This window comes from Motacilla alba, chromosome 7, assembly GCF_015832195.1.
Source record: "Motacilla alba alba isolate MOTALB_02 chromosome 7, Motacilla_alba_V1.0_pri, whole genome shotgun sequence".
Taxonomy (NCBI): Eukaryota; Metazoa; Chordata; class Aves; order Passeriformes; family Motacillidae; genus Motacilla; species Motacilla alba.
The window spans coordinates 33,828,050-33,972,228 of record NC_052022.1 but is presented as its reverse complement, the minus strand read 5'-3'; the positions used below and the strand labels follow the sequence as shown (position 1 = coordinate 33,972,228).

The 144,179-nt window shown below is 43.9% G+C and overlaps 1 protein-coding gene across 1 annotated transcript; it reads right to left on the bottom strand.

The window, feature by feature from the left end:
- Positions 1–37,943: 37,943 nt before the first annotated feature.
- On the bottom strand, positions 37,944–142,651 carry CPS1 (carbamoyl-phosphate synthase 1). The gene is made up of 39 exons (XM_038142769.1): positions 142,517–142,651; positions 133,513–133,657; positions 127,141–127,250; positions 123,113–123,257; positions 122,467–122,556; positions 122,005–122,061; positions 119,546–119,638; positions 114,093–114,182; positions 112,856–112,984; positions 112,168–112,274; positions 110,935–111,076; positions 108,629–108,706; positions 107,030–107,128; positions 106,258–106,353; positions 102,315–102,504; positions 101,099–101,256; positions 100,217–100,345; positions 96,929–97,073; positions 96,350–96,560; positions 95,072–95,270; positions 92,837–93,013; positions 87,624–87,742; positions 74,966–75,107; positions 73,152–73,217; positions 72,529–72,592; positions 69,026–69,207; positions 62,801–62,995; positions 62,167–62,234; positions 59,861–59,936; positions 57,009–57,086; positions 55,540–55,647; positions 54,302–54,391; positions 52,824–52,994; positions 50,150–50,224; positions 47,275–47,373; positions 41,401–41,460; positions 40,399–40,511; positions 39,657–39,786; positions 37,944–38,384 (listed from the first exon to the last, which is right to left on the bottom strand). The coding sequence occupies exons 1-39, from the start codon at positions 142,528–142,530 to the stop codon at positions 38,286–38,288; spliced, it is 4,539 nt and encodes a 1,512-aa protein (XP_037998697.1). The 5' UTR covers positions 142,531–142,651; the 3' UTR covers positions 37,944–38,285.
- Between the last annotated feature and the right edge of the window lie 1,528 nt (positions 142,652–144,179).

Genomic DNA, 144,179 nt, shown 5'->3' with positions numbered 1-144,179 from the left:
GGTGAGGGAATAGATGCACCTGGTGCTAAAACATACAGGCCTCCCCCCTTTAGAAAACTGCCTTTATCAACACTGCAGAAACACTAGCTTCCCTTGAAATGACACTCCTGGGTGCACAAGAGGAGGAGTAGGGAGAAAGCAGAATTTGTACCAGAAGCACTGGTGCAAATCAGTCTTTCAACAGTTAAATGGGGATGTTTTGAAAGCATCTTTGAAAGCCTGGATATTTCTCAGCACACGCATCATCTCGGTGAACACCTGACCCATCTGACCCATGCTCCTGCTCCTGAGCAAGCAGAATCCCATCCTGCTACGAGAGCAAAGACAAAACCAACCCCTCAACCTCCTGCCAGCACTCCAGAGGGGATCATCAAACACACAGGAAGGGCTGAGTCCAGAGAGGAGCTCGAGGCTGGAGCATGGCAATCTGAACTGTGCCCATCACAGAGAGGAGCCTGATGCCTGATCTGTGCAGACAGGGAAACGGGGAGTGAGGGAGCAGGGTCCAATCAGACAGGTTTCCACAGCATCAGTGGCCTTTTTTGTGACAAACCTTTTCAAAACTTCCTTAGCCATAAACACACAATAGTGGAGGTGAGAAAGCAGAGACCTTTCTTGGAGAGGGCCAGTTCAGGGGCTGAAATGTGAGGATGCTCCTTTTAAATTAAAGGGAGAAAGCCAAAAGAGCTGCTGCCAGCCAAGGCAAATGAGGCTACTGCTGCTAAAACTTCCATTTCCTCTTGGGAAGCCAGAGTCTAGCAACAAGATAAGCTGGAAGGCCAGCATGTTCCTCATCAAAACCCACAAGCTGCTCTTCGATAGCATCTTGTTCATGTTAAATCCACAACTGTGTTTAAATTGTTTTCTAAGTTCTTGAGAAGTAACTGAAATGCTTAGAAATGATCCAAGGAAATTAAAACACTAATTGATATGGCTGTCTCCCTCTTGCAAAGGCAATATGCAGATTTCCATCCCCCAGCAGGTGGCTTCCTGATAGGACTTCTTCAGAAAGGAGAGTCTACGTGGCTCAGATCTCACTCTGCTGCAAACTGAGAGATGGGAAAGTGTTGTGGTTTGACACAGGCCAAACACCAGGTACCCACAAAAGTCACTCATTCACCCTCCCTGCCACAGCTGGGCAGAGGAGAGGGAAAAAATAATGAAGGATTTGTGAGTTGAAACAATGAGTGGGAGAAAACACTCCAAGGGCAAAACAGGCTCAGCTTAATGGTAAAAAGTACTACTAACAATATCAGAGGAAAATAATGAGGAGTAAAATAAGCCCTTAAAAACACCTTTTCTTCCCCCAGCCCCTCTCTCCTTCCAACTGACTCTGCAGGGAGACAGTGCATGGGGGTTTTGGTCAGTTTGTCACCTGAGGTTTTCTTCTGCTGCTCTGGGAGAGGAGTCCTTCCCCTGTGAGACTGCAGGGTCCCTGCCATGGGACACAGTTCCCTGTGAACTTCTCCAGCATGGATCCACTCTGATGAGCAGCAGTCCTGCTCCAACTGCTGCAGTGTGAGTCCCTCCCACGGGCACACAGTCCTCCCCAAACTGCTGTGGCGTGGCCACTCTGCCACGGGGTGCAGCCCTCCAAGGACAGGCTGCTCCAGCCTGGGAGCAGGGCCCCTTTCCACTGGGGCTCCCACTGGAGCACAGCCTCCTCCAGGGATCACCTGCTCTGGCATGGACACCTTCCCCAGGGGCTGGGGGTGGATCTCTGCATCCCCCCTGGATCCCCAGGGGCTGGGGCTGGATCTCTGCATACCCCCTGGATCCCCAGGGGCTGCAGGGGCTCAGCTGCTTCACCATGGTCTCACCACAGCCTGCAGAGGAATCTCAGCTCTGGCCCCTGGAGCACCTCCTGCCCCTCCTTCTGCACTGCCCTTGGTGTCTCCAGGTTGTTTCCCTCACAGGTTCTCACCTCCTCCTCTTCTCTGGCTAGAAGAAAAACTGTGCCCCACTTTGTTTTGATTTTCTTCTTAAATATGTTATCACAGAGGCTTTACCATCTTTCTAATTGGCCCACTTTTGGCCAGCAGCAGGTCCATCTTTGGAACCATCAGGGATTGACTCTGCTGGACATGGTGGAAGCTTCCAGCAGCTTCTCAAAGAAGCCACCTCTTTGGCCCCCCCACTACCAAAAACCAGGCTGTGCAAAACCAACACAGAAAGGAATGAGCATCATTTCAGTCTTCTATTCTTCAACCAATATATGTCCAAATCCTGTGGAATTTCAAGGGAACTCATTTTTTTTGTGGTGAACACTGCTCTGAAACACACTGCATACTTGTCTCAGAGAGTTAATTCCCCTGCTCTTCTGTCATTTCTTTACAAAAATGAAGCTTTAGAAGAGAAGAGTAATAGATCTGTTCAAGATAGCTGAGCTGTGTTTTTCTCCAAACATTTCTCAAGCAAAACTACAAAATGCTCCTGGTATTGTCTAGAAATCTACTTATGTTACATCATTAAATATACTTCCCCTTATTCCAGAGGGTCTTCTTGAGTTTGCAAAGTGAAAATGGAAAAAATTAACTTCTGTATTTCCTTCATATTGAAAACCTGGGAAATAAATAACCTTGGGCTTTCTGTCTTCCAAGAAGAGAGGTGATGCAAGAACAAGCTAAGTGCAGCTGACTTACTTCAGTCCAAACCAAAGAGAAAACCTCTTGCATAAAATAAAAAGGTCAAGAGTATAAAGATGTGATCTCGATGGGGAAGAGAGCCAAGAAAACAGTTCAGTATTTAAATAGCTGATTAAATAAAATATAATTAGGGCTAAGTTGGCCTCTTTCCCAGAGTTCATAAAAGCACACAAGGAATCTCCTCTGGGGGCATGCAGCCTGACACGTGCCTTGGTTAAATCAGGCCATTTAAACAGCTGACCTTTTTTAGTGTCAGCTTCTGTTTGTTCACCTCCCTCAGCCCTCTCTGGAGCTACCCTTTCATACTGCTTGCCTCATGTCTCCCCCACCTTTAGATGTGTCAGGAGACAAATTAAATAAACCAGAACTACAACAGAATGAGAAGTTCCAGAAAGTCTTTGTTGTAATTTATTTCTCAGGTTTGCGGAGCAGCAACCTGACTCACATGGCCTTGGAGGGTTTGGCGAGCCCAGCTCCCTAGAGTTTGGAAATCCCAAATTGTAGAAGACAAAGCTGTTTTGAGGGAAGCATTGCACAGAGCTAACCCAGGTAGGTATTTGACCTGTTCTCATCAAGCTCCCAGGGACACCAGAGCCTCATTTTGCATAACTCCAGTTGGCTGATGTGCTCTCTGCTTGACTGGCACCAGTACCCCACTGCTCTGCTAAGCCTGAGGAACAGATTTTTAGCAGCAAATTAAATCACTTGAGCACAGCCCACCCCAACCTGTTTCACAACTTCTAGACAGGTGGGTTTTATTACATTAGTCCATTCCTCAGGCAGAGAGTTGGCTTCCTGTGTTGACACTGACCATATGGACATATGGTCCATACGGTATGGAGCACAGGGAATCCCACATTTAGAAATAAAAATTCACACCAGTAAAGAACCTGCAGATGCCCAGGGAAAAAAATAGGTGAAGACTGGGTAGAGAGGTTGTAACTGCAGTTCTCCCTGCTTAAAAAGACTAAAGTATGATTGAAAAAAAAAAAAAAAAACTTGAAGTCAATGAGAGTCTTTGCAGTGCCTACAGGAAACTTTGAATCCCAATTTGATTTGGGAAGAAGAGGGAGAATTGCAGTGATCAAGACTTTTTACTCTGAAGTGAAACAATGACTCAGGCTCTAGAGCTAGAGATAATGAAAGGACAAACTAGGGTGCCCTGCTCCAGGAGATAGACACATTTACCCTGCACAATGAGTTGTGCAGTAGGCACCTCCCTTCCAGGTTGTTTGGATATTTTTGATTCATTCTGATTCCTGTCAAAGTTCATTTGAAGGAGAATAATATACATTCAGAACATAACCTCCCATCTACATATATGGAAAATGTGTCCATCCAGTAAGTCCAAATTCCAGTCAAACATCACCTCCCAATTATTTACAATGCTACAAATATTGCTTAAATATATGCATTCATACTGATTTTAGTCTTAATTGATGCTCCACATAATTTGCACACATGTCTTCACACTCATCAGAGGAATACAATCTCAAACACTTTGAGAGGAACACAGAGTGAGCAGAGTCCTAAACGAACAGACGAATTCTAACAGTGTTGAATGAGGGTAATGGAGAGGATTTTGTATATTTTGAATCAGAGATCCTGAGAAATGTCTCAGGAGTCTTTATTATCCCCATTACAGCAGCAAAGATGAATCTGTGAGATGGAAGGCCATGAACAAAATGAACATAAATATTGTGGAGCTACCTAAGGTCAGAGAATAACTCACAGGAGCCTTACCAGACTTGCTGGGTTTACCGTGTGTTTCTCCATCCATCCTATATAACATTCCTTTAAATTGTATCTACTGAATGTCAGCACCAGGCTGCCCACATGAAAACTGACCCTCCTGGCTGGTACGAAGCACCCGCTTCGTCTTCTTTTCAGACCATTATGGCCCCAAGCTGGAAACCAGAAGAAACTGCTTGGAGATTTCAGCCCATTAGTTTAAAGGTGAGGAGTAAGATGAATGGAAACTCCCTTTCAGTGGCTAACTGGGGGTGCCTCAGGACCTTTGAGCAGACAATGTCATTTGCCAGCGTTATTTACAACCCTGTCCTTCTGCAATAAAAAGATGGAGCTCATCCTTCAACGCCGAGAGCACGGAGAATAGCGGGACTGCCTCTCAGCTGTGAGCTTCCAGCTGCCTGCTCTGACTCTCACCTCCCAAAGCTCTCTGCTACTGCCTGCCCTGAACACAGGCCTGGGGATGGTCTCCTCACAAGTCTCACTCACAGCACCCAGGGCTGTGACATGAAGACTCGGATTCAGAAGGAAACTGCTCAGAAAAAAGTCCTGGTGTCTGAGCAGCTCGACGCACCATGCTGTGATATAAATCCTCTCACCGACCACCACCCCAGATCAGAGCCTCTGGACATAAGAACCTGGCAGAAAAGGAATTAAGTAGTGTATAAAAGCTAATTGATCAACAATTTAGACAGTCTAAACTCTTTTAAAGGATGAAAATGTACCTACTTTCACTGACATCAAGGTGCTGATACTGTATCATGTCTGCAACACCCCAAGTCTGCAAGGGCCTAAAGAAGTGTTTTTGCTGTCCCAATGACTCGCACAATCACCAGTTTTTGGCAAAATCATGTTGAAATGTCTGATTTTTTCCATCGTGCTGAGTTAGAGAGCTTATGGGTTAAGAGGAAACCCTCCAGTTGTCTAAGTACAAAAAAGGCCCAGACCACAGCAGTGGAAAAGAACACACAACCACCCACCTTGCTGCAGGCTTTAGCCACCAGCCAGCCTGTTGGCTGACGTATGAAGAAATTCTTCTCAATCTCCAGCTATGCCAGACATGAACAAATGACCACAAGGTTATTTTTGTGCTAATTCCCTCACTCATTTAGATTCTTTCTCCTTACCCTTCCTTACATTTGGTTATTCTGATATGTTTTTCAAATGTGTCACAATCAGCAACATTTTCTCTGTGACTGATCTCTCCTACGCTCCCACAAATTTATTTTTTGTTTTGCTATCTTCTTTGCCTTGTTATGCTTTATAAGGGAAGGGTTTCTCTGGAACTATTGTCCAGATCTAATAACCTAGAGACTCAAATGTTCTTGTGAACACTTACCTCCTTCAGGGTTGCAGGAAATTCTGATTTCACTGGGGGAGAGGGGCTATCCTGAACATGAACAGTCCAAAATAGTTCACTCACGAAAATCCCAATTATCCTCAGTTTCCATGGCTCCCTACTCCAGAATATTTCATTTGTCCTGGTACCCTGTGGCACTGGAAGGAGGGAAGCTGGTATCAGAAGCATGAAAGATGAGGTAGGTATTCTCCATCTCCAGTACAAGCCACACCTTTGCCACTTGCCCCTTTCCAAGAGGAGGGCAGGTTACAAACCCAGTCAAAACACCTGGCAGCAGCCTGACCCAGTTTTCAGTGTCTGACAAAAAAAGAAATCAAGACACACTGCTTTCACCTTCCCTATTAGTGATGGAGGTAACCCTGCCTCTGTATCTCTCCCCACCAAGTAAACACCACATTTCCAAACCCAGGCAATGACAGACTGCAAAATGTAGATTCAGCACATTTTCAAATATATCTTGACTTACACATCAGCATAATGGAACTCCTCCTCTCAGGAAAAGATTCTGATTGCCCAGATCAATCTATTCACAAAGGTGAAGAGAACTTCCTTTTAGCCCTTTAACAAAATTATCTCGGTCATCACAAGATCAGCAGCAGGCATCGGTTCATTCCTTGCAAATTTGCAGAGTTTGCTCTTTTTTTTTTTCTTTTTGCATGTGTGGTTTGCTTTAAACCTTACTTATATAAGGCTTATTTATCACAGCCACGTGGTCTAATTCATGTATATGTATTTAGTACAAAAGCATTTGAATTAATGTTCCCAGCTTGTTTACTTTGAAGGACTGAATGCCCCCTCAGGAAGACATATTGATCTTAAAGGAGGCCGTTCTCTGATGAACGCTGGTTCCTGCAATATTTATGGCATCTGAAGCCTTTTCTCTCCTCTTGATCTTTTGAAAAGAGATCCCAAAGGAGAGCGACAAAGCTTGGAGAGTGGAGGAGGGAGAAGAAGTACAAGAGGGGTCCCTTTGCTCCGAGTACAACATCAAAATGTAAACAGGAAGGTGATCAAGGACTGTGGTCGTTTCTAAATTAAGCATTTAAAATGTATATTAATAAATATGAGAGGAAAAAACCCATTGAGCCATTCTTTGTAGAGAATGTTAAAACGGAGGAAAAAATAAAGATCTGCAGCTCTGTTCAGTTTTGAAGCTCAGTTCTGCTAATTTAGGGCATGTCAGCTGTGGTTTTGAGGCCAGCCAGAAGAACAGATGTCAATGGAAACAGCAGAAAGCAGCTCCTGTACAGTCTAGCACTTGCCATCTTTTTAATTGCTCCAAATGGCCATATTTCTTATTAAAAATAAAATATTAAATACTTTTCTGGCTTCTTCAGAACTGAGTTTGCGCTCCATATGAGCTGAGAGATAGAGGAATGCCCACTTGATATCCACATGATGTTCTCCCTCCTCCTATATCCTGAGGGGGAATCACAGTTCCTGGTTTGGTTTCTGTTTTCATGGCATAGTAAGGAACAGAAAAGGCAAAACACAAGCTGAAAAATCTAAAGGCCAGATCCAGCACTCTAAAAGCTGAGTCAAAATATCTCACTGAGCCACGGCTTTGTCCATACTCATTTATTGTCTCAAGCATTCTGCTTCCTCACCAAAAACAGAGGGAATGTCTTCTTGTTTTTATCCCAAAGTTATAATTCACCAGAAGCAGGTGTCTCCATGTGGCCAAAGAGCAAAGACCAAGGCAGAGAGCAAGCAGGTTTGCTGCTGGGGTGGTCCCACTGCCTGGGGGAGCTGTCTCCACGCTTAACTTGTTTTATTACGTGCTGGATGCAATCCTAGATCTGAGCTACCTTGTCCATACGTGTTATCTAGGGATATAGAGTGTACATGCAGAGGGCAAGCTCTGCTGCTCCACCACCAGCCTTGCCTGTCCCATTCCCACATGGGATGTGGGAGTGCAGGTAATGAGTAGGAAAACATCAGTTTCTCTCATTTCAGGAGGAAATGCTGTGATGTTCTGCAAAGCAGGGAACAAGCAGATTTATTTGCACAGCTCTGTTGAATGGATGAGGTATGTGAAGCTTCCAGCTCTGAGCTGTGCCTGCCCCCCCACCCTTCCCTAAATTGAGAATTTATTTTCCACAAAAGTCCATGCTAACATCAGAAACCAAGGCTGACCCATGGATGGGAAAAGATGAGGCCAGGGACCAGGGTCCCACTGTAAAATGTAGTTTTCAATCAGAGAGGTGTTTTGCACCTGGCAAAAAAAGAATTTGATGGGAGATTTGACTAAACCAAATTACTTGTAGGTGTAATATGATGTAAAAGGCAAATATTCAGGGGGGGAAAAAAAGGGATTAAAAGCATTAGCTTTGAAACAGGTCTGGGAACTTTGACTCTTCAAAGTGACCTGCATCTGATTCCTCCTTGTAGGAACAGGGGATGCAGATGGGATATACAAAGGGGACAGTAAGGGGATAACAAGGTTTTGAAGATCTAGTGTAGAACAAGGAAGTTGATGATGGCACTTAGGCTCTCCTTTGCCTCTTTTCCAACCAACACCGTGGAGATGTACCTGCCTGCTCCAAAGATTCTCCTAACGGATTTACCCAGTGGAACGGATTGCCCCAAGATTTTTTGGAGGCCAATGGCAAAAACTTTTTTGGAAGATGTGACAAAACCTAGTGACACTTCTGTGGGTGATTGTAGCCCGTGTGCACTCAGAGTAACATGTATCTTCAGCTACAAACCCTCAGGTGAGTCTTACTAAAGAAACCCCTCTAATTAGGCACCCAGGGATGTCATTTGTCACATGTCCTGTGCTGACCTGCAGCTCTGTGTTTCCAGGGCTGCACCCACCAGCCCCCACAGAAGGGGCTGTAAAATGTGTGCCCAAGTCCTCTCTACATGAAAGGTTCCTCTCAGCTGGGCAAAACAACACAGATCTCTGTGGCTGAAGATCAAGGGGAAATGGCAAAAAAACAGAAGCTGCAGGAGCAAAAACTGATGCCTGTCAAAGTCAGCACAGATACTCTCCCAGATTTTGGCAGAGCTGGGATTTCTGCATTCATTTTGTTTCAATGTCAACATGAGGGGAAGTGTAGAAATGTGTTGTCAAGACTTTTACTGGAGGAATTAAAATAGGCAATTTCAGGTTAGTTTTTGTTTAGTTACTTGTGTCATCCTGTCACCAAGGGCCTCTCTTGGCTGTATAAAGCACTTCCTTGGCTTAGTCACATGGAACATCAATGTGGCAGCACTTCTCTCATCAAAATGTTTGTTTTAAGGGGAGACCACAAAACTGAACCATAGCAGAGGCTCAAGAGGAGAGATGGGAAAAGGAGTGTTTACCAAATAGTTCAGCATTGGAGAGATAAACGGACATTTGAGCTCATTTCACCACATAATGTTATTAGTTATATGAAATTAGACTGTCAAATACAGCTCTATAAAATGCACAGGGAAAGCAAGAGGGCAAAAAGGAGAATGAACACACAGGGGACGAATCACTGTCACTCACAAAGGAGTGCCTGGCAGACTAAGAATTAAGTTCACTCCTCAGGGCAAGCCATCCCCAGCTGTTATATAAATACATTTTAATGCCCCTGTCAAGAGTACACCAAGAAAAAGGCAGCGTTCCCCAGCACAGTGTGTCAGGTGTTCTCTGTCACTCACAGAGCTTCAAAGAGCCACATTTATATTGCAGTTTTGTCACTTCTCCCTGTAGCAGCTTCTCTGGGTTGGATGGAGCAGGCAGTGGCTGCGCAGAACAGCCAGGCACAGGACAGCAGCAGGAGCTGCTCACCGGGGCTTGTGCCACGCTCGCCTTGCATTGCTCGTGCAAACGGGGAATCTCTTGGGCTCCTTCAACCCCCTCTGGGCTCTACTGCAAAATCGGCATTTGCCAGGCTGCTTGGCTGCTCCGCACGGGACTGGCGGGGCAGGCGGGGGCAGGAGAGAGCTGACAGCCAGCCTGCAGCAGACCGCGCTCAGCCTCCACCAGGAGCTCTTGCTTCCCAGCAGAGCCATTCCCAAGGGGACAGGTGAAGTTAACCTCAAGTCCTGAGCAGATAGAAGCGATGGTCCCAATCCCCAGAGTATGCAGTTACTTCCTCTTCCCATTAGTCCAGGTACTACTGCCTTCCCTAAGCTGCAGCTTGGTTACAAACAATTTTGGGGTATCTGTGAGCTAGACTGGAGCCAATCTCTGCTCAAGCTACTACTTTGTTTTTCGAGTTGAAGAGCCCTGCAGCACTTTCTTCAGAAATTAATGCCAGGAGGGGACTTTTCCCCTTGCCATCACACAGCTGACAGTGCTACAGCTGTCAGTCCCAAACACCTTCTCCAGCAAAATCAGAATCATTAGTCCAAAATTGGCTCTATTTGAGATAAGCAGCTCTCAGACACAGTTCCATCAGCTCAAGAGGAGTGCAATCACATCCCACCTTGTAAATGCACTTTTGGATTTCTGCTGCCTTTCCCTCTGAAATATGAGTTTGGCCCCAGCTAGTCTGGGACTCTGAGCAGGTGGGAAATACATGGTGTTTAGCACACAGAAGACCGAGCAGAAGGATATAATATGATACAGCCACAAATAAGCAGCTCAAATGGGAGACTGTAGAAGAGGAGCTCATTTCAAATGCAAGCATTTTCATGGGGGCTGATGAAAGGCAACCCACAGCCACTGCAACCCCAGGACCCAGGTTTACAGGGAGAGACAGATTTTGTTCTTACCCTGTGGGCACAAATCAATAATTGCTCCCTTTTTGGCATCAGGCCACTGGAGGACATGGCACACCCATCCCTGTACCCCCAAAATGTACCACTACAAGAGTTGGCAAAGCTTTGCTTTAGCCAGAACACTGAAACAAAACAAAATGGTAGCACTTGATGGCCTTAGAGGTTTTTTGCAACCTAAATGATTCTATGTTTCTGTGACAGTAAAATCCCACGAAATGTGTTTAAGAAAAGACTGGATGTGGCACTCAGTGCCATGGTTTAGTTGAGGTGTCGGGACATGGGCTGGACCCGATCATCTTGAAGGTCTCTTCCAACCTAGAAATTCTGTGATTCTGTGAAAATCAGAAAACCACCAAACCTGTGAAAGTCACTGAAACCCTTCTCATGGCACCGACCCGAGAGTGTAGCCCCAGCAATTACTCAGGTAACAAGCAGGAGGCAGCAAACAGCACTTTTACTGCCAGAGAAAGCCAGCCTCAGCACAAGGCACAGACTCAGAGCCACAGCCCATTCCTTGGCAGACAGGTGTTGCCAAGGTCCCACTAAGTCACTGCTGAAGATGATAATAGTGTGTCTACTGCCCTTGCATTGTGACTTCTGTTGTTTGCTTATGTGAATGTCTGACCTGGCATCACCTGCTGCAAAGATGGACAACAATACCAACTACTGACCCAATCCACAGGGTTGCCAGGGCTGAGGGACAGAGGCATCCTTTTGAATCAGAAAGGTTTTTCTTCTATGATTTGTTTCATTCTCATTTTGTTTCTAAATGGCTCCTGGTTTCCTGCAATCGCTCCAGCAATAGCTCATGTACAGTTACACGCCAAGCTCCCACAAAACACGTCGGGAAGAGCTATTTCCCTGGGCTCAGCAGCCCCCGAAGGGAAGCATCTGCTGCTGGGTGCTCTGCTCATCCCCCAGTGATGCATGGGCCTGTCTGGGCATGGGCTGCGCTTCAGCGCGCACCCCCTGCGAGGGGCACCTTCCATCAGCATCGCCGGAGCAGCAGCTCTTTAAAAGACACTGTGGGATCTCGTATTTCTGGAAGCACATGCATGCGATTTACAACCTTCTAGCCAGCAGCACCACAACACAGATTACTTCATCCATCATTCCCAGGAGGGTGAGGCGGTTGCTAAGGCAGAGGGAGGTTTCAGTTGGGTGAGACTTGGTTGTAAGTCTGCTTCAGACAACACACAAAGCTTTGGCCAGAAGCAAAACTGCATCCCCCAAAACGGAGGCCTCATCCTGTCCCTTCCTCACCTATACATAGCTCAAGGCTTCCGTCAGAAATACCACACCAGTGATACCACTTCCAGATGCACACAACACACAGAGGCACCTAGTGACTTGGCCTTATCTTCCTGAACTCAGGGACCAAATCCCATGTTACAAAAGAGATTTCCTCAACCATGTGACATTTTACTGTCATAGAAACATAGAATCATTTAGGTTGCAAAAAACCTCTAAGGCCATCAAGTCCAACTGCTCCCCCAGCATTGCCAAGTCCACCACTGAACCATTTCCCACGTGTGCCACAGCAGCACAGCTTTTAAACCCCTCCAGAGGTGGTTACACCAACACTGTGTCAGGGCTTGATAATCCTTTCAGTGAAGAACCTTTTCCTAATATCCAGTCTAAAATAGCCACCGGTGATGATGGCATAACAGCCTAAATGATTTCAAATTGCATTTCCATTTGCTATGAATATTAACAAGCAGCACAATGAGAGGAAGAAAAGTGTTTTCTAGAGATATATTTTTACTTGAGAGACCTGGCCACAAGACTGTTGAAATATTGGATGGAGGGAAGAAAGGGAGAGAGATCATGATTGGCCTGACTCTGTCCGTATCTTTAAGCATATCACTGGAGAGCCTAATGGAATCATAATGAACATGTTCTCGGGTACATGTGCTTTTCCAGCAGCTCTTGTATAAGACAGACAGCTCCCTCTCCTGGGATATAGCTCAGTCCCTGGAACATTTACAGAGACCTTGAAAGGGCTCATCTTTTTATTCTATTTTTTCTACTTTCCCCTGTGAAAGTATTCGGTGACTGTGTGGGAGTAGGGGGAAGGAGAACAGATTTTACATTTTAGATGGCAGCCTTTTGGAAATGTCTAACACAACAGTGCCAACAACCAGCTTGCAGACTTGGGGTTTAGAAAGACCATAATTCATTGGTTCGTTCCAGTGGGCTCTAATTTCTGTCCCTGCATTTCCCACTCTCAAGGGCACTGTTAGGCAGCCAAAATCACTATCCTTTCCCTGAAGGAAGTCAGCACTGTGCTGAGCTGGTGCTTCTGCTCCCTGGGAAGTTCCCCTTTTGCTCTCTGCTCAGACTGGGGCTCCTGGAGGGGGTTTCTCATAGAAAATCAGAAGAAAAGCAGGTGGATGCCAAACTGGAAGCTTCTGGGACTTTATCACTTATGCTGCAACACTCCAAGTCACTTGGCTCCTGAATCTGGGAATTGACACAAGGCTTGCAATAAAAACACAGGGTTTGCTTAAGAATTGTTGGCTGAAATCACAATATTAATCTAAATAGTAGGTCATATAAATGTGAAGGTCAAAATAATTTAAGAAAAATACATTACAAGACCTAAAAGCAAAAAATTTATAACAAACTGTGGAAATTATCTAAAAACACTTGCTGCAAATACTTGTAATGAAATAATGACAAGATGAAACTGCAGCTCTTTTTATTAGACAATATTATTGAGCCCTTATGAGGACAGTGTCTAGCAGCTTCAGTTAGGGCAGGACTCAGTCCAGGAGACGCACAGTACACAGGGTACATAAATTCCCACTCCAGGCTGTACCTTTGGAGGTATGGCCTGAAGGGCTTTGCCAAGGAAAGTCTGCCATCAGTGCTGCTGAACAAAGTTGTGCACACTGTGCCACCGAGGTGTGACAGTTCACCCCAGAGCCTGAGCCTCTCCAACCACTCACAGGAGCTGCCTTTCAGTACTGAGAGGGCTGCAGCACGTCAGCCCACGCTGGAGCTAATGGATGAGCACAGGCACAATGCTGGAGGACATTAAAAGGCAAATCATTAAAAAAATTAAATCGCTGGATAACTTTACAATAAAAATGGGCATATAAAGGAGGTTCAGGAGAGATTGCTGCTTTGTTCTAAACCAAGTCTGAAATTAGGTAGAATTTATCAGGCAGCTTTTGGGCCAGAGATACAATAAATGCTGATGTCGTTGTTATATCAGGTCTCTCATCTATTGTTCAGAATAGAAAACACAGGCTTATCTACAGTGCATCTTTTCCCTTGTTTTTTGTTTCCACTGCTTTTCTCTTTGCTTTGAACAACTAAATGATCCTATAGATAACGTCCTCTACAGGTACCCCCCAAGTGCAGTGGTGGTGCTCTGAACTTGGCAAAAATAAGCCATTGCATTATATGCTGCAGAGCATATAGCAGCTCATGCCAGCAAAGGGCAGTGACACACTTGGGTGACAGAAATTGCCCTTAAACAGCCTTAACTATCTGGGGAGGAGAGCAGAAGGTAAGAGGAAAGTGTGCCAATGTGCAAGGAAACAAATTTATTGCTTTCTCCAGGAAGCACCTTACCGTATCTCTAACAGCTAATGAACAGCTTGCTGGTTTTTTTCTGTTGGAATTATATCTTTAGTAGGATAAGAATTGATGTCTACCCACTTATTAAGCGATATTTTTAAAACGTGAACTCCTCTTTCTCGTTTCAGAGACAAGGAGGGTAGAATACAGAGGCTCCAGAGTGAGGTTTTCCAAAAGTTCCCACCACTGTCACCTGTCTGGTCTTGGTAGCAAAGTCACAGCTGATCTCTGATCTGTGCATGGCTGCTTCTGGAACATGTCAGGTCCTAATCTATGTCTGTGCAGGATGAGGAAAGGAAGGAGCAGACCCAACCACACAGCAAGGTGAAGTGCTACCTGGGATCAACATGAATTTGGCCAAGACCATGCCAGCTAATGTGGCTTCCCTAATGACTCCTAATGTTCACACAGGAAGAGTAACCCTTTAGTTTCAAGGGCCTGTTCAAGATGGTTCTTGGCAGTTAAGCATATGGAACTCACTCCAGGTAGAAGCATCCCCTTGTCAGTGTCACCAAAACTATGGGAGAAACAAAACCCCTCCAACAACATTTTTAGTGTTAGAGAATCAAGGCATTACTTATCCTGCCCAGGATGCTGCTCTGGCCAGGATGTGCAACAGAAATAATTTCATCCACACACAGCCCAGGTGTGCAGAGAAAATCATGCCATGACACATGGATTTTACTAGATTTTTCAGATAGTTACCCAGCCAAACCCCACAGAAATTCAATGGTTCAGTTTTCATTGGTCCCAAGTTACACAGTTCTTAGTATTTGGTTTCCCATTGGATTCAGATTTCTTCACCTCTGATGCTCATTAGGTGCTAATTAGGTCCTCATTCTTACCTCTCTTTCCCCAGACCAGGTGTCTCCCACCATGCTAGGGGTGATGTTTGGAGTTGATGGTCTTTATCTTTTGTGGATCTTCTGAGCTACTCCCAGTCTGTTGAGACCTCAAGCTCATCAGGCTTCACCTGGTGGAACAATGCCCTGGAAAAAAATTTTAAATCCCTTCCCCCTGGGCAAAAGCAAACATAGATTGGATTTCATGGTCCCAAAGGTCTTTTCCAACCTAGTACATTCTGTGATTCTGTGAAAAATGATTAAACTTACATAAAAATATTTAAATTTCATATCATCTTGAACACCAGAACTCAGACTGAGATTTCAGGAAGCTCAGGCCTGCTGAGAATCCCAGAAGTCTGGCACACAGGGACAGAGCAGGGGTGTGTCTTGGTCCCCGACTTGTCTTTCTCATAAGGTGCACTGCTGCAGAGCGAGGTGACACTACCCTCACAATGGCCCTTGGTACCTGTGCACCGCAATGGCCAGGGAGAGTGGAGGTGAGGAGGGAAGAAAACCATCCAGAGTCTGCCAGCAATCATCTCGCATCCTCAAGTGTTTAATAAACTGGGTCATTGGTTTGTCTTGCTTCAAAAGTAATTGTTCCAGGTTTGGTTTTTTCAGTGATTTTTTTTCTCCCATCTGCTGTCTGGAAGAAGGGCAATGCAGAGGTGGGACAGCATTACCTGAGAGACAAACGGGGCAATTGGGAAACAGAAGATGTGGCTGTGTGCCGCAACCTTCCATTGAAATTCCCCCTGGCTGAGGGTGAGAAAAACATGAGGGGGCTCCCCCGGAGGCTGGGCTGGGTTTTGCTCGGTCCCGTGTCCGGGATCAGGGGACAGAGGAGCCGTTTACCTGCTTCCCTGGCGCTCGGAGCTCAGGAGCGGCGCGTGAGGGGCCGAGACGCCGGGCTCGGCTCTCCCGGCCTCTGCCCTGAGGCGCCGCCGCGGCGCCTCCTGAGCGCTGGGCTCGGAGATCCCGGTCTGCCGCGCCTCCCCTGCTCTGCGGCTCTGCTGGCTCTTTTTGTGTTTCCCGGCCGTTTGGGGGGCCCGCGGCCGACGTGGGGGTGTCCCCGTGGCGGCCCCTCAGCGCGGGAGCCCGGCCGTCGCCCCCTCGGCCGGGCCGCCATCACCGCGGCGCCTCAGCCCTGCGCACGGCGCCCCCTGCTGGGCGGAACCGCCCCGCCCGGCCGGGAGCCGGCAGCGCCCCTGGTGGCCGTGACGGGAACTGCAGCCCAGGGGAAAGCGCGGCGAGCGCGGAGGAGCCGCTGTGGGGATGCTGATCTCGGGCGCTGCTGCTTTGCTTGTGTTCTTGTGACACATCTGCATCCTGGTGATGATCTGTTATTCCTTTCCCCACGTCTTTGCATGACAGCACCGTAATTTCAAAGTGATAATAATTTGGGGGGGGAAGGGGGGGTCACGTTTTCCATTCCAAGGGAGGTTCCTGCCTTCCTTGGCAGACACCTGTCTTTCAAACCAAGACAGTAGTGTTTAACAAACAACATAAAAAAGATTATCATACAAGGTCAGTATCTCCAGGCTAGAAGGAAAAGAAAGAGGTTAATTGGCTAGAAATTAATAAACAAAACAAAAAGCAAACAGCAGCACAACCATGACCTAGAAGTGAGTAAAGCCAAGTACAGTCCTAAGTTGGAAAATGTGGATTTAAAGCAAACATTTAAAGTAATGTGTTTAAATTAATATGCATGAAACAAGTGATAAAATGAATAGTGAAATTCTTTTACCCCATTCTGAAATACATTGCAAGACTTTTTCAAAACAAGGAGATGTGAATATTGGTAATATAGACAAACATGTCTCTAACAAGAAACCCCTGTGGGTGCAGACAACCCGGGCAGTCTGTTATGTGGTAGCCTTAAATATGAACAGAGCAGCTCCTTTACTCTCTTGACTTGCACAATCCATCAGTGTCTGTGCAACCCTGCCTCCCTGTGGGCTTCTACCACAGCTCATTTCCCAGGGCACCAGTTAGTGCTTCAAACACACCACCAGGAATGAAAAATGGATAAAGAAATTGGATTTGCCAGTGCTTCTTATGCCAGGCAAAAGAATAGGAAAGAGGAAAGGAAGGGAAAACCTTCCTCCATTGTCAGGGCGTTTGCTGGAGGAGAGAGGAGCCAATATGTCTCTTTTTATTTCCTTGGGAAGGAGGGAGTTAAGGAGGAGAGCTGGTGCTGGTGCCAAGACACTGTGTGGAAGGGGATCTCTGCTAATGTCAGGTTGGAATTACTGCTGCACTGCCTTGCCAATGCCCCCAACATTTCCTGCCTGCAGAGACAGAACCAAACCACATGAGATGGAGTCTAATTAAATTACTGTGTGGTTTCTGAAATACGAGTGCATCCTAAGACTTCAACAGCATATCTTGATGTCTCAGTCATAGAATCAGAGAATGGTTTGGACTGGAAGGGAAAACAAAGCTCATCTTGTCCCAACCCCCACCATAGGCAGGGGCACCTTCCACTGGACCAAGTTGCTCAGAGCCTCGTTCAACCTGGCCTTAAACATTTCCAGGAATGAGGCATCCATGACTTCTCCAGGCAACCTGTGCCAGTGCCTCACCAGCCTCACAGGGAAGAATTTTTTCCTCATATCTTAATCTAAATCTACTCTTAGTTTGACTTCATTTCCATTTGTGCTGTGACTACATGCCCCTGTAAATAAGCCCTCCACGTACTGGAGGGCCACAGTTAGAACACCCCAAAGCCTTCTCTTTTCCATGCTGAACAATCCCAACTCTCTCAGCTTTTCTTTCTTGTGGGAGCAAAGACTGCCTTGCAATCACAACAAAACCCACCAGCACAATTTGTGACAAAATAATCTTGAAAATTGGATCTTGATCAACCAGAAAACTACCCAAAGGTAAAGAGAGTTTGTTTGGAAAAGAGCTCCCAGGAAACACATCTCAGCTGATCGACTACTGGAAGGTGTTGGAATAGATGAGCTCCCTTCCAAGCCAAACTATTCTATCACTTATGCCACAGGCCCTGACGTGCCTTTGCTCTGAGCCACAAGCATAAAGACCAGGAAAAAAAACTTCAGCAGTATATGAGAGGAAAAAAAAACATCTGGAACATCAAGTCTGTCCCACCTTGTTTCAGGAAACTCCAGACGTGATATGGGGCTATCTTAGGGGATTAGGCCAGCTTACCACACCCATGGGTGATACCTAGAAAAGACTCCATCCCTTCCCAGTTCAGCCTTTCTGATAGGAGTTGGAAGTCTTTTCCCTATGCACTGTTCTTCAGTCCCTGTACATGACATAGTACAGTGAAGACAGACATCACTTCCCCAAAACCTGCAGTCCTAAAGATGTAGCAAATCATGTACAAAGAGCAGTTAACACCTTAAAACCACAACTGACTTCTGAAAGTGCTGGCTACTATTTTTGGAAGGCAATTCCTTGCTTTGAAGTACCTTGTTAAAAAAAAATACCACTTTTTCCTCCTTTCTGCTGATACTCTGACAGTAGGATCTCAAGGTCTCAATTACTCTGCTGTGCTGAACCCCGTGGAGATACTGTGTTGTAGTCACCCTGAAATGAGGCACTTAATGAGATGACTGAAAGGAGTAATCAGGCACTAGGTGAAACACAAATCTCTGGCTATTTGGGATTACTGACTCTAAACGACAAGCTGAATTATATTTCTGTTGCATTTATTCACAAATCCATACAAGCCTTTTATCCTTACTTCAAAAACACATAAGCAGTGTGCTTTGGAGAATGACATTCCCTGTCACAGCTGAGACCACAGGTCACTGTGGCTGAAGCTGGAGATATCAACACTCCAAAAGTGGAGTCAATGGACTGGTGAACACAGACAACTTACTCAGCAGGTCCCTTTCCTCCCTTGAATTCCTCCTTTCCAAGTCAGTTCAAGAGGGGGTGATATGTTCACAGACACTACTGAGCAACAGCAACATCCCCATATTTTCTGTGCTGGTGTTTGCCACACTGATTTTTTCCCTGGTGGGAGCAACTGCGCCAGTTTCTCCACAATCCCAAAGTGCCCTGTGTTCACAGAGGCAGAGAGCACTTAGTGCCCATCAGCAGAAGAGCCCTTTACACTGGTGGAAGCAGATGAGAACAAACCTAACAACAGGACCTGCAAGACAAGGACTCTCACCCAGAAGCTTTCACAGCCAGCCAGTTAAAAAGAAAGGGGAAATCTAATGGAGAACCTCAAACTGACCTGCACGGTGGAAGATGTTTCTCCTATCTCTTTAGCATCAAATATATGGCCATAAAGGAGTACAAGTAAGAAACTACATGGCCTCTAGAAGTCTTGACAAGAACAGCAAGTAGAGGAGTCTCCATCTTGGGCTGAGGGGAAGTGAAGAGTGAGAGGTAAAGATGTGTCTTTGATCTATCTTGCCTGTTCACAGGTAGGATGTGTATCACAGCGCCTGCCCCTGATGGGTCTGCTCCCTCCCCAGTTTTCCTTTTACAGAAACAAGAACCACCACCAGGCAGATAAGCACTTCATTGTAGTACATAAATAAGAGCCAAAAGCAACCAGACCAGTTTTCCCATTAAATGTATATTGTCCCCATGAGCCTGAAATGAAGGCCTGGGTCTGAATGTATTGTTGACGGGAATCCATTTGCAGAAGCATCAATTATTATGACTGCAATAAATCATTTACAAAGCGCTGTAAATCCCAAACAGAGTTGAACAAACACAAGGCTTCATCATTACCCATTTCTCTTACAGCCAGAGCTGGGCTCAGAAGAGGTGCCTATCTTAAACAGGATTGATTGGAGGTGTTGTACTCAGGGAGCTGTACTCTGAAAAAGGGCTAAACTTTGTAAAATAAAGGGTAAATCAAGGTTAAACTTCATTCAGGCAGTTGCAGGGCTGCAGTGTTAACCTGCAGCAATGCCTGAATTTGGAATTGGGAATGCCTGGAGGGGAGGTGCAGATACACCTCCACTGCCATGGGGATATGTGCGTACAGAAGAGGCTCTCACAGCTCTGGAGATGATCAGAAAACACTCCATGGCATCTTCTGCCTGACCCCAGAGTGTCACTGTGCTAACCAATGGCTATGTTCAAATCACCTGCACAGGGATAGCTCTGGCCAGTGGGAGTTTCTCCACCAATATTAGGACTCAGAAAATCTCAGTGCATCTTTATAGAACCAAAATTTAGGACAGGTCCTGTGAGGGATGCTGTGTGAAGGCTTCACAAGCAGTCATGCAGCGATGAGCATTAAGGAGTGAGAGTCTGCCCTGCATCCCTGAGCCGAGTGTGACACTCCGCAGGCAGCCAACGAGAGGGCAGATCCTGCTCCAGCTGCTCCAGTGCTCCTCTGTCTCATCCAGCTGCTGGGACCCATTGCTGGGAGCAGGCTTTGCAGACCGTGGGAGCTTCTACAGCTCAGCCATTGTGCAAATCCCCTCCTTACAAGTAAAAAATACAGCAATAGGTAGATGGCACTAACAGGAGAGAGCAGCAAAATCAGCTCATCTGCCTAAGTCAGTTGCTCTTTGGGTTGTATTTTCTCTGCCAGAGTCTTATTTTGAGTCCTGTGGTTCCCTTTCCCTTTCTCTTCTGGGCCAAAAAGCTGCTACTGGTTTCTTTGAGTCGGAGCACTGCTGACTCCTTTTTCTGAGCCAGCCACATTTGGAGCTAATTTCTGCCAGTTTTATCCACTGCAAGATCCACAGAGGCATTTAAAAATTTGCAGCCAACCACAAAGGCCTTGTTGATCATTTGGCCAAACCCAGGGCTCTCTGCCCCTTACCCACATCAGACCAGAGTGACTCCAGCAAGATGAAAGGTGATGTGACTCTGAGGTGGATCCAGCCTCCTGTCAGATTGAAGCCTGACCCGCAGGTTTGAGAGGCCATCTGGCCCAAGTACGAGCTCTGGACTCAATTTCTCTTCACAGGGGCGTCACTGGCAGTATAACAGAGCAGAATCAAGTCTTTTGGAAGCAATGAAAGCTGAGATCCAAAGTCACAGGACTTGGCATTGCTGCTTAATCACTGAGCCAGCAGTGATTTTCTCATACAGACATACCTTGAAATCATCCCCAGTATGCTGGCAGGGATCTAGAAAGACATGGTGATATATTCTGCAGTACTCCGTACATCATATTTCTGTGCAATTTAAAGAATTGCTATATCAGCCAAATCTCCGCAGAATATTAAAAATAGAAAAGAATTTATAAATATTTTACATTCAAATTCTCTGCTAACAGTTTGCAAACGTCCTGATGTAGCATAATGCAGCTGATGGGTGATTCATTTTGCTCAGTTTTAGGGTACATTTATCAAGTTGTGTCATTGCCCAAGTGCTGTGGGCAGTAATGGTTTCCTTTGGGGTCCATGTAGGGCAGGTAGCTCAACAGATTCCTGGCCCACAACCCAAATGTGGTGCTTAGTCATTTGGCTTATTGCAGATAATGGATGCTGGGAAAAAAATATGATAAAGAGCAATGCAAGGGTGGGCTTCATGATGAACAAAGGCACTGAAGACATCAAGAAGTGATTCCCTTTCATTGCCTCACGGGAAATCTCTGCCATGAATTACTGCCAGCCAGGCTGTCAGTCCATGTTGCACACATGGTCCCCTGGCTAAACTGTGAGCCTTGGGCCATGCATCCAGTCTGAGCCAAGGAGCTCCACCTTGTCACTGTGCTTCCAACCAAAACGAGCAAACTGTGCTCTCCTAGCATGGACAACAAGGAGGGCTGCAAGGGGGCTGGAGTTTCCTTATAAAGGACAACAAATGATGCTGTTTTTACCAGAAGAGACACAAGGACAATTCATTTTCTGTCTGTCTGATTCACATGAAGGCGTGTGAAAGACGTTTTGCTTCCCCTTTTTCTTTCTGTTCTGCTGGATCTGCAAGCATGTCTTTGCATTTCACCAGCTGGTTTCCTTTCTGGGGTGTGTCGAAGTTATTTGTGAAGGGAAAAAAATGCACCATTTGCCTTGCTTGCCTAACCCAAAATAAATTCTAAGCACATCAGACCTATTCCTCACTGGCCTCACCTGGCACAAGATGAGACGGTGGAGAGGGCTGATACTGGCCTCCTGGCTTGGAGCTACACAGCTCATTTGGCATCTGTGGTCTTGTAACCCTTTCCCTGAGATCTCCACATGTCACAGAGCTCAGGGAAGCCTGAAGCAAAGCAGTAACAAGGACATTCTTGCCCCATTCCCTGCCAGGCTCGGCTTAAAAGGTCAGGCAAACGCAGCTGACCAAATTACTCACACAAAGAGCCCGAGAAAGAGGAAGTCTTTGCTCAGCACACATTAGCTTTGGGATCAATACCTGCAGAAGGCAACTGCCAGCTGCACCATGCTCAAGCACCGCTCCTCACTCCAGCTGCACTGGGATCAGAGCTAGATTTTGGGAACACAGCACTTCCAAATAGCATCTAATTTAGCAGGATTTTGGCAATTCTTACAATGCAAGCTGCTGCCATGTTTGCCTACACAATTGGCTACTGCCTGCCAGCTTGTGGCAAAGCTCTTGGCTGCTCCTTGTGAGAACCTCTCACTTGTCCCCCAGCACTCCCCTGCCCTGGATCCCCAGGATGCTCAAACTTGGAGCAGCTTAAATGGACCCCAATCATCTTACAAGAGAAAAGGGCACACCTATGGCAAGAGGGGGCCCATGGAATTACTTGCAGACAACACTCCATCAGACAAGAGCTGAGGTATATTTCCTGTTTGCAATCCTATCTAAACAGAAAACAACACTCCGTGAGACAAGATTTGAGATATATTTCCTGTTTGAGAACCTATCTAAACACAAACCTGCTCATTTGTCACAAGCCTTTTGAAAGCATGTCCCTTCAAGCTCGTGAAAAAGTCTGAAAGTACAGAAAACTTCTATCCAAATCAATCAGTGGGAACCCCTACAGCAGAAAGAAGTAAACCAAAGCTCTTACCCACATGTTGGGAATTTTCCAATTCAGGCTTTTGTGACTCCCACCCATCTGCACTAATACAATAGCAGGGCCACTCTTGGCTCTGTGGCAAACTCAGATGCAGTTGGCAGAAACGGGGAAAGAGATATGATTGTGTTTCTCCAGGGAAAGTTGGTCATTAGGAGGGTATTATCCAGCTAGTGGTTATATAAACTGTGCCTGAATGGGCTTTATTTACAATAAGAAAAATTGCCAGAAAGTGATCAGAACATATGCGGTCTGCTGAAAAGGCTGCACTTGAGCAACATGAAAAGCCAATAATCTGTGAGGAAGTAGCTGTTTGATAGCTAGGAATTTTAAGCAGGGATAGTGCTGGGGGGAGGGGTACTTCAAATCTAACCAAAAACATCAGTTTTTAAATCTCTCAGCAGTCCCAAACCCTGTGTGAAATTAGGAGTTCAAACAGGGAGAAGGCTGCTGCAGCCCATGGGCCAGGTTCAGACCCGATTTACACTTTCTGCAAACCCACAGTGCTCACACATCCCCTGCCCCTTGGCATTTGACCATTTCACACAGGCAAATCTTACCCTCACACATTTGCTACCAAGGAGGTCATACACACTTGAAGGAATCTGCATTTTTAATGCAGTGGATTTCTTTTTCATGAGCATATTCCAAGTCTCCTTGAGTAGGTATGATCTTGTGCTTCCCATTCCTTCTCTCCCTACACAGGTTTTTAGACTCCACCACAGAGAACCAGAGCTTTCTAGCTTATTCAGTATACGAAAACTAACTCTTGACAAGCCTTGTGTCCTTTTCCTTTCCCCTACATGCTTTATCTGATGTTGAGATGAGAACTGCCTACAGGTTTCACTGTGTGGGCCATCCATGGATTTGTACAGCTTCACTGAGAGATGATCCCTGCAGCTTTCCCAATCCTGCCAGTATTTTGGGGTTTTTGCTAAGCTTGGCCCAAACTCTCATGACACTTTCCATTGCAGCCCTCATCTCTTCATTGGTAGCAGACTAATCAAAGCCCACTGTTTCCCACAAGATCTTAGGTTTCTTTTTTCTTAGTGGCATTATGTTACACTGTGCTGTACCTCACACTTCACTACTCAGCCTCTACTGCTCCTGAAGATGTTCACAGGCTTCATTCCCTACCCTGAAGAACTCTGTACCACCAGAACAGAGACAGGCTCCTCCAAAGGGAGACGGGTATCTACCCAAGACAGACATTTCAGATAAGTAAGCTGTGGAAGTTTCTTTTTTTTCCACGAGATGTGTGACTTCTAGACAGCAAAAATTAAGCAGGATGAATGCTCTATTCCCTGAGTTCAGAAAAGTCTAAGGCATAAGAAAGCTTCTGTGATGTCAAGCCCCTCTATACAACCAGTTACAAAAGTGGGTCTGCAATTAATGGCAGAGCAGAGTTAGTTTTAGAATTATATTGGAGAAGAATTTTAAAAGCACAAGTTTCAGTCCTTTATCTCCACAGACTTTACCTTCTCCTCCCTCATTGTTGAGACTGTAAACACCCACAAGAGGCAGTGCAGCATCTTCTGCAAACACAGCTATTTACTGACACTAGCTCAGTGCCTGTGGAGCTTCCACTTCTGCTTGCAGCATAGGTACACACCTTCTGGGGTTTCATTTCAATCTTTTCCTGCTCTTAAATTTAAGCCTCAAATTTAAGGCCTGAGAAATTTCTTCCTTGGAGATCACAGGCCCTTCCCACATCACAATGGTCCCCTGCAAAGTTACACAGAGCATATGGAGGGAGATGGTTGTTCAAGCCTTGCTTGATGGTTTGTTCAAGCCTTGCTCCTGCAGTATAATTACTCCTCCATCTTCCAGTGCAGGTGCTGAGGCACATATGGCCACTATATTCATCATGCTCTTCAAACACACAAGACCAACTTGCTCCTAACTTTCAGCTTTAGAGTACTTACAGATTGACAGAACTGATGCTAGTTTCCCTGATAATTTTTCTTCTCTGTTCAGCCGGACAAATGAACACTGCTCTCCCTGAAGAGAGAGGCACATGGATTGTTCATTAGGAATGACTGCTTTATTTTATGCATTGTTCTGTAAAAAGAAAATATCTTCCAGTTGCCCCACAATTACATAAGGTTGTAGATGCTCAGAATTTAGATAGGTGATATTTAAGGAAAATATAGGCTTTGAATAAAGTGTCTCCTTTCCTTTCAGGGTTAATGGTGAGCAACATCCAGTTCTGCACTTGGCTGGAGATTGGTTTTGGAAAGGTGACAGTGACATGGTCCAGCTCTTCTGCCTATTTGTATTGTTTGATAATCCGATGCCAAAGCACTAAGCACAAAGGAAATTATCTTTATAAAGCTGTTTAAAATAGTCTTTAATTTACCAGCTTTCAAAATGGTCTCTTTTTTTTTTTTTTTTTTTAACAAACACTCATACTTAGAGATTTGAGGGCTTTTCTGCTGTATTTGAAAAAACAAAACCATTTTGAAGGCCCTTCTTGAAGTTAAACAAGATCAGCGTTTTCTTTTCAAAACAGAAGAATAGTCACCTGCAATTTCTAAGATGTTGCCAAAACTAGACCAAAAAAACCTCAATCTCAGAACATATCTATCCAGGCATATGGATGCTGAAGCGTTCTGATAAAAATCTGCTCAGCATAATTACACTCTGCACAAAATTCCCCATCACCTCAACCTCAAGAAATTTGGTCCTGTCTTAGGAAAGAGATGTCTGGTGGCATGGCCACATCTTTAACTGGATGCCTGCTCCACCAGTGCTACTTGGTTCTTAGCAAAACACGCAGAACACCTCCTGTGCCATTCATGAATGCATCACGTTCCCATGATAGCTGGCAGCCATTGCTTGCTTCCTAAAATATTAGGATATATGTATTCTTTTCCCAGATGCAAACAGTGAAAAGGAAATCAGCCCATGGAGAGACGAGGATAAGCTACAAATCTCTTTGATCCTTTCATATCTGGGGAAATAACCCTCTGGGATCTCCATAACCCCAAAGAAAGTAATTGAAGGTCTCCCAAGAGGATTGAGGCCTCAAGTCAGAAACTCCATCACCATCATGGATATTCACAGGTGTATTCTTACAGTACTCTAATAGAGCAGGGCATATTTCCTTTGTTCCAGGGAGGGACTGAGATAACAGGCAAGGTTTGAATTTGATCAAGACCTGAAATAACCACTGGTACAAAGTACGACTCACAAAAACACACAGCCATGAAGCTCTGCTAGATCTGCATCTTTATGTATTTAATTTCCTAAAAAAATCTGATCCTCAGTGGCTGCTGCTCTGAATGCTACCTGCTTTCCACAGCTCCTTTTCCTGTTTAGGTGACAGGACCAGCAGACCACCATGGCTGAGGCACCAGGGTCACACAGATGCCCCGGGGCACACCAGCTGCCCACAGCAGACTCACAGTTGCCACCAGGGCTGGGGCTTTCCTGCTGAACAATTATTATTGGAGATTAGGCATAAAAAGTAAAGAAACCAGCAGGACCTTGGCAACCCAGGGTAGATTTGCAGGATTGCCAGCAGAGGGAGAGGGGAGAAGGGAAGCACAATGAAAAAATAGTCAGTAAAACCTCTCTTCTTGCAAACAGAGCACGTTTTTGGTTGTGTGACTGAACAGCAATAAACAGAGAGCCAGAGACAATAACCACAAGGACATTTTCACAGAGCCTCTTCTCAGGTTAAACTCAATTTCCCACTAGCTTGTCATTGCTCTGATTATGGGACTGCTGCTGGTGGTGTATCACAGCCTGAGGTGTAATGCTGCCAACACACAAGTGCATGACAAGCCCTGGCCAGGCAGCATTCCTGGGAAGTGCACTGCTCCTACTGGAAGCCTGCTAGAAAACAGCTCCAGCCTGGAAGAGGCCAATTAGGGAGCAGGAAATTGCGTCATAACTTCACACAAAGAACACCATGATGGAGCTCGGTGGTGGTAGAATGGGACTCAAATCCCCAGGATTAAGTCTTGACTTGGCCAAGGGCTCGTTCTGTGAGACAGGCTGGCGAGGCTGCCCAGGCCTTTTTGTCCATTCTCTGTGCCCACCCCAGACACCAAGGAGAACAAGGGGCAGAAGACAGGGATGCCATCAGCTTGCTGGTCTGTTTTCACACCTCAGGGGCCTGGGATGTTCTAAGGAGATCCATGGAAACACCCACAAATCACACTATCTATCTACCTACTTTAAACAAGCCACTAAGGACTTGGCCAGGCCAGCACTGTAACCATCCAGAGTACCTGCTGCCAAGCCAGCTTCTCACTGTCTGGCTATAAATCTGGGTCTGACATATGCATATGCCATGTTTTCCAGCTTTCTGGCTTTCTGTCCTTTATTTTTTAATTCCAGAATGATTACAGTTAAGGAATACTATCTCATCAAAATGCCTATCAGCACACTAGCTTGTAAACACTCATAATAAGAATGGCTAATAAAATACAGTTTATTAGCCAACCTTGTACAGTATTTTTACAGCCTTTTCCACTCATCATTGAGGAAAAATAAATCCTTTGCAGCTGTTCTGAAGCTGGCATTGCCACCAGCCTCCCTTGATCTCGCTTGTAACAAGCTGAGTAATTAAAGTCCTCATAGGAGCACCAGCGTTTTTTATTGCCCACCACAACCCAGTCCTCTGCTCTCTGACTGATTCAGAGGAGAAGAACTGCCACAAATATTGTTTCAAAAACAGATCAGCAACAAAACTTGCTTCTGTTGTGTTAAATGATGGAAAATTCAGCAGCTCAGCCGCTTGAGAGTCCTTGTTTCCTGTGCCAGAATGCCAAGGAAAAATCCAGTGACCCCTCAGAAGTCTGGCAGATCAAAATCCCTGGTCAGGATTGTGGAAGAGCTTCCCATGGATCACTGGTGTCAAAATGGTAACAAGCAAATATCTGGAAGAAGGGTAGGGGGAAGCCTTTACTACAGGAAGTTCTCAAGGAGTCAGTCTGGAGTGATGGTGTGTCACCCTAATTTTTTAAGATTTTCTAAGCCTGCTGATGTTTACATTCTTGTAATAAACTTTCTCACGCACTTTCTATAAATAACTTATTGTTTTGCATTCTTTTATAGAAGAAGAGAAATTTGATAGACTGTTGATTTGTCCAGTGTCATTGGAGAGGTGGCACTTTCACCCTCCAATCCACTGTCACTTTTAGAAATCTATAAAGGTCAGAGTCAAAAAATAAACTTCCTTTTTTTCACCTTAAAAACAACAGCGTGTGCACGTCGTGTTGTTTCGTATCTTATAATAACAATGGTGGATAACTGGTGATTTGTTTAGGGTTTAAGCAAACTATAAGCATTTTGCTGATATTTATGCCATGATCTTGCTTCTTGTTCTCAGCCACCAACAGAGCAAATGAACCGCTAGGTAGAAACATTGTAAAAAGCTTAAACCATTGATTCAAAAGAGAATGTTTTCCTTAGTGGAAAACCACGCACAGGCTTCTCTAGAACAAGATGTTTTTTTGTAGCAAAGTCTGTTTTTTCAAAGGTACTTGGGGAAGTCAATTATTATGATATATGGAGTTACTTTCCATGAGGTAAACATAAAACCAAATGCTTGGCCGTAAACATAAACCTCCTAAGTTTTCCTCCTCCTTCTATCCTTTTATCTCTTTTTATTGCTACATTTAGAAGTATAAATTGGTAATTTATTGAAAAATGAATGGTAACATTTACCGAAGTGGCACTATTCACTACTCATTTCACTGTGAAGAGTCTGGTTTTAGGAGCTTTTTCTTTATGTTTTTTAACACAAGCATAAACAAAAATGATCTTGAAAAGATGACCAAAGTTATTTTCCCTCTTTACTTGCTTCATTTAAAAAAGAAGCACTTAAAGAAAGAAAGGAAGAAGGTTTCTTTGCTGAAATACTTTTCCCTATCAAGTTCCCAGTAGGGTAATCAACCACTGCAGCCTGGAGAAGGTACTAGAGGTAAAGAGATAGGCCCAGGGCACCTGGGAACCAGACAGCAAAAATCCTCAGCAGCTTCAGTCTGGGATCCTTATCTAGAGTAACAAAAATCCCTTTGACTCCAGGTACTAATTTAGACCATTCACCTGGCTAAGGCAGCCAGATCTTCAAAGGGATTACCCTTTGCTAGCACCCAAGCCTAGGGCACACTTCTACAGTAAATGTACGATTACAGCAAGTCACTCCTTCAGACACTGTCACAGCATATGTCACAGTTGAGACAGCCACAATACACAGAGTAAAAAAATTACACTCTGTTCTTCACTTGCTAAGTTATTTCCCATTATGTCCCCAGCAGCTCACCTTACCCCAGGTGTCAAAATCAGCCTGGTCCTGACCAGGCAGCATCTCCCTGCTGCTCTCAATGCTATGCTGGGCTCTGTCTCTGGCTGTACCTCACCCTACAGCCCAATCCCAAATCGTGTTGGGGTCACCATACAGCACAGCATAACTCACAGTTGAGACAGCCACAATACACAGAGCATCACCACACAATTTCAGAAGGCTTCAGGCACCTGCCCTTCTTGTTCTTCAGCCCAGCCTTTCACAGCCCTCCTGTTGATGCCTTGCCCCTGGATGCCCTCTGCTCCCTTTGGTGGTTGCTCAGTGCCCCTGGGCACTCCCTGGCTCATTGCTGTCAGTGCTGCTCACCTGCTTCTCACAGCTGCACCCACTGGGGACGAGGCTGGGCCCAGCCCCACTCCCAGTCACCACACACTGAGTGCCTACAAGACACTGCCAGCAGGCCTTGGGTTTGCAGGGAAGGTGAATCTCTACTAGTAGCACAATTTACATCCCTGACAAAAAGAAATCATCCTTCCTTGGGGTATAAAGCAGTCCCTGTGCTTGGGGGCCATGTGAGAAAAGTGCTGGGCTTTGGTTAGATGGGCCAGGCTGGTTAGCCAGCTCCCCCTAAGGCTTGCCCTGCAGGGAGGGGTAACACATCCTTGAGGAAGAGCTCCAGGCTGTCACCGCTCCAGCCCAGATCACAGTGATACGTGGTGCTGCTTATTACAGAGTGCTCTAACTATGGATTCTAACGTAGTGAAGCTTTCAAGGTTCACCACAAAGCAAAACCTTGGTCTTCCTGAGGCTCTTCCTTCCCCAAGCACCTATTACAGACTGAGCTGAGCAACTTAGGGCATTCCTTGTGCTATCAGCACATTTTAATGAAACCCATTATATTAATATAGTAATTCAGCTGGACTGGAAACTGTCCACGTAAGTCATCTGTGACTACACTCCTTATATTTTAATTCTTCCATTTCTACAGGGCAAATCACTCCTACCTTCTGCTATGTCCTGGAACTGAATAGACAGTGGTAACTTTCTGTGGGATAGATAATTCAATTAAATCCATCCAGTTCCAGAAGTTATCACAATTCAGAAGGAGGAAGTCTTTGTCAGCTGAACTTTCACAGTGCATAACAAAGGGCCTAATACTCTATAAAATTTATATAATGACAAGCGTATGAAAATTGTACAGGATTTTTTTTTCCTCTAAGAGCAGCATCCTGCATTGAGAGAAAACATCTCATTATAAATACATCCTCTGAAGCACGCTAACAATCTAAAAATACAGCCTAAGAGTGAAGTCACACTGTATTTAGTACCACAGTTTTCTATTTTATACAGTACTTATGCAACCCCATTCACCAGACGCTTTAGGCAGTGCCCTTGAAGAACTCAGGCATCCTCTAAGTCATCCTCTCACCAGCGGACAGCCACACATGAGTGGAAATGCAGGATTTGGATTAGGTTCTCTGCATAAGTGGATTTTATGCTGCTGCCCATTGCTCTGGGTTAATATCAGAGATGAAAAGCCAAACACTGTGCATGGCATGGAAAGGCTGCAGGATTTGTTTCAGAGAATGACCCACAAAAAACTGTGAGGCAACAAACCCGACTCTTCAGCTGAGCCCCAGGGGCACTGCTGCTGAGCACAGTCCTCAGCCTGCAGCTCTTGGAAGCTTCAGAAAGGCCCTTGGAGAAAACATTTGTTAAAAGGAGGTATGATGCTGCAAGTCTAGAGATCAGGAGCTTTGCTTGGGGAGATGCCACTGGCCCTCTTGGGGAGATGGCCGTAGATAGAGAATGAGGTGTGGCTGGTCTCCAGGAAGGTGTAGTCTGGCTCTTCAAGAAGTCTGTAGGAATTCCAAGCATCAACCCAGTGCTTCCAAATCAAGCTTAATGTAAATCACAGCTAAAATAACTGGATGGTCTAACCCAAGCAAATGGGTGAGAAAAGGGTCTTCAACCAGCATAACACCAGCTAAAGATAGCTACCATTATTGATTGGGGAAATCTGTAATATCTCCTCCCCTCTACACAGGATGAGTTCAAAGACTGGCACCAGAAAACCATTTAAAATAAAATTTTATACAGTACTGCCCATTTTTAATACATGGGTTTGAAAATCTAACCAGTGTGGAAGCGGCTTTCTCTAGCCTCACATTTCTGTTTCAACACTGGGAGAAGCCCTTTGGCTGAGTTAATCCTGATCTGCTGAAGATGATACATTACATCAACACCTGTCAGCTTTCAGTAATTTCTCAAAGGGAACAGCCTTTGTGATGGATTTTCTCTGGCGAGGAATGTAACAGAAAGGAATTGTGGTAAACGAAGGAATTCTGCTGAAAAGCCACTCCCAATTTAAAGTAGATAATGAGCACCAGAGCTATTGTGAAAGCAATTAATTCTAATCACTTACCAGACAATAAAATTTAATTATGGGTTCTTTGAAAACTAAAAACCCAACAATTATTCTTAATAGGCTTTTCTTGATGGCAGATAGGGAGCAGAATTTGTTGAGGCTGGTTTTCCTGCAGTTAATTTTTTAAAAAATCAGCTTTCAGTTAAGGATGACTAGGCTTACATTAATATATAAACCAGAGCTATTGTGCTAAGTTGAGATCCCACAGGACAGAAAAACAATCTTCAAGGAACTCCTCAATATGCTTTTATATAATTGGCATTCTCCTCTCTGCTGAGGTCTCAGATCTTTGTTATCTGTTCAGGGGTGCTTTCAGCTCAGAACAGCTGGATGTCTCCAGCTTCAATTTAGGTACATTCTTGATAGTAAGAAGGGACATTGCAAGTGTTTGTTTTGCCATGCAACCATTTAGGTGCCGTTTAGGTGAGGAATACAAGTGGTGTGGCCCAGACCACAGCAAAAGCAGGTGACTCCTGCTCTGCGTTGATGTAGCTGTGGCCCACATCCACTTTCTTCCTGCACCAGGTCTGCTGCAATTTCAGACAGAAAACTACCTCCTCTCCTCCAGTCCAGCAGCCTGTCTCAGCCAGCCTGAACTACATGAGGAGAGCATAAAGGTGGAGAAGGACCATCTCTGGTATTTCTCATTTTGATGTTCTGCTCCTCTGTTTCTCTCCCAACCAGCTACAGAGCACAACTGCTCTTGCACCTGAAATAGCTTCCAACCCCTTCAAAATCTCACAAGATGTGAGGCAATCCTGTCTACAAGGAGTTACTGAAAAGCCTTTACTAGAAACATGAACTAAAATATTTAGAATTTCCCTAGTGACTTTAATGTCAATCCATCTTCCCCTGAGGACTGTGTGCCCTTTGGGGCTCGTGCCCAAGTGCCCTCAGGGTCTGCTTTTTCTGTTTCAGATGGTGAACAGCATTACTATCCTGTGTGGCACCGGTGTCTGGGATAACACAAGCCGACACCTCCTCCTCAGCACCATGGCAGCACTATGCTTACCCTGCTAAGCTCACAGCCATGTTTTGTTTTCTGTATCAAAACTACACAGGGACACTCCTCACACAGCACTGCTCCTGAGGCACCAGGTGCTTGGGAATCCAAATGAGCCAAGCTGCAAACCAGATAAATTCTGGCATCTTTATAGCTCTAGGAAGAGCACTAAAAAAATCTCAATGCCTGTTTCAGGATATACAAGGAAGTCAGCCCTGATGGCAGTAAGAACACACTATTTATGTCCTTTCAGCTGGCCACATCAATGAATTCAAAATTTGACTAAAGGCTCAGGTTTGAGCCTCAGCAAAGGTCACATTTTGACCACTTCACCTCCACCATTTTGTCTCCCATGAATCTTGACAGGCAGCAAACACTTCAGCCCATGCCCCGTGATACTTAGTCAGAACATAACCCACTTTTCTAAGAGTTGTTGCCAGTGCTTCTGTCAGAAGGGGATGGATTGTAATGCCTCTCAAAGACAGTGAAAAGCAGAGGGACACTTTTAGCTATTATGAGGTCTCATTAGTAGAAGAGATCTTGAAGGAGAAGAGCTTGGCAGCATTTAGTAATGCTCAGGAAGTCAGAAAAAAGAAGAAGATTATCTAGAGATGGAAGAGCAAATATTTTTCCTGAAAAGGCACCTGATTCTCCATGTGAATATCTTGGGTGATCATTTACCCCAGAGGCTAAAAGTAGTGGCAAATCAGCACAGCAACATTATGCTGGCTTTGCACTAGTGCAAGCAACTCCATAGAGACTACCAAAATCCCATATCCATAAGAAACTTCACGGTATATTGTGGCATTCACATTCTCTGAAAAAATCCCTTCACCCAGGATTTTTCTCCTGGGAAGCTGAGGAGCCTCAGAGAAAAGGAAAACAGTTCTTATCTCATTTGCTTCTCCTGTGTTGTGCTCATGTGGAATGTGTTTGGGGATTGTTTACCCACAGGGGATTGTTTCACTGGATTCTGGAGTGAGTTGTTTTGACTCTTTGGCCAATCAGGGCCAAGCTGTGTCAGGACTCTGGAAAGAGTCACAGGTTTTTATTATTGCCTTTTTAGCATTCAATAAGTATCTTTTCTGTATTCTTTAGTATAGTACAGTATTCTTTAATTTAATATAGTATCATAAAGTAATAAATTAGCCTTGTGAGAACATGGAGTCAGATGCATCATTCCTGCCTTCGTTGGGGCATCCCCTGCTAATACAATAGTACCTGAGTAAAAAAAACGGCCTTTAATAACAGGAAACGTTCCCTAGAAGATGAATTCTGACGGAACTACAAACCCTTGGCACTCCTTGCAGCTCCTTGCAAAACAGCTGCACTTGCCACCCTTGGATATATTGTTTCAGACAATCCAGAGCATTCATCCAAGATTACGGTAATCCCAAAGCACTAGCATTACTCCCTGGCAATTATTCATTGTTTCCCAAAAGTTCATTGTCATAAAGCTTGAACATGATTTGCAACAAATGCTTTTGTCTTTCAGTTTCATCGTTACAAACTTCCCTAAATTAAAAGGGTTTATCTCAAGTGGTACTATCAGTCTGCGGAATTCAATATATTTTAATTACGAGGATGAGTGAGAGTTGAGCCTTCCTAGATAATGACAAAATGTTCTCCATTTAATTAGGCCACATCAAAAGGTTCATATTTAAATTGTCTTCAATGTAAAGGTGAAACAAATGTTACAGCATAACTAGATTATTTCTTATAAATTACATTATGCAGTGGTAGACATTGGGATGCAGAGGGAAGAAAAACAGAGGGTTTGGGAACTGTTTGGCAGCTGACTGGTGTAGCAGAGCAGATTTCCATGTCCTGCAGATGGCTAATGCAGTAGTGTTCATATGCTTCACGTGGCACGGCAGCACCTCCTGTCCGTGCAGAGATGGCAGCAGCAGCACCATGTGATGGAAGCTTCCCAAGGCCCAGGCTGCTCTGACTATGGCTTGGAATTAGAAACACTGTGAACAGAAGGAGCCAGAAGTCCTCTCCCATTTACCTCCTCATGTGGGCTGTGGCATGAGCCCACCCTCCTGCCAGTGTTTGTTGGCATCAGACTGGCATACAGGCAGCAGGTGTGCATCAAGGCTCGGCACAGCACACGCTGCAGTTGTGGGTCTCGGTACTGTGACAACTTCCAATCCTTCGCTACCTTTATAGATCCCTTTATTACAAAGATACAGAGGTGCTGAGCTCCCAGACAGGCTCCTAGATGCCTCTGATGCAAGCACAAATAGACTTTTAAACCTTGGGAGTGCAAAATGCACATGATACGTGGGGGGAAGAAAAAGAAGATGCCTTAAAGGCTGGTGGCAACATCCAGTCCAGGAATTCCAGCAACCTACAAGTCAAGCAAGACTCATTTCTCTGCTCACTGCCCGGAGATCTTTTAGATCATGGAGTCATTTCTACTTGGTTGTTTCCTAGGACTGTCACAAACCTGACTTTGACTGTTTTAAATGGCCTCAGAGCAAAGACGTTTCCTAAAGCTTTTCAGAAGTTTTTTTTTTTTCTTTTATTTATATAAAAAATAAGCTTTCATTTTGCTGTGTTTTAGGAGCTCTATCAGGAAAGCAGAAAGAGGTAGAGCTGAATTGTCCAATCTCTTACATTCTTTTCCTTTTGATGTCACTAAGCTGAATTATCCCAGCCTTGCTGCTAACCTGTGCAGGGGCTGCCTGAGCGAACCCCAAGGGATTTAAAGGGTGCTAACTTCAGAAAAGTAAAGCCAGGAAGGTGATCAACTGGAGAAAGAGCCTGACTTCAATATTCAACAGTGTCTCCTGGGAAATCAAGCCTCCAGAGCTTCCCATCATTCAGCACACTTGGAGAGCTATCCTCCAAAGTGTGCTCAGCAGACTGACTACTGAGAAAAAAAAAAAACCCACTGTTCCTAAAAATTAGTTCCCTTTATATTTCATCAGGGCTCTTGTCACCATTTCTGGTGCTTATCTCAAAAGTTGTGCTTTGTACTGTCTCTTATACCTTCATGAATCTCTTTTATCAGCTCTCTTTTAAGACAGTAAAAAAGAGTGAAATTATTTGAGTGCTCGTAGATTAGGATATTTCTTAACTCTGAACAGCCTCCTCTTTCATCTGTCATTGTCAGCCTCCCCAAGATTAATAGGAAAAAGACATTTGTAAGAGAGAATCCGTTGAGAGCAGAGATGAGCTTGGTACAAAGGATACTAATTGTAACTTTTTTTTAGCTCTGCATTGATCCCAACAGCTGTAGATACTTAAAAATCTTTTCCTATAGTGTCCGCACAAAAAAAAGAAAGGCACATCAAGAAAAAAATTCAGCCAAGCATCACTGTCAGCCTGAAGTAAGCTGGAGGATGATTTCTTGACTCCTTCTGACCATGACAGAAGTTGGAGTTTCATCTTGCATCAGTCAGAGCAACGGGGAGGGAGGGGAGGAGACACCAAAAGGAGCTGGAGCAAAGGCAGCAAAGGGGAGATGGTGTGTGCACACAGGGGGGAACGGGCCCAGTGGTTAGCACCAGCAGCAAAACATCAACATTACTGCTTAATTACAGAGTACTCAGCGTGTATTCAGCCCTGGTGGGTTTTTCTACAGGATTCCACTCCAATTGTATGGACACCAAAGGAGCTGAGCATTAAGTACCTGCAGCTGCTGCAGCAACAGGGATGTATGTACAAGCACGCATAGATGCAGCCACGCTGTCAGCTAACTGGCACAGGAACACTGCTTCACAAAGCTGAATTAATTGCAAAGTTTTCCTATTTTTCCAGAACTAGCAGCCCCTTTATAAAAGTTCCCACCTCTCCAATATTTGTTAGCCCACTGCTCTATCCTCTGTCTCCTCCCAGGTCTGTCTCAGGCGATCAGGACGTCTCCCTTCTCTTGAACACACAGCCGGAGTCGTTGTCCTCCTGCTCTTTTCCCAGGACCTCCTCACCTCTGAGGCATTTCAGCAGCTCTGCACTAAATGATGTGGTCACTGTCACATGTAAGAAGGATGGTTTTCTAACAGACCAGTGTTCATCAATGCTTTAAAAAGAAGACTTAAAAAAAAAAAGAAGGGCAGAATCCTGGCCATGCTGAATTTAAGAATGAGCAGCTGTCACAATCTGGGCATTTATTTCATTTTCAACTCATAAGATGAGTGACAAAACAAAAGAAGAAGAACAAAAGAATACAGATGTTTTAAGATATTGCTTTTTTCTCTACTAGAGGTGAAAGCAGGGTGGGTGGATGTGAGATGACACCAGCTGTTAATGGGATTTTTGCCACTGAAAAAACATGCACAGGTTGCCTTTGGAGTGCTGCTTCATTAACCACCATTAGTCACCCATTTCACAACTGAATGGGTGAACAATTGATGCCTTTGGGCTCTTCTGCAGTTTTGGTTGGTTTGGGGTTTTTTGTTGCTGCTGTTGTGAGTTTTTCTAATAACATCTCTACTCTAAAAGTGCAAAACTCTCCCTGTGCACAGCAGGCAGGGTTGTGTTCATCACAAAATATAGCACTAAAGAAATATCACGAAAAGAGCACTTGGGATGGCAACCAGAAATAAAGTCTGGCTCAAAAATTGGTCTTGGCAGATGACACCTAGTGTTCAGAGAGTCCCTTGGTAACTAAAGGCATCGCAGACTCTGCTCATACCTTTGCTCATATCAGTAACAGCTCTCATTAGATTTTACATCCTTCCTGATAGGTTTCAGCATTAATTAAAAAAAAAACCCAAAATAAACAGAAAACCTCCTCACCCTGATTCTCTCTCCACACTCAAAGCTTCTTGGGACTCAAGGGAACTTGGGAGCACACATGAGAAGCAGCCCATGTTCGCTCCTCTCCTCCACACCACCCTCAGTGCACTATCTGCAGCTTCAAAAAGCACTTCTAAGGTGGTAGCCAGCTCCACCACCAGATATCCAGCACCAGGGGCAGCAGCATTTCTTGGCAGAGCCTGCAGGCATTGAGGGACATATCAGAGGTAGGTACCTAAGGCTAGCAGTGCCTTGTTTTTGGAATCCCAGGCAGGCAGAGCGTGGCTGGAAGAAAACATTCCACTTCAGCTTACTCTAGCAAGTATCAGAGAAGTTTTCCAGCTTTGAATACTCCCAGCTCCTGGCTGTGCTGTGTACACACTGCAGGCCAAGCATGCCAGACAGGTGCTCCTCAGCTGGCCCAGGTTCAGAGAAGGCACTGCATGTGCTGCTGGCCACAGAGCTGCTGAGGTCCTCTGCCCTGCAGACAGCCAAGGATAACACACCCCACCTGCTACAGCAGGGATCTGCTCCACAGACAGGAGCTGAAGGTGCTGCCAGAGCTAAAAAAGCAGCAGAGAAGGTGGAATGGAAATGAAAGGGTCATTTAACTGGGAGGGGGTAAAGCACTGCAACACTTTCACTTCATTTTCAAAGAATTTGATTTTAATGCCCACAATCATGGCACAAAGTGTTGGACAGCAACATGTGGGAGGTCTTTGGGGAGTTCTCCCCTTTTGAAGGCAGAAACAAGGCTGAGAAAGAGTCTTTATGATACAGGGAGAGCCACCTGAATTCACAAGATTGAATGAGAATGTAAAAATTAGTAATGATAATAGCCTGAAGGACTGAGCAGAACTTGGAAGCAATTCTAGGACACACACATGCAGCCTTTTTCTCCCATCAAATCTGCAGGCTGAAAAAGACCAAACAAAAGCAAAATACTGGAAAGATGGTTAGGTGGATGATCTGAAATTCGCTCTCTTTTGAGGCACCAGAAGCAGTAAGATTGCAGGCTGGAGAGAGCTCTATGCAGTGTTCCCATTGTCAGTCTGTCTGTAGTGGAAGAGACTCCTGGAGTCCAATTTTCCAGAGTATTTGAGAGCTTCAGCAAAAAGCTTTGTCACCTGCCAATACAAAGCAGAGGAGAACTGAGCATTGCAAAGGCTGCATGACAGAGCAGGCTCCACACTTCTGCTCTGCCACCCTGAAACTTCCTGGTGCAGGTCCAGTCCTTGAGTTCCTCCAAATCAATACCAATTTCAAGGTGGCTGGGCACAGGAGCTGACTCCAGCCCTCTGGAGCCTGTGTGTCCAGCTGCAGAGATGTAGATGTGCCCAGGCTTCCTTTGAAAGGCAGCCCTGTCCCATGAGAGCTGTTGTTTACAGCCCAAATGTAAAGAGAACCGGGGCTGTTTTCCTCTCTCAGACTCAGAGTTTAAGACTCTACAATCCAAACAGTTCAGTGAAAGGCAGCAAGCAGGTCTGGTAATAAATTTTGGCTGGGGACCCTTGCTGTGGTTGTCAGAAGGTGTTTTGCTAGTAGGCAAAGATGCATCTTCAATTCCCCGTTCCTGCTAACCATGCCTGGCCATCATCCTGTGAACCTTCAGCTTGTCGTTCTCCCTGCTCTCCACTCACTCCAGTCACAGCAGAAGCTTTTGAACAGCTGGACACCAGTTCAAGGCACTGGGTTCCATGTCAGTGCCCACCAAAATCAGTGGGAGTTTGGCTGCTGTGCTTAATGAGAACCAGATGAGGCTCTTTTGTGACAGTCAAAGCCACTTGCAAAGGAAGGCAAAGGTACTGCTGGCAGCAGGAGTCCCACCTCGCATTACCTGAGATCTGTTCCCCATCAGTGTGTGAAGGGCTTTGTCAGGAGCTACAAACCCACAGTGACTGGCAACTGGGACTACAACAGGACAGGCAGCTATTCCACTTGGATTGCACTTCTGAACTGGACTGCCCCAAAGACCATGCAAGAAAGCACAGCTACATGCTGCTGTAAGTTTTAAGGACCATACCAGGATAATGTTCCACTAAAAAGCACTTCCCGTGCCTAATTTAAAGATGTTACATGCAACCCTGTGTGAGACGTTTGCTCTGAAGTGAAAATGATGCAGCAACAATTTCAGCTGCACAGTGCAGGACTCAGGACTTCAGAATTTATATTTTGTTTGGTTGGTTTGATTTGGTTGGGTTTTGTTTTACTCAGAGCAATGTCATTTTGTATAGTGGCAAAAAGAAGATATACTTAAACCACTGTGTTGCCATGATTTTCAGATACAGTATTTGTCAGAGATAATGAGGATCCAAACAGACTGGAATTGATGGTCACAAGGGCTTGGAAGCTCTGAAGGCTCTTATGTCCAAGAGGAGAAAGAACAATATGGGAAGTACCTTGAAGTTAGTGAGCAGAGCAGTCCCACTGTCAATAGCCATCCTCCGGATCACATAATTATCATGGACAAACCTGGTGTTGCTGTTGGGCAGGTTAATCACCAGATCTACTTTGCCATCCCTCAGCAGCCTGAAGAGACAATGCACAAGACACTGTGACAGTGTGACCTTCCTAATAAAAACCTCAAATGAATAGCACAGGCAAGCAGCTAAACAGCCCTGGAAGATGTCATTTGAGCTTAGTCTTTGCTCAAGAAATAAGGGTTGAGGGGTTAAGGCACTAAGCTTTGTTCAGGATTTTGGATTTATTTCAGTTCTGGTCAGCAATGCAAAGCAATATTCAGCCTTGATACAGCTCAGCACAACTGAGATGTTTATTTAGCCTTTTAATGACAGTCAGTCAAGCCTCAGTTAAAGGCATGACTGACTGTCATTAAAAGGTTAAATATTCAGATTTCCTGTATCCTTGTAAGAAAATACAGCATGGAGCAATACATCTAAGCCATACTAAACAGGACTGCCCAATGAGATGCTCATTAAGCTGAAACCTTCTTTCTGTGGCAACTCCACAGAAATTTGAGAAAGAGGAATACTCCAGAATCAGATAAACCCAAATTTTGGATTGAATTCAAAGCCCCATTAAATCCCTACCGTTGATCTCAACAGGACCAGCAATTTTGCCCCTTGCATTTGCTGTCCTGGATTGCAAACACACCTTGGACAAGGTGGGTTGGTCTCTTACCTCCTGACTGAAGGGAGGCTGGGACTCTGGCTCTCCTGTGATGGCCATGCCACAGGATTTGCTGGGATGCCATTAGCATTGAGCCAGGCTGAGGTTGCTTCTGTGGCATAAAGCTGTCCCAGGACAAAAAGGGTTATTTATTATGTACTTCACAATACCAAAACTTTTCACCAAACTCATGTGGGCCTGACTCAACGCACAGCCCTGTTGTCAGAGCTGATTTTGGAGGGCATTTTTCATAAAAAGGGTGTCACTCCATATAGAGAGACACACAGAGAACAAAACAACCTTCCCAACTTTCTGTTATCTGTGATTTCCTGATGGATGATAGCCAGTGAATGCTAGTAGCACTTGCAGACTTCCTAAGCAGTCAAGTGGCTTAGGAAAACCTAAATCCCTGTGACTTTCAATAGGCCTTAAGTTCAATCACTTGTAATTTTTTTTTTTGCCATGTTTATTTTCTTTTTAATGCCTAGCGCCAAGTTTTGAAAAGCAGAACTCTCACCAATCTTCTGTGGCTGTGTTGCTTTTTCATAGAGATAGGGATGCAAAATAATACAGAGGAGTTACAAGAGTGATGTGAACACCACAAAGTTCATGTACCTGCAGCCTGTGAGTGTCCCTGAAAATGCAGCACTCCACAGATATACTCCATACAAAAGGTCTTCCCTTCCTTGTCCCCTGCCACATATGGCATCCCATTGGCATTTTTATTTCTTGGAGAAGCTGGGGGAGTGTATAATGTCCATCTTGGCTGCAGGCTGATAGCAGAGCCAGGGTTGTTCCTGTCCTCACAACAGACCCATAAGCTCAATTAAACAAACATGAATTAATTGGGTGGTACCTGCTGACTTTATGGATCAAGCAGCAAAAAATCCCTGTTGTACATTGAAAACACCCTTTTTTTCTCTATTCTCAAAGAAACTCCAACGTTCCTGTAGCAGGCTGGGGACATTTGAGATTTTGAAAGCTCTCTGGCTTTAATTAAGTGGAACCACCTACCTTGAAGCCTTGCTCATGCAGCAGTTCTGCTACACTGAGGAACCTGGGGCGGAAGGACTCCTGAAAAAGGAAATTTTTTAGATACAGCACCAAAGGTAGAATTTGAACAGTACATTTTTGGGCAACATGAAGCTTGTCCACACTGTGCTAAGAGGCAAATACACCTTTCTGTGCTGAGTGTGTGCATGGACAGAAATGTCTGCATGTGCACGTACAGCACCATTCTCATGAAAACTGCCTGGATCCTGAAGCCCAAGTGACTCTGAACTAAGACATATTTTGTTACAGCAGAGTAAGTGTTTCCATACTAAGTCAGACTGCAACCACTAAAGATTTGCTACTGTATATTAAATATCTGGGCGATTTCCTTCTCAAATACACCAAACTAGACTGTCCTCAGTTCTTAATTAAATATGTTTTCAATCATTGCTCAAACATTTGCTTTCTCTTCTGGCAGATAACACATGTGGATGGCTTTGGGTTGCCTGTGAGTGCTCTGTTTGCACATTCACACAAATAAGAGCTTGTCCATGAGTGAATCCATTTCAAAGTCCTATGGGAATATGGAAATGGAGTCAGGAGACTGGGATGTCATATTCCCATGAGGACCTGAATTCCTGACTTACAGCACCTTTGAAAGATTGTCTCATAACGCATTTCCAGACTCAACATCATTTGGAAAGATACAACCACGTCCTGTAGACATCTCCACTTGAACAACCTGTTTTAGAGTAACAGGTGAGAGGAAGTATCAGCCTAAGTATCTCTGGGATGTTGAAGGTACAGCAAGGCAAGTATCAGATGCAACACATGCCCTTCTCACTCCCAAGGCAAGCCAAACCTTGCTTTTAACCTTAGCCAGGTCTGGTCTTACACACATTTGCAAGCAAGATTATTACAAGCTCCCTTGTTCCTGCTGGAGCTACTGATAGCTTAACCTTTATGGATGAGAGAGCAATATCCTGAAGGGTCAACAATTTCCCAAGAAGAAAAGGACTAAACACGTTTTGTTTTGTTTTTTTTCCTGAGCACTCATTCTGAAAGCCATCTCGTTCTGTACATTAGCTGGAAAATAAAAATATACAGTGTGACAGGGTTGGCAGCTCCCCAGTCAGAGAGAATGGTTCTGCCTTCTGGTCAGGGGTGTTGGCTTTCACAACAGTATTATAAACTTCTATCAAACATGTACTGAACACTTGTGACACATAAAACAGCCTCTCTATGAAAAGAAATTACAGCTGTCAGCTTGCATTGGAGCAGCCTCAGATTTACAAGCTGGCTGAAATAACCTGTGTAAGAAACCATTAGTTACTAAAGGTGAAAAGTACAAGCAGATTTACTTAGTGGAAGGTAATTTTAGTAGGAGAATTGCATTTTTTTTCCTTTATCTGAAAAGTTCCATTTCTTATAACCCCTCATGTTTTCCAGCAAGCCTTGCTGTTTGTAAAGGACCACATCCTTAGCTCATTCAATACAGGTACATCAGTTCTCACCGAGATCCAGCTCAAAATGAAGCCAACCCATCTCCTGCGATAATCTGGTATGTAAGGAACCAAGCCAGAAGGTTACCTTGAAACAACAGACTTGGAGTACCAGGATTTAAAAATAAAATACTCTGTTAATGCTTTCTGCATCTTGTGGTCACCAGCATAAATATAAGACAGATGCACTTCATCCCAGAGATATCATTGAATAGCCCAATCAGGAAGGAAAAAACCCTAACTTTTCAACTCCTTTTGCATAAAATATAAATTATTTAATGGCCGACTGAGGGTTTCAGCATCACAGATTTCTCCAGACTGTGGGAAGAGATAGGTTATCAGCTGACATAAACTGGCAGAGTTTTATTTGTCTACCGTGGAAGTCATACTCCATCTTCCCTGGGAGAGCATCAGACCTCTCAGATCCTGGGAAGCCTCACTGAGTGCTCTCAGCTAAAGGACAACCCAGCAGGCTCACAGTCCCCAGCAGCTGCCCAGCCTGCCTTGTGCTGTCCCCTGGATGTCAAGGAGCACTCTCCTGCCTGGCCTTGGGCTGGTAACTTGGCTATCCCCAGCTCAGCATGGCACCAGGAGGATTTCCTCTGGAACTGCACACCAGTCTGGCAGCTCCCAACGAGGAGGGTTCATTACCTGGCCACACTGGGCTCAGTTTGGACTGCAGATCACAGCAAACCATTTGACTCTTGATTTGCAAAACACCTCAGAAACATTTGCAAGGAAACCAAGACCTCCCTCTCTCCTCCTGTTAACTATATCCATTTGACTTTCACTTTCAAGAAGGCAGTGTCCTCTAACCTCAACATGATTAATAGCAAAGGTATAAATGTGCAGCATACCAAATCACTGAAATATGAGCCTAGCTGCTTTGGAGAGAAGCAGAATTCAAGACCATTTTGCTTCTTATTTCTCTCTCTGCAGCAGATAAAAATTCATTCTAAAAATCAGAGCAAGGTGCTAGCCACGAAGCAATGAAGCCTTCACAATTGGGGTGTGCTTTGAGGTCCCCATCTACTGCAGGTCAATCACAGCACCTTCCTCAGAGACAACCAGGGGAGCTTGTGTGTGTGCTCTGTGCACCAGAACAGGTTGCAGAAACCATCCTGAGAAACACTCAGTGGTGGTTGAGAGAGACTATGTGCTATCTGTCCTTCTGAGGCTGTGTCTCCCTGTGAAGACCCCTCAACAATTTTACCTGTATGAGGCAGGTGGGTCCATGTTTGTGATTGAAACAAGAAGAGTGCTGCCTGATGCCTCATTCCTTGTGCCTCTTATTTCTGCAGAGCGAGGCTCCCATTTTTTCCAGCCGAATACTCAAAGGCCCCTTATAGTCTACATGTCAGGTGAAGGTCAATGTTTGAAAATTCCCTTCCCACAGGGCTTTATTGCCCCTCTGTTTCAAAGCAGACCCTTGAAAAGTACATAGGTGACAATCTCCAGACTGGGGAGGGGCAATACCTGGTTCTCAGAATCAACTTTAAGCCTCCTGATTTGGAGTTTAATTATAGAAGAAATATGCTGAGATGCAGAGAGATCTTTAAGCAATTGATCTGTTGTTTTAAAGTTTCCTTTGCAAGAAAATAAACTGTAAACTACTCATTAAAAAAGACAGAATCTTATTACTTTTAAAAGGTTTGTGGAGCTGAGGCTTGGGCTTTGTTTTATCTTTTCTTTTTCCCTTCTTTTATTTCTTTACACCTTTGTAGAAAGAACATTTGGCTCAGTTTAACAGCTACTGACACAGAACTTCCATAAATGCTTTCTATAGCTAAAAGAACTTTCTTTTTTCCTGCCCATTCCCCTTTAGCTGCTATCTGGAAAATACACTTAAATTTTAAACACTGGTCTCTCTCCTTTTTTCTCCTCCTGGCTTTGCTTTTCTCCTTTTTTAAATGCTGTTTTAGCATATGCAGTATATAGAGTAGACATACAGTACCAACTGCCCAGAGTGTCATACTGAACTTTTAAACTTTACCTAGGTAGCTAGCAATTTTTCTGCTAATTAGAGGTAACTTAAAGCAACTGCTTCCATCCCCAGATGTGTGTATATATGTTGACATTTAAGGACTCAGCAGTAATCCTTGTTAGCAGAAGTCATGTTCCTTTCTGGCTGCTTTTCACACACCTCCTTCACATCCTCTGCTGGCACAAGCAGCCAAAGACATTTTTCACACCCCAGTTGCCTGACAGGAAAATTCATCTATTCTATGGTTTTGTTTTATCAGCTTTATGCAATCTTGTAGAGCATCAGCTTATTGCAAGCACAATGTGAAAATGGCAGGAAGCAATCAGATGGTTTTCTGGGGCCCAAGAATGTTCCAGTTGTATTGGAAGTGGATGAATTTTGAGGAACATCCCAAAGTTTACAAATGTCTCTGCTTTCAGCACCTACTGCAGTCAGTAACTACTCCTTGATAAAGAATCGAGACTTTTTTTTTTCCTTGTCTGTGTGTTTTCATCCTGAAACATGCAACCTCCTTGCTGATCCAGGGCTGTTCCCAAGGAAAACCCATTGGAAACTTCCTCACATAAAGGCTCCTTGCAGAACCCATTGCACTCAGAGCATTCCCATAATGACATAATTTGAACTTTCTGTCACACAGAGCAACTTTCAATGACGACAGCAAGAGATGAAACCCTAAAATCCAAGCTCTACTCTAGCATGGAGTCAGGGTCTGCATCCAAGAGGCAATCCCTTTGAGGAGGTAGTTCTGACAAAGCGTGGGAACCAGACATATCACCACTAAAATGTAGCACTGGCTCTTCTTTTCTGGCTCACAGAAATTGTAGGATAGGGAACAAGACTGGCTGTGCACAGTCATCAAACAGGCAAAGGATTGATGGCAGAAAAGTGGGGGGCAGGATGAAGACTTGTAGGAAATTATACAACTCCTAAATTTTTTAAGGAACTTCAGTCAGGGGCTTGTCTGCCTTTGACAAGGGGGTAGGGAATTGGGGTTTCTCTTCAAAAGACTTCACCAGGGGTTTGAGTTTCACAGTGTGAGAGCTGATGGGCTTGAATAAAAAAAAAAGATTCCTAGGCTTTGAGAGTTTAAAACCTACAAACTGGAAGGAGCCAGAAGATACAGAGGAGATAAATGGACATTAATAGACATTACCCCCTGATGTGGCTGGATTCACCTGGTCTGGGAAAACGTTGATTAGAGAACCAAAGAATGAAAACCAGATTAGCATCAAAGGTGAAGGGATCAATAACAAATAGAAGAATGAATACAAAGAATTGTGTAGTGTAGAACCAGTGCACGAGAATTTCTTGGGTTTTTTTATGTAGAAATATGTGAAAAGTCTGGTAAAGAACTCTGTGTAATGGAATGATTTCCACTGCACAACCTGCACAAGTGTGGATGGAATGATTTCTATAGCACAACCTAGCCAGAATAAAAACATGGCCAGAATTAAGTACTGCCTGATACTCATTAAAAGATGATGATGGAGAGTTTCTTCTATTGCCATAGATTTGGTGGCAGACTGATGTCCTTAACCCTTTGCCCCACTGCACTTGAGTACATTCCCATTGTGAGGGGAGGGATGTGACAGTGCCATAGCTGAGGAGGCCTCACAGCACAACAGTTTACACCACTAACCAGCCCACAACACCCCAACAACAACAACAGCTTTTCTGCACTGCCAACGATGCTACAGCTATGCTGGGAGGGAACTTGTGCCTTCATGGGGAAAGCCCAGCAGGCCCAGCTTTGCAGCATGGAGCTGCCTCCCTGTTTGGGAGGTTTGGAGGGGAACAGGCTTGAAAGGGGCAAGAGGCAAAGCATGATGAAGGGAGATGAAGGGAGCTCATACGACTGGAAAGTAACATGGCCAGGGCTCCCATTGGGAGGGAGCACGGAGGGAGCTCTGGGTTCTGGTTGAGCTGTTTCTCTGAACTGACCATCTACAGCCTTTGTTCCCCCAAAGAAACATGTCTTAGAGCTCTTTGGTCCCAAGTCTCTGCTTGCAGCCATCCCCAAGGGCTTCCCACAGCAAACTTCTGGTTTTTCTACCTCCTCAAAGGGATTGCCTCTTGGATGCAGATCTGCAGGTGCCCTGACTCCATGCTACACTAAAGCTTGGATTTTAGGGTTTCATCTCTTGCAGTCATCACTGGAAGTTGCTCTGTGTGACAGAAAAAACTTCTGTAGTTGCCAGGAGACCCTGGTAGTTCTAGACAGAGGGAAAACCCACCAGACCAGCCTTGTGGAGCCCAGTAAAGATCTCTCCATGGTGTTTGTTCCACACTGTCACACTGCTCTTCAGGATGAAATGCAGAGAAACACATTTAAGCCATAAAGCCTCACGAATGAAAGCAAGGCAAAAGCTACTGAGTTTCTCTGTGTTTGGTTTGATTTTTAGGACTCACCTGGATTCCAATCAAAATTCCTTCTTTAGGAAATCTAAACCCTGTGGCAAGCAGAGCCTTCTGGAAGGCAGAGTACACGTCCTCTCCAAAGCATGCAACCTGCAGAAAGGCACAAAGAATGCATGAGGGGAAACCCAAAAACAACCCAAAAACATTGCTTTAAAAAGAAAGAGGAATGACATTTTCAAATAGGATCTTTTGTTTCTGTGTGAAGAAGACAGACTGCTTTGCATGGAGCCTGCAGGCACGGGGAACAGAATAAATCAGAAAATCATTGCAGACAAATCTCATAATTTGAATGAAGCAATAATGGAGGAATAAGCAATGCTTTCGTTTCAAACAGCACACTGAGGAGTAGCAATTGATTCTGCTACGTTATTGGGATGCTGCACACAGCCTCTGCTCCAATGTTTGGGATTGCACAGCAAATTATTCAACATTATAGAAGGCTTAGACACCAGTGAGAGCTGTGCACACAGGCACGTTCCTCTGTGTGCCTGCAAACCAGGGTAAGGCAGGGTTTGTGCTCTCATGTACTCCTGGCACTGCTTGTGAAGGAAAACCACAGGATATAAAGATGCTTTGCCATTAAAAGTCCACAGATGAACAAAATTCAAGTAAAATTTTAGTATTTACTTAAGAACAAAGCAATCAGGCAAATTATTAATAATTTATTTTAAATAAAATATAATTTTAAAGAAACAGTTGGGGAAGAAACCAGTAAGAATCACTTAGCAGCTCTCCAGCATTCAGAACTGGATGTGGAGCTCAGTTGCTTACAGACTATCATATGATAATCTTCTGAAAGAGCTCAGCTGCATTCCTAACCAAAATTTGGAATTCTGGTGACAAAAAGTGGAATGAGTGAGCTTTTGTGAAAGTTTAAAAAGATAAAAAACCAACCAACTAACCTTCACTTTTTCTGGTCAGCTCCAAACTTGTTGAAAAACAATCAGAAGCAGAAAATGTCACTGATTTTCTCTGTGAAATAACAAATCTACCAACATGTACAGATGGGATAAAGGAGCTGATGGAGAATTGCTCTCCCATTTTCCTCTTATGGTCCTTCCCATCTCAGAGTGAGCCCTCACATTCATGGTCTCACCACAGTGAGCAGAAACAAGTATTTCATGAAAAATAAATTATGATTTGCCAGATCTACTGAAGTTAAAAAAAGAACAACTAAACAAACAAAAATCCCACAAGGGAAGAGATTAAAAAAAAGTCATGACAACATGATATATTCTATGTTTTCTATGTGTTTCTATGTGCTCTATATTCCTGGACTTTTTAGGGTGACAGACAGACCCTCCCTTGTAGGCTCCCAGCCTGTCAGGAGAGGTTTATCATTATGGCATGGTCCACAGCCACAATACTCAAAGGGACCCCCAGCACTGTCTTGTCCTGTTGTGGGAACCATGGCTTCCAGCAAAATAAATCTCTGCCAGACAGATGTGACAAATTCAAGCCCAGATCAAGTCATGTGTGTGAAAAATGTCTGCGAGGAATAACTGAGCTTTTTTACCCAAAGCAAGTTATTATCCTTACTTCACTATAAGAAAGACTTTTGTAACTGTCACACTTTATGGCATTTGTGAATATGGATCTTTCCAACTCATAAAAGTTAATAATCCCTCCTTTATGACCATGGTAATCTCTAACTCTGTATAAAACCCAGAAAAATAATTCTTGTCCCTAGTTACATTTTTATTCTTTTCTTTGGTGAGGAGGTTGTCTCTGTATTCTATTATGGTCTGAAAATCAGGAAGTCACAGAAGTCACTTGACTTTTTTCTGCCCATTAACTATACTGAAAGGAAACCTTCTGCAGCACTGATTTCCAGCATAATATGAAGAGTAAAAGAAAGTCATTTTGGAGAGATGTAGGAGACCTAAGACTGTTCTTACTTTTTATCTGGGTAGATATGGTAAATGTTTCCTTTGGACATACCCAAGCTCACATCCAAGAGAGCAGCCCAGGATCTGCCACCTGCCTAGTGATGGTGAAGCAGACTTAAGTCTGATCAAATTGCCTTGGTGTTTGATCACTTTCCAAGAGTATTCTGGTCCAGAACAAGTTATTGCTACTGCAACTCATTCCAGAAGTATCAGAACACACAAAATTTAAAGCCCACTTGGGTGTATCTACGGACGCCCTTGCTAGCTCAGCAATAACTCATGAAGAAACCTTTTGTTCTATGTGAGCCAGGTGATACGGATGGAAACCTGTGCCTGTGAGGGTGCTGAGCCCGGGCAGGAAGATGCCCAGCCCTGTGCCCTCACAGCATGCCATAACCACACCAGGAGATATTCCAGCAGCACCTCACAGCCCGGCTACGCAGAGAGTGGGGAAAGCTGCCCAGGCCCATCCTGCCCACAGTCTCTGCAGCCCCCACATTTTATTGTCTCTTTCTTTCACTCGGTTATCAGGCAACAAGAAAACACCACACGTTTTTCTGCCTTTAAGCAACTGGCACATCCCAAGACCAACCGCTCGTGCCCGGGGATCTCCACATCTCTGCTGCGGCAAGTGTCCCTGGGGCTTGGGAGCTATCACAGCTTGTTTTTCAGAAGCACATGAGTCATAAAACAGCCACCCAGACCCCAACAATTCTCAGATAAACTCATTTCAGGCTATCACACCAACCAGGTCCTACTCAGGAAGCTGACATGCAGGTAAACAGGGACATCCAGTGGCTGAAAAAACTGGGTTTTCCAGGACATTTTGGGTTTTGCAGCTAAGAAAGATGTTTTCAATTTTCTGAAGAAGCAACAGATGCTGTCATGATTCAGGCAGTAATAAGATCACCTTAAAAGATTCATGATGTTTAAAGTCAACTTGGTAAAAAAAAAAAAAAAAGGCATTTAAAAGATACCTCCCCAGTAGAGGCCATTTCACATCTGAGAACAGGGTCAGCATCTCTCAGCCTGGACCAGGAAAACATTGGGGCCTGGTGAAAGAAAGAGGCAGGAGGGAGAAAGAATAAAAATCGGATCATTAAAAAAAATATAAACATCCCAGCTATGCTTGGAAGTGACAGAGAGAGACATTAATTTCTCCAAAAAAAGCAGTGGTCAAGGCTGACAAGCAAAAAACTACTTGGCAAAATAATTCCCTCAGCATCTTGATGATGGAGTGGAACAAATGCTCATGTATTCCACCAATAAATCAATCACCTAACTCTTGCATCCTGCTCACACGCCAGTGGTAGATTTTCAATCAGTGGTAGCCCACTATCAGTATGGCTTTAAGGACACGTTTTTAAACAAAAAGGCTGTGAAGCACTTAATTCATGGAACAAGGAGAGATACTATCTGAATCCAGTTGGTTTTCCAGAGAATGCTGTTCTCCATTAAGTGTTTCATTTGCAGAAATAAATCTATTCCACAAGAATGTCCTTTTTTTGGGGCAAACAAGATGAAAATTTGCAAATTATTTTTTTGTATTTCCCCCTCCCCCATCCATAAATATACAGTGTATTTTTTCTCTTTATATGCTAATATTAAGCATTAATATATTGATAATAATCACTGTTATTATTATTATTATTATTATTATTATCTGAGCACTTAGATCACTTAAATCTTGTCTCATTTTTGATCTTAAAATAAGAAACATGGAGGGGAGAGAGGAAAAGAAAGTATCTGTTAAAGAACCAATGACCACATGTAACAAACATGGAACAAATTTCTTACTGCCAAGTAATTTTCTGGGGGGCTTCTCCATGTCTTAAAATACTAATGGTATTTACATGAAGGCAGCAAGATTTCTGCTTAAAAACAAATCTTTTTTAAAATTTGAAGCCATAATTCTGTCCCTGAGGTCCCCAAGGGTAACACTGAAGATAATACAGCTGCTGCTTCATGACACCTAACAATGACCAGTTAAAATGAGACAGGAGAAATTCAAAACGTTTTTCAAAAAAATGTTACGTGCCTTTGTGGCTTTTAGATCAGTTTTGTTTCCACTTCAAATAAAGAGAAAATGTTTACAGTGGCCAACTCAAGCAGAGATGTGGCAGCCAAGATGGATTATTTTAATACATTTAATACATGGATTATTATAGTACATTGTCTTGAAAGGTAACAAGTAGCCAAGCCTCCCTCATTTTTATCCGCCATGAACATAAAAATGCATCATCAGGAGCATCTGGTACTGCAACTAAACCCTATTTAAAACTTAGTCAGTCATTCTCTACCCAGGATTTAATCTTGGTCAGGCCCTGATACTTGCAGCAGTCTGGGAGCAAACACAGGAAGACAGTCACTAAAGCTTAAACAGTGGTACTCAAATGCACAAAGGAGCTATGTTGAGAAAGAAAAAAAAGAGTTTTGTATCTTCTCTTAAGAACTGCTGAAGAAAAAAGATCCTGTGTGCATGCAAATACTACTAGCAAAAAATTGTAAGAGGCTAGAAAATATGATGCCTGAATAACAACAAACAGGCTAAACTGGGATGTTTTTCAAAGTTTAGCATTTCCAAAGGTGTTAGCAGGTTTTTATATTTGACAAATCCACTCAGAATGCGAGCAGTACAAAAAGCTTTGTAGGGAAGTTTTCAAGAATAAAGCTGGGCTTTCTGCTCTGTAGCCAGTGTTCCCAGGAGAGACAAAACTCTTGGCATTTCAGCTAACAACAGTGCAGAAGCCCCAGGTCTAAATAGTAGAAATGTACAAAAATAAATTAGGCTCACCAAAAAAAAAAATAAAAAGAAAAAAAAAATCTCAAGTTTGCATTTTGGATAATGCCTATCTGTGGCATCAAAATAAAATGTAAAGATATATCTATACTGGCTAGCTTGGGACATAAATTCAGCTTGCATTTTAATAGTTCTGAACATTTTATTAGTAGAAAGATGTTAGGTGTTTTCTGCTACCTCAGTTTTCACTTTATATGAAAGCTATTAGAGCTTGAAAGTTTCTGTATAAACAATTCTCATTATCCTTCGGATTTTCTGCACCATTGTTCTAGATTTTTTTTATGATTACTTTTTTTTTTTCTTCTACTAAGCATTCAAAAATATCTACCATACATTTCATTATGTTGGGTCCTACACAAGCTTAGCAATTATGGAAAGCAAAACCTTGGCCTTACTGAAATCAAAGGATGCAAGACTGCCATCCCTATTTTAAGTGGTGTATATAAAGGGGATGAGGTGGATTTGACAGCTCATGTCCCAAGTCCTGCAGATAAAATGTGGGGGGCACCCACAACACAAAGTTGTGCATGTCCCCACATGTACTACATACATTATGAAATAGCCTGAACTTCAACTCTGCAAGGGTAAATTTATTATGCAGTTCATAAACAGGATTCAGAGTAGGTTAGATAGAAAAAAATAAAGGAAGACTTGGTTTCACTGGATAATTTTCCTCTGATTTTTCTCTAAAGTTTCCAAACAGATTATCTTGACAGAAACTACAAAAGGCCAATTTGACCTTTGGCCAATGAGTAAATGGTTTTCTCTGGGCATTAAAGTACTAATTGGATATTAATGTGCTATGTGCTGGCTCTGTGGTGGGGTTCCTGTGGTTCTTTTGGAAACCATACCTTAATCCCAACATATCTGGATGGGAAAATGGGATGCTCCATTGTGGGGAGGGATGACTCATTAACCCGTTTCCCAATCATCACTTTAGTGGCCACATCAATGAAGTCCACCCCCAGAGTCTTGGATACAAAGGGGAAGGAGCGTGAGGCCCTCAAGTTGCACTCTATCACCTGGTGGGATTAAAAAAAAAAAAGAGAAATAGCAGGGTCAGGCACTGTGCAGGGAAAACAGACATTGATTCAGATTTTTGGAAATCAGCCCTGAGTCCTCTTGGCAGACATATTCTTCAGACTGTCAAATAAGAAACACAGAAACTGGGAACATTATTAAAACAGGGAAGAGGGGTGGGCAATGGCCAGCCTGAGATACAAGCAGCTGAGATCCATCTCTACTGTCTGAATATTAGAGCTGAGGGCAGCCAGACTTCACTCAGAAAATGTGCTTTACTATATCCTAAGTTAATGTGCAAGAGGAACATATGCACAGGCATTAGGAACAACCTCCAGAAGTCCAACCTGCTCTTTTCCCATGGTGATGGCACTTCCTGAATGCCAGGACTGTCCTTGCTGACTTCCCCCATCCACATGTGGCAGCCATTCAGCCAGGCAGGGCTGAACCAAAGAAGTTCTGCACCTTGGAGCTGAAGAGCAGAAGAGGAATTGCTGGAAGTGAGAATGAAGTGGAGTGAAAGGGGGTAAGAATAGTGAAGGTACGAGTGAAAAGCAGGGGCTGTACAGAGAGACAGGCACCACCGTGGGAAAGCAAGGAAGGAAAAACTCTGCTCTCTTCCTCTGGGGAGTTTCTGAATAACCATGTGTGAAACAGAGAAAAGGTGAAGAACAGTAAGCACATTCTACTCGACTCATAGCCCAAACAGGATTTTCACCAATAATGCATCTCTTCTGTTTCCTGTCAGGTTTTCTTCCTGTGCACTGTATCCTCAGTCATACTCTGTTCACATTCCTCTAACCTCCTTCCATCAGCAACAGAAAGGGTCAGACATTCCTGTACTTCTGCTGCTCATAGCTGCTAGGACTATTCAGATAAGCATCCTAATGACTTATAGTAAATATTTAAACACTTGCATTGTCTTGCTTTCTTTTCAATCCCTTTGAAGGCTTAATTCAGCATCAAAATAGTCAAATTTGAGAGAAGATACTGGAGATCTAAAAGCTACGAGATCCAGTATATGAGATGAGATGCAGGTCCCAGTGCTGCCCATCCTATTCCAAACTGACAATTCTGGGAAGGACAGCAGCCCAGAGCGAAACAAAGCTGACAGACAAAGCAAGCAGATTCTCTTCACCCTCAGTGTGAAAGCAAGGGAGCTGTGTGACCGAGGGTGGCATGAGCCCACACCCTCTGCCAAGGCAGGTTTGGTGCCCTGGCTGCCACTGCCACCTTGTCCCCAGCAGAGATGCAGGACCCACACAGCTCAGCACAGCAGGGGCCCTGCCACACTCACAGCAGCTCTTACCAGCACGTTGCTGCCTTGCACCAAGAACTGGACATTGAATGGACCAGAGATGGCAAAAGCCTTTGCAATCTTTTTTGTAGCAGCTTTTACCTGTTAAAAACCAAATTTAAGAAGTGTTAATGTGCATACATAGAATAAATAATTAAGTTCCACAAAATAGAGAGCATCATGGCAATAAATCACTAGACTTGTGGACTTCTTTAAATCTCTCTCTGCCCTGCTTTTTTCTCTATACCCACATTTTGGCAATAGCACTATTTCAGAAGCAAACATGTTTAATTTCCCCAGTAACCTAGAGCCTGAAGTGCCATTTGAGGGCAGAAGTAAAAATCAGGTTTTTGCGTGTGTGTGAAAGCAGAGGGGAGAAGGAAAAAAACAAAGAATCAAAGCCTTGCCCTGTAGTAATTCTGCACACTGGAGTCTTTATACCTTTCTTGGTGACATAATGAATAATGGTTTGTTATTTGAGAATAACTAATCAGTTTTGTGAGTGTCCTGAAAGTCTTTCACCAACATGCCTGTGCCACCAGAGATCAGTGGAAGGTGTCTGAGTAGGAACACTCTGGAACAAACTGGGAGGAAAGCCTTATTTCCCAGGTGTGTCAATACAAGGGTTTGAATAGCTTTGCTCCAGGAGATGGCTATTTTCAGAAACAAGACTTTGGACATTCTTGGAAACAGAGCTGGAGCACAGATCATTGCATGACAGCTTTTGCTGGCTTCCAAGCAAACCCCTAACAGGATGACGTAAAGGGGCATGGCACATTTCATTCAAAAAATGCACCTTAACAACTAACTCTGTATCACAAGGTTTATTCTTGAAAGGGGAGAAAGTCAAGATTAGGTGGGGTTCATTCATCCTGATATTTTTGGAAAAGCAGGCAGCTAGAAAGTCATACATCTGACATAGCAATTTAAGCATTGTGGGAGAAAAGGAAGTGGAAAGAGAACCATGGCTTATGTATGAATTAGACAATAATCTACTGCTACAGAGGCTGGTTCTAAACCAAGGAAACAAAAAAATCCTATGGGTCTAAAAGTGTGCACTGTTTAAATTACTGGGATACAGTTCAGATAACCAAGCCAATCACAGGGGCACTCTGACATCCTTCACTGCCACATACCACACTGGCCTTAAAAAAAAACACTGTTGATTTGATTTCTCCACTGGCGGTCTAGGGAAAGCAGAGTCAAACCCTCATTTCCTTTTCTCTTTTCAGTGCTAGAGCAACACACACCTTCCCCAAGGCTTCCTGGCTGATGGTCTGTGTGGGGAACATGAGGGTGGCATCTCCTGAGTGAACGCCTGCGTCCTCCACGTGCTCTGAAACAGCGTGGCAAATGACCTGCACACAGCAAGCAGAGAGCACTCATTGGTTGTCACATTCATTCCCATTCTCTGGAAAAATCCCTTGGCCCAGGATTTTTCTCCTGGGAAGCTGAGAGGCCTCAGAGAAAAGGAAAACAATTCTCATCTCATTTGCTTCTCCTGCGTTGTGCTCGTGTGGAATGTGTTTGGGGATTCTTTACCCACAGGTGATTGTTTCACTGCATTCTGCTGTGAATTTTTTTGCCTCTTTGGTCAATCAGGGCCAAGCTGTGTGGGGACTCTTTCCAGAGTCACGAGTTTTCATTATTATCTTTTGAGCCTTCTGTCTGTATCCTTTCTGTATTCTTTAGCATAGTTTAATCTAGTGCTCTTTAATATAATGTAGAATAATAAAGTAATAAATTAGCCTTCTGAGAACACGGAGTCAGATTCATCCTTCCTTCATCTGAGCATCCTGCAAATACAGTAATTGGTCACTTCACCCTCTCAGAAACTGCTCCTTCCTCCCCAGCACAGCCCAGCCTCCTGAGCAGAACTGTACCTGAAAAAGGATACACATGGGGGGGGACAAAAAGAGAATTTCCCAAAATTTTGGGGAGAATATGCCTGAAGCAGACACTGGGCATATGAACAGGGAGACCACGTCAGTGTCTTTGCTATTATGGTTAAGCAAAACAAGAACATGACAAAACCTGCCACAGCCTGGAGATGCTAAGGCTTCCTTCCTCTCTCTAACACACATATGGGCTCAGAAGGTAAAAGCTAAGGAGGCTTTAAACCAGCTTTTTAAAGTTCTGCTTGCCAGAACTCAAAGAACAAGCATGAACTAACATCGCTGATATATAATTTTACACCCTCTCTTTTGTGGTGTTTTAAACAAACAGAGGAAATCCAGGCCTAAGGATTTAAATTGAATTATCTGCATCAAGGCATAAACCTCAATACCAAAAAAGTGATTATGTCTGCTAGTTAAAAATTAAAATTGAAAAAAAAAATGTTTCTGTTAATTGGGAACTTTGTGATTTTTTTTGCCTTTGCCGAGTAATGAAAGGCAAGACAAAATTGCAAAAAAAAATGGAATTCTGAAGAACATAATTTCTGAAGGCAATGACTTGCAAATCTGGTAAAAACTATATTCAAAAGGATTCATTTACATGGATAAGCAATGCTTAAAAAATAACTGGTTAGATATATACAATCAGAGAGGTGGAGCTTTTCAAGCACAACAGTTTTGAGCCTAAGACGAATTCTTCTTGTTTCTTTACTTTCCTCAGCATGAATCCATGGCTCTGTAGTAAATTATTCAAATTACACATTTTTGCAGATCTCAAATCCTGAAAAAACAAGTTTAATATTAAAGAAAAGCAAAGTACTTACTCTTCCTGCCTTGGCTACAGCATCCATTTCCACCTCACGAGCATCTTCAATAAATTTAGTGAGTACCACAGGGTAATCCTGTCATCAATCCAAGAAAAAATTAGAAAGTTTTTGTAAGAGAGTATTTGTAGATCACCTAGGACCCTTTGGAAGCAAAAGACCAGAAGAACAATGTAGTGATATCCTCGGTTCCACAGATAAGTGAACTTTGCAAAGATCCAGTGGGGGAAACTCAGCATGATTTCCCCAAAACCACTGATGCAAAAAGTGTGAGCTCTCCATAACAACACTAGGACAGGGACATTTGGGGCAAAACCATAGAGGTTATGGCAAGAAGAAGAAGAAAATAGCAAGAAACTCATGGATGACCTCTAATCCCATCTCCTAAAGACAGCCCTTAACTCCAAGATCTTCAATTCTTCCTTGGTCTGAGCCTCCCACCCTCATGAGAGGGTGCTTCACAGAGGAACTGATCCTTGGCATGCTCAATGACTTTGTAGAGTACTTGGTTGCTATTTTTGAGTCATATATTTTATGCAACTGATCCATTCCTTTCTAATTTTTCTGCCTGGTTTCCTAAGTCTCCCAGGGAGAGGTTGCCACTAATTATAGCTGACCAGGAACAACGTGGCCTTGACCCTCACTACCTTCCCTCACTGTTTTCCTTCCTCTTCTTCCTGCCTTTCTCTGGGATGCTAGCACACAATTCCACTCTCCTCCAATACTTTCCCCTTCCAGACACTTGCTCCAAAAAAACTCTAATCTGCATTCTTCCTGGCCAGCTTTGCGTCTCAACATTTTACCTGTCCCGTCCACTATTAACTGCCTCTTATTTATTAGAGAATAAAATGAAATAAATGACAGTTTGTGCATGTTTTAAAGGCTCCTCTTGAAAAAAGACCAAGAGACTCCAGAAGTTACAAGACACAATTCCTTCCATTTGTCAGTGCAAGGGTAAATTCACAGGCAAGGACAATGCTGAAGCCTACACTGTTTCATAAATTTAGTGGCTTGTGTCCTGTTACTTTCTGTCTTGCTGCAGTTTTTCACCTGAAGATTTTATATGCGCACACAACCTTGTTTGCTTCAATCTGTCACAACCTGCATTTGAAGTTTAGAACATTACTGACAACATAAATGCCATAATGACACAACACAGAAACAGCAAAGTCATTAAAACAACAGAACAAGAACTAGTCAGGGCCCTTACCTGGAGGAGTTCTGCTGGATGAAGCAGAACTAGGTAAGGCTTTGGAACCAGAAAAGCTGAGCCTATGTCCCACAAAGATACTCACAACTAATACTGGGAGCTCCTGTGGAACCACTCACAGGCCACAAAGCCTTGACCACACTGAAAAATGCTCCCTAATGTAGAAGCAGAACACTATAATTTTGTTTTGGGTTGCTTTTTGCTAGCTTGGCTTGAACTATATTGTGTATTTGCCAATACTGGATGAAGGAAGAAGCTCTTCCCTTGGCAGTCTGACTACACTAGGAAAAAAACAGCATGTAAATCTAGGGTAAGCCTCTTCAGGATCAGAACCAGAGCACCCAAAACCTCATGGTGTGCAACTTGTCATTTCTGCAGTCAGCAGCAGTGCCTGGTGTGTGTAGCAGAACTGGATATGATAAGGATAACCCCATGGGAACACCCTCTCTTTCCCCTAGGAATATGTCATGTCTTGGCTAGACTACAAATGCAGCTCCCAGAAAGGCTTCCTGCACCAGGGATGAGACGTCTCACAACCAAAGAACAGCACTGCCCAATTCAAGTCAGTCAAGCTGTGGCAAATTAGGCTGACATGGGGTCTCTTCTGGGCTAGAGCCTCCTATAGGGCCACCACAAAGCCACCCATCACCCAAAAAGTGATCTGTCCCACTGAATGGGCCTTAAGGCTGCTGCCTGCTCTGCTTCTGTGAGTGTAAACACAAAGCAGATGAAGCACAGAGGGAAATTTGGCATTTTGGGAGGCCCAGCACTGCTCAGATCCTGCACACTACCACAGGCTGAGCCCATAGTCTTCTGAGAATAGTGAAAGAATTCCTTCTGATGGAAGTAACAGTTGCACTGCCCCACTAAAACTTGTTCAAAGATGGTAATAAGTGGTCTCCTTGCCTCCACACTAACCTACCCTTCAGGATATTATTACTGTGGAAGGTATCTCCCTTTCATGCCACCACTTCTTGCTGAAAAGTTAAACTTGCACCATTTGCCTCATGCACTTAAAAACCTCACGGTTTAATTCTTGTTCAAGCTTTAACCACCTAAGAAAGCAGTGATATGTGAGAAAGCAGTAATATGTCTGACTTCTCCAGCCAGTTGTGTTTTCAGAGAGTTCCTCTTTGATTCATTTGTTTTTAACTACTTTTTTTTAACAGTGTTTACAGTGCCACAGCCCTGTTCTGAACAGTGACCGTTAAAAAAAAATAAAAAAAGGAAAAAAAAACCTTCCGAAGAGATGCCAAGATGAAGTATTTAGTTGTTCAAAGAAGCCAGGCAAAACAATTGAGCAAGTAAGTGAAAGATGCTCCCATTTTTATGCTGGTTGGCATAACCTGCCACTGGCAAGCCTGGAAGGGTCCCAGCTCAGAGAACTACATCTATTTGCATAACTAACTGGTCAAAAATTGTTAAACAGCCGTTCCTACTCCATGCAGGCATCCTGGTGGGATCAGTAAGGATATTTGATATTATCTGTTAGGGAACAAATTGAGGAGTCACACTGTCTCCTCCCCAGGCAAGGAAGGGAAAGAGTGAGGAAGACACAATAAGGAAACGAAGAGATAGAAAACACAGTAGAGATTAAACAAATAAGGGGAACACAAAAGAAAGTGGCAGCACAAAGAGGTACCTGAGAGACTCTGGTGGCTTCTGCTAAGAACTTCTTCATTTCCTCTTCAGTGAATACTACGTTCATTGCAGACCCACTGTGAGAACAGGAAAGGAGAGAAGCCAGGTCAGCCTCCCTTGTGAATTCTAGGGAGAGATCAGTGTTAAGCATCAGGGCACAGGGTTCACAATGCTACCAACTACCTCTGCACGACAGACTAGCCAAGGAAGCTCCTGACTCCAGCCACTTGCCCTGCTCTTCACTCAGAGAGAGGCAGAGGTGGAACCCAATTACCCTCCATTATCCTTCCCAAAGACAGGAGACCTCCAGAACTACAGTGGAGAAATAAAGAACTGTGTTTTCATAGCCTTAGCACTGCTGCCAAATGCCCTTCCTGAGCCAAGCCCTCGAAGGTCCCCCTAAGCTGGGGGAGATGGCTGCTCAGCCACCCAGCCCCAGTCAGGGCCAGACTTTCCCCCAGGAGCTCAGGACAAACACACTTGGCTCACTTCAGCCCAATTGCTCCTCAGAGACAGATGAAGTGAGGCTTGCATGGCTCACTGGCAATGGTGTAAATCCAGATGCAAACAGGCTGTTCTTTGCTGGCCATTTCACTGTGCTCCTCCCCTAATGTCTCATTCTTTAAGGGAGGGGACACATTACAGCAGATATCTGAAAGCTGCTTCCATTGTAACTGCCAGTAATATCAGAGAAGGGGATCTGGGAGAACATGGGTCCAGAGTGTGTGATTCAAGTCCTTTTAAAGGCAAGAGTCTTATTAAAAAAAGATGTTATATTTCCCATTTCTACCACTGATGCTCAGCTTCCCCTTTGCTTTGTTGGGCAAGTCCACAGAGGCTGTGGGGAAAAGTGGAAGAAGGATCTATGCCACAAATCAGTCACTTTATCCTAAGATAAATAGACACAGGTACCTAGGTGATTGTATTTACCTCTTGGGCTGATGTAAATCACTAGAGTTCAATAAATCCATGAACTTGTGTCAATAGTACCACTGAGGATGTGAGCTGGTGTACAGTACCTAACTGGCAGGGAAAGGCATTCAGTTTTCCAGGGAAACTGGCCAATATTAAAGGTCATATCTGCTCAGAGGATGAAGAAATCCAGCAGTGGACTGCTTCTGCTCTGCAGACAGAGGCCAGGCTGAGGACTGTGCTAGGGCTTTTCACACTCTTGTTCCTCAAGTTTTACATCCTCCAACTTCATCTTTCTCCCTGGAGTCGCCCTAGCCTGCACTAACACACATTAGCAAATACTTAACACAGAAGGGGCCTATAATGGTTTTAATACAGATGGAAAACAGACTAAAAGAATTGTTCCTTAATAACTGGAGAATTACATCAGGAGCAGTTGTTACTTTATACTTAACTATGCTCAACTTCGCTCCTGACAGGAGAGCTGTTTTCTAACTCTGCTCGAAACCCTACTGCAAGTCTTAGATAACAGATAGAAAAGTCACATTCAGGAGTTGCTTCTAAAGGATATTTCCTTCAGGGATGAAGAAACTCTTCCCCTTTTCTTCTTTTTAAAAAAAAAATTGCGCTTGTCCTCCAGCCCCAAAAGCTGATATTGAGCTTCTTCATTTTGATATGTGTGTCTTTCATATGAAAAGGATCCTGTCTCCAATTTATTTTCACTTGTAAACTGTGCCCAGCAAACTGCCTCTCTGTGCTGAGTCACCCAGCTATGAAGAAACTTCTCACAGAGAAGAGCAATCATTCAGAACTTGTGAGTTTGCTGTGTGCATGTGCTGGTGTGACCTCCTCAAAAAGTCTGGCTGGCTGCTGGAAATGAGGGACTCTGTACAATGTCTGTTTAATGAGAAGCAGCTGCCACAGTGTAGGGACATAAAACATGCCTGTAAGCAGAGAAGCTTGGCAAATAAGAAGCTGAACTCAAAAGATGCACTGTCATTTTCTGAAAACAGATGCCCATCTCAATAAACAGCCTCAGCAGGTTCCCTTCTCCTTTTCCTGGTGGCAAGCAATCTTCTGACTTAATTGTAAAGGTAACAATCTCAGGAACCTGAAAGAATATCCCAGATGGTTTGTGGTTTTGGCCTTGAGATACGCAAAAGGTAATACAGCTGAGCAGAGATTCTTATGATTATGTTCTACCTCTGATCTGTGCCTGATGGACTTCAGGCATCCATTGGCTTTATTAATTGGTTGGAGCAGTTGTCTCATGGGCAGCTTGATGCCACTTACACCTAGCACAGAGTTTCCCACACATCCCCTGTTCTCCCTTGTCTCAGAGAGGTTTTTGGAGTTCATACCGCACGTTGCTGAGTTCTGAGAGCTGAGCCTTACCTCAGAACATAGGAGGGCCTCAGCAAGCATGGATAACTCACAGACCTTGCAAACTCAACTGCATCTCTCTAAAGAAAGGGAGGAAAAACATGCTGTGAAGAGGAAAATATTTTAAAGTTATTCCAAAATTCCAATTCTAACCACATTTACACTTTACTAGCAATTAAGATGAGGGGAAAGAATCTGGAGGCTGCAGCCTGCACTGAATGTCTCACACATTACACTGAATGAAACTTCCTGGTTTCAGAGCTGGCACCTTCAGATCTCCCCTGCCCATAGAGCTCCACTGGGCAAAAAGAGCAATGCCAACACAGCTCTGTTCCTTTGCAATCTCCACCTGCCAGAACAGATCTCAAGCCCAGCAGGATACCCAGACCAGCCTGTCAGTGGTGCTAACTTCTGCTGGGTATTTACCACAGGTTGTTGAGGTGGTTAAAAGACACTTCCCTTCCAGTTCCCACCCTGTGCCAGTGCTGCTGCAGCATCACTTTACAGGGATCAAAAAAGTTCTTCAACGTGGGCAGTAAAAAACTGTCCACAATGCCTTCAAAATCTTGAAATGCATTAAGATGAGCAGATGCACATCCCAACCCCCAGCTGCTTCAGCATTTCCCAGGTGCACATCACAACTCACCAGTGTGCTGACTGCCTTCCAGGGAGCCTGGGCCACGTGCAGCTCATCCAGGACAGCTGAGAACGTGGAACGATCTTCTGCCTGGTCAATCTTTAAAGGATCTGTGCCAAGAATCTTCACTCCACTCTGGTGCAGAGGTACTGCCAGGTTGTTGGGAATCTGCCCACCTACAGAAATAATGCAGCCACTGCATCCCTGTTGGAAGGCAGAAAGGAGCACGGTCATGTCCAAGTTATCTTAATAGGAAGAGCTGTCACAACAAAAACCCAATCTTTAGAGTATGTCCTTTTTCAGGCTGCTGTGAACAATAACAGATCATAGGGCCACAAAGATCATCAGAGACCTGAAGTACCTCTCCCATGAAGACAGGCTGAGAGACATGGGGTTGTTGAGTCTGGAGAAGAGAAGCTCCAGAAAGACCTTACTGCAGTCTTCCAGAGCCTAAAGAGAATTTACTAAAAAAGAGGAGAGCAACTTCTTACATGGGCAGATAATGATAGGGCAAGGATAAATGGTTTTAAACTGGAAGAGGAGAGATTTAGGTTAGATGTTAGGAAGAAATTCTTCACTCCAAGGGTGGGGAGGCCCTAGCACAGGGTGCCCAGAGAAGCTGAGGCTGCCCCATCCCTGGGAGTGTCCAAGGCCAGGCTGGACAGGGCTTGAAGCAACCTGGGATAGTGGAAGGTGTCCCTGCCCATGGCAGGGGGGTGGAACTAGATGATCTTTAAGGCCCCTTCCAACTCAAGCCATTCTACGATTTTATCATAATTGTGCTGATCCAGAAGCAGCCAGGCTGCAAAGTGTGATCTGCAGTGTGTATCCTCCCTAAACCAGAAATACCCTCCTCAATATCACTCAAAACCCAGCAATAACTGGAGGCCAAATTCCCTAGGGAACCAGAGAAGTTTGCAGCTTTCACATCAACCCACGATTCCCTAAGTCCTGCTTGAAGCACAGACTATTACTTTGTCTGCATGTCATGTTTAGGTGCTTCTCCTTTCCCAGTGAGGACAAAGCACTGAGCTGACCATGTTGCCTTGCTCTCCAGGGGAAGGGCACTGCACTGGGAACATGCATTGCACACCAACAAACCCCAACACTCTGCCCTGTGGGGTCAGGGTTCCTTCCCATGTTCTCCTACCCATGTGGACATGGGAATTCTCACTACAACTGAACCTAAAACCCCTGCTTGCTGTGGCCTTTGGACCCAGCAGCACAAACAAACAAGATGCTGAGGTCTTTGTTTTTTAGCCTAGCTCTTGGAGAAAACAGCCTCTCCCATGCTCATGGGCAGAGATTTCCAGAGCAGCAGACATTCGTGCAAAATCTTTTTTATTCCAGAGATGCAAGGCAGTAACCTCCAGCAGAGATGCAATGGGAAACAACTGGAATTTATGGGTTTTTTTCCTGCCAGCACTGCTACTCAATAAGCAAAGCACCTTTCCTAGCCCCAGAAGCCAGTCTTTAAGGAGTGTAACAAAGCTAAGCAGAGTATAAATCAGAGCCCAACACTTCATAGAGTCTGCAAAGCTATGGATACACTTAGCCCTTTGTTTTAATCAATGCTCCTTATTCCTGACTAGCTTCTTGTTCCTGGCAGTGCCCTGCATGGTAGCAGGTATTTCAGCAAACTGTCAGAGGGGCTCATTTCCACACAGGTTATTTGGAAGCGCTCCAATTCCAGAGGTAGATGGGGCAGGACAGGTGGCACAGCATCCTCCAGCCACAGTGGAGCATTTCATGGCTGTCACTGGGCAGCATTGCATTTTAAGTGAGAAAATAATAAACAGTAAATAACAAGAGACAGCTGATCCTGCTTGCTAACACACACCTTTCCACAGGTGCAAATATGGGCTTTTTTTTTCCTTTTTACACAGAATCCCTAATGCTTTCAAGTAGAATCTAGTCAGGTGTGAAAATTTTCTGTAGAAGAAAAGGCCTTAGAGTACCTACAACAAAAAGCACTTTACTTTCAAATTATGGATGGTGAAACTTTGCCCAAAGGACAATCTGGCCCACAGAACAGCTCCAGTGAAGGGCTCTTTTGAACCAAGTGTGTTTTACAGTTCTACCCACTTCTAACAAATGAGAAACATAAAGCAAGTGATCCATGGTTTGGCTCTAAAAGGTAGAGGAACAATGTTCTTTTAATTAACAAGTGTGTTTTTCCTGAAGAAGGTCAGCCTCTCTGGCCTTCCTGGAAGAGGCATTCCTTCATCAGGGATTTAAAGGGATTTGGAGTGGCAAAACTGTAAACTGAGAGCAGAAGGGACTATAAGTGACTGTGCAAAAAAAAAAAAAAAAAAAAGATAAATGTTAGTACAGTCCCCACTCAGCTTTGATGTGGGAATTTCCTACCATAACAAAGATCCAGCAGGCTGGCATTTAAGCAGCACTTACTAGCCCAAGGTTATTTGCTCAGCAGGCTAATACACAGCATGAGATGATTATTTTTTTCCTTTTTTTTTTTTCCTTTTCACTCTGCAGTCACTTGTGGGGTGCCATGATGCTGCTGGCCAACAGCAACCACGTGAAAGAGCTTAGGCAGGCAGTGAAAAAGGACAGGGGCTGTTTTGTGCCCAAAAGCAGGTGTCTCGTGACATCAGAGCTCACCATCTCCAGCCTGGAAGAGAAATCCATGCCTTAGTGCTTCCAGACCCATCCAATCCAGAGTAACTCCCTCCAGTCCCTGGGCCCTTTATCATCCCACAAGGATAAGAACCAGAGTGTGAAGAAGCAAACCCTCCTTGCAGCTTGGAAGGAAGGAGGGTCACAAGTCAAAGCAGCTTTGCTTCCAAGGTCAACCAACATCTTAATCTATCCTTGACACATGTGAAATGTGAAGTGTCCCAGCTAACAGCTTCTGCTCAGCTGCTGCTCATTCCTGCCTTTAAAACAATTCTAGTTACTGCACATCTGAAATGCAAATACTGCCTACATCAAAGTTGGGATAGAATTAGGGACTTCAGCCCTAAGGAGACAGAGGAGATTCCTTTTTCAAACAGATAGCAAAGACTCAAATGCTCATTTTTACTCAAGAAGAACCATAAATTGAATCGAGCTGCTGCTTACTTCTTTACTTTAAAATTCTGCTGTTGTTTCCCAAAGCATGTTCCCACCCAGAGAGCAACCACTGTCCTGACAGGGAACACAACTGCCCCACTGAGAAATGTGGGCAGGCAGAAAGGGAGCCCACTGCATATCACTTTGTCATCAGCCATATTTTAATTATAAAGAAAATTAATAACATCCTTGCCATTAGATACGGTTAAAATACACGCAATACATAATCTAGTGATAGAAGCCTAGAGAGAATTATTTTCTTCTTTATAACAAAAATCACTCTTTTTATTACTACCTTGCTGTTATGTCATTAGTAATAGAGCTGGGGTTTCTTTTTCCCTGAGTTTGAAAACAAATTAGACCATTAAAATTGTACCTAGGAGCCTCCTTTACTTTTATGAATAGTTTCAGAATAATCTCCAAAACAGAAAAAAGAATCAGTAGAGGCCCTCAAGCAGATAGATATTAAAATAAAAAGGGAACATCTTCTCTGGAAACAAAAAGCCAATAAATCTGAGGGAAGGAATTTTATTTATTTTTTTAAATTACTGTCCTCACAGACTACCACCTAACTCTGCACACTCTCAGTAAATTAAACTTTCCTCCAATGAACAGCTCTGTTATGCAGAGCTCAGACTCTGGTGAGCCACTGCAGCTGGGAATGTCATCCGGAGGTTAAAGAGAACATAAGGAAGAGAAAGAGAGGGGACAGCTGAGCACATCCCTGGGAGAGGGCTGTGTGGAGCTGTGAGCATTTCTTGGTGGGCAGCTTGCAGCTGTCTCAGTGCTGGTGGTAAACTCACTCCTTGATGTAGTCTAATTTATCTGATCAGAAAAGCTGGGGCAAATCAGTGCACCTATTCACTTGGGCTCAACAGCTGCCCAAGCTCTACTGCTTCACCTAACAATGTTTAGGGAGCTGAAATATCATCTCTGCTAAGGGCTCAGGGCTGTGTCCACTGTTTGCTGAGATTTTTAGATACAGTTTGCCAATGATCCATGACTTTTCAGTTATTTCCAACCGTTAACTGTCCATTGAAACACCAGAGGAGGCAAATGACCAGGAGAGGTTAAAAGAGCAGTCTGAAATCATGACACTGTTAATGCTCTGTATGTGAAGATGGGAGAGATGGCTATCTACAGGATTGGTGAAGGATCTCAGAATCAGATTCATTTTTAATTTGATCTTCTCCTTAGGGGCTGAATTCCAACTGCATTTGCCTGAGGAAGTATTCTGTTAACAGGACATTAGCATTTGGCTCACTCATTTTTCTAAAGAACTGACATGTAACAAATAATGTATCTTAGATTACACTTAACTGGAGGTCTGGGCTCTGTCCCCAGCTCTGCCCAGGTTCTTTTGCATTACTCTGTGCAGGCCTATCTACTCCTCAGTTTCCCTACTTGCAAATTAGGCATAATAATACCATTACCTTATGTCACTGCTGAAGAAAAGTGGTTTTACTATTTGTATTTACTATCCACTTTGGGAATCATTAGACAGTACAACACTGATTTTGGATGTTTAGGCTCAGACTTCTGATGGCTTGCACACCTCCAGCACAAACATCAAGTTGGTTGTTTGACACTCATGCCAGAGCAGCAAAGTCCTCTGCAAACCCTGGGTATGACAGGATGCTGCTATTAGACCTGGAGATCTGCATTGCCCCCCACCAAACTGGCCATGCCTTGCTCTGGCAAGCAGGATAATGCAAGTTTCAACATGTATTCAGTATTCTTTGCACATATTTTTCTTACCCAACCTGCTAATTACTAGCACTCCATGTGGAAATGAGCTCCCTCATCACCTATCTCTACCTTCTCTTTGATCCTGCAGTAATTAAATGTTGTATTTCATCAGTGTTATTTGTCTGACAAACTGTCACACCAGTTTCCTCCACGCCCCTGCTCAGTTCAGTTCTGTTAAGTAAACAAGAGTTTAAGTGCTTTTAGAGATGAGCCTCGTGGATAATCCTAAAGCATCTAAAATTCAGCCTTTAAGAGTCCAGAGAGCCACCAGAGTCTTTTGGTCTCTTGAAAATCTACGTTTTCCAGTAGTAATCTCTGTTTTTACAAAAATTTAAAACAACCTGTACAAACAGGGAAGTAAGAACATGCAGTCTAAAAATGGTCACAGACAGTATTTTGCAAATGGCTGAAGAACAGAGCCTAGAGTCTGGGACTTAATTTCTGCTGTGCTTTGGCCTGGTTCCAAATTTGGGAATGATCACAACATGGCCAGATTATAAAACCATTTTAGAAATTTGCACCCATTCACAAAGGAGATAGGCTCACATCCTCATATACCAGGAAAAAGAGTCAAGAAAAATCACAAGTTTAACATGATCTGGAGAAGATTTCAGACCTTTCTGGAAAGTTCTTCACCAAGTTCTGCAAAATTGCTTCAGCAAGTTACATGACCAATTCGTGCAGAATTTCAGGGTAGATGAAGGTCCTGAAAGCACTTTAAAAGCCTCAACAACAAACCCAAGATGAGCGTGTTACTCACTAGGAATCAACATTTTCGATATTGGGGCCAACTGCTTACATTATACACCCCCTCACCATCAAATATGTTGGGACTCTCCTCCATCTCTTAGATCAGCACTTCTGAACACTTGAAAATTGCTCCAAGACCAGTGCAAAGCCCAGATCAGGAGCTGGAACATTTTATGGTTTGATGGCAATTCCAAAGCTCCTCCCTGGTCTATCTGCCTGTATGCTGGACCACATCCACTTGCCAACTGCACTGCAAGGCCAAGCCTGTGAGTTCTTGAGCACACAGTGGTGTGATACACAGAATTCCTCCAACTGATCCAGGTGGAGGACTTGTGCTTCAAAATCAAGGGTGTGCTTAACTGCTAAGGCCCAGCAGTGCAAGGGCAGAACAATTTGTGCGATAAATGTCTGTGCAGCAAATTAAGCCTGCTTGTAAATATTGCACAATATGGCATCTTGCAAAATAATTTCATATTTACTTGGCATTCTTTATTGAGCAGCCTGCTAGGAGCATCAGTGATGTGTAAAACGCAACATCAGGATCCAAAGCAAACAGCTTTTTCTCTCTCCTCTCACCCCCAGCTGCTTTGCAAGCTAGTGACAGGAATTTTGAGAAGTTTGGGTTGCTACGTGGCTTTTTATAGTGCTTCTGCTTTTCTTTACCTCATTTTGGTAGATGTCCAGGATCCTTTCCAGTGACAGCTCCTCAAAGTACAGTCTGTCACACTCATCAAAATCTGTGCTCACTGTCTCTGGGTTGCAATTCACGACCACGGTCTTGTTGCCAAGCTGACGCAGCGTGCGGATACTGGAGACAGCACACCAATCAAACTCCACACTGCTGCCTGCCAGGAGACAGAAAAGGGGGCAAGGAAAGGAAGGATGCAGAGAAGAAAACACAAATAGATATTCTCAGCACTCCAGCTTGAAGAAGAAAAAAAAATTAGTCAGCATTGCCTCTTGTCAGCTCAGAGCCAGAAATGTAATTGTCCTCCCGTGGAAATTAATCATCCACAAAACGTGAAGCTCCAAGCACAACAGGTAAGTTGGCTCAGCTGCTCAGGAGTGACAGACCTCTCCAACATGTCTGTCATCCTGTGCTCATAAACACTTCAGTGTGCTCTTGCTTTCCATCCAATCACTGCTGCCTGCCAACCAATGCACTCCACGATAAACTGACCAGTGGGATAAGCTGAGCTCCTGTTATTATAAGACAGCGCTGCTTACTCCAGGAAACACAAAGCATTTGCACAGATGTGGTGTGAAGAACAGAAGACTGAGGTGTTTTTTACCTTCCACAAGAGCTAAACCAACAACAGAAGAATTACATCTCAGTGGGTTTGACATTCCTGTACAGTGACTCCAGGTAAGGCAGATGAGAAGAACAACATTTCTACAGCCACTCTGTGATCCCTGGATCTTGCTTTAAAGGCTGCAGTGACTATGGCAACACTGTGGGATGAGCACATCCTACTGTCCCAGACCTTGAGTGAGCACTGCGCCTGTCTTGGAAGGAAAGAGGCACAGAGGGGCCTGGGTGAGCACCAGGACTTGGTGCCTGGCCTTGGGCAAGCTGCAGCTCTCAGGACTCAGGCAGTGCTGGAGGCTCCAGGGAACACTTGAACCGAGACTTGTGCAAACAGCTACTGCCCCACACATTTCTGTGCTCCAACATCTAAAACAGGTACCACAAACAGAGGATGAGGCATAAAGAACATCATTAAATGGTTATGCTTACAGTCCACAAGAAAACCTCGGCCTCATCGTGCTGCATTCGGTCATAACATGATTGTTAACCACTGATAATACTTTTATATTTAATTGTGTGACAAGGTATGTTAGAAATTCAGTCTGTGCTTAATTGCTGCCTCCACCCCCTCGTCACAAACTGATGGCTGGCACAGGTCACTCCCTGACAGGCACGTAAGTGTTTCCCCACTTCAGTCAAACAAGAACCTCAAAACATGCCTAAGCTTCAGTTAAAACCCCACAGAAAAGAGAGGAAAATCAAATTTGAACCTGGATGTTTCCAAGAAAGGACACCGGACGCTCATTCAGTTTTTGTATTCCACTTCCATTACAAGGGTATTTCTAAAAGCATAAGAAACCTCAGCTTTGGAACACAATGGTCATCTGGAGCCCTCATCTGACTGCTTCAGATACAACCTGGGAAAACAGCTGAACAGCTGTTAAGTGTATTCCAGGCACATCCAAATGTAATGACCATATCCAAACATGGGAAGAAGGGAGACCGAAAATAAATAGTATTACTAGTAATGACTGCTGTAACATAACCAGACACTGTTCCTCAGGAGACAATTGCTACATCAGTACATGCATGGTTTTGAACTCACTTCCACGTTTCAATCACACTGAGTCTATGTGCACACCTGCACTCTGCTGGCCCATGCCAGTGGTAGAAATATATTTATATTGCTTTTAGGGCTGACAGACAAACAAACCCCCTTCCAGCACAGGAGATCCCCTCCTGGAAGCAGGTGAAGAGAGAGGATTGCTGAGGATTCATTGAGGCTTCATGTGTGCAGGAGAGATGTGCCAAAGCAAGCACTGAAGCTCAAGAGTGTGTAGCTGCATTGACTCACATCACGTTTCTATTTGGCATATTAGCTTACAAGAAATGTCAAAAAACCCACTTCAGTTTGCATAATTTTCTTTCTAAACACAGAATACAGCATGATTTTTGAAATGGCCTCACTACCCCCAAATATTTTTATTTCTTTGCAGAAGTGTGAACATATTATTGATCTGCAATCTATTCTCAACTATTTTCAAATAAAATTCATAAGGGTTGTTTTGTTTCTTTTTAACCTATAAGTTAGCTTTCACAAAGGAAATGAGAAAAATAATGTCACATGTTTAACTTCCATCCAAATCATTTAGCCTCTTCTAACCTGGAAGAGAACACTGAGTTGATCCCACTGAATTCTGATTACAATACTGAAAGCAGAGAGGAAGCACACTGCTTACTTGCCTTCAAAGGATAAAAAAAGTGGTGGAGAAAAAACCAAAACAACTTGGCTACTGCATCTAGGAAAAAAAATATTTTACAGCTACAAGTAATGGTTTCCTGTAGCAGCCTTTATTTAGTTACAACATCTTCTAAAGATGGTCTTGATGGATCTGATCAGAGCTGCAGAGCAGATGAGACCAAGAAGAGACCTGCCTGTCTATTCTAAGCAATGAGGAGTTTTAGGTGAACAGTGGAACATGCATTCACATATATTTGGTCAACTCGTGAAATAACACTGCCATCCTTTTCATTTTTTGTAGCCATGCCACACAGCCTGTTGAACAGCAGAATCATTCACAAAAAATAAGCCTAATCATGGAGTGTTGCTCCAGATTTCAGTCATCTCAACACTCATGCTGGAAACAGAGTTCAAAAAGACATGTCCTAAAAACAGCAGCAGGAGTGCAGCATATGACCTCTCCAATCCAATCCAAGCAAATGGATGTAGTTTTCAATTCCAGCTTTCCTAACCCATCACCAGTTCTGGGAGATGCAGAGCAGAAATATTCCTGAAGAACAAGCAGTTTTTCCTTGTCAATAATTGCAAGCTATTTGGAGAGATCCATGGAAAGAAGAAGTGAAAGTCATCACATAGAGAATTCAGCAGTCTGTCTACCCAACACTCACAGCCACGAGGAAACTGTTACTCTATATAATGATCTGAGTGGGTTGAAAGAAAAAACAACATACACAGAATTGCTTACACAAAAGCAGCTGAAGAGATCAAAATATTTTCAGAGTCACCTACACTTACAGCTGTAAAATCCATAGTGACAATATCATCATGAGCTGGCTGTAAATATATAAGATAGGTATGGGAGCAACAAACTTCTACACAAGGTATGAGGTTCTCAAGACCTCAGCATGTGAAAACAGTGATATTAAAAAAATTCTGTAAAATATTGTGGAAATCTAAGTACCAAGTGAAAAGTAATAAAATTTTCCTCCTTTTTTCAGGGCATGAAATGAAATCTCCAAGTATAAAATGCAAACCTTCTGTTAGGAATTGATGTCCTGTGCACTGGGCTCTGGAGGGTTTTTTCACCATATGAGAAGAGGAACAAAGGAACCACAAGAATATCTGAAGAAGGCTTGAGGGGACAAGTAGAACAGAGGAGTTGTAAGAAAGATTTACCTATGTGGTATGGTCCACAGCCCAACACCATCACTCCACAGTCATCAAATTTTACATCGTGTTCCTGGGAAGGGAGACAAAAGAGTCATTAGGATCTGTACTCCACAGCACCTAACTTTGTGCTTTTCAGAATAAACAAGTTTCTGGTGTTCAGCCCAAATCCAACAATCTGATCCTTCAGGGCTCCAGTCTGATCTTGTTCACTGCACTGTAAATGAAGTGCAGCTCTCCTGGAATTAGCAGGGCTGCACCCACACCAGAAGACAAACAGCACCTCTAATATGGCTATTCAAGCAGCCTAAGGGCCTGTGAAGTTTCATATAAAAATAATGTTAGGATGAGATAAGGGAAATATGACTTCTGCATTCCCAGCACCTACCTGTGCGTGTACAGGTGATAAATTACAGGCTCTTAACAGCACAGGGGCATTAACAGTAAATGCACTGGATCAGGATTGCAGCGAGAGAAAGTTCCAGGCCTGCTGTAAGGGGATTTTATGTAAAACCATCCAAAAGAATTGCTATGGAGACAGAGGCATCTGCCAGATTTCCAGAAATAACATGGTATGGGGAAAAGAGGTCAAACCAGACAGCAATGAGACTGTTGTTTCTGAGGGTGCCTACCTGCCCATTGTAGGTAACGTAGAGGTAATTAGTCACTGCTGGGTATTCTGCTGCCAGGGTGTCAATCTGTACAGGAAACAAAGGGTGATTGTGACTTGGCTAGTGCAAGGTCTTTCTTACATGTAGATTTTTGGGTTCTTTTCTTTTGCCTCTTTCTACTGCTGTTTCATTCCTATTATTTTCCCATCATACCGTTCCTCAAAAGGACGTGACCTGAAGTGTCCTGTGCTGTTGACACAGCATATGCCTGGCCTCGCCCCAGCCCTACAGCTCAGTCAACACAACCCTCTACCATCTCTTTCTAAGCTGCAGTTTTAGCTCTGCACCTCTTGGGTGAAACACCTACACAGCCCAGGAACTCTCCCTGCTTGCCAAGGCCCTCATTATCTAGTTTGCTCAGCAGATTACAAAGATTCCTCCAGGTTTTCTGTCCTTTATAACTAGGCTGTCTGGAATCTTCAGACTCTACTCTTGACCCCATCTGACTCCTACACTGAATACAAACACACACACAATATCACTTAGAAATCATGCGGAGTGGCAGGACAATTACTATGTGTTTATGTTACAATATAACTCGTGCTTTGATAATTAAATGGTACACAAAGCAAGAGTGATTTTAAGCCACCCTTTATATGTAGTTTTCAGCAATTTCTTATGTAATTAGTCACAAGAGAGCCCAGAAGACTATTTTGCCCATGAGGCCGTTCACAAACTATTTGTGTCAACTACTCATGGCATGTTATACTTGGTGACCAGTCCATCTGGGTCACCAGCAACTGCTGAAGCTTCCTGAACGAGCATCTGAAACATTTCTACAGAGAATACTGAACAGGGAACAATATGAAAGTAGTCTTGACATGAATTTTTATATGCTATACCATTTAAAAATCTGTCCAAACTTCAGGCACTTCCAGGAATCCCCACTGCCTGTCCAAACCCTTGTGAATCAGGGAGAATGTGACCTTACATCATTAGCACCGTGTGTCTGCTGCTCATTACTGTTGCTAATACTGTGACTTGTACTTCATGGCTCAAGAAGAAACATATGCTTTGCAGGCACACAGGCAGGCACAAGTAGCATGACCTTATTAAGTGACCCTTGGCACAAAAATCAATCCAGCACTGCAGTGCCATATGCAGCTGAAAGAACACAGGGCACGTTTCTGTGGCCAGGTGAGCCACAGAAGGAAAACAGCAGCTGGAGAACAGAAAAAGACTTGGCACCTCGAACTGGGCCTGAGGAAACAAATGAACTCTTTCAGAAACATTCAGTAGTTTGGGTTTGTTTGGTTTTTTTGTACCATCTTTAAGGACAGAAAACCAGCTGGTGGCAGTTTAATACCAACATACCTTAAATGCAACAGCCAGCACCTAGTGACACTGCCATGAATACCAGATGAGCTCATTAGGCTCATGCTATCACAATGAATAGCAAATGAACCCATAACAATAGCACGCTTCAAATAAAGTATAAGCCTGTAAAAATTTACTACCAAGAGATGAGAGATATGCTCTCCGTGGTCCTGCCATGGTGGGCCAGCATTTCCAGCCTTTTCCTGAAGCCACGTGTGTTTCTCCCTCAGCCACAAAGAACTTGAACAAGAATACTCTTGAGTGTCTCTTTGGGAATGTTCATGGCATTGCATTGATGCTGCAGTGCAGACGGCGCAGCTACAGAGGTGAACTGTGCTCTCCTCACATCAACATCTAAACTCCTGAGGACGTTAGCAGAGCCAGGGGTTTCTAAAGACATGGAGGTCTCCTGCCACTCTAGGAAGCCCCCACCAGGCCCAGGGATGTTTCTCACATACCTGCTTCACCCAGGGCACTATATTCTTCCTCAGTCTCAGCTCACGGCACTGGACTTCAGTCAGCCTCAGGCATTTCCCAATCTGCTTGTCAGAGAACCCCATCTGTTTGGCTCTCCTCAGTGTCTCCTCTGGAATTGTTTCGCTGGGATTAAATAAGAAAAGACCTCTGCATGAGGCTTTACAGGAAAAACTAGACGATATATGAGAGTTTTTGTCTCTACACTGCATAGAGTTGCTATAGGATCATGCACGCGAAAGCAAGAAAAGGAAGAAGACTCAACATAAAACATCTTTTTTGCCCTTGGTGCCCCACACAAACACCTCTGTGGTAAAGTCTGCAGGCAGAAGGAAAACATTTACTTTCCCTGCATTTTTGAGGCAGGAATCAGTGCCTCATGATGAGATCCATCAGGCTAGTACAAGCTGGCTGGACCCACGTGTTAGTTTAACACCACCTGGCTTTTAGTGACGGCAGAGGAGGCCACAGAAGCTGCTTCTGAGAGAGAATTTCCTTGAAATTTCCACTGTGCCCAGCAGAGCTCTGAAATCCAGAGGGCTCTGACAACTGATACATTGGCTGGCCCAATCAGAAAAGTTAGCAACACCTCTGTGATGACATAATTAGGAAAAAAAAATTCTTCTGCAAGCTGTGGTCTTTGTGCCACTGACGGCTCTCTTACCAGATGTAACAAACATGCCCCTATTTTAAAGATCTGTTGTCCTCACACACCAGTCCTACTGTTCACAAATTCTAAAAGATAAAAAAAAAGAAAAAAAAAAAAAAGAGTGATGATCTGATGGGGAAACAGCTACAAGACAAACATGAAGCCATTTTGGAAGGCTCCCTTTGCCTTGGTGGAGAGGTCAAGCACCTAGCAGCCATTTCTTTCTGCAGGCTTTCCTCAGTGCTGTATCTTGAAGGTGTTGAAGCACCAGGAGAGGGATTTGCCACGTGATGACTAATCCAAAACCACTTTTTTTGAGGGGAGAAGTTGTCATTGTGTGCAAAAGATAAAGAGTGTCTAGGAAAGACTGGGGACTGCAATATAACAAACTGGTTTTCCCTGTAATTCATAAAGTGCAGGGGGGGATGTAGAAGTCCACCCAGAGCCTGTGAGAAAAGACACTCCACACACAGAGTGTGTGGATGCTGAAAAGCTGCAATCTGGTGAGAAACTTGAACAGAAAGAGAAGACCCCTTGCTTCCAAACTAGAACAGCTCATCCTTTAAAGACTACACCCCTGAACTAAAGACCCACAAAAAACCCAGCGGTGGGAAGACTGCTGTGCCTGTGGGAGGGACTCACGCTGTAGCGGGTTGGACGGGACTCGTAAAAATTAGAACCACTTTGAAGAACTTCACAGAAAACTCCCATGTCTCCTGTGGGGAAAACCCCACGACATAACACAAGAGACTCCTCCCCCTAACCAAACTGAAGAATTTTTTTTTAAAAGCGACAAATTGACTAAAACCCCCATGTTTTGTCTCCTTGCACTGTCAGTGGGAAAGAAAGAGGGACTGGGAGTGGGGAGAGGGGAGAAAGGTGTTCTAAAGGTTTCTTTTTGTTCTCATAATCCTCTTCTAATTCTGTTAATAAATTTTTCCTTATACCTTTTATGCTTTTAGCCTGTTTTGCCCTTAGAACGTTTTCTCCTAATCCTTATTTCACCACATGAACCTTTTAGTTTCTCTTCCCCTCTCCTCTGCCCAGCTATAGCAGAGGAGAATAAATAAATGCTTTTTTCATGGGTGCCTGGCTTCTAGCCAGTGTCAAACCCTGACACCACAACAACTCTATGGTCATTTACCATTTCAGCCTCCACAGAGGACCTACAGTGATTCCTTTTTTAGATTCAGTATCCCTACAACTCCATGCCCAAACCTTAACTTAAAATCTCCCTTACATTCACCCTCTCAGTCTAAATTTTAAACCTAGGCCTCACCAGACTGGGCTGGACCAATTATGTATGTGCTTCCACCTCCTGCCTCTCATTGCAGCTGCCCACTCCACTCAAAGGCACGAAATTCTTGAAGCTCTGGGATGGAATGGAGCCATTCAGAGGCATAATTGTGCCCTGACCCTGTGACCACTGTGCTGAGCTGGGAGACACACCTACAATTTGTCCCAACCAAGTTTTCTTTCTGTTGTTAAAGATGTTCTGCCTACCTTCTGAAACGGCCAGTCTTTGGAAAAAGCATCTCACTTTGGAGATGGGCAGCAGAAACGCCCTTTAGAGGCTCACACACAAGGTAGGTTTTTTCTTGTAACAGTCTCAACAGACCCTTTTCCATCTCTTAGGGTTGCTTCTTGCATTAGGCAAATGGAGAGGGGGCATTGACCAGGGAAAGCAGGGGTACACCTTTTTGGTTTCATACTGACAACCAGGGTCTCTCAATACTTCCATACATTTTTGTTCTCCTGGTTTTGCTTTCTAGAAGTCCTAGTTTTTACTGTTTATTTCAAACACATTGCTTCCCCCCTGCCATTTCTGAAGATCAACACTCACCTGTCAATTTTGCTCTTCATTTCTTCATCTTCTCCATTCCTTCTTCATTTACTCCACTCTTTTCTACTCTTCATCCCACTTTGTTTTGACTCCACCCTTATAGTTTCTGCCTCCCTCTCTTTCTAAGCTACCTTTTCTAAGCTTAGCTCTTGCAAAAACATAAAAAAGTCTGTATTTTTATCAGTACTACTTCTTTACATCTTCATTGCCAAGAGCATTCTTGCCTGCCCAATAAATCAATATTTTATGAGCAAGCAAGTTCTGAATAAGGAAAATGGAATGATTAACAAACAAGCAATTTTCCTAAATCAGAGTTTTTGAATTATGTCCTTTGCTTGACAGTATTTTAAAATAAATACTATTATTTTATTTGTGTGGGAGAAAACTGGTAAGACCATGTTACTGGAACATGTCAGGAAGCTGAAGGATGAAAAAGAGTCATTGGACTGGATTTCCCACTCTGGCTTAGGCATGGAGCAGCTCTGCTGCCCTCAGTAAAGTCAGGCTAGTGTGAAACAGATGAGAGTCACACAAGTGTCAAACCAGCTGTTCTGGAGCAGCACTGGGAACCAGAAACTCCTGGGTTCAGATCCCTGCATAGACAGGATTTGTCCATTTTCCCAATGCCACCTCCCTCCTTGCCCTGGAGCATGCAAAAAGAGCACTCCCCCTTCCTGCACCAGCACAGGAGAAAGGGAAAGCTGGTGAACATTTGCAGGAAAAAAGCACACATAACAATTCCTCTCCTCTACAGCTTGGCCCCACCAACAGCTTGCTCTGCCCTCAGGGGACTCCAAGCAAGAGCACCATCGACACCCTGGATCTTCTCTACAACCTGCACCACATCATCCCTTTTACTCCAGCAAAGCCTCCTCTTCCTTAGGGTCAGAAGAGAAATTGTGGCTGCCCCATCCCTGGAAGTGTTCAAGAGCAGGATGGATGGGGCTCAGAGTATCCTGGGCAGGTGGGAAGTGTCCCTGCCCATGGCAGAGAGTGGAATGACATGACCTTTAAGATCTCTTTCAACCCAAACCATTCTAGGATTTGGTGAAAAAGTCCTGCCTGATCCAGCAGGTTGAGCTTCCCAGGTTTTGGATTTCCCAAAGTAAAACCCACTTTGTGGCACCCCACTGTATTCAAACTCATGGTTTCCATGCTCCAATACCTCCACCAGAAACTCCTGCACGTCTCCTCAGCCCATTCTGCTTTCTGATCTCAGCTCAGAGACAGGACTTCCTGCACAAATCATGAACGCCAGAACTGCAGGCACAGATGTGTGTTTTACAGAAGCAAATACAGCAAACTCCACCAATTCCCTGTCAAAACTGATGCTAGCAGTCACTGGCTATTAAGGACCCAGCCTCCTTAGAATGAGTGAGTAGACCTGATGACCCCAAGAAAATGAGCCTCTTTTCTGAGCCGTTTACTCCCTTGCCCTCCCTCCCTTCTGCCTCAGGAACTCACATAGCTGGCTGTCATTTGATTACTGTCAGAGACAGCAAATTGCCTTCATTTGCAGCTTGTTTTCATTCTATTTCTTGTATCTCATTATAACAATATCATTCACTGTCACCCTCCCTCCCAGCTGGGAGGGTAGAACAAAAGCAGTGATTATTTTGCACCATGATTCATTTGCCTTGGGCTAGCAGCTTAAATTAGGTTAGGCCACTCACTAATCCATGCAGAAAGGTAACTAGTTTTTTTACAGGAAAACCAGCACGCAATAGAGAAAAGACAAGTTCCTAGAGGGGAAATGGAACCATGCATTTTTTCCATGCACTTTTTCCTCATCTACTCGTAAAGCATGATAGAAGAAACCAGCAGAATTGGTCCATCATGCTTAATGGGAAGTGAATCAGAGAATTGCAAATCCTCAGCACTGGAATGGAAATCAGGCTGCCTCTCTCTACATGTGCTGGACACACATTTTCATAACTGGATTACTCCCATTTACTAATCATGGAAATTTTTAGCATTTTTTGTCTCAACTTTCATGGAAATAATATAAAGAAACATGCAAACAGTATGGTAGGGGATTCTTATCTTGCAGATAGCAAAACAGACATGCAGAGGTAAAGGGGTGACAATATTTAAGGGGCAATTCCCACTGCCTTTGCTCAGAGACAGCCCTTTAGACAAGCTAGAGACACTAAAGCCAGCAAGAGCAGAATCAGGCTGATCTCTTTGAATATTTGACAGCAAATAACCCTTCAAGCTCACCAGAAATTCAGCACTAAAAGACAAGACAAAAATTCTCAGTCCTGGATATAGCAAATCACATGACCCAGTCTTACATCACTGCCTCCCACTTTCCCCTGGAGCATCACTCCCCTTTCCTACACAGAGCAAAAAGTCTTCCAAAGATTAAACCCTCTCACTGGCTTAGAATCAATTCTGAAATGAGGGAAGACCAAGTGACCATGATTTCAGACTTCTGTAATGCTCCTCTTGCTAATGTTTGCCTTTGCAAAATGAAAGTCAGGAGTTTTAGAGCTTCAAACCCAGACAATTAGACTTTTGCACACTGGCATGATTATTAAAGGGTTGTTCACCTCCTCAAAAAGCTGTAGTCCTCTGCTCATTTTGTAGTTTATAAACAAAACAAGCCTTTCCCCAACCTTGCTTGTGACTGTTTCAGCTTCCAGTGTTGATCTGTAGTTGCTTTTAATTTAAAATTCCACCCTGTCATCTTTGGAACTCCAGCAACTCCCTTCTTCGACAATAAACGATAAGAGAAAATGGAATAAACTCTGCTTAATGAGGAAATTTTCACCTGGCACAGAGAACCTGGAGAAATCTATTAACTGACTGGAGGAACACTGACAGCACTGAAATTATCAGGAGACCCTGCTCACTTCAGCAGAGCCCTCTCTTCCACTTGACCAGTTTTTACCTGACCCATCAATAAAGATGCCAGCAGAAGAAACACTCTTTTTGTCTCCCAAATCAGCCTCTGATTCTTTTCAGGTATGCTGTCAAGTTTATGCCCATCCACATATTACTTAGGCCCATGTAAATTGGTCTTGATCAAAAGGATCAGGAATATTTTGTGGGCTGAGAGCCACAGCCTGAGCTGGGAGCATTTGGGGCACAGCTACTGTGTGCTGTGTCCCAGCTAACTTAAGCCCTGTAAGCTCACAGGCTCCTCCCTGCCTCATCTCAGAAGCTACAAATGTGGCTTGGATAGGCACAGAGGAGCTGCAAAGGTGAGCACATTCTGGCTGAGCCCACAGGTCTTGCACTCAGCTCCTCCCAAGGCTGAAGTGATTTAAGCCTGGACTAAACTTTAAGCCCAGTTTTGCCATAGCAAGCAGAGCGGACCAAAAGTAAGAAGTGCTGGAAGCAAAATGCATTATGCCCAGTCCTGAGAGAGCTCTTCCTTTCTCGGTAGTCATAGGCCTGCAGGTTTCAAAAACCTGCTGAATTTCAGGCTGAGTTATGTACAAAAGCATATTCTCTCTCATTTCCTCACTGTCCTGCTCTGCTTCAAGGTTCCTAGTGGTTTCCTTGATTACTTCTGATGTTTTACAAGATTTTCAACATGTTACAATTAAAATAATGAGATCACAGTATAAATTCTCTCCCTGCTCCTCTTCTCAAGGAGACAGATTGGTACCAGTTTTCCCCTCCTACAAAACTCCTGAGATGACTGACAAAAAGATGTCAAAGGAGTGTTTAAGGAAGCAGGAGCTGTAAACCAACAAATCTCACTCACAGAGCAATTGTCACTCCAGCTCTCTGCACCTTTAACATTCTGGTCCCTGGGCTGATAAATCTCATTGTGGACATCTTGATTTAAGTAACAGGAGCCTCACACTGTGCCCTAAGACCTGAATGACTCACTCATAAGATTAAGTGAGCTAAAGCAGCAGCTCACACCAAAACACAGCCAAGAAAGGGGTTGTAGATGTTTTCTGAAAGCCTATTTTCCATCCCTGGTCAAAGAGAGCTTTGAGGACTTTGCTGGGATGCCATGGTACAGACTGCCCTGCTCCCAGCATTGCACATGCTGGTTACAGAGGCTCCCCAATGGCTTTTTAAGGCAATGTCTGTATATCCTCTGCATCAAGGAAAACATACATATTGCATTTTCACAAATGCTTTGGAAGAAAACACAGCTGTGAAATTATTACCAGTGGCTCTACAAGACAAATAGAAAGTATCTTATGTTAGATCCACACAAAGCACAAACAACAGTGCTGAATAGCTGCTTGCATTTTATTCTCCTCATGTACTGCATTCTGAACTTGTTCCCAAGCCTTTCCTGCCCCACAGTTGACAAAGAAGACAAAAGTAATCTTTCCAGTTAGCTAGAGAGGAGCCCTACAAACATGTCAGTGACAACTCCTCAAACAAATCAGCACAGCCTCATTTCCTATCACTGCACCTGGTCTGCTTCATGCCCACACAAATCCTGTGTGCCACCCTGACCTGTCCCAAAAGCACATGGGTCAGCAGAAACTGCCGCTGAGAAAAGTGGGGGTGCAGCAGGCCCTGTCAAAGAGCCCAGGTTATTGATGGCCTGTCTGAGTTTCCCTCCCTGCAGCGCTTCCCAGCTCACCTGCTCGTGCCAGGTTTTCATTCCGGCACCTGTATTTCTGTGCTTACTCCACCACAGTCAGGCTTCCAACAAACAGCTTTCAAAGCACACCTTGCAGGTACCCCACCAGGGACATGGGCTCCCAAAACCTTTGCAATAAACTTCTCCCATGGGTCAGTGAGCAGAGCACCCAGCTACAAATGCTGGGCTAAAGTGGGTCTGCACCCTCCCACTTTTGTCTTTCCTTTTTACTAGCCCATGTACTTTTGGGTTAGTGATAGTCAGGACTGCACTTACTCCTTGCAAGCACCCAACAGGACAGGAGGTGTTTTCTCACAACAGCAAGGACATATTTTCCTTCAAAGCAAAGTTCCAAAGCACAACATTATCAAAATATGATTAGTGCCATCATTTCCCCCTGTTAGCAGGCTGGCTAGTTCAGTATCTGCCAAAAAGATGATTTGCTGTTTCCATTAATTTGAAGGGTTGAGATTTCAGGTGACAGAGTTCAAGTCACTGCACAGCCAGACTGTCTCTGAGACTTTGGGCAGGCTCACCATCTCTGTGCTTTGCTCTTCACAATGGTGGTTTATAATGCTCCCCTTTCCTCAATTGAATTCTACTTTACAGCCTTTAATCAATATTGAAATGTTCCTCTTTGGGCAATATACTCACACTTCTGTGTGCCGCAAGATGGCTTTCCTGGATTTTACTTGGATTTTGTCCAGCAGGGAACATGACCCCACTACCTCTACCTTTCCCCCATCCCTATGAGCTCCCAAGTGATGGCAAATACAATCAATTGCAGGTTCCATTGCTACAGAGATACCTAAGTGACTTAGGAACACAAATCCTATTGATTTTCAACAAGGCTTTTGTCCCCATGTCACTTGGGCCTAAGTGATGATTTCACCATGGCTGCCTACATCTTTACCTCTATTTAATCATGTTTGTTGCACACCCTCCCAGTGGCATATAGCCACTGTTTTCAAGGATCCCAAAATTAGGAACAAAAAAATAATCATGGCTACATGCAACCAAATCTTCACCACAAACAGTCAAAGAATAGATGTAAATCCCAAAAGAGGTTTTTCCTTGCACCTAGGCCTAGTCAAGTATGCCTTAGATGTTACTTCTGAGCCTGGGTTTCAGCTGTTCTCCTAGGGATGCCTGGTATCACTGGACCCTGCTTCAAATCTGACTTGCTCAGGACTGAGTCCATAACCCCGGCCTAAAAGTGACATCTCGCTCCTTGCTGCCTCAGACAGCTGGGTGTGGTCTGCCCAAACTTCCACCTCCTTCATGAGCTGCCAGTGTGATGAAATGTGGTTGTGATATTTTGTAAAAATCCCTTTGCTAGGATTTTCTTCTCCTGAGAAGCTGAAGGGCCTCAGCTTCAAGTGTAAACAATTTGTTATCTGCTGCTGTGGAATGCAGCAGGTGCTTCCTCCATTGGTCAGTGTGGGATGTTTCTGCTTGGTGGCCAATCGAGGAGGCAGCAGCTCTTGGACTCTCTGGGAGTCACAGAACTTTGTTATTCATTCCTTTCTATTCCTGTCTCACCTTCTGATGAATCTTTGTCTCTGTTCTTTATAGTATAGTTATAGTGTGGTCTTTTTTATGTAATATATATCATAATATAATAAACCAGCCTTCTGAAATGGAGTCAAGATCTCCCCTTCACCAAGTCCTAACTGCCCAGAAGACCCACAACAATAATGAAAAGCCAGCCGGGTCTCTCCAGGCCCTTTTTGCCATTTTCACTCACAGGACTGGCAAGGCCAAATGTAGGGAAATAATTCCCAGATAACAGCACATCCTACTGCACTGCCACTGCTTCATATACCATCACCTATCATGCACTGACAGCATGGGGTGGGGCTTGCTCTCTCCATCTGAGTGTGCACAAGTGGGTTTGAGTGTGCACAAGTGGGTTCATTTGTTTATGTGCATGAGCATGGTGGGCAAGGTTGAAGTTAAAATTACACTGAAGTCAAAGGTAATTGGTCAGACAACAACAACAACAACAACCCCCTCAAATGTAAGTTTCCAAAATAAATAATACGTAAGGTCACAGGAGAAACAGCAGAGGCACATGTTTGACATGTCTGTGATATTACTTGTTGTTCTCAAAAGTACTCTCAAAATGGCTTTCTTTTCCCAGTTCAACTCAGGCCATTTGCTTTCCTGCAGCCACATCACATATCTGAAGCAACTACTTCTCCATCCTAGAGGGCCCAGAGGCAGAAATGGAACCACTGCTGCAGCATGAAAGAGCTATGCAGTCCCACCCAGCACCAGGCCCAATCTTCTTCAGAAAATAGTTCAATGGGACAAAGGTAAATGGGGCAGAGGGTGCTCTTCTCAGTCCCCACTGTGCCTGCAAATGTCTGTCCTTGCCTCCACACCACAGAGGCAATTTATTTGCCGCTATTAATTTGTGTTTACAAACATTTATAGGGCAGAAGTTTTTCCCTCAGCACTGCATCATCCCACAGAGCCTCTCGCACATCTATAAGCAGATCCATTGCATGGATGAGTGAGACTCTCTGCTCACCTCTGAATCCCTGCACGTGGCAAGGATGCAAGGCAGCATGTGGTGTGTGAGAGCTGCTTCCTGAACTGCTCTCAAAGGCCTTCACCTGCCTCTGATCCCCCTTCCCCACCTGTCTGTCACACCCACTTGTTCCAGCTCTTCATTTCCTCTTGGCAGAGACCATCTCCTTGTTATCAGTCTCCACAACAGCTCTGCAGGGGCCAAATCAAGACTCTTGTTACTCCAACTGCATCCAAAACCTCACATCCAAACACCCCCAAACCAACACAGAGAGAGAAAGGAAGGGGTGGATCCATCCAAACAGCCCAGGAACAGGGCAACTACTTCTGCTTCTGGTAACAGTACTCTAACAGAAAGATTTAAAGCAGTGATGGCATCACCTCTCATTCTTTTCAATTGGAAATTATTCTGTAGCACAGATAGAACTCATGCCAGGCATGCTGGGAATGGAAACAGCTGGCTGCAGGAAGAGCACCTGTGTGCCAAGTCTCATCTGCATCCCTCAATTAGCTTTCCCTTGGCTATGGCAGAGATCTGTTCCCTGATGTGGCTCACTGGACTAGCCCCTTAGTACAAGTCCCAAGAGCTTTTCCCTGGCTCTTTGCCTTTGTGCCTTCAATGTAATGCAGCTGGGCAGTCCATCCCCTCCCTCCAGTGCTGGCTGGGAGGTAAGACAGGTTTCTTGCAAAAATGTGAGCAATTCCAGTGGAGTGAAAATCTGCTCTGATAGTGGAGGGAAAATCTGCACTGGTAAGTGAATGAGGGTAAGATACTTCAGATGTTCAGCCTGGAAAAGAGAAGGATTCAGGCTGACCTAACTGTAGCCTTCCAATAAAGAAAGATGGAGAGAGACTGTTTTAAAGAGCATGGAATAACAGTGATGCCAAATTGATTTTTGCCTTTTCTTTTTATATATTTTCTACATTCTTCACACATTTATTTGTAGCTCTGTAGCCTATCATAGTATTTGTAGCTAGTGTTTTACCTACTCTGTTAGACAGTAAGACAAAATAAATTCCCCAGCAGCTCCAAGATGTAGGTCCAAGGTTCGATTCTCTGCAAAGCCACGGTTGAAACAATCTCTGAGACACATTTTCATCAATAAAGTTGAGTTCCTATCTAAAAGAGGGGGAATTCAAAGAGAGTTGAACCAGGGGGGGATAACCTCACTACTTATGTCTCTAATTGGGGATTCTTGTCGGATATGCTAATTTTCAAAACCTACAAAGTTATACATGCATTATGCTGCGTGTACAACTTTGGTCTTTTCCACCTCGGGAATTGTGCACCTAAGGATCCCTATAAAGATAACCCCTTTTATCACCCTATGTCTGGCTCGTGGTTTTAGGCAAAAAAGGCATCAACAGGAGGAGGGAGAACAGGCTCTCACTGACAGAGAGAAGATTTAGATTAGCTATTACAAAAAAATTCTTCCCTGTGAGGGTGGGGAGGCCTTGGCACAGGCTGCCCAGAGAAGCTGTGGCTACCCCTGGATCCCTGGAAGTGTCCAAGACCAGGCTGCACAGGGCTTGGAGCAGCCTGGTGTAACGGAAGGTGTCCCTGCCCACAGCAGGGGATTAGAACTAGATGATCTTTAAGGACCCTTCCGACCCAAACCATTCTGTGATTCTACGATACCACCCACAATCTGATTTGAATTGCAAGAATCCACTTCCAAGAGTCACAACACTGCTCGTGTCTGATAAAAACACAAGGCTGGATACTGTGCAAGGGCTGTCTGTAGCAGGCTGCCTGTACAGCTTGCTGCCTGGGCACCACAAGGATGAAAAACTGTGGAGGGTGGTACCACCTACTGCTCGCTGGTTGTACAATCACCTGCCACCTACTGCAGAGAAAGGGAAAGCACATTCCTCACCTGCCACTCATTGCAGAGAAAGGAAAAGCAACCTCAGGGATAGAAGAGGGTCCAGGAAGATTAGCCTCTGTGGAGGGATGCTGGATTTACACCAGCTGAGGATGCAGCCAACCTCTGGGGCCTCGTTCCAGAGCATGCCACTCCAACAGCGACAAGTTCAAACTGATTATGGATATGTTGGCTTTTTCCCCTCAGGAGCTGCACATACATGTTTAAGAGGCCAGATACAAATGCCATGTGACACAGATGTTAAAGGACAAAAACTCCTGCAGCCGAACAACGGATTTCTGCAAATAATCAAGTTACTCCTTTTCTCCCACCTCTCTCTCCACATTTATTTTTGTTTGGCTCCAGATCCCGCGTGTTCCGGGTGCAAGGGAGAGCAAGAGGTGCTCAGTTAAAAGCAGAGATGTGGCAGGTGCAGCGAGGAGCGGCTCAGAGCTCACTGCCTCCGCTGCGCTCCCAGTGCCATCGTGTGGCGACACCAGTGAGCACAACGGGTACCAGAGGCACAAAAGCCAACACTCGGCCAATAACTCAGCAAGGAGGCTCTCCCAGCCTCGTAAAACATGAAGGAAAAGCTCAAGTCAGCAAGAGTCTGAACTGAAATATTGCCCACTCCTTTAATTTACTGCTATCTTTTCTGTTGGCTTTTATATGGTCATTTTTCTGAAAGGAAAAAGATTTATATTTAAATAGGTCTGGAACCATAGGTGTTTGAAACCGTGGTATAAAAGAAATACTCACTCATACTGCATGATCACAGCAAAGCAGAAAAGCTTAAAAATCAATAGTCCAGGCTGGAAATAAAATGCATTGTACGTGACCCTCAGGTGCAGTAAGTCAGGACAAGTCCAGTGCTGAGTTTGAAATGTAACTCTGTCCTGGGTACATGAGTTACTCATCACAGGCCATCCCCATTCCTAGTCTTAGCCTCAGAGATACTGAGGATTGTCCAAAATAAACCATAACTTCCATAATGCAAGGAGCTATTTCACCAAAAAAGAGTGTGTTAAAAATTTCTACTGACTGAGACAGTGAACTGGGTTTTAGGACAACACCATTTATTCCAAGCACTTGAATAAACTTCTCAGCATTTACTGCATCTGTGCTTACCACAGGTTTCTGAGCAGGATTCCCAGGAGAATTGTTGTGTCCTAGGACAAGGCTTTTTTACCTGTTCTCTTCCTTTAGGACCTTCTCCATGTTGGCAATGCTGCGCATCTTGTACAGGAACCACTTGTCAATGGCTGTGAGCTGGTGAATGACATCCACGGGGACTTCATCCTCCAAGGCCTGCCAAAAACAGGACAGCACCACACAGCCCCTTAAACACACCGCAAAAATACAGATCTGGTCTGCAAACAGCTAGCAGCAAGTATAGATCATAGAGAAAAAAGTTTTGTACATCAAGCTGTACAAATCAAATGTTCATCTACCTCCTGACCCTGTCTCTTGCAGCAACAGAAACTGTGCCCCATGAGGAGTGCAGGGAGGCACCAGCCACTCCTCCCTGTGCTCTGGTTCCAAAAGCTGGCTTCTGTTTCAGTGAGAGAGGCAATTTGCTTTTCACAGAGCCAGCAGCCAGACAGGCTGATGGCAGCTAGGCTGGGTGGCCACTGCGAACACGCTCCGCTAACTACAGGGAGCCACATTCAGGCTGCAGTGACCAATCCTCCATCTGCTCACCTCTTACCACTCAAGTTGCCTAAATCTCAGGCCCACTGCCAACATCCTGACTGCAAATGTAAAACAGGAAGCTCTGGATTCTCAGCTGTGAAGGAACGTTTTGCTTTAGAGCATAAATCTTGATATAGCTTTGAAATGCAGGGCTGAATCAGAGCATGTGGCCTTACATTACCTCTGAAGCAAGGCAAAGTCAGGTCTTGGGTGATGCCTGCAGCTACAGCATAGCTCTAGCTTCTCTCACTCCACCTCAAGATAATGTCAAAACCATTCAAATTTCCCTTCTTTCTTGCTGGAGTTATTGATGGGCTTTTTAAAAATCAATTATTTACAGTTATGAGGTAAAAAAAAAAAAACCCACAGAGATATTATTCATAAGACAATGGGTTACAAAACATTGTAATATTAAGAAACCCCAGCACCTCAGAGAGCCCTCAATGTGATGTATTTTCTATCAATGCAATTTCTTGGGTCTCACCAGTGGTGTACAGTTACAACTCTCCTGACAAAGCAACTATAATCAACCATAATGATAACGCCAGCACTGTATCTTTGCTGAGCTAAAGTAATCAGGCTCATTAATTTCTTACCATGCTTAATTGTTTTCTTGCAGGGCAGCATCCCTGGAACAAAGCCAGAGCAATGCCATTGAAGAAATTCCAGAATTAATCCAGGAATGAGCTTGGTCCACTGCACCCCAGCATTATGCCCCCAAGTTACAAAATTTGGGCAACAATGTTGGTACCATCACCATGGGCTTCAGCAACGGGGAGACCTTCTGCCAGCTCAGAGAAATGGGTCACTTCAGGGAGCGAAGGGGACAAGGGATGGGTGGCATCTCCCTGCAAAATACTGTCACCACCTTCTGCCTCTCCTAAAGAATTCCCAGCCAGCTCTTGCAATTATCCTCTTGCTCTGAGAGGTAACAACTGCTCACTGGAATTTCCTGTGTGCTCACAAGCAGTGGTGAAAACTCCTAACACATGTTTTGCTCCTTTAGAGTACCCAGTCACATACCAAGTCTTTGGCTGGTGCTGGGCACCCAACAGCCACTGCTCTCCCCAATGCCTGCAGTGACAAACCTGGGGTCCTCACAGCAGTTCCTGAGCACTGGAGGGACAAAGCTGGGCTTCTCACACATTTCTGGGTACACTACTGGTATGAGGCAACTGTAAGGAGTCCTTCCCATCCTGATCCTCTAATGCTTGGAGGGTCAGGTCACATTGCCACATTACTGCTATCAGAGCAGGTTTTTTCTTCCTTTTAGGTCCATCTGTTTTTACAAAACACATGCAGACTTGCACATCTTCATGATCTCCAATTCTCAGTCAATGGTCCCTGAGCCACACATACACAGGGAGCGTGACCATATACTCTTAAGCTGGTTAGGACACTTTATTCAAAAAGTTCCAGGGGTCTCCAAAGGAAATTCAGAAAAATGTATCCCTTCTACTCATTCATCAGAGGAGGGGCAGAGAAAATCAACCATCTCCATCCCTGTGGCATAAATCTGGAGACTGGGAGAAAAGAGTGAGTTTGCAGACATTTTTTGCTCCCTATCACCACACTCCAGGGGCAAATAAGGCTTCCAGGCAACTGTGTAGAATTTGCTCATGGTGACCCTGAACTCCAATGGCTTTCCTCTCTTCAGACCTACATGAAGGAGTACAGCCAAAACACACCATGGAAGCAGGAGGAGAGGGACACAGCAGGACAGTGTGACTTTAGAGCCCTGCTCAGCTTCAAGAGCATCCCATCCAGTAGGAACTGGGGTTTACAGGACTGCCTTCACACCAAGAGCCATGGAGCAAGCCTGGCCTCCAGGCCAAGCAATGAAGGGCAGCTCAGCTGCCTGTGCTTTCTCTAGGGACAGCACCGTTGCTGCTTCAGTTCCATTCTGGCCCTTCACCAAAGAAAGTATTTAGCTGCCTGTGGACAGCCACACAAGTGCAAACTGCACATCTGTATTGTGGACAGTTTAGAGACCAGGGCCCTGGTGTGAAACAGAGCATGCACCAACCCCACAGCCTAAGCTTTCTGAGGCCACTTGTACATAAACTTAAGAGCAGCAGAAAACACCTGACACAACCTGAGCATCCCTGCTCATCAGGCTGTTCCATCCTCACAGCACTCCCACTCTAGCCAAGGAACAAGTCTCATCTATGTCAGCCTCTCTCCTGTGCCTTCTTTTACATGACAACAGGGAGCCCCATTACAACAGCGAGAGCTCTGAAAGGCAGCTGAACTCCCTTTCCTTGCACCTGAACAGTTGCTGCTGTCATCATCCAACAGGCAAAGGAGAGAGAAAAGTAAAAAAAGTAAAAAGCCTTGGAGGGCTGGGTAGTGGGAAGGAGAGGAGAAAACATAAAATATAACAAACATCCATCCTGTTTCAAATGGAGCTGATGGCTGGTGGGGACTTGCTGCTGGCTTTTAAAGGTCAACAAGCTGGGAAGGGATTTCCATCAGACAGCCCCAGGTGCCAGAAGCACCTCTTACTTGCACTGCTTGCCTCAGTTATTAATGGGGATGAATTCATGCACTGTGTTGGGCAGAGGCAACTCTTTATAAGGAGGGACTAAGTTTTCTCTTGCTTTTTCCAACAAATCCCAGTGAAAATACCAGCAGCTGGGAACACCCAGTGTTCGGTGGGACCCAAACTCACCTTCATCTCCCCGGATGCCCTGTGTTAACATAGGTCTAATTTTAATCTTTCATAAAATCTCTCTGAACCACTCAGAGACTCAAGAAGTAAGATTTTTCTCTCAGTCACAAGAAAAAGGCTGTAATAAAGACCAAACACAGCTGCTGGAGGATGAAGACATGCACTTCTCAGCTTGAAAAACAAGAGGGAACAGCTGGACAAGCCACACATTTATAAAACACTTTGTGATTTTTCTTCAGGCCATTTATAAGAGGAACAGCTAGTGAAAACCTTTTAACTAACACAGCACAGGCTCAGCTCCTCACTCATGTGGAGGTGTAACGAGGTGTACCCACACATGAGCACAAAGGGCTTAAAGACTCCACCACACAAAGTCAGGGGCACAAAAAACAGTAATTGGGCATTCCCTGCCAGGAAGGTTTGCAATCTTAAAAAAAAAAAAATATCAAGCCATCTAAGTAAGCAGGAGCTGTAAAAGTCAGCTGTGCCCTCCTCTTCATAGAGGGTATGGACAGATGGACATGTTACCTGCAGCAAAACAAAAGTGTGAAATTGCACCTCCCTTCTAACTAACCCTACATTTACCACATGATATACACTGGCAAACACTGAGAAGATGAAGGAAGAAATAAATTTGCACCCAAGTCCCCTTACAGAAACACTCCCTGTTACACAGGCAGCTTCAAGGCCAAAGTGATTTGACCAGTGTGACAGGAGAGGGGAAAAAAGAATGCTACAGGAAGCTAAGCTGGTTCTGAAGAACAGGGGATTTCTTGTCTGTGAAATTTAACATAGAGTTGTATAGTTCTTTTAGTTTCAAGCCCATACCAGTGCAACCATTGCAAGTAGACAGTCTCTCTCACATTGCAGTTTGCCATTCTTTATCATCCTTGGTTTCAGTTCTCAAAAGGATCTTCATTTATTCCTTTGTAATCTGCAAAACTGACCCATTTTGACTGGCACTTACACTGCTATAAATCAGGGCTGAACACTAAATTTGTCTGCTAAACATTGGCTAATCTTATAGGAGAGGTAAGTACTCCAGGTGTCCACCAGCACCTAGCTACAAACTAAAGTAACAGGACACCAGAATGCACCTGATACTGAATGCAGTGAGCACAGGCTAAAATTGTACCACCAAAAGGGAAACACATTGCCTGAACATGGAAGATGTAGAAAGCATAAGCAAGAATCCTACACAAAGTGCTCCCAGTCAGCTTGACATAGGAAGCAAGGGAATGAAGAACACTCAGCCTTTGTCATCTCAGCTGACCCAATCCTGTAGCTCAAATTCAAGGGATGTAGGTGTCTTAGGGTGAAAGATGTTAGTGGGGCTGTGTATTCTATTTCCCATTTGTCAGAGGTGGGGCAGTTCTCTTCTGTTCATTGGGCAGTTTTCTTTATTTCTTCCACAACCAACCCTCCCCTCAGGAGAGATCTCTTCTGTTCATGGCCAGTGAGTGTCCCTGCATGGCTGATCAAATTCCATCATCCCATGGGGAGATGCTCTGCCCAGGGCAGGAGCCAAGCATTCCTACCTGGATAGAATTACAGATTTTGAGATACCACAGCAGCCTTTCCCACTGCATTCCCAGATGAGCAGCTTTCTCCTCCACTGCATTCCCAGAGGAAGAGCAGGCCCATCTCCAGCAGCCCTGAAGCTTCAGAGGAAAATTCCCCCCTTCTCCAGGATCCCTGCTCCAGCAGAACCATAGCTGGCTCTGCAGGAGGGCTGCAGCCACCATGGAATGGCACTGCTGCCAGCACCTGACCCACAGGGGGGCAGCTCCTGTTCTGACTTTGTCAGTGGTTTGTTTTCTTTTTTGTACTATTGCATTTGTATTTTTAATTTTCCTAGTAAAGAACTGTTATTCCTATTCCCATATCTTTGCCTGAGAGCCTCTTAATTTCAAAATTATAATAACTCAAAGGGAGGGAGGTTTACATTTTCCATTTCAGGGGAGGCTCCTGCCTTCCTTAGCACACACCTGGCTTTTCAAACCAAGACAGTAGGTCAAGATCTTTCTATCTTTTGTTACCTTGGCTATTGCATATATCCGAGTGCTGGATGGCTCAGAAAGCTCCTTCTGGAGATCCACAATGGCTGGCCAGGCTTTATTCATAGGCAGCTGTGAAACAAAGCCATCCACTGAGGGGTGGCACATCCTCAGGGCCTTTTGGAAGCTCTCCTCAAATGTGCGTCCGATAGCCATGACCTGGAAGGGAGAGCAGATCCACATGAGCCACAGTGAGCCAAGCCTGGCTGTGCCCAGAGTAACAGGGTGGGGAGAACTCCAGCCACAAAGACAAGCACACAGGAAGATGGCAGCCTTTGGACTCCTCCCTAGAATAGTCCTGCTGACTGAGAATTAGTAGCCCCACTTCTAGATCTGACTCTGCCCATGGTATCAATGGGGAGTTCCAGACAAGTGACTGGTTTGCTTTTTGGTTTTGGTGGACTGCACTTTTGGTTTCCATTTGCCTGTCTGTAACACACAGGAGGATGCTGTCTCCTCTGTAAACTGCTTTAAGGGAAGCACTCTGGTAGAGGGAAACATTATGCAGCAGCATGGGTATAGTAATGTAAAAGAATGTTTCTGTTTAACAGCCTGTTAGAGATAGAAATTCACAGTGTGAATTTTAAGGTTCAGGAGAAACCTTCTCCTGCTTCCTTTAAATTACATTTAACAGTAACTCTCCCCTGTGAGGGTTCTCTTAAATGATTACTACTCCTTGGCGTAGCAGCACTGAAGGGGTTTCCCTCCTTCAGTCTTGACACCATATCTAATAAAAAAACAAGCCTTTCTGTCTAGAAATCTGTGAGGTAACAGAGCTCTTCCTCAAACTTTTACATTTTTATTTCCCAGTGCAGTGAGACCTTAACAGCATAAAAATCTTCTCAAACACAATACTGAAAAATGTCAAAAGAAAAAATAACATCACTTTCTCTTTTCTCACAGCTCCAGGCCCACTGCCCAGCACAACAGAGCGCAGAACAAGCCAGGCCAGACTGTTCAATTAATAAAAATGCAGTAGGTGCTGCAATCTGGCTTCAAGTTCAGGCCTGAGGAGATGACTGTTCCATACTAATAGAGACACAGTGGCAGGAACTCTTTGCTTCAAAGTCTCCATCTCCTACCCACAGGTCCTGCAGATTAACATTCTCAGTTCCCCCACCAGCTGCAAACTGCATCCCTTGGGCTTCTCCATATCTGCTTCAGCTCACCTGCCCTGCAAGAGCACTGACTCTCCCTGTACCTCTGTCCTGCCTGGAAAAGGACACAGGTTCAGGCACTTCTGTGGCATATGAACACTGGAAAGACTCAACATCTCCAAACGTGTATGGCCAGGAAGTTTCACAGCTGATGGTGCAACTCTATTTAGGAACTCCAGTTCTACAGAACAGTCCCAAAACCTCTAAGCAGAGAGGCTTAATATCAAGAAGCATCATCTCACTGAAAACAAAACCCATCTCATTGCCATTAAAAGCCAAACCTGCCAGTGGAAGATCAAATTCTAATTAATCTTTCCAGTTCTGATGAAGGCTTCTTGTTCAGTGACAACAATGATATTAGGAACATCTTGCATGTCAACATAATTTACTGAAATAACTATTTGAAAAGACAACTGAAAAAATACACAATTATTCATTTTTGGTAGCTGATATGTAATTAACTAATTAAGTGGGTAATTTAATGATTTTGTCTCATTTCCCCCTTTTTAAAACATGGTCTGAAAATACTGTTACTGTCCAGACATCTTAAAATCTGATGTAAGAGACTTCATTTCTAAAAGAAGGCAAAACTTGACAGCAAGATGACAATTTTTGCTTGGATTTAAAGGGAAGAAATAGGCTGAGATCTGGCATATGGTTTTAACACAGAGAACAAATAATTCAGGAAGAACTGAAAGCTGTGGCTCATGGGCACCACTGAAAATCTTAACACACTACTATTCCTGAAACTGTACTGTAATTAAGCACTACTACAGAACCTCAAACTAAAAAATAACTCTGAGAGCCCTAGAGTGAGTGTTAGGAATGAAGTCAACCCCAGGTGATCCATAATGGTCTCTTCCTTTAGTAGTCAAACCATATTGTGATATCCAACATTACAGAGTCCTAATTTTCATTAATTATAGTACTGGATAAAAATAATTTGAGCATAACATATATCCTCCAATTCATTAGGTCCTTGAAGACACTCTGAGGGTTTCCAAGAAAGAGAAGTGGCTTTCCCAAGTGGTGGAATGGAAGGGGAGAGTCTGGCACTTGCCTCTCCCACACTCTTCATGGAGCTCCCAATCCGGTTGGAAGTGTGCTGAAAACGGTCCAGATCCCAGCGGGGTATCTTGGTCACAACGTAATCCAGGCTGGGCTCAAAGCAAGCAGAGGTTTTTCCTGTCACCACATTCTTGATTTCTGGCAAGGGAATCCCCAAGGCAATTTTGGCAGCAATGAATGCTAACGGGTATCTGTCAGAGAGGAGAGGCAGAGAACAGTAGAGTGGAAAGAACTTTGCGTTTGCGAATCCCAGGAGTGGATCCAGTTCAACAGATGTGAGGTGATCGTCCCCCCTCAACACAAGGGAAGGCTCCTGTGCTCAAGAACAGCAGGACCCACCCAGTCTCCTGCCTCAACACGTTGCAGAGCTACACCCCTAGATCTGGGACTTGCTTTTTTATCCACCATGCCACCCCTTTCAGTAGCTGTCACGTCCGCTGTGAGCCCACTCTAACAGATATGTTTAGCTGCAAGTCTGTCATCGAGAAAGAAAACAATCAAACACCCACTGCTCAACAACATGGCTTATCTCCAGCCTGCTATGGGTCTTAAATAACCATAAGAGTTGTTGAGAAGTGCAAATTAGAGATTAATTCGCGCCTCTCAACAGCATCTGCAAAGTGCAATTAAGAAGCCAATTTTTAAACAGCCTGCTTTGACCATCCTTATCTTGATTAGTTTATGATTAGCCAACAAAACAAAGGCAGCTAGCAATGCCATTTGCATCAATCTGACAGACAGCTCATTAATAACTCTGCCCTCTGGGTCCCAGAGATGATTTGCAGCCAACATATGGATACAGTGGATGTGCTTTGCAAGGATTAGGCTCCCACACACGTGCCTCCTGGGAGCTTTCCCATTTGTAGTAACAGCATCAGCAGGCTGGAATGACCTGGAGGGCTCACTAACCCCACCCTCCATCGCCCAGCAGGACCAGCTCTCCAAGGGTCAAACCTAACAGATGCTGACAAGAGCTGTTCTTAGAAGCTTCCCATGCAGAAATCTGTACCTTACTGACCTGACTGCTCCAGAATTCTCTCTAACAGCCAACTTCAGTCTTCCTTCGTGAAAATGTAGGCTTCAACTCCATGTTTTAACTACATGGAAGGCAGATGCTGCAGCTCTTTTTCCATGTAGCTGTCACCTACTTACTTAAATAACACATTGATCCAAATCCCTTCTTCTCTCTTTCTGTTCTGCTCTCCTCAATTTTTCTGTTTATTCATTTGTTTGTTCTGGAACGTTTTGATTTTTTTAAAAATAATCTTACCCTGTTGCCTTGGAGGCCAAAGCTGAACTTCTTGAGAGTCTGGCATTAACTTCAATGACGTAGTACTCCAGGGAAGTTGGATGCAGAGCAAACTGGATATTACACTCTCCCACAATGCCCAAATGTCGGACAACTTTGATGGCACGATCCCTCAGCAGCTGAAACTCCTCGTTATTGAGTGTCTGGCTTGGAGCCACCACAACAGAATCTCCTGTTTGTCACAAGGTAGCAGAGAAGGAAAATGAGAAGCAGCCCAGCAGCAGTAAATTGCGGCCACACAAGTCACTGTCTTTGCTAACCCACTACCAGTAATGACATTACCAGAGATTGTGCATGCACAGCTGATGAAAAGCACAGGGAGTGAGAAGCCCAGAGTTGGAGACAGGCTAGGGAATCTTATGCAAAACACAATCACAGGCGCAGGTTTAGTCTGTTTCATGCCCTATCTGGTTGTATTCACGACCTGAGCAGTATTTTTCTAGCACACTTTATCAATCACAAAGTTCTGTCAATAACACCAGGCAGAGCAGCACTGCATATTAAAAAAAAGGCACTGAGCCAGCCTTTGCCCAAGCCTACCTGTGTGGACTCCCATAGCATCAATGTTTTCCATGTTGCAGACAGCAATACAGTTATCAGCAGCATCTCTCACAACTTCATACTCTATCTCCTTCCAGCCAACAACTGACTTTTCCACCAGAATTTGGTTAGTCATAGCAAATGCCTGGGAATAGGTTAGGGAAAATAAACAACACAAAAACCCCAAAACACTCCCCCAAAAACCTGCACCAAACCCCTCATTAGACCACATTGCACATTTAAGACTTATCTCCACACATCCCAGACCAAATGAAAGATGAAAATATGTTCATAACATTGATATCTAGCACTTTCTATTTATCTCTTTCTTAAAAATTGCTTAACTGTGATTTGAAAGGCACATTTGAAAATATATATGTGATATGATGGGGGAAAAAAGAGCTGGGCATGTGTATTTGCAGCAGTATATAAATAACAAATAGGAATGTAAGAACATTTAAGGCTTCAATCATGCAACAGACAGGCTTTTATGTGGGCAGCCCCAAGGACTTGAATAGGAGAGCACTGCAAAAAGCAAAATGACTGAGTGATGGGAGCGTAGGTGCCAGCAAACACTATGTAATTAATAGCATTAATAATGCTGCTTGTCATTGGCATACTAACCAGAGGCAAGGGTCATGATTTATTCTTAAACTAATCTTGAAGGTATTCCTCAGCACACGAGGCAAAAATGGAAAACACAGTTTGTTGGTAAATGAGCATAATCTAAGCGAATACATGGCCTTAATATTAGCAGATAGAAAACATTAATCAATACTTGCTTAAAACCCTAGAAAGTGATGGGCACATTATCAATCCATCCTTTAGCAAAGCTTCTTGTTATAATGCTGCCCATGAATTGGCTCTTCAGTCTGCTCCCATCTGTCATTAACTCAAGCTGTTCCTTAAACGCTGCCCTTAGCTCAGTTGCCAAAATCACACGTAAAAAATGAAAAAAGGTTAGAGGAATGGCACTGACTTGGTGGGGATGCAGCAGGAACACCTAACCACTCCTGCAGACCAGTCCTAGATGCTCTATTTTGGTGCCTCCTCTCACTCAGTGAGCAGATTCAGGAGACACAACCCCAAGGCCAGGTTAGCTGAAGTAGCTGTGCTATCAAACACCCAGTGTTCAGTTATCTGAATTGCAAACAGTTCAGTCCAGTGCCTGAAAATCCGGTTCACTGAATTACTACAAATCACAGCTGCTGGGCTGGAAATGAGCAACCAAATTCCAGTTAATTCAACAAGACCCAAATTGGTTTTCACTGTAAATTTTGAAATATCAATACTGAACTGGAAGGTGCTGTGAACTCTCTGAGGGACAGGAGGCCTTGCAGAGAGATCCAGATCAATTTTAGCATTAAGCCATGATTAATGGGATGACATTTAACAAGCAGAAATGCCAGACTTCAAACTTAGAATGAAGCACCACCTGGCAGAAGTAGTAACTGGGAACTACTTCTGGGCTGGATTCCTTCCAGACAGGAATCTGAGGGTGCTGGTAGGCAGCAAGCTTACTTTAAAAAAAAACACCGAAAACAAACAAAAAAACACAATGTGTTGATCAAAAACAGGGTTTTCCCACTTAAAAAGGTTTTGATATAAACCTGTCAGACAGCTGCACTCCCAGGGTTTATGAGTGAGTTTCTGCTTCCTTTAAATGCAGCCCACAAATGAGCCTGAGTAAGTGACATGTTTCCAACCTCACCATGGATCTGTAGGATGGAATTCCTGCCCCTCCTGCCTCCCCCACATGTGCCAGTGTGTCGGGTCTCACCCCCGGATTGGGGTGACCCTGAAAGGTGGAAAAGTCTCTCCTCCAACCCGTGCCTTCAAAGAAAGACTCAGTAGTCCCCTGTTGTCCGGTCTCAAGGTAGTTTATTGTTGGTTATCTAAAAGATTCTTCTCCTGAGCTGCTGTGGCCCGTTCAGCAGGTCAGACAAAGGCACACTGCCCTCCCAGGGGGCTGCTGCCATCTTTTATATCATATATTATGTGTTACATGTTTATCCTTTTTCCCCAATGCCTACTATCTATATTGAATGGTGACTTTCTACTCTAAACCAATCTGTGAGTGCCAACATCACCAAAGACATGGAGGCTAGGAAGGAGAAAGAAAGAGGACAGGGCACACCCAAATCCCTCCATCTTAGATCTCCTGACCCCCATGTACAAAACTTGGACCCCTGCGTACAAGGCTTAAAACCCCCCTGTACAGCACTCAAAAACCCTTCCTTTCACTTTGTGACTATTTTTACTAAAATACCTAAACTTTTGTGACGTCTTGTTCTTCCTGCAAAGTTGGTAAATTGTTCCATGGGTCAGATTCAAAGCCACAGGGGTTTCCGGCTGCATGCCAGGGTCTTAGATGCTTCTAACCCAGGTCTGGAACATCCGAGAACGTCTGAGGGACATTCTGAGTTCCGACACCAGTCCTGCCCCCTGAGCCCCCCACAGCTGACACTACCCAAGCAGTGTTTGTTCAGCACTGAGCACACCAGACCCAAGTTCTGTTTGCATGACAGCAGAGGTGAGGAACACAAGGAGTAATTTGCACGTACAGCTCCTAATGACATCTGCAGTATTTCTTTCTAGAGATCAGTGAAAGATTAAGAGGCTCAGCAAACCAGGGAAAGACAAACCCAAGAATTCTAGAGACCCATAGGGATAGAGTTTTATTTCCTAAAAATCTGCATTTTTGACAAGGAAAAAAGCTTTTGATTTGTTTTCCCCAATTATCAGTTTACTTTTCACAGCAATGCTTACACAAGTCCAGATTTTCTAAAGAAAGAGAGCTATCTTCATAGCCAGAGACAGGTGGTAGTTGTGAAATTATGAAGTGTCATTCTGCTAAATGAGCTTTTGACCTGGGAGAATTATCATCTTTTGATAAAAACACAGAAGAGGCCCAAGCCTCCCAGCCTTCTGTCCCTAGGACCATGTAATCACTTAGCATTTGAAATGTTCCCACTTCCTTGACACTGTTCATAATCATTTACTCTTGGAAGAAGGTGAATCTAGACCAAGGTATTTCCTTTCAGACCAAAACTGCTGAAAAACTTGCTCAATTTATGTCTTGTCATGAATTTGAAAGATCTGTCATTGGGCCATTTTCATTATCTGTCAGCAAGAATTATGAAAAGAGGGCAGTTCCTAACCAGGGCAACATTTTACAGATAAGATGAAATGTAAGGTGTGTACAATTCCAGTGCCTATGACATTAGAATAGTATTTAAGAAAAATCAGAGGTTCAGATATTCCCCAAGTTTGCAGTTCCAGACATACCTTTGTACCAAGGTCCAGCAAACTTTCTTTATCATGACATATTCCAGACCCCAGACCACCAAGGGCATAGGCAGAACGTATCATGACAGGGTAGCAAATCTTTTCAGCTGCCTTCAGAGCATCTTCAACCTTAAAGGAGAGGGGAATACATTTCAGAAATAGATAGCAATTCAGATAAATAAAGTCTTCAACTCTGGTTACAAGGTTAACTGGAAATCCCATCAATAAGACACTAAACTGTCTGAAGATAAAATAAAATAATAGAAGTTCACTTCATAATATTCCCTTTTTCTGCCAAATAGCAGAAAACTGGAGCATGCACTCAGAGAGGTGACTTCTGTCCTTAGCTGTATGTGGACTTCCTTGCTGACCTGCCATGGACAATGTCCTTACATGATCTGTCTTCAGAGACTTCAGCATGAAATATCCCTCCTTAAGACATCCCAGTTTAAGACCTGTTTGGTTTCCTCCAAACTTGAACAGACCTTTCCACCAAACTGAACTTTATGTTTTCATACTCCCATCCACAAGAAAGATTTCAACCATGCTGATTTTGGCCACCTCTAACTCTAAATGGTTTGTATACGATTTAAGAAAAGTACCCCTGACATGTCACAAACTTTCATGCTGCAGCACAGGAGTCACCCCAAAATCATTTACTTTTCTTGCCAATTGGCAAATTAGGTTAGGTTTTTGCAGTGCTTAAGTGCATTTTCACTCATTTTAAATCATGGTGACACAGCATGAATCACCACGGAGTGCTGTACACACTACAGCATCCACAGTTGCATTCAGCTTTCACTCTACAAAACGAGAAATATTTTTACTAAGTCAAATGGGCAGCAGTAATAGCAATCACATCTTCAAATTGGTCTGATTTACCGATTCCACTGCAAGGCTAGGAGCAATCTTTTCATTTAGCTCAGTTAGTTTATCAGAAAAAAGCTTTCTATCCTCTGTAGCCATGATGGATTCAACTGAGGTGCCAAGGACCTTCACACCATACTGCTGCAGTACTCCTTGCTTGAAGAGTTCCACTCCTGCAGGGGAAAGCAGGACACAGTCCTGAGGATTGATAGCAAAGAATCATAGAATTAAAGGAGGACAGAACAGTTTGGGTTGGAAGAAACCATAAAGATCATCTCATTCCAACCCCCTGCCACGGGCAGGGACACCTTCCACTATCCCAGGTTGCTCCAGGCCCCCTCCAGCCTGGCTTTGGACGCTTCCCGGGATCCAAGGGCAGCCACAGCTTCTCTGAGCAACCCGTGTCAGGGCCTCACCCCCTTCACAGAGAAGAATTTAGAAAATTTAGAACAAAGATAGTATTCAAAAGATATCCAATTAGCTGACAACTTGTCTGGCCTCATCCACAGCTAATTTTATTACTTTTGTCAGAACCCATAATCATAACATGAAATTTTCTATCCTCAAATCTATGAAACCTGGGATAATACTACAGTTACCAGTTGGCCATCACCTGCACCACAGAGCAAAGCAGCACAGATGAATATTGGTGCAAGAAGTTAGATGAAGGTAACTTTTCCTTTTAATCTCTGCTTCAAGGTGGTCAGAATATCCTAAATCTAACTATGACAACTAAGATTTAAGATGAAAAGCAGGACATATGAATGACTTTCAAGTACCAAACCCAGCAATTAGATGTTAAGGTCACAGCTTAGGAATGACTTACACCCCCCATGGTTGGAATCTCTGCCTCTGTCCCTCAGTAACCTGGCCAAAGTGTGAGCCATGTGGGGCTTGGATGCCTGCACAAATAAAATCTGCAGAACATGTGGTAGAATCATAGAATCATCCCGGCTGGAAAAGACCTCTAAGATCAACAAGCCCAATGTTAACCTAGCAGCACTATGTACACCATTAAATCACATCCCCAGGTGCCACAACCACGTACCTTTTGAGCATTTCCAGACTGTTTCAATGCCTGACCACCCTTTCAGTGAAGAAATTTCTCCTAATATCCAATCTAAACCTCCCCTGGTGCAACTGGAGATCATTTCCTCTGGTCCTGTCCCTTATTACTTTACTTGTTATTTGGTAAAAAACCGTGATTTGGCTTTGTAGGCACCACACTCACCACAGTTGAGAGCAGTCTGGCCACCCATGCCCAGGATTAATCCATCAGGACGCTCTGCCTTGATGACCTCCATGACAAACTGGGGAGTGATGGGGAGGAAGTAGACAGCATCAGCCTGCTTTAAGCCAGTCTCATTGGTCTGCACTGAAGCAATATTGGGATTCATGAGGACAATTTTCACATTTTCTTCCTGAAAGATTAAAATCTGTGTTAAACATAGGCACATGTGGGATAAAAGTTCACAGCAGCAGCACCAGCAAGAAGAGATGGGATTCATCAAGCAGTTTAACAACTGCAGAATTAAAAAAATTACGTACTGTCCTATAACAGACTTCTTGTCTGAAGGCTGAGCCAATGCCAATTCTTTACTTTTGTGTCTGTGAATCTTGAGGGAATGGAGATTCACACATGATTCAGAAATTGGATTGAAATTGTTAAACACATTTAGGATTTATATAGGAGAGACAGGTACAAACTGCAGCATACTCATGTCTGTCTGCCTTTGGAAGTCAGATTAAAGGTGACAAAGCAAAAAATTGAATCAAAAGCTAATGTTTTCTTGCCAAGCAGAAGGTGTTTGAAGTTCTCAGACTTTTGTACCAACTAGTAATAGTAACAAAACCACTTTTTTTTTTCTTTGACTTTCCATAGAAATACCTTATTGTCCTGGTATTATCAGTTTAAAAATCTCATCCCATAACTTTCTTTTATTTGATACTGCACATATAAAAAGACAAACTCTGCCTTTCTATGCAAGATGAAGGTGAGCCAAAATTTTACACTGCTCTTTCTCTGTCACAGATGAGAAACTGAGATAGAGTGATAATAGATAATAAAGTTTATGTGTTTCCTGCTATAACAGTCTTGCTGCTCTTTAGCTCCAGACAGAAATGCACTATTTTGCTCATTAATAGAAAATTCTGAGTCGGAGCTGGGCAGATCAATCCTCCTCACTCTTGAAATATCAGCACCTAATGAGGAAACCAACCAAGTTTTGCTAAAGATTATGATTGTAGCCAAGCTTGAAAAAAAACCCCACATCAACCACATGCAGTAGACTTGCAGATAGAGAAAATTGTTCCACTGTTTTGTTGCAAAGGTGGGCTGAAAAGTGCAAAGGCCGTGGCCTCATTTTTACAGGAGCTCATTCTAATCTCTATCAACTTCATGTAAGGCTGAAAAACTACAAACAAACATCATTTGCAAAAAATGCTAGTTATAGATGCAAATTACATTTCAAAATGGAATTTTGAATATGTATACATGGAAGCTGGTAAAAGGTTAAAAACAACAATTCCCAGTGAAAAGAGGAACAGTGACAATATTTTTTAAATATTATAAAGAAACAGACTGGAGAAAATGCTAGGATCAGCGCAGAAAGTGCTGTTTTCCCTCAGTTCACAATAAGCATGAAAATGCCACAGGATTTTTCCGTGGTTGTTTAAAATTTGTGATTGTTTGTCTCACTGCTTTGGGGGAGCAAAAAGATAACTCACCTGGAGCAGTGGGATTCTCACTCGGAGCTCTCAGTGTTCAGGTGTTCAATAACATTTCCTCTCCTTTCTTTGATAATTTAAAATACTGCCTTAAAGACTGGCTGTAAATTTCTACCAACCTTTTTTCCCTGTGAAAAGTTGGATTTTTTTCATCAAAGCACACTTTCCTTGGAAATGTGTGGAACAAGGGAGGGAAAAAAACATATAAAATCCATACGGGAAATATTTTGGATTTAGACAAATGATCCTTAACTGGGTAGTTTTCATGGTGAGGGAAAAGATCAAAACATTCTTCTGTAATAAATGTATTCAGAAATTCATGGCTACAAATGGAGGAGGGAAAAGCTTATCACTTTCAACAGGCTGGACTATCTGCACAACTCAGCTCTTTCTTCCTTGCTTACCTGGGACAAGGTATTTTAAAGATAAACTAGCAGTGATGATGAGGATAAATAACGAGAGAATTCATGCTCTGTACTGAGAGACAAATTTCACTGATATCACATCACACTGGCCCAGCTGCTCGGGATGTTGGATTTTAATCCACGTGCTGTTTCCTCTTGCAGCCCCTTCCTTCAACTTCTGCCTTTTTTAGTTTTTTATAAACATGCAGAACTCTGTGTCATGGCCACCCACCCTGATGGAGACATTTGTTACGACTTAATTAAAGCAATGGATTTTTAATACTCCAGAAGGGCTGCATTTCTCTTTTTGTGTAATATCCACCTGTATTCAGCTGAGTTGGAATAATCCCCACAGAAAGCTATCCAGAAGATTTTCCAGGTGACCACAAGCCAGTCTGTTGTTCACAGATGCTTCCAGGCCCTGCTCTTCAGAGGTTGTTCTTGCCTTTGATGAATATTTTTCCAGATACAGATTTACTGACTGTGGAAGTCTCATCTCCACAAGACTTGTTAGTCTTTAAAAGAAGCCCCCATTTAACTGGCCAGGACTGAATATTAGTATCAGCACCTTGTTATAATGAATCAGCATTCAAGAGCCAAGCCAGAGCAGGAGCACACAGCAGAACGAATCAGAACATCAGCACTGAGAATCAGTGCTGATTCACAACAAAAAAAACAAAATGAAGAAGTCTAAGGGGAAAGAAATTTCTCCTGTTAATTGTCCATTCTCTCCCAGCCATGTTCTGCAGCTTTCCCTGGCAGGGCTGACCAGCCACTCCTCTCTCACATGCAGCCCTGAATGCCTCTGCCCGAGGCAAGGTCAGGAAGGGCAAGCTCTGCCTCTGGATCAGCCCACAGATCACAGCAGCTCTTGGGTGGCCCTGTGAAGGGGAAGGACTCTGTGGGAAGCCAAGCTGGGGGGGTTATCACTAAAAAAACCCACTTTCTTCCACAACCCCAAGCTGAGTTTAAAGGCCAAAGAGGGGAAAAAATAAATTAAAAAAAAAAACAAAACAAAACAAAACAAACATTAAAAAAGGAGATACCTCTTTTCCAAATGGGTCATTATTGACACTCCCCAACTCTGGTATCCTCCACTCGTGGCCTGTACTTGTCTCTTGATGATGGGGTCAGTTTGAACCAGTAGCCAGCAACAGCAATACAGTACACAAACAACACACATGCAATACAAGATGTGTTGCAACATGGGGATGAACCAGAGCAGCCCAGATTATATTTAACACTACTAAAACTGATTTTTTCATTCCTTTACTCCAAGGTCAGCACAGGAATAGAATATTTGTGGCATCAGGATAGCCTCAGAACCACTCACAACCATCATCTCATCTGAAGGCAGCTGCTACTTCTGCTCTGACTCTGTCAGGGCTCTGCAAGATTCCTCTTCTTCTTCACATGAGGTTAGACATGAAACTGGGGCTTGGGTAACTCTTACATTATTACCAGTAATAACCCCATAACAGGACATTCTACCCTTCTACACCTTCTCCTAGCATGAGCTTTTGCCCTAGTAACCTTTCTAGGACCTGTTATAGAAACAAAACTTGACATAAATGACCTTTAAAAATTCATCCAATTTAAAAGAAATACCATTTAGAAAGCCTGCCTTGATGAGGGGCTCTTTTGTATAGCAGTAGCCAACCGTTCAGCTGCTATTGGTTGTCTACCCTGCAGTGTGTTGACAGACCACAAAGGTTCCAAATTCTCACCTCAGGTACACCTGACCATATTCCTCCTCCTCCATTTCCATTCAGTTTAACAAGCCTGGAGCAACCAGGCACACATCACAAACAACAAACTGCTTGAAGACTGTGATGGAAACCCCAAGAACATCTCTCTTTGGAAGATAATTCTGAGTGGTTAACTCACATCACTCAACCTGCAAGTTCACCAACAAAAATTGCTTATTTTCCCTATGGTCATTTATCCTCACCAGCTTCCTTGCCCCAGCTGGACACAGTTGGAGGATCAGTTTGGCTGTGAGAAAGGAAAGACGAGATTAGTATTTTCACAGTATCTGCTCACCTTCAAGGCTTTCACAGCCTGCGATCCAGAGTAATCAAATTCCCCTGCCTGACCAATTGACAGACCCCCGGATCCTAGAATGAGAACTTTGGAGACCTGCAAGTGTCAAATGGCATGAAAACAATCAGTCCCAGAGTGGTGGATGTGGAAACGAACAGAGACTGTGCAGCACTGAACAGTCTTACATTACACAAAAGAGAAGTTGCTTTCAAAATCACCCCAGTTTTACTTCTTAGAGTATTTCTACTGGAATTCTCCCACATATCTCCATTTAGAGAAACATGGGACTCATGACTCATGGATAGAGCATACAATAAACATGTTAATTGTATCATGTGCTTATAGAATGCTATTCCTCACTTTGGCTACCCACAAAATCCTGCTGCCTCTAAGACAGCAAAACTGTATGAAATTCAGCTCACGTTAGGAATTTCAGACTTATTTGCTAGGCAACCAAGCACCAACATTATACTGCTGGCATGAAATCTCATGGCCAGATTATCCCAGGGCACCTCATTATACTGCTATGAGAGTACCTTTCTCAGGAGAACTGCAAAGAAAATACATGAAACATCAGAAGTTAAAACTCTTTCAAAGAAAAGAGAGTTAATAACACAAGAGAGGCCAGATGACTGTGAGATAAGCAGCTGTCAGGACTTTTTTATAAAAGAAGCCTCCTATGACTTCCATGAGTTACTTCATTCCATGGGTTCAGCAGGAATTAACTTGCTCCCAGCCTCACTGACAGGCATGAAAATATCTGTACACTGACCTCCACTCTGGAAGCTGTCACTTCAGCCTTGGGAAGGACCGAGGGAATGGTGGTGCCTTTCCCTCTCTTAATCAGGGAAATAAATGAATCAAATAGGAACTAGGAGAAACAAACACATGTATTCACTGCCAAAGCTGAACTCGATATATACCAAGCAAAGAAGGAAAAAACCAGGCCATTTGTGAATTCATGCAATCAGCTCTGCTCTGCTGCCTTCAGCAGGCAGATTTACACCATCTCAGAAGAGGAAATCATTATTTGAAATTTATATAACAACTTTGACATATCTGACAAAGCTGCATTCAAAAAAGTGAGGTCATAATCAGGAAGAAAACACACATCAATCATGTCTGTGTGCTCTGTTTCTCTGTGGCTGCCAGTGCAAGGAGTGAACGTGCACCAAAAGCTAAAGCACAGAGGAGCATACACTGAACTAGCTCAGGGAACCATCTGGAATGGTGCCTACTACAGAGCAGGGCTCTGAGCAGGGAGAGCTAAACATCAGTTGTGCAAAATCGGTGTTGTCCTTGCAGAGGAGGCACCAGAAAAGGGCTCTCCAAGCAGGCAGGGCAGGCAGCAGGACCCTCAGTGGGATCAGGCAGCTGCAGGCAGTGGGGCAGGCTTCCCACTCACCCCCCACCTGCCAGGCTTCTGCCACACAGCCCTGAGGCTGCCTGACTGCTGGCAATCACCTGTGCAAGGAGTATGGATGGGTCCTGCAAGCCTGTCAGGACAGGCACTATGTCATCAAAGCGTCCCAGCAGTGGGAGGGCACAGACTTGGAGAAGAAACACAGCTGAGTTTTTTGAGTTCTCTGATATACACCAGTCTATCAGATTGCTATGAAAGTTCCTGATATCAAGAGATTTACTTGCAGATTTAATCAACATCATCAAATTAAGATTAACATAAGCATTTCTAGGTATTCTTCCATCTTTGTCTCTCAGGAAATGCTAAATAGTTTATTTATGTTCAGACATGCTTCCTCTGCCTTCCACATCCCCTGATGCTGCTTAGTCATATTCTGTGACTATGCAACCAGTTGTTACAAAATTTGTGTGAAGTCACAGATGGGGGATTAAAATTTCATTTCACTTAGGAGAACCAGAGTGAGGAAGTATGAATCCATTTACATAACTCTGCAGTAATTATAAAATTTGAAAGTGTAACTAAAGTATATTAGAAAGTTAATGATTTTATTACAAAGCATCTGGCTAGTATTTTTTTACATTTAAGATAAAATCCTATTCCTTTTGCAGTCTCTTTTGTAAGAGATTTCAGCCTGATCCTGCAAAGGCTTAAGCACTTTAGTAACTTCCAACACAGATAATCCCACCAGGACCCAATACATACACATGATATGAATGGAATCACTGATCCAAAGCACTAAGAAGTCAATAGAGCTCTTGCTGCTGATTGTAATTAGCTCCAGATCAAGCTAAGCAGACACAAGCCTATGCATGACTGGGCCCTTTGCTGGGATCCTGAACCTTGCAGACCCAAGATTTTAGGACCACCACCACGTGATACAGCAGCTGATAAACATCTGCACTCACAAGGCCATCAGAAAGCAAGCCCAGATCATCCCCCATACATTACCTCTGTGTCCCTGGGCCCAGGATTTGCATCTGGATAGAACTGCACTGTGAAAATCGATCTGGTCTCATGCATAATTCCCTGCAAGAATAAAAGTGACTTTCTTAGACACCTCCTGACAAGCAAGTGAGCAGAAAGCCCCCACACCTTATCCCTACAAGCACTGAAGGCCAAAGGACTGGTGTGTTTCTAGGGGCTGTCAGATTGACCCCCATTTCATTCCCAGTCTCTGGCTCTGCTGTTAACCCTGCAGGGCCTGTGCCAGCCCCAGCTGTGCATGGACTGGGGGGCACAGCGGAGACAGAGCTTTCACTGCAACACCAAACACTGATAAGCTGTAAGCATCTGACAGAGCAGCTACACAGGGCTCCCTGCACACACAGAGCAGAGAAGAAGAACATACCTGGCAAGAAAAGATCACCTGGGACAAGGCTGTTATGGAATGAATGGTTTAACCACCCCAAGCTGATTGGTTCTGTCACAGAAAAAAATTTTGGTCACACTCCTGATTTCCATAATTCATTTTCAGTGTTGACACAGGGCCTTGATCTCTGCCCTTGGTTGGGCAGAGTGATGAAGGGGACCACTGCTGTGGACAAACAACAGCTATGAAGGACCTAAACTGAGTTTAGAGACAGTGTTTGTAGTTTCAGTTGGAGCCAGGAAAAAATTATTTCTCATTTGAGTGGCCTGATAGCACCAAGAAGCAAGATCCACTGGAAGACCACCCCATAGGTGTCATTGCTCATGGTCGCCAATTCCAGACAGAGGTAGAGAAGTTCCTCAGGAGGAAATTCAGGGAAAAGTAGCCCTGATACAACCTGCTTCCCCCCTTAGGAATAGACAAAGGAGCCCCAACAGTCTCACATAGAACCACAGTGCCATCCAGAGCTTCAGGGTGGGATGCCAGGATAGGACAGGGATGAGAGATGAGCTGCTGACCACAACATAATGCCATGAATTTCTGCTCTCAGAGTAAAGAATTCCATCAGTTTGTCACATTGTCCCTGAATGCTCATGTTCCTTGTAGTAACATACAAATGTCTGTAAAAACTTTTTAAAATGTAAAAATGTAAAAAATGTATTTAAAAACCTATAAAAAATGTTCATTCCATGCCTTGTCAGTGTTTGGAAACCTGTGCTGGCCCTGTCCAGTTGTGATAGGTCAGGTCAGCCCCAAGAAATGCTTTATTTTTCAAGCTGAGGAATGCAACAGACTGCACATGACAGACTGACCCTGTTTTTACATGCTGAACCAACACAACCCTCTCCAACTGTGAAGGTTTAGGAGACTGTTGCTGCTTTGGGGCTCACAGAAATGTTTTTTTTAGCTCATGTCATTCTACTAGATCCATAAGATTCCTGTCCAACCTCATCACCTTTGTCTCCAAATTCCAGCTAAAGCAAACATGAAAGGCCTGGGAATGAACGGGTTTAGTTTGTCAACACAGTGAAAATAAACTCATTTCAAAAATTGAACTGAACAGCTGGAAAGTTTTTTGCATCAATGTTTTGTTTGGTAAAATTTGTCTATGTTTAGATAACTTTCTGTGTTTAGATATCCTTCTGTAAGGATAAAGAAAACAGCAAATGACAAACCAAACTTATTTTAAAATCATCAGATGGGTAGCTCATAACAGCACTGTTCAATCTGCCATACTTGATACTGGGCATTTTTCATATAAAACAAGAGAGAGGCCTATTTCCATGAGGGAAACTGCTTTTTAAAATACCTTCTTTTCATTGATTTCCTGATAACTAACAAGATTTTACAAACTTACACAACATTTGGCATCATGGAAAAGATTTGGTGTGGGCAATTACAAGCCTGAGATCTCAAACATGGATGCCACTTGACAATGGACTTCTATCTTAGATCATGTAAGCAATTCTCTAGGGGCAGCCCCTCTTCCTCGTGACTTTAGCCACTGGAATTATATTTACAATAACAGACCAAATCAGATAGCAATGATGTCTTTTTTTCTGTGCTGGGCAACACAGAAACAACACAACAAACTGGTGGTAGGGGCTTGAAAGGTGTGGCACAAACCCTAAGAGAATGGTAGCCAAGTGAGCAGCATCAGCAGTGGGGAAACCATGGAAATTAATAAGGCTTCTGTTCAGGGAAATGATAAAGTCACTGTTGCAATCCAGTCCAGTGAGGTTGGTACAGTGGGGCAACGCATCTTATCCTGGCTGTAAAGCAGGGCTCCAAGTAAAGCAGATGGTCAAATCAACAAATTTAACCTTGATAATGTGAGAGCAGGCTCCCAGGAGGTGAAATAGGGGCTTCCCTGTGCAGAGCTCACCTCGTTGGTTTGGTCGTTGGCGTTCACAAAGAGAGGTTTCCAGGCAGGAGGGAGGGTGGAGCCATCGATGGCATAGCCATGGTTCTGAGCAGTGATGACAGCCTGGCCAGTCACTGCATTCAGGACAGGCTGGTTCTGGCCTCTGCAAGAAAAAGGGATCAGAGGACAGAAGTGCCAAATGTGTTCAAGTGCCAGAATTCGGAGGAGCTGGTAACTGTGGGGCTGTACATAACACTTCAATAGGAGCAGTAAAATACTGGCAGCCAATCTCAAAATGAAAAATCCTAGGAGAAACTTTGCTATTCTTCAGCTTGATAGGGATAGATTACATCAAATGCTTTCAAAAAACACTCAAAAAAAGAGCAGAGAATCATATGGTAGCTGCCCTGGATTAGAAGATAATGTGTGTATTCTATCACTATCTGTTAAAGGTGGGGCAGTTATCTTCTGATCATTGGGCAGTTTTCCTTATCTCTTCCCCAACCAATCCTCCTTCCAGGAGGTCTCTTCTGTTCATGGCCAGTGAGTGTCCCTGCGTGGCTGATAAAATTCCATCATCCCACTGGGAGATGCTCTGCCCAGGGGAGGAGCCAAGCATTCCTACCTGGACACAATCTGACACTGGGAACAGCACAGCAGCCTTTCCCACTGCATTCCCAGAGGAGCAGCTTTCTTCTCCACTGCATTCCCAGAGGGAGACCAGGCCCATCTCCAGCAGCCCTGGAGCTTCAGAGGAAAACTCCCCCCTTCTCCAGGATCCCTGCTCCAGCAGAACCACAGCTGGCACTGCAGGAGGGCTGCAGCCACCACGGAATGGGACTGCTGCCAGCACCTGACCCACAGGGTGGGAGCTCCTATTCTGACTCTGGCAGTAGAGGGTTTTTGGTTGTTGTTTGTCCTATTGCATTTGTATTTTTAATTTTCCTAGTAAAGAGCTGTTATTCCTGCTCCCATATCTTTGCCTGAGAGCCTCTTAATTTCAAAATTACAATCATTTGGAGGGAGGGGGTTTACATTTTCCATTTCAAGGGAGGCTCCTGCCTTCCTTAGCAGACACGTGTCTTTTCAAACCAAGACAGCAGTTTAAATGAAAGGCAAGGAGAATGGCTGGGATGAAGGAGCAATGCTACTGAGATGCCAGCTGCTCCTAAGGCAGTTCAGCAGCAGAGCACTGCTGTTCCATAGCCCTTTCCAGTGCTGAGCTGCTCTGTGTGGGAAGAAGAGCTGCCTCACCTGTTGGCCATCTGCATCTTGTAGGAAGTAGCTCCAGCTGCTATTCCAGTGATTAGATGGCCCATGCTAATTCCAAACAGGGGCTCTGTGCGATTGCTCTCCAGGACCTAAAATGAAAAGGTTTTCAACAGATATTGGAGTGTTTCTGTCCAGCAATTCCAGCACAAACCTAGTGTGGTTTACAAAACTAGCACAATGCTAGTTCCCTCACAGACTTGGGAAAAAGCTCAATGCCAGAGTGGCAACAGCCTGTGAAGGAAAGTTTCCTCCTTTCCCCTGGTTCAGAGAGAAGCCTCAGCACAGTCTGGGGTCAGATGACACACAGGGAATAAGCAGTGACACTGCATTACAGACATTTAGTGACATTATTCCAAGTGGGAGCTCTGAAACCAGTGCTGTTCTTTCCTGAGGTCACAGAAGAAAGGAAAGAGCACAGAGTACTTCAAGGCACTGGTATGGTAATTGTGGTCACCATGTTTGCCATGTGTCATTCACCAAGGTCTGTAAAGCCTTGTAGTAACTATTGGGCTGGAGACAAATCCCACCAGACCAACAGGAGGAATATTCCAGGCAGCTGAAATGAACAACATTTGGCCCATAACAGGTTAGTACAACCTACCGTGTCTTCAAGCACTTGAAAAAGAGGCAAATTAAGAAGTCTAATCAGCCTATAGGTATTGCACTGTACCTTTCTGACATTCTGAATCACTTCCTGGGCCTTCATGGGATCCCCTGGACCTCCAGAAATTATGAGTCCATCGTAATCCATGCCAGTGAAATCATGGTCCCATGGAACCAAATGCACTTCTGCACCTCGCTAAAAAAAAACAAACAAACAAAAACAAACAAAAAACAAGTAAGGGAGTCAGAAATGAAGGGAAGAGGGAAGCAAATTTTTGTAAGGAGGTTCTTCCTATGCTCTCATGTCCCAGAGCCTGAGTTTGTATTTCAGACATCACTTATCTCCTTTTCCCATGATCAGCTTCTCTCCACTATCTGACCATATTACTTTCACAAAACTGGCAGACTTGGCCCCTTGCAGCCACCTCAGTGCTTGTCAAGTGACTCTGAAATTCACTGATGAGATCAAAATGTACTGATGGAAAGCTAAATAAGTGTGACTGTAGACATGTAACATATGTTCACTTTTACACAGTGCATAGATCTAATGCTGAATTAGGGCTTCACAGCCTTGTTCTATGACATGCCAGAGGCAGTCCCACACATTAAAACTGAGACAAACATCCACACTAATTAAAAAATTAAATCAGGGAAATCCTGTGCATCTAGAGAACATGAGGACATTGCCCTCTGTCCTCTGTGTGGCTAAAGAAGCAAGAACTGCTACACCACTGTGCTAAAAACAGGAAAAGCTTTTCACAAAATTCTGGAATCAAAGAATAACTTGGGATGCATGAGCCTCATGAGGTCATCAGGTCCCATCCCTGCACAAAGCAGGGGTTATTTCCACTTTAAGGCAGGCTGCTGAGGGCCTGGGGAGGCTGTGTTTTTAATATCTTCAGTGATGAACATTGCACAGATACTTGGGGCCTGTTTTCAACCATTCACTACCAGCATTGCATCCTCCCCCCCACCCCTTTATTTATTTTTAACAATGTTGACTTCACCTTCCTTCATTGTTCTTTAGAGAAGCTGTGCCTCATTTTTTGAAAACTCATCTTTTGGGGTTCTTCCCATGGCTGAGAGGCTGCTGTAGAGGTCCTCTTCCTTATCCCCTCAATACAGTGTACCAAGTGCAAAAAAACACCTCCCAGTGCATAAAAATCATCCTAAAAATGGTGCCTCACTTCAGGAGGGCAACTAACTTTTAAATGCATGTGTCCAGGTGGAAGGAAGGCTGGTGAGTACAGGTGAGGCTCTTGCAAAGCAAAACAAGTGACAAGGGACATGAAGCACTGACCCACCTTTACCAGCAGACGGATAATGTTGTGCTTCAACCCACAGTCAACAGCTACAACTCTAATTGGATTCCCTCTGCCATAAATCTTGACTTCCTATAAAAAGACAGACCATGTTGTAAATGACAGATCATGCCCTGTCCCCAAAACACAGAGAAGATGGGCAGCAGAAGAGCTTTTCACTAATGTGCAGCAACTGGTACTTAACAATCAATGTGTGTGGGAATCTCCAGGAATACTGCAGACATTAGTGCTTCCTTCATCTTTCTGTGAAAGTTATAATGCTGTTTTATATGCTGTTGATTACAGTCATTCCCTAGGTTTTAAGTTTTTCTGTTCTGTTTTGGTGTGCAGCTTTTAGCTTAATATTAAGTGTTACTGGGATCTTTACACCGGGTGGTGAAGACAAAACAATCCTATTCTAGCTGGAGACTCCAGGACAATCTTCAAACTTCAGGCCCAAAGCATAAGCAACCTGAAAAGAGGAGGGTGGGCAAGGCAAGCAAGCAAGGAGGATGCAACTTGATCATTTGAAGTTATTAATCAGACAGTTAACTCCTATATGCAAATAGACTAAAACTCATTAAAATGGGAGATCTTGTGACCAAGCCCTCTTTTGCTTCCCTCTTGGAGCCATCCAGGCAGAGCGTGCCAGGGCACTTCAATAAACATCCACTTTATTCCTCTTAACTCCGTCTAGCCTCTGTTCCAGATCCTTAAGGCATCAACAGCAGTAATGCAATTCCTAAGCAATCACTTGTTTCCATAGCTCATGACAAGCTTTTTTCCTGTGTGTCACCTCATCAGCAGTGAAGCAAAAAGCCACTTCTCACAGATTACTGCAGCCCAAGAGAAACAGGCCAGACACCCAGTGAGAGATCTTCAGCTACGTGCAGTCATCCTGCTGATGCCAGTGGAGCAAAGCCCCAGATCCATCACATGAAACACCATGCCAGCCCCTCCAGCCCCAGTCAGACCAAAGCACAGCACAGCTGGGGACAGCTCTGAGTGACCTTCCGTGCACAATGGCACTACAGGCCAAGCCAGGCCTGTCACTGTGCACGTTTGTATGGATCTGACAGTTTTATCTCACCACTTCTCCTCTTCCAGCTGCTGTTCCTTAAACTATTTCACAAAATAAATTGTCACCAGTCCCAAATCTGGACACCCACTTATCTACTGGTCACAGCCAGAATGGGAGAAAGTGAAGTCAAACCCCTGTATGTTATATGGCCTTGCTACTGTGCCATTGTCAGACAGCTCTAGCACTGATGTAAAGTTATTTATGGACAGCTTCTTTCCAAAGCTTGCTGAATTATTTTACTTGCTACATGACTGGAGGTAGCAGTTATTGATGTTATTCATCAATAAGCACATAAGGCTGCCTTCTTCCTCCTAAAAACAAACTCTGTGCTTACCTTCAGTTATACTCAGCTTCTGAAAGCTGATATTGACAAATGTATTTTGCCCAAAGTGGCTTTTCTCTTGGGCATTATGAAAAAAATAAAAAAGTCTTTTTTCTTTTGTTTTTCTTTTTTACACCAAGTAATTCAATTTTAATCAGCTTCCCTGGCATCTGTATTTCACATCTGGACCTCCTTATGAAAAGATATTAAAATCCATGTCCAATATGGCTGGTGCAGGGTGACAAAATGAATTTTTAAAAGGAGAAATATGGCCAGCCAGAAGGAAAGACATCCCCTCAGCAGATAATTCAAGATGAAGTTTGTTAGCAGAATATTGCAACTCTTCCCCATTTGTTACACTAACTCAGTTCTTGTTTGAACTTTTATCTTTGCAGAGATTGAAATGCAGAGGTTTCTAGTGATGCCTTAGGATTCAGCTTTTATATTTTTCATATCCTGTACTGCTTCAGTGCATAACTCCAAAACTCCACAGCCTGTCAGCTACTGTTCTCCTGTTGTATTCAGACAAAACAATTCCTCTCTAGGCCTGTAACTCAAGGACACCTTACTGCCTCAGGCCCTGAAAAGTATAAATAAAAGTGAGTTGTGGGGGAGCAAACTGGGGTAAATTACTTCATTACCTGAAGCTGTAATTGGATGATTACCCCCTGATATGCAAATGGACCAAACTTCGATCTGTATGAAAAACTCCTGACCACAAGGCTTCAAGCTGCCACACATGAATCCCCAATGGTCCCTGTCGTAATACGACATGAAAAGACGACATGGACACTGCTGCTCTCCAGGTGAACAAAAAAGAGGGACCTTTATTTTCTGACTCCAACATTTAATGTTTTCCAAAAGTGACAGTGGATTGGAGGGTGACAGTGCCACCTCTCCAATGACACTGGACAGACCAAGAGTCTATCAATTCTCTCCTCCTCCATGAAAGAATGCAAAACACAAGTTGCTTACAGAACTGTGTGTGAGAAAGTTTGTTACAAGAATGCAAACATCAGAAGGCTTAGCAAAGTCTTAAAAAATCAGGGTGACAGGTCCCTACTGCATCCCTGAGGATGTGACTCAGCCTGAGCCAGCAGTGTTAACACAGAATGGAGATTTTTGTGTGGGAACACACCTTGTAGCTCACGTTACACAGCCAGATGTCAAAGTATCCTACAAAACTTTTTCAGAATGAGTAGAACCATACTGAACCTGGGTCTTGTTAGATCACTTCAGGCTTCTGATAAGTCAACATCAATGGTACCTTCACAGTTACTGATACACAAGTGGGTTCAGGTTCCAACAGTTCATAGTGGAACTGGATCACTGCACAGGGATTTTATGGGTCCTCTACCTGCTGTCCTTCAAGCTTCTGGGTGATGGGTTTCAAAAATCCCAAGAACATTAAGGTGTTCAGTTCTCACAGAAACTAGTTTAGTGTCCTGTGCCAGACCCCTAAGAAAAACTCACAGTCCTTTTCAAAAGGGGCTTTTGAGATCCTTCAATTTCTCACAATAGCCATACTTTAAAAAAATAACAAAATATTACAAAGCAAAGACCTCTTTCAAAGGTTTTCCTTAGCTGTTCTCAGGACCAGAGGGAGTTGTGGGGCAACACTACCTCAAGGTACTTTAATTAACCTTACTTTAAAACTCTTCCCACTCAAATTAATTAGCTGTGATTTGTTACAACACTTCCTTCAGCAGCAAGACTGATTTTAGATGTTGCTGTCTCCACAACCCACTTGTCACACTGTCCTGCAGAGTCCTGACCTGTCCCCAGCATCTGGCCAAGAGTGTCTCTAGACAGAAACCAGACTAGGAGCTGGATCAGAGAACTGTTAAAACCCATTCCTTTTAAAGCCAGAAGATTGCCCTCACCTGTTGACAGCACAGCCCATAAAAACTGTCCCAGTCTGAAAGAATTATGTGAGAGGGCTGCAAACCCTTGGTTAGGGAGAGTAAAAGCTCCTGCTGGTACTAGTGCTGAGAACAAAAGCAGTACATGGACCTGCATGTGTGGAGAGATGTGACCTTTTAGCTTAGACTGGTTACCTCTCTCTTATCTGCTCTGTGACCCTGACGATCACATGCACCAAAAAAAAAATCTCCAACAAGAGTGCTTGCAGAATAGTGGCAGGTTTTTTTCCACACTCCTTGCCCTGGGCAGACAATGTTAGCAAGCACAGTCTATATCACTAGCATTTAATCAAGGTGGCAGGGGGTGGGTAGGATATAATAAGAAAATCAATCACTCCTAGTGTACAATAGATAAGCAGATTCCAGATCATACTGTATGCTGATTTACATGAAAATCACCATTTGGCAACAGATGGATTATCGGGTCCAGTAATTACCAACATTAAACAGCTTACCTCATTTACAGCTTTATATGTGATGATGTTTTTTTAGCCTATAAAATGAAGTTATAAACATAACAAGACTGCCAAAGTGCTGTTAATCTTACTGTATCTCCCTTTAAGAAGCTATTTTCAGCATCTTTACAGTAATTCAGTCTGAGTAATTGCAGAGTTTAGCATCAGCAGTCTTACCTGTTTCGGAGACACTGACACAAAATGGCCCCACCTGCACATTGCAACCCTAGATCACAACCTCAGTAAGCAACTGCCATCCTTCTACGTAGCAGCAAAGCCCTGACTCAAAACACAGTGGAGGTGGTGGCAGGAGCTGGGGAGATCCCCCATGGTGAGATTTGCAAGTGGCAAATCTCTGTATTGCAGTGGCACCCCAGGATGCCAGTTACTACTGTAGATCCAAGCCTGGATGGAGAATGCTTCAAAGTCCCCCTTGCTTGCTGACAATTCTGTTCAGGACTGCCTCTCACCCACACCATGAACACACTGGCCTGTGTGCAAAACAGTACACAAGCAACTATGTGCAGAGCTCTGCCAGAGCCTCATTGATCTTGAGGGAACTGCAAACACCATAACAAGCATGGAATTTGCAAAAGGGACTCACACTCGGTTCTCACTTCTTAATGGGATTAAGCATCCAGGGCACTCCTTATCCCCCAGTTAAACACCCAAAGGGGCCACAATTTCAGACATTGGGACTTGCATTGGTACAAGAATAGTTACTATTTTTTTAGTATGGGCCTGGTTTCCTATATCCCTGTCACAGTTGAGATGGCCATGATACACAGAGGATCACCACACAATTTCAGAAAGCTGCAACCCATACACAGTAGCACCTCACCACTTCAGGAGGCTGCAAGCATCTGCCCTTCTTGTGCTCCAGCCCAACCTTTCACAGCCCTCCTGTTGATGCCTTGCCCCTGGGTGCCCTCTGCTCCCTTTGGTGGTTGCTCAGTGCCCCTGGGCACTCCCTGGCTCATTGCTGTCAGTGCTGCTCACCTGCTTCTCACAGCTGCACCCACTGGGGACAAGGCTGCAGCCCCACTCCCAATCACCACACACTGTGTGCCTGCACAATCCCAAGATTTCTAACATTCTTCTCAGCTTGCAGTTGAACACAGTTTGCATAACCAGCTACCAAATTAAAAACTTCACTGCAGTTTGTTCAGATCTATGGGCGTAGCAGCTACTTCCAGTAATATTAGATGCAGGAGATTCCTAATGCGGTCTAGTTTTGACATCTAGAAATCTCTTCTGGAATCACCCCAACAAAATTATGCCTCAACATAGATTATGGTATTGTGATGTTTCCTAAAATTTTTTTAAGGAAAGCAACCATTCTTTTTATTGATTCTTTTTATGTTTGAAAAAATCCACCATATACCAGGTCTAACTGTATCCCCAATATTTCTCTGTCTTTGTAACACACAATCCTCTGAGCACAGTGTGGTTCAGACCACATTCACCTCAACACAAACCATTTTTTATCTCCAACACTGCATTTAAGGAGCCATTGGAGATATTGAGAAAACAGTCCATCAAACGTCTAGAAAAGTGCATGGTTTAAAAAACATCTCCAAATTGTTTGTTTAGAAAAAATGGTTGATCCCCAGAGCAAATGAGGAGCAGTTACTACCTGGAGTGTACAGCTCTAATAGTATGGAAGAATTTCTCACCTTTGTTGAGACTTCTGCAATTAAGTTTTGCTTATTTGGGTCTACAAACTCCACAGGTTGACCTTCAAACTCAATCTTCCCAAGTACTGTGCCCTGTGGAAATACACCAGAAGAAAACAAAGCATGAGCAAAGGAGAAGCTGTGAACACTGGGACAAGGTGTTGACAGGCCCAGCAACCAGAACAGCTGTTTAAATATGGGGTTTTGGCAGTTTATAACCATTTTTAGCATTTTCAGAAGTTTATGAGCCTTCCTCGGTACTAAAAAAATCTGTTTAAACCCCTTCCTTCAGGGGAGAGACATTATCAGCAGTAATATTTGTTAATAGGCAGTCTGGCAAGCTGTGTTGTGACATGAAATTGAGTTGTCTTCCAAGAAGATTGGAATTCAGATCCCCACATAACTGTCACATAGATCTGTGAGTAATCCACGAAGCAGTTTGAAGATTTTTTTGTTTTGGAAGCCCACTGTGAAGTTTTTAGCTGCGTCCCGTGGACAGCTACAAGGCAGCAGAACTGGTGTGAGGCAAAGCTTTGTAGGAGGCAGGTCAGCCCAGCTGTTTTCTGAATAAGCTGTTAAAAATAAAAATCACCTCTAGCAAGCCCTACTCCATGTTGCTGTTACCACCTGGCAGAAGCTAGGACACTCTTGTTCTGCCAGCAGCATATCCTTCTTCTCGTTGAAGTTCTCAGTGGAAAAAGAATCCCTGCTTTGGCTGTGCCCCACTCCTGAAGTAAGTGGGATGAATCTAGGGTTAACGTCTTCTCAGCATCGGAACAGGGTGTGCACTACAGAACTTTTCCAGGATGGAAGGGGAAAGTAAAACAGAGGAAATCAATGTTTTGTGGTAAATTTATCACATCCCACTTTCATGATCAAACATGTTAAACTCAGCTTGCTCTGGGGCTATGACACCAGTACTCACACTGGGATTGCTTCTTGGATTTAGTGATTCTCCTTTGAGATCCTTCCCTGGCTTGCCATACCTGCAGTACCCTTGCCATTTCTCCAGGGCAAGCAACAGCCAATATCTTGCACTGCCATGCACACTAATAAGGACAAGTTTTAAGGACAGAGTTTTGCCCCTAACAGTGGCTGACATCCTATGTCTTCTTTATTACACCAAAAGCTGCTCCAAGCTGCTTTACATGAAGCAGAAGAAAATAATCATCATCTTCAGCAAGTCCTGTTCATGAAAATGAGGGTTCTGAGTGGTGCTTGAGAGCCATGGTGCTGAGTGCCACCATGCTCTGAGTTCCATAAATGCTGATGACAAAGCTCCTTGTTCTCAGCCAAATGGTGCCCTGCATTTACTTTCAGTCCAGTTTAACAAGTCATTGCTTATTTCTGCATTTAGCATAAGGAGGCCTTGTTCTCACCCCCAGTTTTTATAGAGACAGGGAGTGAAATACTAAGTAGTTTTTTTCAACCTGAGAGAACTGGGTGAAGAGGTGACATTATGCACTTTTTTAAAAGCCATACTCCAATACCACTCAAAGTCATGATATAATGGGACTCACTACCATACACTGCTAAGTTACAGGACAAACACTGAAAGCATTAACTTTGGATAAAAGGAATGGTGATCTATTATGTCTTAAGAAAGCAGAAAACATATTGCCATTTTCTATTGTATTAAATTGTACTTGTATGTTATCTGTAAGAGCAGGACAATGCCAAATCTTCCTAATAGAATTCATTTCTACAAATATTCCTTTATTCAAGCTGGCCCATTCTTGTTTCATTCTGTGGAATGAAAGGGGGCATAGGGTTGGGCTGCAGACAGAAAATTGATCATCTAAAGAAAAGAGCAGCTTCAAATAATCCATTAGAAAAGAAAGCCTTCCAAGGCAAATTTACATTCAGACTGGCTTTGATCACCATTTCAGCCAGTGTGAAGTGTACTTTCACATTAACCTTCATAACATAATCCTACCCATCACCTTCAATTGTCAGCTCTAGGAAAACAGAGAAAAGTAATGACTGTTGAAAATAATAGCAGGCTGCAGCCAAAGAAAACCAGGTTAGGAATACATCTTAGATGACTGTAGGCATTCCTCTGTCTCAGAGGGCCAGGACAATTTCCACTGACCAAAGATGCCACTGCCTGTGAACGAATATCCACAATATCTCAGACTTGTCGCTCTCTTTGGCTGTTTCTGAGTTAAGATGCATTTGATTCTGATACCTGTTGTGTCTGACACTACCTGAGGCCTTTCATTTCCATCACCTTGTACTGGATCACTTGTGCAGGACAGGAAACCCAGAGCAGAACCAGGGAGAGAGGGCTCCTTGGGATCAGAGCATTGCCCAGCAGCTCAGAAGCTTTTGGAAGAGCACATGGATCTGAGCAGCATCTGATGTCAAGGCAGCCCAGCAGTACCATTGCTGCTCCAGGTTTGGAAAGGGCCCAGTATTAGTGAGGTTAATGCAGCTGGATCAAGGGAAGCAGATCATACCTTGTCACGAATTAATTTGGACAACATTCTGGTATCAATCCCATACAGTGCAGGCACCTAAAGAAAACCCAAGGACAAGTCAGAGAACAAGCAGCTAAAAAAATGGAAAGAAGACAGCAGCCAGATCACTTATGATAACATGACACAGAATCATAGAACAGTTTGGTTTGGCAGACACCTTAAAGCTCATCTCATTCCAACCCCTGCCATGGACAGGGACACCTTCCACTAGACCAGGCTGCTCACAGCCCCATCCAGCCTGGCCTTGTGTTAGGAGCTCAGGCTCTCAGCAGCAGTCTTACCAGGGCTGCCTCACTGCAGCTCTTCACTTCTCCTCCTTATTCCCTCTCATGAATAGTTGAGATGCTCAAATCTAGTTTCTGCTCCAAAAAGCACAAAATAAAGAGCTCATCTTTCCATCCAGGTCAGTTCTCATTGTGTTTTTACATCTAGACTGCTCACCTGTTCTTCTTGCAACCACTCTCCCAGGCTCCTAGTAGCCTGCCAGTGGCTGTACTCATTGCTGTAATCCTGCACCAGTAAACCTGAAACCTGTAAAGAAAAGAAACATTTTGCACTGGAGGATCACCTTTGTACTTATCCTGTACCTTCAGTTTGCACTATTCATTCACCATGAACAGACTTCAGGCTAGCTTGTGACTGTGCCTGGACATTTTGACCAGGAAATCCATAGAAGAATGTGCCTTGGTAGCCAAAGCTGCAAATTGCACTGAGCTAATAAAATACTTCTCATCAAAGGAAAGAAAATGGAAATTTAAGACAAAACAAAATGTTTTATTTTGATTTTTTTTAATAAGAAAACTTTTCACTTTTAAGTAACCTTTCATTTCAAAAACCAGCTCCATTTTTCAATGGAGTTAGTGTATAAAACAGTTATTTCATCTCAGAACAGATACTTCCAGAAGGAACATGGCTTAGTACAGAAATCAGGATGGAATATTCTTTGCCACCATTCTTCCACAGGACAATATCCAGAAAAAGAATAAGAAAGAAGGAATCAGTGATATTCAGCCTAAGGAAACCAGTAAAGTCTTACTCAGGCTGCTGGGTACAACCCTTTGATCAGCACTGCTTCTCCCACTATTACCTTGATCCCATCAGATTCCAGAAATCTCCTGAGACCCATTTCATCCAAAGCAGCTGTGTCAGGCACTCCACCATTCCCAACTATGGGGTTAGCCAGGGTAAGAATCTGCCCTTTGTAGCTGGGATCTGTCAAGGCTTCAGTGTATCTAGGTAAAGAAACAGTAGAAGTACATTGGTCTGGAGTCAAAAGGAAAACAAAAGAACCAGTGAAAACAAGACAGGTCTGAATTCCCATGTGACAAAAGACAGAAATGGTATTCATGTGAAGATATTGTCAGAATAAAAGCAAACACATCTGTGAATATGCCCTGACTTCGCCATTTGTGGTTAAACATTTGACATGGAGAACAAGGAAAGACTTTGGCTTCTCATGTTTCATTTAAGGAAAGCACATCAACAAACTCCGAGTCCTTCGATTTAACTTGAGAAACAAGTGCAGGGAGGGCAGGGAGATCTCAGCCCTGCACAGCGTATCACTGATAACAGCTTGGCCTGGCCTCTCCCTGGGCACACCCCTGGGCAGTGCTTTGCCCTCCATGTGCTGTAAGAGCTTTCCCCTCTCAGTGGCAGCAGAAGGCTCCAACTGAAAAGCCAGCAGACAACAGAGCTGATTGCCCAGGCTTTGTCCCTTCCACGCTCTGGAGCTGGTCTTGGGATGCTCAGGGCTGTAACTGCTCTTTTTGTGGGGGAGGACATAGACAAGTCTTTGGAATTCCTCACTACTGCTCTGGGTCCTTCTCTGTCAACAAACCCTGCCACGGTCCCACTTCTGTAGTGTTTCCCAGCAGAGGCCTGGCATCTCTCCTAGGCAATCTCCATGTTCCCAGACCACTCATCTCACCTGGCCAGACTCCTAAGTGCTGGGAAGCTGGATTGTGTATCCCTGAAGAAGGCAAGTTGAAGACAAAGCTTTGGGATTCAGCATTCCACCCCAGTCACAAGACCCCAGAACATGCCCTGTCATTAGCCCGGGCAGAAGCCTGGTGGTTTGTTAAGCACCTGCCTGAAGGCCCTTCTCAGCAAGGACAGTCTAAAAGCACACTGGAACATTCTTCTGCAGCAGAGGACCAAACCTAGGAGTCCACAAAGTATCATCTCTGCACCTAGTAGATCCAGTCCCACTTTCAACCACATATAGGGCCACAGGGTAAATGTGGTCTATATGCTCCTGTTCTTCAGCTCCAAATTAACAGACAGTCCCTCACCTTCTCCCTTATTCTGTAGTATACTGTTGCAAATATCCCTTAAATAATTTTTGTCTTTCAACCCAAAACCAGCTGCAATTTAGCAACAGATGAAGTTATCCCCACGAATATTGAGCCAAATGCATAAAGACACTTCAGGATGAATCTGCCCTGTACAAAATATAATAAATTATTGTCATTATTGTTTAAACAATACCTAATTGGCAACTCCAGCCATCTACCAGATATCAGCAAGTCACAAGAGACATTTTTATGGAACACCAGACTTACTGCCAGAAGATTAATTGTCAAACATTGGGAAACTCTTCACAAAAGCAGGACTGGCTGCTGGCAGATATAGACAACGCAGCACACCAGCCAGCTCTGAGAAATGACAGGTGGAATAAACAATGGCCAGGAAATATTTTCAGGTAAGCCTCTCCTGATGTTCAAATCTCTACTTGCAGCTGCAGGGAACCAACCACACAAAGTGCAGTGTGATCCCAAAACTGCAGTAGGTACCAGGCACATGGCACGGGCATGCTGGGCATTGTTCTCTCCTTCCAAACTAATTGGTCATGCCTCCAAAAGACTACTTGTTACTGACAAAGCTAATGCCATTAACCTTTGCATGTCATTTGTGATCAGCAAACAAGGACAGAGAGCTGTGGGTCTGGGTGGGGTGTGCAGACAGAGCTCAGACAATGCCCAGCAACAATGCCACGTGGAGCAGAGAGGGGCAGATGGAAACACCAGCTCCAAACGTGCTGCAAGGTCTAATCCTTGCTGTGCCTGCCCAGAGGTCTGTCTGATTTCAGTAAACTCCTGTCAACCCATTCTCTCACTGGAATATCATGGGAAACACACACACTTATTAGAGACAAACATCTTTACTGAGCCATTTCAAACATGGGACATTTTATGGGTTGTAACTCTTCTTTCTTAACTGGAAACCTCCTCTTTTTGTTCCTATGCCAAACATATGGCTGCAACAGTAGGTTTATTTCTTTCTGCAAATGCTTCTGAAAAGTTCATCCTCTTGCTTTTCTATCAAAAATTCAACATTTCACCCCCAAAAGAGTGCTCTTGGCCTTCTATTCCAGAGTAACACGTCAACATTTCAGCAAGCTTCAGCTACTTCAGGCCTGAGAGCTGTATGTACATAAAGTGCTTTGCCTCCCATTTCTACACCGTGAATCAGAACATGGGGGTCCAGATGAGGAGACATGGTGCAGTGCAGCGTATTAAACACTCCAGACAGAGCCCATGCTGACCCCACTCAGCACCCAGAAGCAGCCACTGCCCAGAAAGCAGGTCTGAGGCTTATCAGCACCCCTGCACTCACCTCTTGTTCCCTATCACGACAAACTGCTGTGTGCCCCAGCAGCCTGGGCACCTCCTTCACCCTGGCACAGCCGGGTTCCTCTGGATACCCAGATCTTGATCTCTGTGATCAGGAGCAGGAGGTACAGCTACAGGGTTCCTCTCAATGGACAGCAACTCCTGGACTGGCAGGAAATCTGCCACCTTTATGTTCTGCAACAATGCTGCAAACTCCTGTTTTCCATTTCTCTGAATCAATCAAGGTCATGTTCTGTATAGGGGGCTCTGAAGATACTTCCTCACATTTTTAGTGTTTTCTCCATGCCCATATGCTGCGCAGCACAGAAGAGATCTCTGTCACAGTATCCTCTCCAAATGATTAGACAATGAACAAACACAACTTCTACTGCCACAGTAACATGTGGAGAGGAAATTAATCCTTCAGGTCCTCCTTGACTTTTGTGATGTGCCAAGATTTATGGCCCATAATCTATCAATGAGAAGAGAACTCTGGTGCCCTCCATCATTCTGATCTATATTAAACAGTGGCTCGTTGGCAGGTATATTAACACAGCCAGTAATTAGTGCTGTCAAAATGCTTAAATAATTGTCTCCTAATGCAAAACTCTGCAAACTGATTCCCCTCTGCAGCAATTTAACATTCTCACCAAAGGTATAATTTTCAAACTCAACCTGTGAGTACTGAGATCTCCAAAGGAGAGCATAATTTGGGGAACACAAAGCAGATGAGCAAAGACAGCTATAAATGACTGCAGAAGAAGCTCAAGCATCAACAGCTTCAGAGATATCTTAAATCCCCAAGGACACATACCTGTCCTTACCAAAAGCCCCATTCCTCTGCTCAAGCAGTCCAACAAAAGCACTGGCAGCATTTGGCTGCCAATCTAAGTCAGCCATAAGTTTCTATCACTCAAGAAGACAGAAGATCATGCTAGGTTAGGCATGAATCTGATCCTGCCCTTCAGCTGGAAAGGCACAGAATGCAAAAGCATCCTTACCTCTGGTATCAGTGAACAAATTACATAAGAGATAGGTCGTAAAGGTGACCAACCTGGGGTTTAAAATTTTTGCACTCAGAAGCCAAGTTCCATTACCAAGAAGGCTGCAGATGTTTCAAACCTCTATAGCTGATCTGGGCCCTGGAGGGAGAACAGACAGCTTCTCTGCTCTGACCCAGCAATTCAGTAGGAAGTGATCAGAACCCTATGTGTCTCATTATCATCATTGGATCAGCCTTTAAAGGTGCTTATCACCACAAATGCTTTGGCACAAGGGGTCTGCCTGAGACATCTTCATTCATCTCTCTCTCTCTCTCTACATCTGGACTACAATGTAGTAGAATATAGAAAATATATATAGAAAAATAAATAGAATAATATAACAAATATGGAAAACTACCTGCTTGGATCAGGACCTTGCAAGCTTGGAAAAAGCAGCTTTCACACTTCAACAAGCTTCCAGAGAAGTATTGATGCTTATATGTCTTTTGCTGTTGCCTTACCCAGAGAGCCCCGTGTTGAACACCACTTCCCCTGCTGTGGAGGATGGATAGCCAAAAGAATAGCCCTTCATCTTCATCCCATCTTCCAGCACCAAGTTGGCTGTCTGCACCTAGAGAAAGGCACATGAAACTCAAACACAGGAGCAAAGGCTTGATGTTTATACAGGTAGCACCTAGGATACCTGCCTTTCATGCCTAGCACTGTAAGTATTCCTGCCCTTCTCCCACTCCCAGCTGCCAAGACATTACCTCTTTTATCTGTCTGATGCCTTTTTTCTAACACTTAGGAAACATTGTTAGCCTAATGAGCTGGCAAACCTCACTGCAAGGAGAGCATGTGCTGCTATTACTGTGGGATCACCCTTTCCTATGGCTCAGTTCATTTTTTCCTCTTATGACATCTTGCAATTTACCAACATCATAGCCCTGCAGGGAAAGGATCACTTGCCTCCTCAATGTTTGCTCAAGGCCTGCAGAGTCTGAGAGCCAGACTCTGCTGGCTCTCATCCAGCTCTGACCTTTGATAGGTGCTTAACTTCTGCTGCAACCACACAGCAGTGCCACTAAAAATAGGTGTGTTTAGTTGAACTGGTGTCAGACAGCAAAATTCAAAATACCAGTGTATTCTGCTGTAGGACACTAGACCAGAGGAACTCATGGGTCAGATGGACACTCATGGTCTCAGTTACCTCAGGGATAAGCATAAATTGTCTCAGAAGAAGCAGCTATGAAACAAGCAGCCTAGAGGAAACCATACCTCTTCCAGAGAGGGCTCAGCAAAACTGAGTCCCACACTAACTGAGAGATCCCTTACAGGCTCCATCACTATTTTACAGCCTGGCAAGTGGGACAGAGTGAGTCTTACAGAAGTCCTTAAGAGATTCAGTGTCACAACTGGGACTAAATGTACCATCCTCTTTGGCCCCACTTGGAAACTAAATCTTTCTCACCCTGTCCAGGCACTGGATGGGAAACCACCAGAGAACTCCACCTTCTAATAAACAAATAATGACTACATGCACAGCAGAAATGACAGAATGAGTTGGGAGACTCCCTCAGCAGGATCACTGGTGACACGCAGAGGAAGAGAAAGAGCAAGCAAAGCTGTAAATAAATTTGCCAATGCATTCCTGGCTTAAAAGAATTTGGACAATGAACTTTCAGGACCCTGATAAACCTCCACCTCTGGAAGGCAAGCACAGCTGTCTCCTAGGCACAGGCAGAGCGACCATCAGTGCAAAAATCCCAGTGGTCTGTGCCGCAGGAAATGTGCCAAGCATGTCCACAGGAAGCAGCTCTCACCATGATTTAACTTCATATTGGTTTCTTTTACAGAACTATTCCTCTTACTGGGATTTTGAAAAGAAAAATCAAGATCAATTTGCTGCAGAAAGGAGCTGGAGAGCTACTTTCCATTAGCTGTAAATCAGATGAACAATCACAGCAAGGAGAAATTTCATTCTCAGTATTGAACATTTTGTAACCATCATGCCAAACATTCATTTAGAGCCCCTCTGCAGTTACAGATACCACACAGATCAATTACTAATGTACTGAAAAATACACTAAAAATCAAACTGCCCTGCCAAGTAATTGGATTCTGTGCATCTGGGATGCTTTTAGCCTTGCCATTTTTTCCTCATTAATGTCAAACACCCACTCATTCTCCAAAGATTTAGCCATAACTTTTGGAACCTCAAAAAGGTTCCAAAACCATTGGACATGGTTAGTCAGCAACACCAAAATCTCCTCCCTCCCCAGTTATGAACAGAATTTTTGTGGCTAAATCCCCTAGGTTTAGACCAAATTAAAACTACAGGTCAGTGGGCTCCCTAATCTCCCTGTGCCTCTCACTGCAGAGAACTGCCAGACACTCACAGCACAGCACAGAGGTGGTGTGAGCGACTCCAGCTGGGCTTTGGACAGGACCCCTGCCCTTTGGGAAGCCTGGTGAAAGCCCAACCTGCTCTGCCCACGTGGAACACTGACTGCTGGATTCAGTTCCTCCCAGCCTTGGTGTTAAAGGCTGGATCCCTTCCCCCAGCAAGCCACAGTTTGGAGTCCACACAAACAGCAACTCCACTTCATGTGTGTCCCACCACTGGGCACACCATGGGGCACTTGCCTGAACTGTGGTCCTGCCACCAAGCCTGGCAGAATCCCTCAGGAAACAAAGTCCACAATGACCAGAAAATTTAAGATTAATCCAAGTGCTGAAGGCCAAACCCCAGAGCAATCACTGAGCTTCAGAGCCTCACGCTCACTGAAGTACTTGGCAGGGATCTGCACGGCCTTCCTCCCACCACTGCCCACCTCCCTTCTAAACCAGACAGCACAGAAATCCTTTGTGTTGAACAGAAGGCCCTTATTATACCAGTAGAGCCCCTACACAGTGCTCAAGTAATGGAGAAAAATGTCCCTGAGCAACCATAACCTGCCTGCAAGTTCAGCTATAGCAGGGAATAGATGTTCAAGTGTTTGCCTCCCTTCCTTGATTTATTATTCTTAATTAAGTGGTTGGTTCATTGAGCATTCTCAAAGCAATTATTCTTGCTTACATTTCCAGTGGAGGTGTTACCATATCCCTAAGCTGCCAGCCTACCTTGTTTTTTCAGTTTTGTTTTTAAGGTGAAAAGTGATTTACAGGCTGCAGAGAAAGCCTGTCGGCTCAATCAGTGATCAGTTGGGAGAAATACTTACTTTCAAAAAAAAGAACAAGCAAGAAATAAACAACCCCCCAGAGCTTCCATGAGGTCCTTTTGTCTTCACCCTTCTCAAAAGCATCCCCACATGGCCTCAGATAAATCTCTGTTGTAATCTCAACTAAATTGTTTCTACCACACACACCCCCAATGTAAGATATGCCATTTGCAATCTGATTGCTTCTTCCTACACATCAGTAGCTTCACCTTGAGCAGAGGGCCCTGCGCTCCAGAGAAGCTGCAGTACTCTTCAAGAGCTTTGAGGATGAAGTTGGCTAACAGGAAGGGTCATGCTGATGTCCCGTTGACAGATTTTTTGTATTTTGTCAAAGCAGCTTGAACAGTCAACTAGTTCAGGGCCCACTTCACACATCAAGTAAAGAAAGCACTTAGGAGGTTAAAAGAAAAACAAAACTAAACCCAGTAAGAAAGTAAGAAGGCAGATGATTTTAGTTGCAGTTAGTTCCCTGCTGCAGCAGCCCTTCCCATCTAAAAAGTAGATGATAAAGATCTGCAAAATCTCAAAAGATCTACAGTACAACTCCACACAGCACAACTTCTCTGCCACATTTCTTGGCTCACATCTGGCTGGCTACAGAACAGCCGGCATATCAGAAGCAGAGAAGAATCCAAAAGCTCCAAGACTCCTTCTACAACAAAAAGCTGGTGCCAGGACTGAGCTACATTTCACTCTCTCAAGACCAAACAGCCAGCAACAAAGGAGTAGTTTTCTCTTTGATAGAACAATCAAACTGATTCTTACTCTTCTTGTGAGTACTATGCCATCACAGGCTGGAAATGTATCTGGGCATGGCTAACAGTCCAGACTTTCTTTGCCAATCCTGTGTATAACTCTCTGCATCTAGCTGATTTTGCTCTAGCACATTTGTTTCTGGCTAACATTGAGAGAAGAAGACAGGGCAAGAAAAAAGAACAAGTCAAGATGAGTGTCTTGGGATACACTTAGGATATTTTTGGGGGGGAGAAGCACTGGATTAATTCCTTTATCATCCAAGACAAAGCCAAAGAAAAGCATCACAGGTACCATGGTTCCTACAACTTGAACTCTCCTCAAGGCTGTTCACAACAATGCCACAAGCATTTGTCCATCACAAAACTCAAAGCGGAAGAGTGAACCAAGCCAGACGAGGTACGTAGCACAAGTCACTGAGGATCCATGGAAATGAGTACCCCTTTTCCTCCCCCACAGCAGCAGTTTACCAAGTTCCTCCATCTATATGGGAATGGGCCCCGTTTTACATCCTCTTCATCTCCAAAATGAGGACTGAAGTACCTTGTGACTCATCCTTAGCTTCCTCATCCACCTTTCTACTCTCCTTGCAGTCACTGTCCCATTCTTTCCATCTGCCTCAAATACATTTGAAGAACCTTTTCACAGAAATCTGAAATAGTTTCTAAAGCCAGCACTCTACAAAATTTTCCTCAACTCCTTCTCATTTCTGACTACATTTTTAGCTCCTTTCTGGTAGTTTTTATAGCTCTCCCAAACCTCTCCTTACACAGCCAGCTGTACTGTTACAAGCCACCTATTTATTGCTCATACTACCTTTACATGCCCATTTAACTACATTGGCCTCAGAAGAGCATTAAACAATAAGAGCTTCAGCCAGCAGTCTCTCTGCCTATTCCTGAATTTTAAAGAAGCTTGATTAACCCGAAACCAGTGATGCTAAACATCCCTCCTGAGAGCCCTGAGGAGTCTCTGGTCTGCTCCCTGCCCCTCTTTCACTCATGGATGCCCATCTCTTCTTTAGAATGGAAGGATGGGATGCAATGGGGAAATATGGACCTGTGAGTCCCCACATCTAACACAAGTCACCTACAATGGTGTTTCCCCACGCAGGGTGAGTTTAAACTGGATACAAACAGAATACAGACTTGGGAGAAGCATTTTTCTAAAACTACCACCTCTCCCTCATGCTGTCTAATATTTAACTTATACACAGGTTAGGTGTTTTCATTGTATTTTGTTATGTTTCCTAAAATAGCCCAACGAGAGAAAACAATTAAAGGCGACTAAATGCTCATTTAAGCCTGCAATAATGGAAGAACGAGACCATTACCTAATACTGCCATTAGTCCACACACAGCATCATGGATCATAGAATATCCTGAGTTGGAAAGGACCCACAAGGCTCATCAAGTTCATCCAACTCCTGCCCCTGCACAGGACAACCCCAAGAATACCACTATGTGCCTGAGAGTATTGTCCAAATGTTTCTTTAACTCTAGCATGCTTACCTTGCATTTCACTCTTTCCTCAAATTTCTCAAAAATACCCACATTCTCAAAAATACCCAACCCTTTGGGCTGGTTGGAACACCAAACCCAGCCATGGGCCACTGCTTGGTTGCTTTGGTCACAACTAGACTTAACTTCTACACTCGGATGCAAAGGATCTGGGAATTCACATGCTGAAGGAAAGTGTATAAGCAGGAACACTTCTTGCTTTATCCTGAATTCCTCTGCAGAGGAATTTTTGTTTTAAAAGTATCATAGAATCGTAGAATGGTTTGGGTTGGAAAGGACCTTAAAGATCACTGTGCTCCAATCCCTTCCCATGGGCAGAGACAGCTTTCACTGGAAGGTCGCTCAGAGCCCTGTCCGACCTGGCTTTGAACACCTCCAGGGATGTGGCAGCCACAGCTTCTCTGGGCAGCCTGTTTCCAGTGCCTCACCACCTCTGCAATAAAGAATTTATTGCTAATATCTAAATCAAACATTCTCTGTCAGTCTGAATCCATTCCCCCTTTGTCCTGTCAAGTAACTGGTCTGTGGCAAGGAGCTCAGAGAACTCCTGAAAAAGGAGTGGCTGTGGGACAGAGAAGAGAAACCCCAATCCTCAATGGACAGAAGTGATACTGATCAGCTCTCTAGACCACCCTGCCAGGTAAGGCAGCATCTGCAGTCCAAGTCTCGCTATGCTCTTCGCTGCCACCCTGAAACACCACTCCTCCAGTTGCTAATTCCATGCACAGGTGTTGTGTTGAATGAAAAGTGCAAAAAGCGCCTTTTGGAGGCAAAGTGCACACTGACAGAACTCACCCAGCACTTCAGTGCTACAGAACTGCCACAGAAAGTCCCATTTCACCCATTTACTCCAGCTCCTGTAGCAAAGAGCACTAGAAAGCTAGAGAAATCAACTGAGTGGCCCAGCCCCTGTAAATCAAGAGCTGATACACTGATGCATTCACAAGAGTTGCCTACCTCTCCAATTAACCTCAGAGCCACTGTAGTTTCTAATACATTGAAAATGGATTCTGCATGGATTCAACAGGATTAATAACATGCCTCAAGGGATGCATGATTTTAAATATTCAGCCAATTCATTCTCATATGGACTGAAAGATCTGTTCTGTTAGCCATCAGTCCTGTAGAAGGGTGAGGTGTTTCTAAAGAAAACACCATATAATAATTAACTGAAACCCTGAATCTGCGCTTTTTGGTGTAATTTACCCCATAACTTCCATTCCAGACTAGACAAAAAATGTGTTTGCTTAGCTAATAAGACCATTTAGCCAAGCAACCCCCTTGCTCAGGGTTCAGACAGATTTCCTCTGGTTCATGTCTCTAGGTAAGCCCTGTTATCTGCAGCAAGTTATCTCTGCATGCCAAACACATCTATTAAACGACAGTAGTTCACTGTTACCTTGATGCTCAACAGTCTGGTACCTGTCCTTGAGAAACTCCAGTGATCAGCAGACACATTGCAAAACTTCAATCTGCCTTTCAACGTCTTCACCACTTTGCAAGCTGTCAAAATCCTTGTCATCTTGAAAGCTGCCGATGGGTAACTAAAGTTTAAAGCACAGAAGAGAAAACAAAAATCTGCTTGTGTGGATTTCTTCAAGATTTGGTGCTGACAATATACTCCTGTAGATCACAGGGGAAGAGCACGGAGACACAGCAGGAGCACTGAACTGACTGTACAGCACTGCCCTCCACCTCCCATTTATTCTGCCATTAAAAGTCCCAGGTGCAGCCCCACCTCCTCCCACCCTCCTCAGAAGGGTGCTTGCTTAGGCACCTTGCAACACTTCTCCTCCTCAGGCTGGTCTCTGAGCGCTGTCACAGGGGTTTTAACAGCACCTGGAAGACAGCAAAGCCTGAAAGAGAAATCAACCCAAGAACACAAGAGCTTGTAGTGGCAGGACAAGGGGGAGTGGGTTCAAACTGAAAGAGAGCAGGTTTGGATTAAATAATAGGAAGGAATTCTTCCCTGTGTGGGTGAGGAGGCCCTGGCACAGGTTTCCCAGAGAAGCTGTGGCTGCCCCATCCCTGGAAGTGTCCAAGGTCACACTGGACAGGGCTTGGAACAACCTGGGATAGTGGAAGGTGATCCTGCCCATGGCAGGCGGTGGCACTGGATGATCTTCAACATCCCCTTCACAACTCAAACCATTCTATGATTCTGAACAGCACAAGCTGTTCACAGCGTGGTTCTGAGAGCTCTCAATGTGGAGTCTGCACGCAGGCTGTGGGACAGCCTGTGGCTGCTACAAGGATGTGAAGCAGGAAGACCAAATTCCTTGGAAAGATGAAATCTTTGTTCTGTGTTTGGAGACCATGGTCTAGCACAGGTACCAAAGTAGTGTCTGTCCTCAAATAAATGAAAAATAAATTTTTCACAACAAAAAACAAATGGTTGCAAAAGAAGAATGTCTTTTTGTCATGTTTCAATGGTCAACACATGAAATAAGGTGAAATTTTCCACATATTATTCCCCAACTACAGATCTTGGTGACTATAATATTTTGCCTGTAACACTACACTCTTCATAAAGAATAATACTCCTCATTAGCCAGAGATGGAAATTCCTCATCAAGACAAAAGCTGGGAGTGAAGTATGCCCATTTATTATTCTTCAGGAACTAAAAAAGAAGAGGCATCTTTTGAAACTCAGGTGATCAAAGTTTTAATTGGCTCAAACCAATATACACCCAGATTTTTTTGTGCAGCTGGACACATTCTCCTGTAAAGGATTTAGGTGACTTAATCAGTGGCAATAGTAGTAATGACTTCTTTTTGTACAGTGGTTTGAGATTAGTCTGAATTGACACCAGTACCACATAAAAATATTTCCTGTGCAGCTCATTATATATTCACCAGGTTGAACAGTCATGGACATCGTAAAGATCAAGAGAAGAGAGGGCAAAGGGTTTGGGTACCCTGCATGACATGAAAAACTTTTTGGGTATTTGAAAGAGAAACACATAGGAAAGGCCCAAATCCAGCTGATTGAAAGAGACAGAGATAGGGCAGAAAACAGACTGGGTGTAGAGAAGCTCACTGCTTCAACATCAGCTTCACAGGTGTGCAGAGCCAAGAGGACCAAGCCAACAATAATTCCTGATAACTGTGGTTTAGGACATAATTTATCCCACAAGAAGATATCTGGCAATCATTCTAATTTGTTGAAGGAGCTTGAAAGGCACAGATTTTGCTTTTTGCAAACAAACAAAACCAAATAAGTACAGGGGACTGGAAATGTTTTTGTAAGCTCTTCCTCCATTTGCTTGTCTGTAGTGATCCAGAAGCCAAATCTGTGCTTATAAGTGACTGGACTGCAAAAACCTATACTTTGAACAAGAAAGGTCATCTCTAATGTCCAAACACATGTGAGCTCACACATGCAGTTCAGGAGACAGCTTTCTTCCAAAGCCACATTTCACATTATGCTAGCTTTACACTGACAAGAGTGCAATACACAGCTCTTGGAAGGCTATTTGTTATGGCAGTACTGAACAGGAAATTCCACACTCCATTTCACTCTCTGCCAACATCAGGGAGTGACTTTGGGCGCTGGGATACATGTTTGAACCAGAACCAAACCATGCTGACAGCTTCAGCACCCTAAACTGCTAATTCCTGACTTCCCTCTTCCACCGTGGGAGTTGGCAGGGAGGCTGCACCATGGAGCTGATGGATCCAAGTAAAAACTCACCACTTCCTTCCACCACGAGGCCATTCACGAACACAGGGCATAAGGAATGAGCAGCAAATGCACCATGCCTTTTGGCAGAGTGGCACTTTGCAGGTGCAAACAGCTGCATTGCCACATACACCCCGTGTTCAGTGTGTCAGGGATCTGCTGTACACATACACACCTAATGTGGCTGCTGTATGTTAAGGATTAAATGCTGTATGGGTGAACCACAGGCAAAAAAAAAATAGTTTCCTTTATCACCTACAGAGCAAGAACATTCCACTGACTACTGCTCTATATTTGACCCTGCTGTCTTCCCTATTTTATTATCAAAATTGATTGAGCCCACCTCAGACCTTCTGAGTTGAAGAAGGTTATACCTCCAGTATAAAAATCTTAAAACCTACCCCATGATAAAGGAATTTCCCTCTGCCAAAACCAGAAGGAAACATCCAAGCTATTTGTCTCACTGCCAACATGCTAAAAGAAGGTCACAAACTATTGACACCTAAAGGCCAGAAAATTTATAATGCATTCCCTAAAGAAGCCTGAGCTCTGGAAAACCTGTTAACACACAAACAAACCTTCTGTAATTTGGATAGATTTTAAGTATGTTTTTTGTTTAATATAAAGACCAGAAAAGGCAGAATCACTCAGAGATGGAATCAATAAGGGAGAAAAAAAAACAAAAACAAAAACAAAACAAAAAAAACAAACAAACAAAAAAAACCCCTACCACAGAATAGTGGAAAAAGAGCAGAGACCCATGGTTTTATGAAAATACAACCACACTGCCTAAGCTTAGAAGTTGCCAGCCAGGACTTCCAATTGTAGCACCCCTATAAAATGAAAGTTTGGGCAGGGGCTCTGGAAGAAGCATATCAATCAGAGAAATCAGGAATGGCAGACGATTCACTCAGACAAGAACAGTTCAGGTACCGGGGGAGAAAGGTGGGAAATTTCAATTCTGGCTTCCTTACCATGTCCTGGGTGTTCAGAGAAAGGCAGAGTGCCTTTTGCTTCATATTCAGTTACACTATTGTAGAGAGAGAGAGAGAGAGAGACTAGGAGAAGGAGAGCAAAATGCTCAGTAAAATAAGGAACTTTTTGTTACTATTTACAAGTGGAAAACCCCAAAAACAAAATTCATCACACAGCCCCACTGGACCATAAAAATGAAACAAAATCAGTGGTCTGTGGCTTTGCAAATCCCCAGGGACAAGGGATTCAAAGAATGGCAAGAACCTACATTTTCAGAGGTTTAAAACAAAGTGCTTGATCTTCAGAAGTGCTCAGAGGAGATGGGGCCCTGCTTAGATGCCCCAGAAGTGGTGCCCCAAAATAGGAGCCCCTAAAGCCCTTTGTCACAGCTGGGAAGCTCTGCTTTAAGCAACCAAGCTAAGCAGGATTTTTCATTTTCAAGTTTTCTGTAAAAAGCACAAGATAGGTTCCAGTCTTGCTTGAGAGACAAGAGATCAGGGCCAATTTGTGAGCATGTTGGGCCAGATTCACATCAGTGCAAGTCCCACATAATTGCATTCAGCTCAATGGAGCTTCAAGTGGCATAAGTCTCCCCTGGATTGGGACAAATGTAACAAGCAGCCCACACAAATTGATTGGACTCTATTTCTTATGGGTGAAACCAGAGAAAAGCTTTTTCCCTCCATATGTCCTTCAGATACTTTTGGAAATCTCTCCTGCCATATGTCAGATTATGTCTAATATCTGACCACCCTGTCTTGTCTCCACCAAATTACATTTGAAAAATATTGACTGGAAAAGCAGAAGAGTTGAAACTTCCAGCAAAATTGCAATTCTCTGCCGCCACTGGGAAGAAGACAAATATTCTCCTCCACCTCTACAGCTCACACAAAATCCCTCAAGGTGATTTTGAAACCCTCTCTTCCATTTCAAGGCAAGCTCCACTTGCTTCCCAAGGAACTTATAATGAAGAGTTTTGAAAGCATATGAAAAATATTGAGATTTCCCATATATTTCCTAATATGTGCTAGTTTATCAAGAGAGATCACTGCAGAACTAGGTAGCAATTTTTGATCAAACCCCATTACCTCAGAGACAATAACTTTTTCTGCAGCATGTAATGGGGGAATAAAGTTCTCTTGTTCACATGCAAATGAAGTAACAGCATCCAGGCGTCCCCCATCTCCCAGTCCTCTTGGATTGCTGTAGGAGAGAAAGCTGCTTTGATCCAGTCTCAGATCAAATGAAGCATTTCAAGAAAACCCTACAATGTTTGGAAAATGGCAAAGCAATGCAAGCTGAGAATTTCAAAACTAAGGCTGATCTTCACCTGTGTATATAGAGAGAAACTGAAAGGAATAAGAACCAAGTACAAGTCTTATCCCTCAGCTCTCCTGAATTCTGTTGTTTAAAGCCACGGCCAGAACATGGGTTTTTTCCCATGGAGTTTATTCTATTTTAGAATGATGCCTCAGGTTTTAGCTTTTATATTTTTCAGATCCTGTGCTGCTTTAGTGTATAGCTCTGAGCTTCATATTGGGGATGGTGAGCTCTCTGCACAGAGCAGGGAGACAAAACAATTCCTGCTCTAGCTGGGGACCAAGGACAAATGATCCAAATCTCAGGCCCAAGAGCATAAACAATGGGGGCTGAAGAGAGAAAAACAAGAAGGATGGGACTTCATGGGCTAAAGCTATAATTGGACAATTAACTCCAATGTGCAAATGAACCAGAACTTATGAAAGTGAGAGACTCCATGACCAGTTGTCCATTTTGTGACCATTTTGGTTCATCTTGGGTGTAGCCCTGGCTGGGCTCTTGTGCTGCCCAAGGTGGGTCCATTGAGGCCTTTTAATAAATCCCTACTTTAACTCTGTCTAGCCCCTGTTCTAGGTCAGCTTTCACAAGGCATCAAGAGGAGGTCTGGAGAAAAGGATATTTTAAACTTTATGGGAGAGGTTCTTAGCAGATCTTCAGATTCAGGTGCTGCTTTTTGATTCAGTCTTGCTAACTCACATGATTGTGCCAGGAATGATTCAATATAAACTCAGATGATTTTTTTTTTTCAGATGAAAACAATTCCAAGTGACAAGGCAAGAACAGTAACTAAAAAAGGACTGCTCCTAGCTGCCCACTGTTCTCTCACTTGCAGCTTGGTTTCCATCCAGCTGAGTGCCTCCCTGAGATACAAAGTGCTCAGTCCTCTTCAGTCCCAAGTCCTTTCACCCCTGAGATCTGGCTTTTTGCTCTTTGTTTCCTTCCATAGTTCTCTGCATGAGTTACAGCCTCCCAGCTCCTTGATGTGACTCTCCAGCCCACCCCACTCCATGGATCCTGAGAGCTGCTGTCCCTTGAACACACTTCACAGGACAGAAGCCAAGAAATAGCAAGAATCCTACAAAACCTTAACTATCTCCTGCAGAAGGCAATAATCCAAATGAAAACCAGTATGAAATCTGTTTCTAACAGCACAATTTAAACCTTATTCCTAAGTCCCAAGCCCTCATTTGTAGAAAACAAGTGTTTCTGGGTAAAGGAGAACACACAAACCTGAACCAATGTAAATTTATCAAAAACACAAGGTGCTTTGAACAGGACATGCAAAATTCATGCTGGTGAGGGCCTGAGAAACAGAATTAAAATTCAGGCTTTCCTCCTCATGATCTTTAGCTGACAAAAGCCCAGTCTGAAGAAAACATGGATACATTCGTGATACATTCATAGTTAGGGATGGAAAGCACAGTACCTATAACTTGAAACATCTTCCTAATTCTGATTGAATGGCACTTTTTGTTTGGGAGTCCAAACAAAGAAGTACAAAGAAATGTTTTGGATAGTTGCTCAAAATCTGATTTTATTAAGTACTGCAAGTAGTTATTTTCACTGGTACAGAAAGCTTTTGTTAGAGAGATACTATTTTTCCTCTTTTAAATGAAAAAAAAAATCCTTTTGTTTGGTTTTTTTTAAACAAACCAACAAACTTTCCAAAACAAACCTAAAAGCAAGTTTCAGTTAGCACAACCAGTGAAGAGTTTCATTTTGATATTTTAATTGAAATGTCAAAAAGCATCAGAATCAAACTGAGATGCCGTGTCACTTTCCTTCAAAAACATTAGTTCAGTCTAGCTGACAGCTAAGAGCAATTCAGTTCTGTGAGGTAAACAGTTTGCTCTGGAAACAGACCCTCATGCCCTATTCACAGTTTCATAAAATGAAAGAAACATGCCTCAAAACAACCAAAGTATCCAGGGGTGGTAGCAAATCCCACAGGAATTCAGGACACAAAAGCGTTCACAGTCAACAGGCCCTGTGACAGTCTCAATTAACATCTTATGTGATAGTTTTAAAAGCTAATAAATACTTTTCATTTTGTAAGGAAAAATAATGTAACATCATTGAAAATCTCAAATCAACGCCATGTGAAAGAGCTTTCTAAAAAAAATAGCAAATTTCTTGCTAATTCTGAACTGCCTAACTTGGCACATGCCTTCTCTTCCAAATTTTGTCTTTAAGCAAAAATCAAGACAGCATTTTGATTAGTAAAGGAAGTTTATAAAATGCTTGACAATAACTATTCTCACATTAGAGAAAATCTATTTTTCAAGGAGATTACACTTTTTATTAAGGCTTGAACAGCCCAAGTACACTCCTCTGTCTGAGATACAGAGCCCATGCTTCACCCAAACTTTACAAAGATAAGGCTCTTATCTCCAGCAAGAGAAAAAGAATCAACATCTTGAAAATGGGTCAAATTTCATTGCTGCTGAGATTAGCAGCTCCACTTAGATCAGCTGACTTGGAAGAAACTGAGAAAACCCTTGCAGTGTCTGGAAATGACTGACATTACTCCAACAGGTCGATTCCAGAAAGTCCTTAGCCAGCAAAAGCCCAGAGCTGGCAGAAGAGCACTGCTGGAGGGTGATAAGGATAACCCAAAGTGCAGTTTGCTCCCAGAGCCACAGGGAGCACCACGCCTCGGACACAACTCTTATTTCCATGGTGATGCCACCAAGAGAGACTGTGCCAGGAATCTCAGAGATACCCAGAAGGTGTCTGCAGTGTTTGACTGCAGGTTGGAGCTGAACTCCTTTTACTGGAAGATGTTTGGAGGGAGCATTATTTCTCATTCCCTGACATTTTCCAAAAGGACATTTTCACAATCAGGGGCCAGGATTGGCAGTCATCCTTTTCCCCTGTGATTCTAGAGGCTCATACATTTCACTGGCCTGTTACTGTGGATCATTTAAAAGGCCAAACTGGCTTTAGGAAATGGCTTACACAAATCCAGTCTCCCCCGTGCTACACATTCTTTACAGAGTCTAAAAATAACATGATCTTACAATGCAAGATCAGCTACGTTTGCTCAAGATTCCTGTTACACTTGCTTCCTTCTGCAGCAGCCCTGGCATGGGTGAATATGTGATAGGTAATCATACCCCAGTGTGTTTGGTGCATCAAAGAAAAACAAATTTGACTAGCTGTTGGTTATATTATAAATAGATAGGCTTTTATCTAGGATGAAGGCTATAATATACACTGTCCCCAAGCTGCTAATTTATGCATATAACTGTTTATGTGCATTTGCACAGGCACACACAGTGTTCATTGGGCAGCTTTGTCTTTTTTCTTTGACTTGATTGTCATCCTTTCCCCAGTCATATATAATTTCACTAAAATCAAAAGCGCTATGACTGAATCATTTTCATGGATATTTTGGCTTGGAACAGACCACTTGGTCCAGTCTTCTTGGCAGGCACGTGCAGAGGATTGTGGCCAGGCCCATCACACACAACTCTGTGATCTTGGGTCTGTGACCTGGGCAACCCAGAAGGGAAATAAGGAAATGAGTAGAGAGAGAAAGCATCCATCAGAAGAGATAAGCACCACAACAGAAATGTGTGTTATAGACATTTATATTTCCTAGAACAAGAGGTGCTCACAGCATTCTGAAGTGTGATTCATAGGAACTGCCACTGGTAGGACAGCTACCTGTTGCCTGGACTACAACAAAACCCAGATACAACAGGCTTCTTGTTCCCGGCACATTAGTGGGTCAGGCCTAAAGCTGCCCTCAATTTAAGGAAAAAAAGCAGCTCCACTGAAATGGTGTAACACATGATCAGCCTCAACGATTAGCTTGTGGGCTTGTACCTCAAGTATCCGGATGAAGTGTCCTCTCCCAGCTTTATCTGAGCAAGAAGTACTCTTGTAATAACAAGTCCTCACATCTCTTTTACCACAACAGATGTCATACCCAGTGACAGGACAGGCTCACAGCTGCCTCTGGGGAGATTCAGACTTGACATTAAAGAAGCCTTTCTTTACTGAGAGGGTGGTCAAACACTGGAACAGGCTTTCCAGAGGTGGCTGGTGCCCCAAGCCTGTCAGTGTTTAAAAGGCACTTAGACAAGGTCCTTAATATCAGACTATAACATTTGGCCAGCCCTGTAGTGGTCAGGTAGTTGGACTGGATGATCCTTGTAGGTCCCTTCCAACTGAAAAATGCTATATGAGAAGGAACAGAAAGTTTTCTCAGAAAGCTTCTTCCCTAATTTCATGAGAATTAAAAGTGAATTAGTCATCCCTCAGGTATAAAAATATTTACCCTTTGGAAAGGATATACACAACATATCTCTTCAGTCCAGTTTCTTACCCTTTAGCACCTACGCAGTGCTAGCTGTCCTCAGTTTTGGGAGGGAGAGTTAACATTTCATAGGAGTTACTTAATGTGGCCTTGGCCTCTCACCTCATATGCAGCATTTGTGATCAATCAGCATTTTCCTTGTTGCTTCATGCCTGGTGCTCCAGGTTGGAAGGATTTGCAAAATTTGTTTGTCTCAATCTCTTCCTCACTCCTACTTCTTTTTTTTTTTTCTTTCTGTGGATACCCTGGAGAGAAAAGATAAAAAGCTTTGATTGTTGCACACAGGGCTATGCACTGAAGCATTTTTCTTTAACTTACACATAGATACAAGCATTAGGCAGATGCACACATGAGGATACAGATCTCTCTTCAAACAGCACAGCAAAGTCTTGCTATCTGGATCTGTAATGTCATTGGAGAAAGGATATGATTTTGGCTGATTAAAAACATTTTTAGGGCTGGAGAGCAATGAGATTTGAAGAAGTAATTGATGCTGTCAGGTAAGTGTTCGGGACTTCAGCCTCAAAACTCCAGCATGGTCTATCCACATAGCACAGGAGCTTTCTGAGCTAGTCAGTCATAAGACTGTATCATGCTCCATGGGGATGGCAGACACTAGATAAAGTCTTGTACCCAGCAATACACAGAATCCCAGGATGGGTCAGGCTGGAAGGGACCACACTAACTCATCTGAACCAACCTCCCTGCTCAAGCAGGGTCAACCCAGAGCACATGTCACAGGATTGCATCCAGATGGGTCTGGTACATCCCCAGTGAGGGAGAGTCCACACTCTCTCTGCTCTCTGTTTGACAAGTTCTTCCTCCTGTCTGGGTGGAACTTCCTGAGCATCAATCCCTGCTCATTCCTCGCGTGGGGCCATTGCTGGGCCCCACAGGGCAGAGCCTGGGCCCTGCTCTGAGCCCTCCCTGCACACAGGGACACCCAGGGCTGAGGGCCCCTCTCAGCTGGGGCTGCTCTCCAGGCTGGACAGCCCCAGCTCCTTCAGCCTTTCCTTGTCCAGGAGATAGTCCAGGCCCTTCTTCATCTCTGCAGCCTCCATGGGACCCACTCCAGGAGTTACCCTGTCCCCTCTTGTACCAAGAAGCTGAGAACTGGATACTCAGGACATGCCTCACCAGAGCTGAGTAGAAGGGCAGGATCATCTCTCTCAACTTACCGGCAATGCTCTTCCTAATGCATCCTAGAATTCTTGAGGACTTCTTGGCCAAAGGGGTACACTGCTGTCTCATGGACAGCTTGATGTTCACCAGGGCACTCAGGTCCTTCTCCACAGAGCTGCTTTCCAGCCTATAGATGTCATAGCGTATATTGCAGTCAAGACAGCCACAATACACAGAGTATCACCATACAATTTCAGAAAGCTACAACCTATAGACACCTTCCTTTGGAAAGCTGCAAGCATCTGCCCTTCTTGTTCTTCAGCCCAACCTTTTATAGCCCTCCTGTTGATGCATTGCACCTGGGTGCCCTCTGCTCCCTTTGGTGGTTGCTCAGTGCCCCTGGGCACTCCCTGGCTTGTTCAATAGCATTCACCTGTCTGCACAGCTGGACCCACTGGGGATGAGGCTGCAGCCCCACTCCCAATCACCACAAACTGTGTGCCTGCATGTAGAGGTGCATGGGGTTAAAACACACTGCTGGTCTTTAACAAACACAGCATTTTCCTTAGCAAAATCCCTGGGAACAGTCTCCTGCCCACAATGACCAGCTGGCTCAAAGAGAATCTGTGCTTTTGAGGCAGGG

Bases quoted from the DNA above. Each gene is read 5' to 3' on its own strand.
- CPS1 (XM_038142769.1), bottom strand. The intron at 123,258-127,140 runs GTAAGGCAACAG...TTCTTTACCTAG, and splicing joins TTCAACACGGGGCTCTCTGG to ATACACTGAAGCCTTGACAG. The intron at 40,512-41,400 runs GTAGGTGGTTCC...GTCCTGGGACAG, and splicing joins TGCATGAGCAAGGCTTCAAG to CTTTATGCCACAGAAGCAAC.